The following is a 144179-nucleotide window of genomic DNA, read 5'->3' as shown; positions in this document are numbered from 1 at the left end:
GCGAAGCTAAACACATTGTTTTAGCTAAATATGAACTGTTTAGCAAGCTAAACAATGTTTCTATATATTGAGTAATCTTTTTTAACATGAGTTATTTTTAGCTTCAACAATCCTGCAAGCCAAAGAGCTATCATCTGGAACATATCCTTTTTCTACCCAAAATTTTTTTTTCTTCATTTAATCAATCAAAATTTTCAACTAGCCATCTACATAATATCAAGTATCTAGATTCACATTTGATGGCTTTCTTTTCGCTTTTTAAAATAATGTTTTAATACAAAAAATTTATTTTTTTAATGATGAAAAGATGCTTCAAGAAATAATAAAAAAATCATTCCAAACAACTGTTTTTTAAAATAATTTTATAATATAAAAATTTAATTTTTTTATTAAAAATTTATTTTAAGAAGCAGAAAGAAAGCTATCTAAAACCAAGCCTTAATTAAAATCTAAAGTGGTTAATAGTGTGGTTGTGACAGGTTGTCCAATTCAATAAACTTGAAACATGTTTTATATATTTCAAACTTCTCCCCTAAAAAAATGTAAAGCCTAATAAGAAAATTGAAAACTATAAACTAAATAAAAAGTTAGTACAGTTTCGAATAGACAATAGCTCCTTATCACACTATTTTATTATCAAATTGCAAACAAAACTAAGCTTTCATTTGCGACAATTTTTTACGACTTCTTAAAGCCGTTTTCTAGCATAAAAATTTTAATTTTTTATTAAAAAATTACTTAAACTTTAAGAAATAATAAGAAAGCCATCCTAAATGAAACCTAAGACCATGATAATATGATGATACGTATATTTCTGAGTGTGGACTCCAAACACCATTGTAATTGTACTGAGTAACAACACAATTCTAATCATTTAATCCGGTTTTGGGCTGGTCAGACTGATTCAATCTACTTTACTTCACTATTCTTTTTAATTAAACTAATAAAGTTTTCAAATGTAGAAAGCAGAATTAATCCTAACTCTAAAACATGTTTGCTAATCACAAGCAATCAAATCAGCCCAAAGTCAGAAGAAATTCCACAAATGCAATTACAGAAATAACCAGAGAAGATCCTTAACCAGATAGAATAGCCTCTCTCCTGTACATAGTTACTTTCTTCCTTAAACAAAAAAGAACAAAGCAAGTAATAAAATGGTCCTTCTAACAGGTCTGCCATCTTTTTTCATAAATAACTACAAAGAACTTCCTTAAACTAAGATAGTACCAAAACAAGAGATTTTTTGCAGAAACAAATCCACATTAACGGCTATTTACAAGTTATAAGATAGCATACATAGAAGCACATAACCCAAAAAAGAAAAAAAAGAAAAACATTCACAGAAGCAACAAAAGTTAGTCCCATAGCACATGATCAAGCATATATGACAAATAATAAGTAACCAGTACTTGAAAAAACTTCAGCCTGGAACGAAGTAGTCCATCTTGTCAACAGGAAGGTTCAAGACGGAAGTTTCCACCTGCAAAATATGAAATTTAAATCCATGAACGTTTTTGATCCAGCCACCAGAAATATTAAAAAAAAGAGCATTAAAAGCAGCAATCTCTGCAACACATACTAAGACTTCATTTGGGACAGCTTTTTACTGCTTCTTAAAGCAGCTTTTCAGTACAAATCTTTTAATTTTTGTACTAAAAAACTGCTTTAAGAGCAGAAACAAAAATTGTTCCAAACTAAACCTAAATATATCTGAAATAGAACAGCCAAAGCAAATGTAGAGCAAAACCACTGGAATACTATGAAAAAAATTTCAAAATAATCAGGTCTAACACAAAATATTTTTTCACAGTAGGAGAATCACTATAAATAACTCCATTGAGTTTCACACACCTTTGAATTAAACAATCACCCCCAAGTAAAATTATGGAATTCTTTTAGGACCAATAATTTTATCAAATTGAGTATAATTGCCTGTTATAGCATCACCTATAATAGGAATATTAATCAACTCCCATTCTTACAATTTCTCAAGATAATCTTTTTACATTTAGATTTATTTTTTTTACTCAAGGTCCTTTCTACTAACTGGAATAAAGGAGATAATATAGTTTCAGCCCAAAATGAGAATGAGCTGTAGTTATGTCTTGTAATTGTGGAAGATATGGAGGACCCCTCAATGGGTTGAAACAAATGTGCGTAGTGTTAATTTAATATCAAGTAGTTCATATTAAGAAGAAAGACAACAACGAGAAGTCCCTAAATATTTGCAAAACAAGAATAAAAATGGCAGATATGGAGGACCCTTCTTAACTTTTATGGGCTTGAATAGAATTCTGAAGCAGAGAGGCTTACCTCCTCAAATGGAACAAATACAAAGGGTGACAAGCCCCTCCTATGTGAAGTAGCTGGCACATCAGGGTTATGTGTCTCATCTTCCTGCCACCCTTCAACTACTCCTAAAATGTCATCACCATCATTGTTTATTTCAGACTCATTCACACCAGTGGTAACAAGTCTCAACATGTCGAGCCGGTTGTTCGCACCTACCGTGGTTCCCCTAATTCTGTAAAGAACCACCAACTTTAGTACAACTGTGGAGGATTCAACAAACAACCCAAAATATTCAAAGTTCTGAGTTTGGCACAATTTTGATGTATAATTCAGAATTTCCAAATAAAATTCCCAGAAAAAACAATGAAAATAATATCAAAAAATTTAAATTTTTAGCTCAATATGCATCTGTTGAGTACCTCAGCCGCATTCTAAGAACAGTTCTGCGTGAGCCTGAATACAAGAGAACAGCTTCAATCTGCAAAAATAAAAAACAAGTCATGATTTTGCTAGGAAAGAAGAAAAGGGGAGGATTGATTGGTGACATTATATGGTGTTGGTGCTTTAACAGCAAAAACTCAAACAGGTAGAAAAAATAAACGGAAAAAATACCTGCTCACCAGAAAGTGTATAGTCACCTTTGAAGACGCACTCAGATTTAGATGCACGACTCATGATTTTTGCTACCTCTTTAACTTTTTGAGATGAAATCTAAACGTTAACAAAAAATGGAATCAGCGAATAGATGCTAGAAGATAAACTAATATATAAGAACAAATGTGCAAGTCTATAATACCTTGTACAGGAACTTGCCATTTAGGAAAAATCTGAGGTAACGGTAGTAGCAAACCTGAAATTCATATTTGGAACAAATAATAATAGAAGATTTTTTTATAAAAATAACTCCAAAATATAAAAAATTCTCAAATATCATATCTAGGAGCAATAAACCCTGGATTTTAGGCCTTCAGAAATCATTTGCTAAAGGCCAACACTGCAAAATACCTAAAGCTAAACTATATCACAATACTAAAGCTTCTTTAAAATAAACCATACCAGATGGACCGGATTAGTGACCTTCCACTCTGCAACTCCAGTACGTATGTAAGTATTTCTGCTCACATAAAGACCTGTTAGAGGAAAAATAGCAGCTTAAGATCTATCATACTAACTAATAATGAAAAAACTATATAATAATGAAAACTTCAACAAGGTATAAGTAAATTTCAATCAGTAACTGTGAGGAGCTAACGGTAAGGATTTATTAAAATATTTAGCATTCATCTAAATTTTTTTTTAAACTTAAACTATATTGACCAGCCCATCTCTGAATTCGACAAGGTAGCAGCTGAATTAAATGAAGCATACAATAAAAATGATAAAGAATATCACTGAGATAAAATTCAGCAGTTACTATAGCACACTTATAATCACAAAAAAAGAAAACATAAGTGATGTATCCAAAAATTAATTCTTGTTATAACACATGAAAATTTATTAAAACTTTAGATACGAATAACATCAAAGATATATATATATATATATATATATATATATATATATATATATATATATATATATATATATATGTAACACTATTAAGAAAATATAAAGCATACCATCATGTCGAATCCTTGGCCTGTGAATCCACATCTTTCCCATGAACACTCATACATGGATTGCACAATTTTGTAGTTTGTCAATGCTCCAGAAAGCTTCATTAGGAGTTTTAAATTGGTATTACAAGCATACTATGGAGAAAAAAACTTATCCATCTATATTATTACTGCCATGCTTTTCAGGCATGCACTACGCCACAAAATAGGATTGCGAACAGTATATCGCCATTTTGCGACAAACACATGCGCCCTCCCTAAACTGTATGGACTCATTCGGGAAAAAACCTGATTATGATTGTCGAAAACACAACAACATGAGAACAGGTAAAATTTAAAAAAAAAAAAAAATGAGAACAGGTAAAATTACTAAAAAAAAAAAAAAAAGCAATATCCATTTATAAAAAGGTCAACAAACTACATTGTCAGGATTGCTAGATGAGTAGGGAATCAGAAGATAATCTTCAATATGGAGACAAAAACATAATAGAACAGTAGAGTAATTTTTTCATGTCAGTTAGTCGTGGTAGAAGATAAAGTGAAAACTTGTTTCCAAAAGGATATTACAATTCTTACCCGAAGTGCATATAACATATTCATATTCCCACATTGCATTAGTACTAAGAAACAGCACAATTAGTATAAAAAATTTACCAGTATGCTTGGCTCTAGTGGCTGACATTAGGAAGGAAGGGGGCTTCACAAAACAAGTTTTCAAGCAAGATTAACCAAAGACCAAAAAATTGTTCATTTAATATGTAATATTATGCATAGCCAAACTAAATGCAATAGGAGAACTGTCTTAGCAGCAACGTCAAAATGGGAACCCAAAACAAAGAAATAAATACATGAATTGATGAACCAAAGGCTTTTTTTTTTCATTTAATATGTTATATTTGCAGAGCCAAAATAAATGCATATAGGAGAATTGTCTTGGTAGCTTATCAAAATGGGCACCCATGAGAAGAAAATAAATGCATGAGTTGATGAATAGCACTAAATGACATGAGCTAAGAAAGCATTCCAGTGGTAAAAGACTTGCAGGATGCTAGATGGCCATATAACAACTAAACTACCATTCAATAACGGGGATTTATGTCAGATATCTATTTAGAAATGATAAGAATGAGAGAGGCCATGATACAAACTACAAACTCTTCTCTTATTGAAAATAAGTTCCTTCAGCAAGTTAAAAATACCTGACGGATGGCTTTCTTTTACATAAAAAGGTAGTCCATAGGTCCCATAGTTGCATAGAGAGCAAAAAGAGGATGTTTGCAATGATAATTAGAAATATGAATTCGAATACAATTTCCTAACACAAGAATGTAATAAGTTAACGAATCCTGTCAATTATCTAACTAGGAAAATTTTCATGAAAATAGTCTCTATCTTGACATCAAAAGACACACACAAATATATATATAAAGTTAGGCTTCTTTAATGAAAAATAAGCAGTTCCAAATTTTCCTTGAGGCGTCAGGTTAATTATGATACATTGTCACACTTCCTTCATCTAAGCCTTGAATCGTGATTCCAAATCCACACCATTTACTTTAGATTTTTCACGAAGAAGGATAAAATGGTCTTCTCCCCTGTCGCTCCCAGTAATACATCAAGAGAGGGAGTGTTCAAGAGAAAGCAATGAAACAAGCAAGCGAGCTAGGGAGGGGACAAAAATTTAGTTGGTGGTAAGGTCCGCGACATCAAGAAAGGAGATAATCAATACCCTAAAATCCCACCTTCATTTTAATATTTCCCTAAATAAACATGCTTTCCTGTGCACATGCCAAGGTTGGTACGAGTAACAAATTTGAATGCAATTAAACAGGAGTAACAATTTTGTTGCTTTGCATTAGAATTTGTGGATATTGTAGACGGATTTCCTAAATTAAGAGAGAAAAACCAGGAAAATTTCCTGAAATTTTATTTAAAAGGATATACTTAAATATGCAAATCTGAAGGTGACATAATAATTCATCTTAAACAACATATTTCCAATAATTGATTAATCAAATATTTTTCATATTTGCAATAATTCTTCTTTCAAGTTATGCTGTCCAGTCTCATAATAGCTCTTGTTGTTGCATTCAATTGAGTTTTTTTTTTTTTATATGCTAATGTTCCATGCAACTCAAATGAAAGTTTATTATGATTGGTAAATTCCCTGTATTTCCTTGGTCAATTTTCACTAACTGATAAGTAGGGCCGCAAGCGAACCAAGCGTTCGACGAGCTACTCGATGCTCGGTTCGATTAAAGCTCGTTTGTGATCGTTTAACTAACTAGACAAACAAACATGAACAATATTTTAAATACTCCATCCTTAAATAAACAAGCTTGAACACTAATTTGTTCAGTTCATTTATGTTCACGAACAACATCATTTGAAGTTTGTGAACAAGTTCGACATTAAGCTCGATAAAAGCTCGAATGGAGAGAAATGCAACAGGTAAACTTCATTTAAGAATATATTCATAAAGATTAATCATATTTTCATTTTAAATAGAAATTTGATTTTATTATAAATTTAATTTACTGAACAAAAGACATTTCATATTTGTCTATGCTTGCTAGATTGTTTATTTAAGATGTTCATGAACAAATTTAATGTTTGTTTGTTCAATAGATTGTTTGTTAAATATGTTCACGAACATAGCTCGTTAAGGCTTGTTTGTTTAAAGCTCGATAAACATTAAACGAACCAAACATGAACCAAACATGAACACCCTTAAATTAAACGAACCAAACATGAACACAAATAATAAAGCTCGAATCAAACATAAACCAAATTTGAACAAGCTAATGATAAGCGAACTCAAACATGAACACTCACATACTCGGCTCGGCTCGGCTCGGTTTGCTTGCAGCCCTACTGATAAGTTTACATTTTTTTAATTAGCAATTCATTAGAATTAGCTCATGAATCAAACTTCTTCACAGTATCATGTTACATCTATTCTTTATTTCATTCTTACTTAATGCACATTCATTATAATTTCAATTCTACAAGGAGTTTAATTGCTTCTTGCACAATTTTCTTAAATTAAATTTACCATACCATTCAGTGGTAAAAAAAAATGCAATATTAAATTGCTACTTAAAAAAATGCCTACATGACAACAGATTTTACTTCACTGATTGAGGCTTCTTCCCTCATTTAGAGAAGTGGAACAAAGTCAAGCAGAGATCATAATTCAACGTTGACATGAAGAAAGTGTGAAGCAGGAATCACAGTTCAAGGCTGAGATGAAAAGAAAATTTGCAACAGCATGTCTTTCTCCCCAGAAGCTAGTCAACCTTAAATACATAGGAAGAGTTTGATAACTTCATGAATTGAATGGATTTAATACTCTGGAATCAGTGTTTGATATTTTTTACAGGATGCGCTCAATTGTGTGGTAAATTCGGCGGCTGCCAAAAAACAATAAGGAAGCTTTATGATTCTGTTAGACTAGTCCAACCAGTCCATATGGGACTGGCCTACGAACAAACAGAGGCGGAACTCTCCGCCTCTTGCATATGTCGCGTGATTCGACGCCCAGACAGAGCAGTTTTACTTGGGATTTCCAAGTATTTCCTAACAGATTCTGTCAGAGAATGTTTTACTATAGTATGATAACATTGTTCTGTATCTCATTTACTTCAAGATCTAACTTTAGGTAGGCAGACATCAAACTCCTAATGCAAGGTTTACATGCTTCTAAATTATTTAGAACTTAACTCCATAAGGAATTATTGCTATGCATTTCCATTTAAATTTGTTACCACCGTTTCACTGCTTCTATTTGATTTTTCTTATATGTCTAGCTGGACTCACAATCATGTAAAGGGACTTCGTGACGAGGCATGTAAAGTCAGTCTAGATAACTTCTAAGAAACTTCTCATTGGTTGTCCTATTTCATCCACTCCTTTCTTTGATCAACTGGGAGACTAATGATTTTTTGATACACTATTAAATTATCATTAAACAAACGGATTGGTTTTGTTGATTTTTTTACTAGTAATGTTTCTCTATTTTCTAGTCTTGATTTGGTTTACATGAATGACTGACTTTTTTGTCTAATTTGATGCAAAATAAATTTCTATGATAATGTGATTTTCAATTGATTGTATGATTTTGATGCTTCCAAATTTTGACATATTATTTCCTGTAGAAGGCTATTATCATCGAAGTAAAATTCTTCTAATTTTCATTTTCATTGAAAGCAGTTGATAGTTGTAACATTAAATTGTTTGTGCTCCGCAAATCTGTGTTTGCTTGCATGGTTTTGTGCAAATAATTGTGTTAAACATTAGCAAATCCTAGATCCTATCATCCTCTATAAATAAAGTTAAAATAAATAAAAAAATCTATGGCTTTGTAAGGAGGAGTAAGGGATTCCCAAATAAGAAAAGAAACCAATTCAAATGGATTCTATAACAGGCTTACAATCAAGGAAACTCTAGGTAGAAGACAAAAATTTGTAAACAATGGACATGATGAAACAAAATTAATGATGAAGGTTACTAGTTCTAAATTGGAAGGCGAGGCCACCCTCAAAACTATCAATGAGTTACCTTGAATTAGTTTTATTCGTAGAACTATGCTAACACATAGAATAGCTCCCTAATAACTGCAAGCTATGCAGATCAAATGTAATAGAGGAACTATAGTCCATGTAAATTATGAATGGAATGAAATCACGTAGTATAAAACTTCTATAAAGGAACATACCTCAAAAAGTAATTCATCTGGCAAACAGCGATGAATGAGGGCAGGATCATCAAAAGGTTTGCTGCTTGCACTTCCAAATGGAGCGACAGGACGAACTCGATTTCCATACAGATCTAATAAGGATCAATATAAGGGGTAAAAAAAACCTTTGGAAGAAAGGACAGAAGAGGGCACAACACTAGTTTTTTCATAAGCTCACTCAACCAGGGTCTTTCGGTTCCCATAAACTGCATAGTTATCAAACGAGAGGACCATCCCAGCTCCGGAGGAGTTGAAATGCTGATATCTGCAAAATCAAGCACAGTCTTAAAATAAATGAAACGATTAATGCATCGTATGATCAAAATTGCAGGCTTTTCCCAACTACTACAGAAAATATTCCATCCCATTCTTAATTGGTAACATTCATAGCTATATTAAGCAAAAGTTTGCATTTCATCATCTTTCATTAAGATTACCCATATCAACACATTGATTATTGAATTTAATAGGGATTATAAGATACTTCCCACTTAAAAACGCAAACATCCAGCTGAAAAAGCTTTAGATAACCACGAAGGACCACCCTCAAACCCTCAAGTGGAAGCCCTAATAAAAAGTTTGCATTTTTATCCACAATAACCACGAAGCAGACAAATATTTAAACAAAACTGAGACCTGAATAATCGAATCCATAAATTGGAGAGCACCAAGTTTTTTAGTTCATAAAATTCAAAATCCCATAATCCCTTAAAGCTTCAGATAAATTTTGACTACCAAATGCACGGTCAAACAGATAACCAAATGCAAGATCAAGCAGCAAATTTTCTAAGCAGGATGCGTTGAAGACAGACAAAATCAGAAGGTTGAAACTTCGGCCGCCTAAGAAAGATTTACCTGAAGCCATTAGAGCTGAAATTGCTTGGATTTGTTAAAGAATGGCGGAGGGAGGAAATAGGTCGGAGAACGCATCCCCTTCTTCCGTCATCTTCTCAGAAACTAGCTAACAGAAGAAGCGAAACGATTTCTATGTTTAAGTGAACTATAGAACTAAAATCCGGAATCTGACCGTCCGATTCGAGTTGGCATCGACCATCCATTCCGAACTTCATCTGATCGCGACCGTTGAATCTGCTGACTAGTTGAGAAGTCAGGGACCGAGTTGGATCGGTGGCAACTCTGGTGTAACCACAAAAGCAATGCCAAACAACCCCCGCTTTTTTTAAGTGGTATGTATGTAAATCACTTTTTTTTAATGGAGAATTTAAATTTTAAAATTTTGGTTAATTGTAAAGTGGCATATATATAAATCCTTTTTTTTAAATGGGGAATTTAAATATGTGGGCAAATATATCTAATATCTAAATTTTATTATTTATAATATTTAGCACATCTTTAACATTCTTATTATTTTTGCCCATTGATGCTTTCTCCCAACAAGTTAAATCAAGACTTCAAATTCTTGAACAAATCGCCAATGCAACTTCTCCTTTTATGCAAATCACTTTGATCCGCTGATGTCCTCACCATGAATTCTAATAGATGTCACCTTTAATTGGCCCATTGATGCCTTCGCTTGCGAGCTCAATCGAATCAAGCCGTCATGGGATCCGTTAGTGCCTTTGCCTAAGAGCTATGATGTAATTCTCACTTCTTTGTCGTTGAAGGGCTTAAGAAAAATGAAGAGGAGAGCGAGGGGAACCAATGGCATGTGAAGGATGGTGTGATGGACAACAATGAAAGCACTATAATTGATACCCACTTAAGAGGTGTTGCCGCTCTAAGGCAATCGAGCACGGATTGAGGAGTTCCCAACCGTACTCTCCCACCAACCAAGCTAAACAATAGTGGGTAAATTTAAATATTTTATTGGGGTGAGGGTGTTATTTTTTATTTTTATTTTAATGTTTTAGATGTTATCTATGTAAATAGTAAAATTCAAGTATTAAATATGTAAATATCTATATTTTGAGAGCTATGTATGTAAATCCTCTTTTCTATTTTAGATTTATTAACCCGATTTTTAAGTTTAGGGTTCCTACTAATTTGAAAAAAGATGTATCAATTTATTTGACAATCCTTAAAATAAATGTATTAGTAACTCTAACTAAGAGATTATAGAATAAAAAATATCATTATAATATTCTGAAATTTACATTCTATACGCAAACTTCAAATAAATATTTTTTTTAATTCTATCATCCATTATCTAAATCTTTTTTTAACTAGAATGTGGACAGTAATAATACATAAATATTTTTTTGAATGATTACTTGATTAGTATTAAGGCATACATTTAATATATATAAGATTAAATTCCTTTATATTGGAAAAATCTTGTAAAATCTATATAAACTAAGTTAGTTAGCATTTATAACATCAATAATTTTGAAGCATAATCCTAATTTAATTTTAACAGAATAAATTTAATAAATTATTATAATAAATAAAATAATAATATTTTCTCATCATATTCACTAATAATTCATTGTATATTGCCATTATTCCTGTGGGGATTGACCGTAAGTTGCTTAGCTCAGGATTTGCTCGGTATTGCTAGGTATTTGCTCGGTATTGCTAGGTATTTGCTCGGTATTGCTAGGTATTTGCTCGGTATTACTAGGTATTTGCTCGGTATTGCTAGGTATTTGCTCGGTATTGCTAGAAAAAACTAGGTACAACTCGGTATTTGCTAGATATTTGAAATATATCCAAAAAGTGATGGGATATTGTTCGGTTTGTAAAGGAATTAAAAAAATGCATGTACGAGAACCCAAAAAACGGCGGGTCGGGTCGGCGACTTTTCTTAATGCTACGTGTCGCTAAAATATTGGTGGCCGAACGTAGAGGAGCGTACGTTTCCAGGCCGACATTCTTAGAAGAGGATGTAATTGTAATTCAGTTTGCTGCCTTCTTTTTTTCCTTCAGATTTGCGCTAAAGCTATATCCATCTCTCAAAATGGATTTTGCAACTTTTCATTGCCTAATCAGATTCTAATCTACTTTCTGCCCTATTTTTAAATGCATAACCGAGAGACTTAGGCTTCATTTGGGATGGCTTTCTTTCTACTTTTTCTACTTTTTAAAGCAGCTCTTTAAGAAGCTGAAAGAAAACCGTCCCAAACAAAACCTTAGGCTTCGATTGGGACGGCTTTCTTCTTGCTTGTTAAAGCGGCTTTCTAGTACAAAAATTAAAATGTTTGTACTAAAAAACCGCTTTAAGAAGCAGTAAGAAAGTAGTCCCAAACGAAGCCAGGCTTCGTTTGTGACTACTTTTTTATTGCTTCTTAAAGCAGTTTCCTAATACAAAAATTAAAATTTTTGTACTAGAAAGTTGTTTTATAAACCACTTTCTTTCTGCTTCTTAAAGCTGCTTAAATTTTAATTTTTGTACTAAGAAGAAGTTTTAAGAAGCAATAAAAAAGCCATCCCAAGGCTTCGTTTGCGACCACTTTTTTATTGTTTCTTAAAATGAAATTTGTAAAATTCCGTTACAGAAAGTAATAAAAAAGCCGTCCCAAACGAAGTCTTACGCTTTGATCAGGAGATATTTCTTGCAACTTTTTAAAACAGCTTTTATTATAAAATTATTTAAAATAGGAGTTGTTATACTAAAAATTTACTTTAAAAATTAATAAAAAAGCTTTCTCAAACACAGCCTTAAAAAAAATCTAATTGTTTTCATTTATTATTTCTATTTGACATTGCCAATGCGAGTGTGAAAGACCTTAATATTATCCAAAGGATTGCGCTATTGAAAAGATGAAAGCTGATGATTAAGAGGTTTGGATAGCAAAACTATAAATCATGAAACTCAAAAACTTCTTCCTAATCACCCTTAACATTCAACCAAATCATAACGGTGAACTGAAGCTGAAGTGTTCTTATGCATTCCCTTAAAAAAATATTATATTACATCCCTTAGCTACTGACAGTTTAGTCTTGATACATTTCAAAATTGGTAGATATGCAGAAGTTTTGCAGCTGATCATGTATTGCAAATGTCACTGTGCTATTTCTTTTTTTCATTTTTTTCTAAAATATTTGATAGGAAACACTTATAGATCTCAAGTATTTCCTATCAATATTCGGAAAACAGCGAGAAAATGATTCCAAACTCTAATGCAAATAAAAAAAAAACAATAATTTTTATTGCAATAATCAAAGATACGGAAGAAAATAGTAAGATACAGTTGATCCTCAATTCGAGAGGACGATCGATCTCTCCCAAATTCTCTAGACGCCGTTAGAGCCCAAAGGAAACCTAAACCTAAGAGATCTCAAATTCAGCCAAATTCAAGATGCCCTAACCATGGTCCATCAGAGATCAAACTATTTAATGCATACAAATCAAAAGGAAATCCCTAAACAGTCCATACATTCAAATTCCTCCTAAACTCCCCTAAAAAACCCTTCCAAAACTGCTCTGTTGGCGCTTGCAATGCGATCGACATCCAGGAGAGGCGGATGCTTCCGCCTCGGTTCCGCCTAGGTCGGTGCCGTATGGACCGGATGGACCGGTCTAACAATATGTTCACATATAATAATTCTAACTTTGAATGTAAATGCAAGTCACAAATCTAATGATCTGTAATTAACTGATTAATTTACATCCTAATGCAAGACTAATAAAAAAAATGCAAACAAAGACTATATATACCTTCATAGTTAATCCTGCAGCAAGTGTCTACAGCACAAATTCTTTTACTTTATTGTTATTCTTTTGTTAATGTTGAGCACAAAATTCATATCATATTGCTTCGAAGGTAAAGCCCTCCTGAAACAGAACAAAATCCCCAAATACTGGAGCAATCAAATGGCCACATTTATTTCAGAAGATCTCTTGAAAAAGTACATAGGAGTTATCTACAGCAATGTGCAAGTTGTACATATCTTTACAATTCAATTGTACTACTAGCTACTTCAATTTTTTTTCCACAAATGTTCATACATGATGCAGTTATTATCAGTTTTTGTTCTAAAAAACAGCTTTAAGAAGCAATTAAGAACCCGTCCCACACGAAGCCTTCGGTTACCTCTTTTAATTACTTTTTCTTAATTTAAGTGTTTAAATTTATCATTCTTCGCAGAATTTTTAAGATTTGTCCGGCAATACTTTAGCTGTTAAATAATCTGAATTATTTGCTTTAGCCAGAATAATCTAATTGTGTTGAAACTGATATTGATGATGAATATTTAGCAACTTTGAAAATGGTTATAATTTGAACGAATGAAATAATTTGTTATTTGAGATTTATGTTCTTATTCTATACTCTGACGATTATGATTCTCAAATACTAGATTTGGAAATGAAAAAATGATCATAGACTAGCCAACTAATATGATTTATTATTGGCCAACTTGAGAGTGTTCTTCAGGCATTTGCTCGCTGCATTCTACCCTTATACTAAAAAAGCTTTTAAAAGATAATTTAGAAACTAGTCTAGCCTTTTAACCTAGCCTCCAACCCTTTTTATGGCCTCGTAGTGGTCCTTCAAGTTTCCATTGTGATCATCAAGAATCTGATAGGAAATACTTGAAATCAAGTATTTCCTATTCACCTTTACAGCAAATCTCCATGAAATACTGCTGTCCAGAGCAGGAGAACAGTGAAAACAGTGGAAAACTGAGAGAAAATCGTAGGAAAAACTTTTATTTAACTAGTAGATGCAAGAAAATTAGCAAAGATACAATTGATCCTCAATTCGAGAGGAGGATCGATCTCTCCCAAATCTCTAGACGCCGCTAGAGCCCAAAGAAACCTAAATCTAAGAGATATCAAATTTCAGCCAAATTCAAGATGCCCAAACCCTAGGAAAACATCTATTTAATGCATACAAATCAAAAGGAATTCCCTAAACAGTCCCTACATTCAAATTTCTCTCTGAAACCCCCCAAAAATCCTTCCTAAAACGCTTTGTTTGAGCGCTCGGGCCGCTCGTTCTCCGCCAGGAGGCGGAATCTCCGCCGTTTTTGCGATTTCGTCCATGAACCGGTCTCGCCTGGACCGGTCCAGTGGACCGGTCTAACAGAATCTTTGATCGAATAACTAAATACATTAATATGATAAGTTAGATGAGGTGTAAAATCTGTTTTGGGTAAATATTTATAAAAAATTCATATCCATATTACCTTGGATCTACCTTTTTACCTTCCTAACAATTGGAAATTAATTTAATCCTCCTAAGTTGATTCTCTAGCTTTTGTTGTTCATTTCCAAACTACTTAACTATATCTTTCATAGATTTTACATTCATCATGCTTTTAATATTATCATTCTCTTAATATTATCAGCATCCTAATGTATATCATCTTGGTTATTAATGATTTTTTTAACACAACAAAACAAACCTAATGGGATTTTTTATAAAATTTACATTTAGGTCTCCATGATATTCATTTATTGCATTAAATACCTTAGATACTTTGCCATTTAACAACCTAGTCATAAATCTAGAAGTTATATCCTTGGTCTTTATCTTTATTCTTATGCTAAACAGATCAAAGATACTTAAATGAATAGCACACAAGTATCAATTAATTTCTAAGTAATTGACTAAAAATTATTAATATTATGCTGACTAGAATTACATATCATATAATAAGTTTCTTCGACCAATAACATGCCATCCATTTTATAAATATTATCTCCATTGTTCTAATTTTAAATTTATTTTAGCATTTGTCTCATTGCTTATAAATATATTATCTATGAAAAACATATACCATGATACCTCATATTGAACATCCTGTCATTAAAACTAATAATAATAAAAAAAAGATATAAACTAACAAATGGGAACTAAATATCTAGGTGACACAAGTCACACAATCATACAACACTTAAAATATGCCTTAATGGAAATATTTTAACCAAATGTTGAAGCAATATTTCCTTTATTATCCTAATTACGGGTGGTGCTCCTCTGTTCATATGTAGTGAGTGCAATATAATAAAATTAACCACTTTGATGAAGAAAATGTATTTTTAATATATTAACTGCATTAGTAATAGAAAATTTCCAATATTTGTACAAAATCTAATGCAAGTAGAAAGCATCCTCAAGTAAAGAAATGTGATAAGGTTTTATATCACTTTTAATGTCTAAGTCTTAATTTAGTTGTAAGCTTAAAAAGTATTTCAACTAAGGCTACTTCAAGATCACTTCTCTCCTCATTAAATTCACTTATCTCTTCTTCAAATTCATGCAAATTATCCTTATTATTATTTTTTTCTTTTCCTCCAAACAGCATACAATTTTCTACAAGGACATTCATTTTCATAATGACAAAATTAATGACACTTGTAATAGGCTTTAGCATAAATCTTAGAACCAAATGTAGAAGCAATAGATTTCCAATTATTATAATAGTGATGTTACTCTGTTTAGGTGTATTGGGTACCGCATATAGAGTTTGATTACTTTGATGAAAAAATGTATTTTCAACATTAATAGTAACTCTCTAATAAGAAAGGAAATTTCAATATCGTTCCAAATCTAAGGCAAGTTGGAAAGATTGCTTAAGTCATGATATAAGGTGTCATCTCTTGTTTGATGCAAGTCTTAATCCAAATCTAAATCTATAAAGTGTTATTTTAAGATCTTCACTAATTTAAGAATCTAGTAGTAATTCTTTGTTCATATATTTAGTGACAATCTTTCTTCCTTATTTTATGGAATTAAATTCATTAATTAGATGATCATGATATGATAATGACAAAAAATTTCTTTAAACAAATTTTTGTATTTCAACCCAAATATATGTAGGTTCTCTATAAAAAATTTTCCTTTATTTTTCATGCTCACCTAGTATATTCTAGCTTAGCCTAGTTAATTTTAGTCTAGCAAATCAAAATTGATGCTCACCCAACATCACTTGTTACTCAAAGAAATTATGCATGTTCATCGCCTAGCAAAAACCTTAAGAATTAACATTGACAGTTCAATGGTAACTTCTTTGACATTTCATTGTTCAAGTCATATATTTGATGTTTATGATTGTCACAAGCTTCGTATCGCATACCCTAAAAGAACAATCTTGATTGTTTCTCTCAAGATGACTTTCTTGACTTCTAACTATGTTGGCATTCAAATAGATGAATTCATCATTATAATTAGATTCAACTTCATGCTAATGTGGTTTAGGTTGATTCATTTTCAAGTTTTTAATTCATTCTTTAACCTGATTTATATTATCATTCATTTGATTTTGTTTGTTAAGCAATTCAAATAATTGATTTTGTTTTTTAGTTGTTAGAATCAGGTCTCTTTGATGATTTGTTAACTCACCCCAATATAAATCCTCACTTCTAGTTGATATTTTGATACAACCTTGAGCTATGATACCAAATATGATACAAGCATATTAAAGACTAGGGTTACATAATGCAAACATATAATGGAATGCACAAAATCACACAAATAAATTCAAATTTGTGTTCATAAACTATCAATTTTGACACTTAATCATCCCTTTAGATGAAACCCAAATCTACACAAAATCTACACAAGTTAAATTTAGCAATCGTCTATCAAAAATCACATATACCAATTCATGCAAACAAATGAATTAGACATTGAGCGAAACTAAAACAGCAAGCGGAAATAATCAAATCATGCTATATTTGATAACAATCAATCACATATACAAAATAAGGACTAAATTTCTGATTTCAAACAGAGCGAAGGAAATAAATTTCAAATAATGATCCATGCCTCACAATAGTACAAAAAGATAATGCCCCCTTAAAAAGTTTGCAATCCACAATAGCACTGAACTAAGAAGAATCACATCCAATCAGCACTTAATGAAGGTGAAAACCAAACTAGAATATCAATGCAATTGCATTTTGCACATGCCATGAACAAAATAAAATATCATAAAATCATTCGACAATCATATAATGAAGTCAATAGCAACATAGCATTAAATAAGATCACCTATTATCACATCATCGGGGACATAAATATAACTAAGATGAAAGATTATAGGAGTGAAAACCTTATAATAATGCTTCTTTCCTTTCAATATCCACCACTTTATCTTAAGGCTTCTCTTTTTACCTTTTTTTTTAAATCCTTACAACTTACACCCGTAAATACTATTTTTGTGTTGGATAGTCAAAACATTTGCAATGATCACTTCACAAACTTTGCAAAGAGATTTTTCTTACACTCTCGATAAATTAAGTTCGAGAATCATCTTATGAACAACAAAATCCAAACAGAATAAAATTATATGAAGATGGAAATTAGGATTCAGAAGTCCAACCAAATTAGTTGAACAAGGCTGTATACATTGCACACTATAAAAGATGCTTCAAAAATTCACAATTACACGAGAAATTGAGAAATTCTATAAGCCTCATCGATAATTCACATTAACGGAAGTTCATTTAAATTTTTAAGAAGTAAAAACTCGCAGGCTAAGCCATGATCCACAAATCTATCCATCAACAAGTAGAGGGTAACGAAATCATTACATATTAGCACTATAATAAGAGAATCATCCTCGTAACCTCCTACAAAAACAGATACGCGACACCAGAAAACTAATATGACATAATTTGTTGAATCATTTTGATGCCAAAAGTACCTCAGGTCTCCTAGGTTTGCTAGGAGTGCTTGGGTTTGACGCAGGCCCAGGTGCAGCAAACATCAGTGCATCTTTCGCAGTCTTCCTTGTACTCTTATCCAGCTGGATCAAACTGCGAGCAGCCAGAATCACTTGGGGTGTTATATCATGTGAGGCCCGTGCATAGACACAGCGGACAGCAGCCGAAGCTGCATCCTTCACCTCCTCTGAAATCAATGGAGCCAGAAGACAGTGCCCCAAAATTCTCATAACTGGCTGCAAGAGCTCCCAAGGAAGCGGAACTCTTGAGCCTCTTCGTGAATTCCTTCCAACCCCCTCCCACTTGCATTCCCCATTCAACCGATCCTGAATGGCCAACCCACCCATTCCCTCAGCTGCATTCTCGATATCTCCACCTTCTTCACCAAAGCTCCTCATCTCTGGAGAGGAAGATGAATTAATGTCATCATCAAATTCATGGCGACACGGACAATCTTGGCCAGCCCATGACGAAACAAACTCGCAGAAATCAATCTTAGAACACGAAGGCATGAGAGATATCTTTCTGTAGTAGCAATCAAGAGCAATTCCAACAATAGATGCACGCTTCGTGGATTTCACGGCTATCTGAGGCTCTAACGGCGGAGATAGAACTCCAATGGTCGGTTTATGCGCTGAAACAGAGCCTTTCGACGGAGTGTGGTAAAGGGAGGGCTGTGATAGATCCGGAATAGATATGAGGAGGGGTTTGCCCGAGCGGACTTTGACCTCGGAGCCATAGAGCGCGAGAAGTACTGCTTCAAAACCGGCAAGAGAAGGCGCAGAACCAGATGCCGAAGAGACAGAAAAGGTGACCACGCGGGAGAGGTATAGGCCGGCAAGGAGGGGTACAAAAGCGAGAACAACGAGGCGGAGGTCGGGATCTGAGGACTGGTACGTCTCGTAGAGCCACTGGCAGAGTGGATCGTCACCAGATCCGGCGGAGGTGTGGGAAAGCGCAGCGGAGACGGCGAGATAGGCGTCACTGGAATTAAGAAGGGAGCGAGCTGGACGGTCGGATTCGGCGAGGGAGATAAGAGAAGGTGAAGCGAGGAGAGAGGAGAGGGCATGGATGCGGGACTGGGCCTTGGAGACGGATTCCCACCAGGAGTGCATCGTGTTGCTGGAGCTGGAACTAGGGTTAGGGTTGGGGTTAGGGTTACGATTGTTGGCTTCAGAGGAAGAAGAGATAGTGGCGGAAGAAGAGGAGGAAGAAGGGGAGCCGTTTGTCGTTGTCATCGGAGGAGACGACGGCGGAAAATTCCGAAATGTTAGATCTCGTACGCAGAGCGATCGATTGGTATAACCTGGACGGGTTCGGTCCACGTCTTTCGGACGAACAAATGCCGGGACGGCTTTCCGTCCGATCGGCCGCTCGCAACCTTCGCACGCGACGGACCGACCAGCCTCCCTCTGCCGCAAATCTCCTTTATATCCGATAAATTTTACTTTTTTTTCTCTTTGATTCTCTCGCCAGACGCCTCCTTCATCTTGACTTTTAAAGCAAATAAACAACTTAAGGCATCAAATTTTCCCTGCTCCTTGCAATAGCAGCCAAAATCATCCTTTCTCCATCTCTTCATTTCTTTCGCTCCAAAGAAACCACTAAGTTAGGGTGTCAAAAATTAATACGATCTGAAAATTCAACTCGAAGCTGATCCGAATTTTTTAGGTTAGGGTCAATCCGAATTCGAAACAGGTCGGATTCAGGTCTTGATTTTTTACCTGTTTTGAATTCTGGGTCGGGTTCGGATTGACTCGGAAACCTGAAAATGGCCTGGTTTTGATCTGGAATCATGTAGTTCGGTGTATTTACGGGATTTGGCCTCTAAGTGCATGAAACAGAGCAAGTTACCTTCACAGCGAGCGAACTCCAGTCATTGCTTCCGATCAAAATGCTGTAACTTCCAATCCGTCTGGAAGGGAACATCGTCAATGAGCGAAGTCGAACAACAACGAAGGAGTCGACAACTCCTGCAATCTCTAGAGCAAATCAACAAGAAGATAAAAAAGCAAATGCCTCTAAGCGCATGAAACGAAGAAAGTTACCTTCATAGCTAGCGAACTCCCGTCGTTGCTTCTGATCAAAATGTTGTAACTTCCGATCCGATTGGAAGGGAATGTCGTCCAAGGAGCGAAGTCGAATAGCAATGAAGGAGCCGATGACTCATGCAATCTCTTCATCAATGACGGAAAAAAAAAAGAAGATAAAAAAGGAAACCCTATACGTCTCTAAGTTTTAAGGTCGACGACAGCAATGCCTCCTTCGATGACAAACTCATGCATGAATCTTGTAGGCTTAATTATTAACATTCATTATGTTTTCAAGTCTGAATTGTTTCCCTTTAGTCATATCTTGAATGTTAAATTAGGATTTATTGCTTGTAGCCATAGGGCTTTTGAATTTTATCCTCGAGGCATAATCGGTTAAGCATCTTTTGAGTTTTGGGCTTTATGTCACTAGCCTAATGGTAAGTATTGTTATCTATTTTTATGTAAACACATCATTCTTTGTTAGAGGCATAATTCATGCCAATTATATTAGGTTCTCTTATAATTATTTAGAATTTTAAATTGGCGATTTTATTTTGAATTCTTTAGCATAATCACACATGCAGTAAACCTTCAGTATTGTTTATAATGAATCAACATGTGATAAACTTAACTTTACCTTGATTTATTGCTCTTTAGTTCTTATTCATGCAAGTTAATTTTGTGTTGGAAAAAAAATATACTATTTAGTTTTGTTAAATAAAATGAATCTCATTCATGTACATCATAACAATTATACAAATCATATTTAACATGTTGATTTATATAATATATGTTGGTTATTCATAAAAGCATTTGTCGTGTATAATTATGTGTCTGTCAATAAAATCCTATTGGTTTTTGGCTAGTCGGGGTCAATGGATCCCTAGAGTGCCGACTCTACAAGAAATCAATGCATTTCCTTGGGTTGGCGTTTACCTTATCGATGATGGGTAAATGATAAATCGATTATATATATATATACACACACTTGAGTTGTAAACAATAAATGACTGATATGTCAGTTGAGGTATGATGATGCTAGTATGATTATATTTATGAGGATTATAATAATTTGCATTGATAGAAATTTAGCTAATACATTAATGACACTAGCATATTAGAATTATGTAGTAGGAAACATGAAATGTGTTATTTCTACTTTGTTTTGCTAAAATTATGTTATTACTTCTACCATTTAGATGTCCATATTGCATGTCCCGTTTCTTTTCCTTTATACTTTGATAGATATAAGTTAATTGTTGAGTTTGATTTATTAAAATCACACAGTTGTCCTTTTTACAGTAGGTCCTACAAGCATGTTTAGTGGACCATCATCTCAGGAGAAGAGTTAAAAGCAGAAGATTAGTTTTGGTATTTTATATTTGTAACAGTTTATTTTGCTTTTGATTGATGGTTGGGTAATTTTCTTTCTTGTTTTTGTCCTATTTACATTCCTCTTGGCTAATATCAGAACTATTTTTATTTGGATGTATTAATTATTTGCATATTATTAATAAATTGGCTTTTAATACACTTCATTTGCTTACTCTGATGTAAATACATATGTTCAACATATTAACGGGAATTAGTCGAAGGGGCATGCGAAAGGGGGGAAATATCGTTAATTCCATGGTGAGCTCCCATAATGACTTACTATTAAGGCTACCTGTAATTAGTCATGTAACCGTATATATGTAATAAATAACCTGTACATGTATATAGATGATATCTTGCTATAAATAGCCAGGCTCTGTATTAAGCTCAACATAATAAAATCATATTTGTTCTGTACACAATGTCTCTGTCTTTATGGTATGAGCACGGTTCAAGTTTCTTTTTCTTGAACAGTACCTTTCTTCCTCTATCGATCGTTCTTCTTCTATTCATCCTTCTTCTTCGGTAGATCTACTGGTGATCAGTATTCTCATGGAGGATTCGTCTACTTCTCTCTCAACAACACCACAAGATCCTGTTGGCGGCGAGTACAATATACCAGCAGCCCTCAAATTTTTTGGGAATTTGAGAATTTACAGGTACAGGTTATTTATTACATATATACGGTTACATGACTAATTACATGTAGCCTTAATACTTACAATCGAACACGAATATTGACATCATCAAAAGAGGCTAAAAAGGATCATTAAGCTACTCTTTCAAAATTATAATTCTAAGGAAAAGCAAACCCTAAATAGGCATAGGGCTAAACAAAATAAAAGAGTAGATTATAAAAATAGGCAAGCAATGACTGAGAAGAATATAGTCCACCATTCCCATGTTCTTTTTTTATCCTACATCTTTTCTTAAATTTGCTTATCATTTTTTTCCTAATTTCAAATTAAAAAATAATAATAAGTAATTCAAGTTATTATATAGTGATAATTTTTTAATTTTTGCATATAAATTAAATAAAATTAATATTTCATTAACTTAATGTTTAATTAATTGAGATATAAGTTACATAAAAAGTAATAATATTCAATCATATAAAATAAATTATTCGTAATAAGTAATATTAAGTAATTATAAATATTAATAAATAATTTGATAATATTAAATTCTTATTTAAATTATTCTTCAGAATTTAACAATTATTCGATTCAATTTTCAAATATTTTTAAATTTGGAGTTTGATCTGTTCGTTTTATTTGAATAATAATAAAAATAATTTATGACTTGGTGGAGCCCGCGGTACGCTGGCAGAAAGCTGTCTGAAAGCGATGAGCGTAAGAATATTATTATATCGAGAATATGTATATTAAAATTTTCATATATATTATTTATATTATAAAATTTAATTAAAGCTATTTTGGAGTTCTTTATATTTTTTAATTATTTATGGGTATATTCCTTTTTTAATAATTAATATTAATATTTTAAATTTATAATCTTAAATATAAACTATGTTAACAAAGGAAAAATAATGGATCTTTTTATGAAGAATTTATATTAAATTTTATATAATAAAAGTTATCGATAAAAAAGATTTTTTTTTAAACATTTTCTCAAAAGTTGTAAGTCTAAAGGCATGTTTAAAAAATAAATAAATAAATAAAAACCTATCATTGATTTTTTTTTTATTTATAAAAGTCCAACCTCCAAAGTTTGAAATTATATGCATTTCAATTTGATTAGATGGAAGTCAAACTCTAAATGGATAGCTTTTAGTTTGTCTTTTATGGAGAAAAATTGAAATCTCCAACCGAACGTCAAACATGCGCATGATGTCGTTCAGTCGCTCCAGCCGAATACCAAATCTTCCGCTATTTGATTGCGAGTGAATAGTGCGATGCCAATATTGGCATTGCACTGTTCACCTACGCGATTTTTCTGTCTCTATCAGATTTGCCAAAGAAACACGCGAAAGAGGGAAAAGACGGTTACTTTCGCAGAAGCGCGCAAAATGGAGTTCGATTAGAGATGAATAACGATATTTTTGAATTTCATTGCATTTTGGAGTGAAAAATTGAATTTTATGTTGGAGATGCTCTAAGGGCGCACGAATCGCAAAACCCAGTTTAGCGCACCAATCCCCCAAAATGAAAAAAAAGGGGCAGGTGTTTGCTGATGTATGTTAATGCATGTGTGACATGCAAGTTGTGCTCGTGCTAGCATGGGCATCAAAGACTTGCATGCCAGTGAATTCAGGCCAAAATTTTAGGCTATGACAAACCTATCTTGGTGTTTTTAAGAGCTTTGTCATAATTTTTTAACATTCAAGACTCAATTTTAATTTTTTCAAGGTTTAACGAAGTATTTTACGATCAATTTAAATCGATTTAAAAAAATTCTAAACAAAAGTCGACGAAAAACTTTTTCTCTAATTGATGTGCAGAGCTTAAGGGAGGCTAGATTTGCAATTTAGGAATGCTTGATTGGCTCAAGGCCTCGACGAGGGAAAATTATTACGTCCGGTGTCCGGATTCGTCCGGACACCAATTCAGATGCACCACGTCACCAAAATACATCGGGACCCAGTGTATTTGGGTGACGTGACGCATCTGGATTGGGTGTCCCACCGGACGGACGTAATAATTCACCCTCGACGAGAGATCAATGTTGTCATGTTGACATTTTGTGAGTGATCACATTGTGTAATTTTTTGGTGTTGTAATTTTGCACCGTTTTGTGAATCGAACATAATTGCATACATCGAATACCTTTTGATGTTTATTGGTTTGTCAAAAATATTATTTTGAATTAAACATATCCTTATACGACATAATTTTTTATGTCAAAAAAATTAAGAGGTCAATTGATACATTATATAAGAAAAATCAACTTGATCAAGCAAGAATCACAAAGCAATTTAAGTGAGAAACTTTCAAAATTTAGTTGCAAACTACTTCAACTTCAATTTTAGCAAACTCATTCTCATATTGATCAGTTTGACAAGACAAGCTCAATGACACGAAATGAACCAATTCAAGTCCAAATGGGCCAAGATCATGCACTTCAAGCCTTTTCTAAGATGTCAGGGCATATATTGGAGGACTGAATGATCTCCAAATATTGCATGCTTACAGTCAAAATGAGTATCTTGACAAAACAAATCGAATGATCATAAGATTGCTTAATTTTGATATAATTAATGTACTTAGATATTGAAAGAATAGCCTATGATCGAGGGAATTGATACAAGCGGTCAAATAAAGTATTCTTGATTTTGGCTATATTTATGGGACATTGTACTCTCAAAATCTATAACTAGGCCCTCACTATCTACATAAAAGGGACGCCTTGCTTAAGATTTATGAGAACTCAAAGACTTGAAGAATATTAAAGCTTCACCCAAGCACCACATCAGACCACTGTTTGACTACCACCGTCAAAACACCTCTCCATCCATCTTTGTTGAACCACAACTCAAGACCTTATATTCAACAACTGCTATTGGACCGACCGTCACTGCTGGGTCATTTCTTGATCATTTTCGTCAGATGACTACTTGATTGCCACTACTAGGCCACTACCTGAACGTTATTGTCGTAGCACTACCTAAATGGCAATGTCAAATAATTGTCAAACCACTGTTGTCAAAACACATCCCAATAGCTGTCATTGGACCATCACTATTGGACTACCATTGTTGTATTTCCACCATTGGAAACCAATTGCCTCTATCGAACCATTGCCTAACCGCAACCATTGAACCACTACTAGATTGCTATCATTAGACCAATGCTGCCAAAAAACATCATCGGGCTACTTCCACCTGACTTCCATCATCATACCATGACCATCATCAGAACAACACTGCTAGATCATTGTTGCCTAACCTTTCTTGTTGGACTATCATTGTTGTTGTATTGTTTCCATCCAACCTCAATCATCACTAAACCGACATCACTTGGCCATAACTATCCAAGCATCTCTCATCTCCCACAGTGTGAGACCTCGTTCAATTATCTCTGGCTCTGGATATATGTATGGATGGATAGATGAGGAAACCAATAGAAAAAAAAAGAGGCAATAGAACGATCAGATGAATCCTTTCGCTACACGGATCTTGGGTTGTTATACACAGACTGTGATGTTTTTCACCAGAAACTTATAATTTTGTAATCTAGCCTTCTCTAATTTAGCAAGGAGTGATTTCTTGTAATTAAGACTCGCCTAATAAAATTATTTCAGTTGAGCTAATCCTCATGGTTTTCCCCTTCTCATATTTTTCATGTAAAAACTCTTGGGTTTAATTTGTTTTCTTTCATTTATTTTTTTGTTTGTGGAATCTTAGTGCAAAGCTAAGAAACAAAACTCTTCCACTCTTCTACTACGAAATTTTTAGCACACATTATTCTCAAAACTCCTTTAAATTTTTTTATTTCATTTTCACACTAACAGTGAGGGAAGATGCCAATAGAAGTAGCCTTTTTGGATGGACGAGAAAATGAATGAAAACATGGTATACTCATATCAGTCAAAGCTAGATTGATCAAATTATTTTAAAGGTCTAAATCATGCTTAACAAGTAATCGACACTAATGAGACGCAAATTAGCGGAACACCAATCTAAGATGGCGTCCCGTTCGGCGCTCAAGTCTCCGCTTCCTGTTCCGTGGTTGCTGGTGGCTTTTCGCTTTTTTGTTGATGGCGGGTAAGCGCTTAGTTGATCCTGGTTTTTGGGCTGATAATTCTTCTTCGAAGTCTTTCCGTGATGCTCCATCTAGAGGTTCTTCCTCCTCCCTCTTTCCGGATCTCAATATTGCTTCCTTTTATGGTTGGTCGTCGTTGTGGATTTTGGAAGCAGAAATTTTAGTGTTAGCGGCTCCTTTTGAGTTTGCTTTGGTCGGTAAATTCCCTTCACGTAGACCGTCACTTGAGGCTATTCAGAAAACTTTTTTTAACCTCAAGCTCAACAGTGAGTTTTCTGTTACTGTTCTGAATCCCATGTATGTGTTAATGAAATTCGTCAATGTCCTAGACTACTGCAGTGTTTTTACACACCGTTCTTACTTTGTTAATAATTATTACATGAAAATTTTTAAGTGGACACCATCCTTTGATGTTGAAATTGAATCACCCATTATTCCCATTTGGATTTCTTTTCCAAACATGCGTCCCTATCTCTTCTCCCCTAGGATTTTGCATGGTTTAAGATTTATGTTTGGTCGGCCTCTTAAGATTGATCATGCTACATCGACTGGCTCTAGGCCTTCGGTAGCTCATGTCCTAGTTGAGCTAGATGTTACTAAATCCTATCCTGATATGGTGTGGGTTGGTCCAAAAACTTTAGGGTATATACAATCGATTTTTATGGAGGATTTCCCCTATTATTGCTCCAACTGTAAGTCTTTGGGGCACTCCAAATCTGAATGCAAAATTCTTCATCCCAAGTTAGCTTTAACTAATATTGTTTTGACTAAGGCTGTTGATCCTGCTTTGGATAATGTTAATATTTCAACTCACCTTATTGATGGCCTCCAGCCTATGGCTCGTGTTGTGAAGCCTGAGATTGTGACTGATGCTCCAGCAACTGTGGACACTTTCGTTCTTCCTTTGGAGGTTTCGGAGGAGGTTCCTCTGGCTGTGGTTTGCTTCCATATTAATGCTGATGCTTGTGTGTTGGAGGGTGTTAGTGCGCTTGCTGGTGATCTTTCCCCTATTGTTGTTGAGAAGTCTCCTAGTGGTGGTGTTTCTAGTGAAATTTTGGTGGATACTGTTGAGGGCTAATGTGGTATTAATATGGCCGTGGATGATGGTTCCACTGATTTGGGTGGGTCAACACCTGTTTCTCTAGTAACTGGATCAGATACACTTGTGGGGGTTCTTACGTCTACTCAATTTGTTGATGTGCCAGTGTCTCTAATTTCTAATGTTGCTTTACAAGTTCATTTAGGCAAGTCTAGAGATTGCTATGTGGACCACTCGGATTGGTTGAATGTTTCCCCTGTTAGTCTGGACGGGGATCGAACGGTTTTTGCTGACTCATCTAGGGGTTTTCATGAATCGTATAAGGTGCACGTGGATCTTCTCGTGGAAAATGATTTTCCCTTGGTTGGGGGAAATCATTGTCGCAGGAAATCCAAATAAGCTTTTTGGCGTTTCCTTTGTTTGGATGTTGTGGTTAATTGGTTGTTTGGTTCTTTGGATTTGGATTTGCGACTGTTTTTTGTTAGCTTGGTTAGTATGACTAAGATTTTTAGTCTGGTCAATGATGAGGCGAACCTGCGAGTTATCTGATCGTATGGCTTGTTGGCAACCATTATTGGCAGCTTCTTGTTGGTCTTCGTGCGGTATATTGATTTTTCTAGCCCGTTGCTTTCCCTATAGATGGACCTAGTCTATCATTTGGATGGTCGCAGTGGTTCGCCACTAATTGAACCCTTTTGTTGATTCCCCCTTTCTTTTATGGTCAATTGCTCCCATGTGTTTTTTTCCTTTAGCAGATATTTGTTTCTTTTTCTTTGGATGCTTGTATCTTCCCTTTTATGAAATAAAATTTCTTGTTAAAAAAAGAAGAAGAAGTAATGGACACTTGAATCAAGTTGCTCAGAAAAAATACTCATCAAGTAGCTTATCTATTTCTCTTCATCCTAAAGTCTTTAATTAAGATAAAAGATACATTTGCCTATAAAATTTATCAATTGAAATCGTCAAGTTGTCTACCATTATTCACCCAATCAAAGCGAGCTCCCCAAGATAACTCATTAAGAAATTTGCCAGAGAATTCACTAGAAGGAATTCTTACAAGAGTTATCCAAGTACTTGGATATCTACCAACTAACAAGACGTAAAATGTTAAATCTTATTTTTACAATAAGTAATATTAAACCTTGCTATATAATTTTATTTGTGCTTTCTTCTAAGAAATTAAAAAAAAGGTAAAAATATAGTGATCAAAAACTATTTCAAACAAAACCTCAAATTACTCCGATTTTGTTCGCCAGTACATTCAAACATAAATCTCGTAAATTCTCAAAGTAAGCCCCACACACACAAAATAGTTTACATATTCGAATAATTTCTTAGCTGATAATTCAAAGTGACCAAAAATTATCTCAAACAAAGCCTCAAATTACTCCGATTTTGTTCGCCAGTACATTCTAACATAAATATAGTAAATTCTCAAAGTAAGCCCCCCACAGAAAAAATAGTTTACATATTCGAATAATTTCTTAGCTGATAATTCAAAGGTGCAGCCCTATAAAGATGATTATAAAACTAATGTAGATAAAATAACTTTTTTGAAAGCTGCTATAAAAATAATTTTCTAGTACATAATTTTTTTTTAAAGAAACAAAAAAAATAGTGATCAAATAGAAATTATGATTGCGATATGAAAAGCAAAGCATCAAGAAAGCTGTCCCAAATGAAACATAAGGCTTCGTTTGTGATAACTTCCTTGCTACTTTGTAAAGTTACAGTGTAGATGATAAATTTTTAAAGTTGTTATAGAAAAGATGTGGCCTTCTTATCTCCTAAGAATGTCATGCCTGGCCCAGACGTATATGCTTCGATTTTTATGCTGATACTCGGTAAGTAACTGGCAAAATTGTGGTTACCTCCCTAACAAAGTTAAAGCCATAGGTATCTCTCTTATCCCCAAAGTTGCTAATGCGGGTAGCATAAAAAACTATAGGCTCATTTCTCTTCGCAATTTTTTTAATAAAATTATTGCAAAAATTCTTACTAATATGTTTAAGCTTATTATTCCCTTTATCATTGATCATGCCTAAGTTGGTTTCATCAAAGATAGAATATCATTTGATAATATTCTTCTAGCCTCTAATTCAACAAGGATAAGAAAGAGGGATTTTTTGTGCCAAATTTCATATTTACAAGGCTTTTGATACGGTTTTAAGGAATGTTTTACTACACAGGATGAAACTTAAGAGGTTTCCAAATAGCTTTATTGGCTAGATTAGAACATGCATTGAGAATGTGCATTTCTCTCTTAGTATCAATGGTAACTTGGATGATTACTTCAATTCCTCATCGGGGCTAAGCCAATGCTGCCTCCTCTCCCCAATCTTCTTTGTATTGTTACGGATGCTCTATCTCTCTTTCTCTGCCACTTTAAATGCTAAAATGGGAATGAGAATTTTGGAGGTATCTATATGGGCAGAGTTAACATATCTCATCTTTTATATGCCAATGACCTTCTAATTTTTGGGAAGGCCTTTGCGTCGACTTTCACTTCTCTCAAGAACTCCCTTAGCCTTTTTGGGAGGATTTCGGCCCTTAACATCAATCCTTCTAAGAGTTTCATAATGTTCTCTAATACCTCTCTCTCCTAGATGGTTGGAAATGCAAATCTCTTTCAGTAGCTGGGAGATTACAGTACCTCAAATTTATCATAGCTAATCCTATAGCAAATTGGATTAGAGGACCCATTTTATCAAAAACTTGCATCAAATATCTCAATAAGATATGTGCTTGGTTTCTTTTCCCTGGCGATATAAATGCAAAAACGTTGCATCTTATTTCTTGGAAAGACGCATGTAAACCACCTATTTATGAAAAAATTATTATGTGCCAATTCGGACACACCACGTCACCCAAAACACATTGCATTGGATGACATGGCGCGTCCGGATTGACCTCCGATTAGGAATTTCGATCCATTTGTAAAACCGGATCAGGTTCGGTTTGACCTGGAAACCCGAAATCAACCCGATTTGACCCTTTTTTTATTAATTTAGGAGGGTTTTAAGAGATTGTTATGAAATAAGTAAATGATATTTCTAAAAAATAATAAACATTATTACCAAAATTAAATTAAATTAAACTTGATTTATTTTAAATTGATTGAAATAAATCTTACCTTAATTTGATTTCGGTTTAAATAAATCGAATTAAATAAAAAAATAGTAAAATATATCTAAAATGGGTCAGGTTCGGGTTAGGAAAACCGACCCATTTGCAAAAAAATGGGTCGGGTTCAGGTCGGGTCGAATAGTGTTGTGTCAGTTTCGGGTTGACCCGAACCTGACCCATGACCCATTACCCGATTTTGACAGCTCTACCTGTTGATACTCGTCCTACTGTGAAAAATTCCATACAAAAGCACGATTGGGTTCTTCCTCCTAGATTTCCTGAGGCTCTTAGACTGCTCATTTCTGACATTTCCATTCTTAGGGATAACTCTAAATACATTCATTGGGGTGGCAAAGCCAAGCCAATGATTAAAAACTTTATTTTCTCTATCACTCTAATGCTGATATATTTACCATCTTTCATGATTTTCTATAAGCATCTGGTTTGGTCAAAATATAGCTCAAATTTCAGAAACACAATATCAATTGTCAACACAATTTCAGTGCAAATTTAGATATTTCGGAGCAAGCATTAACATCAGCGACTTCAGAAAAACAATTTCAAAACAATTTCAGAAATTTTGGAAACGCAATATCAGATTTTCAGAAAACTCGGAGCCATTATCAGAAAATTGAAATTTCAAAAACTTAGCACAACACATTGTTACAAAAAAGGTGCAAGTGGCTAACCTGGGAGAACTGGAGAAGCTCACGAGTCTGGGACGAAAGAGCTGCAAGCAACCAACTTGGGAGAAACACAAGAAGAAACAAACGAAGTGGGAGCAACTCATGACCTGGGAGAGCAAACTCAGAGTCTGCGTGAGTGAATCGTTGTTTTTTCTTTAGGGTTCAAATGGAATTAGTGAAGTTGCTTGTTAAAAGCTTAAATCTTAAAGTTAATATGCGTTTTCAGCCCTCAGATGTGTGATCAGCAACTCACATTAAAGATTTTTGAAACTGAGATGTTCAACTTAATGCGGGCGGTCCGCCGGTTCAACTGGCGGTTTAGCCGGTTCGATTACAAACCGATTCTTACTCTTGGACTGGACCGGCCTCCGGACCGATCCTAGGTCCAATCAGTTGAACTAGCCGATCCAATTTTTAAAACCTTGATGCAAACACAATAAGGTCAAGGATTTACTTATTTAATTAGAATCCATTTGGGATGACTACAACTTTGCTAAAGCTGATTGTAAAATTATTGTAGAAAAAATAATTTTTTGAAATCAGCTTCCGAGCACAAAAATTTATTAAAAATAGTGAAAAAATAATAATCAAATAAAAATTATGATTATAATCTGAAAAACAAAACAATAAGAAAATTGTCTTAAATAAAGCCTTCATCAATGAAGTCTGAACAAGTATTTATAGAGCAATAATGTACTGTCATGATAAATTTTAAATAATTCAAGTAAATGTGCACAACATTATATCTTCTTCTTTACAAGTACAGAAAGATTCGAAGAGTTCATATTAATTAAAGCTTAATCAAGAAACTCATCATTCCAGTCTGGAAAATATTTGTAACTAATTTTATGCATGTGAGCTCCAACTCTATCACGAGGTATAAGGCGCAACTCTGAACCGTGTTTAAGAAATACATTGCCTATGAGCAACAATCAAACAGTGCAAAGATTATTACCAGAACAATAGTGCAACGCCAATAGAACTTGCTCTCAAATTCAATAAAAAATAACAAGAAGAAAAATAAAATGGGGAAAATCTGTATATAGTTATCAATTATCACAACTGGCAAAGACCATTTAAACGAGATTTGTGTGCAAAAACAATTTCTGGTAACAAAGAATCAATGTTGATGAAAATAAATAAATCCAAACTATTATTGCAAGAAAGCAGCATCAGTTGTAAGCAAATCAACCTACATTAAAATAAATCTAAATCAATTGTGAGACACTTTACTTCGCAACATGGCATCTATATCTTATCAAAACATATGTAGCATTTTCAAATGCTATTAGTAGAAGTGTTGGCAGTAAAAACACAAAGACACCCTAAGCTGAAGAAACTCCATCTAATTGTAGATCATGATCAGACTCCGATCTTGATGCGGTCTATTTAGGAAGAGCTAAAGCAAATTCCTTTAGAGAAATATCAACAATGTTGGAAGGAGGAATGCCTCACTTTAATATGGAAAAATTCGAAATCGGGAAAAAACTATGGAGCCACAATACACCAAAAAAATTTGAGAGAAAAAGTATAAATCTCTTTTCTCTCCCACTATCTCATTGCTTCTCTTCAACATTGCACCATTCTCACACTAGAACATATAAAGAGGGCAACCAAACCACCAAGGGCGCAACCCTTAATGAAAAACAAGAAAGAAAAACTGACCGCCTGTTTTGCAGTGCCACAGAGCCAAGTTGGAGTGCCGCAACTCTCAACTCTCTGTCAACAATTTTCTTGACAACGCCATAGCTCTAGGGTCTGGAGCGCCACAGCCGCAGCACTGGATTTGGGGCTCCATAGTGCTCAACTCTCTGTTTTTCTCCAAGCAAACTATGCAATGCTGGAGCACTCGTGTACACAATATCAGAGCGTTGTATTGTTGTGCGAAAAAAATGGTGCAAATTGCCCAAACCCAAGCAGGAGGAGGACCCCCTGCAACCCGCCGACGAGCTCTATTGATATAATTGAGGTCCAAGGCAGCAGTACAACCCGATTAATCGACAAAATCAAATTCCACACAAAACTAACATATCTTTTTTTAGTTTTATTTATTTCATACTTATCTAATTTTATATAAGTAGCACTCTGCTAACATTGAAATCAAAGGGAGGATAACGCTTTTTTCTTGAAGTTTGTCTATTGGGAGAAGGGCTTATGAATTTAGGGATTCATACTTCTTGATGTCTTGTGGTCAAGCGCTGATAATAAGATGTATGATATATGCATATTGGAATTCATGCTTCTTGATGCCGTAGTTATTATACGCTTGTTATGTTTATCTGTTCTTAATTAAATACCATATTTAAATTTGGATTTGCTAATTTAATAGAGGAATACTAGGAAAGGAACTTGAATTAAATGTAAAATTTGAATTTAAATTTAGATTTCATTTGGAATTGTTGTTGAGTAATTTTAATAGTTGAAGAAATCTAAGTGTTTAGGTGGAAGAGAGAGAAAGAACCAAAGTTTGCAACAAAATAGCAAAATCAATAGGAAACATGAAGAACATATAAAACATGTGATACAGAATAAATCCACCTCAATCCATTATGAGCTTATTTTTTGAGTATGATATGATCATCCATGCTTGTATTGAGGTTCAATATTAGTAAATTTCCGTTATTTTTAGAACTATTTTTGACATTTTTATATTTGTTAGAGGTAGTTTCATCTTTTTTCATAAGGCCAGTTTTCTACTAATATGACTAAGAGTTTGTAATTCAATTAGTTGAACTTAATAATGAAATAACAATAGCTTTTACTCTAGCATTCTTTCCATAGTTGATTTATTTCTCCAAACCTTATATATTCTTCTTGCCTCTTCATATCTCTCATGCATCCTTCCTTGAAGATGTTATTTCATCTAATTTTCTTATCTCTTCAGTCTTCATATCATTATCTCCTTAATTCTTCATTTAAACAATTTTTTTTCTATTTATGTTGCCGCCTCTGTCAGCACGATATTAAATAGGGAATCTTCAACACATTCGATTCCCTTATCTTCAAGGTAAGAAAAGTAGAATGCCCATACAGGATTATATATATCAAGGACCTAAAACCATAATCAAGTATGAAGGATTCTTATACTTCTTACATTTAAAATTGATTTCAAATTAAAAAGATAAAAGAAAATTTTAGCAAAAAATGATAATAAATCCATAAAAATATGAAAATGAGGCTAATTTAGTGCATTTGTCACCTTATTCAACAATTTAGGATTGCAATATGTGAATCCAAGTCTGTCTGAACCAAATTCATTAAATGGTCAAACCATATTGACGATACTACATTATCGTGGTAAATATCTGAAGTAGCCAGAACGTTCATACATCTTCTACCGTTTATTATAAGTTGATAGATCTTATAATCACAATCAAAAGAAGTTTAAAATATAAAATTTTTTTTATTAGATCTATCTTTAGGTGTAACAACAATGCATCTCACTGCATTTAAAAAAGGTTCCAATTCAACATATTCCAAATCATTTATCTTTTATCAATTCATGAATGCCACCTCCTTCATTCATTTCCTCATCATCTTTGACTACCACATCACTATTTTAATTCATTTTTGGGCAGTAAGTTGCATGATAATTGGTTTGAAAGCATTAAAAATGTTTCGTGAAAATTTTAGAACTGGCTGTACTTGTAATGGAATTTTCTTGATTATCCTTGTTAATGGTGGTATTACCGTAATCTTAATGTAGAAGATACAAAATTTTGAGTTTGAATATTTTTGACGATGAAATAAATTTATAGTGTGTATTAACTTTTTTAAATGAATGAGATTTCAATATTTACTTAAAATTTATTGTTGCAATTTGAAAAGTATGCTCAAATGATGGAATCATCTGAGGCCTGATGGCCCTGATCTCTCTTTTAATTTCATGCATAAAGCCAATCAAAATCTAGAAACTGATACTTTTGGGATCTTCCATAATCCATCACTTCAATATGCATCAATAATTCCAATTATTTTATCTCTTAAGTAACAATCTATGTTCCTTGTTTTAAGGAATTAAAATCCATCAAACAAACAATCAGGGTATGATAGTGGGAGAACTTTTATTTCAAGCCAAGTTATAAACTATCAAACCTCTCTCTTTATTTTTTCATGCTTACCCAATATATCTTAGTTTCTCCAATTATTTTAACTTAACACATCTCACTTAATACTAACCAAATTAAAGTAACTTATTAAATCTCACTTAAAGCTAGCCAAATAAAGTTTTTCATTCAATAGTTTATTTAAATCCAGAAAATATTAAGGGAAAAAACTTTAGGATCTTATCCTTCCATTAGATCTTCATGCTACACTTATACTTTCTTAGTAATTTCATCATCCTCATCCTCATGGGACTGTAAATGAGTCAAGTCGAGCTCGAGTCACTTCTAACTTGAACTTGAGCTTGATTAATTAATCGAGTTCAAGCTTGGGCTCAAGCTTTATTCTACGAGTTCCAGCTGGCTCGTTTATTATGAAGAGAGAAAATGATTATGATTTAAGCAATTATTATAATAAAATTATAAAAACAATAAGAAATTATAAGAACAATAATAAATAATTACTTAATAATTAATATAAGAAATTTGGATATAATTTTGAAATATTTTTAGCAACTTTGTATTTAAAGTCCTGAATTCTAATATATTGTAAGTATATTTTATATTAATATTTTTTAAACGAACTGGCTCACGAGCTTATGAGTCAAGTCGGAGCTAGCTCAAGCTTGGCGAATTAGCTCATCGAGCTCGAGTCACGAGCCATTTACCATGCCGAGCCCGAGTCACGAGCCATTTATCGTGTCGAGCTCGAGCCGGCTCGCAAGTCTCCTTGACTCACACCCCTACATACTCATATGTATGATATCTATTAACACCATAGGTCTTATAATCATAAATTCTGCAAGTATATTATTTTGAGAATTTCTACCATGTTGAATTTCATGCAGTCTAAGCCATTTAAACCTACTTCTCATTCATCTATAGAGTTAAAATTCACTTCTCGTTCACTGGAAAGAGAATGAGCCAATGCTAAAATTTAATTTCTTCCTCTAAATTGATCTATATCTTCTCACATTTGACCTTATATATCAACACAATTAATTGCTTTTGCAAGTTTTCTAAAATTTCATCCCCTTTCTTAATCGGCTAACATTGCCTGATATTGAACCCCACTTCTAGCAGACATTATGACCTAACCTTAGGTTTTAATATCAATTTGAGTATGTGAGTTGTTAAACCCATTCAGCACAAATATTTTCATAATTTTTTTTCTTTTTCTACCTTCATTATACCATTTTTCTATTTATTCTTTGACATTAGTTTCATCAACCAACTTAATAGGTGGATTTTTTTCCATTATTGTACATATTCAAATCACCTAAATCAATTTTTCACTATCTTATCTTCGAATCTTCGATAAATGTTATTCATCACCTCTCTAATGTAATTATTCATGAAAATATTTTAGAGACATATTCAACTCACATTTTGATTTCCATCATCAACTTCACTATCACTAATTTTTAACAGTGAGATCATAACATAGAAAGTAAAAGGGTTGCTTTTCAGACAACTTATAGTTATCATCTTTATTCTACCACTTATGAAGCTAACTTTTGCACAATAATTTTATCGTTGCCTTATATGTTCATCTTCTACACGGACTAAATCACTCATTTATATTATTCTCAACTTCAATGGGACTATTTCCACTTCTTTAAAATTATTATTTAATTTTATTCATTCAAAGTTTTAACATATTCATCTTTGCATCCCTCTATCATACTCAACCAAGTCAGAAAATTCTTTGTTACCCCCCGGGTCAAAATCACATTATATAAATGGTATAATTATGCAACTATCTCAAATTCTACATGCTATTCAATAATTAGCACAGTGTACTCACAAGGCACTTTTCCTCTTCAAGCGTCAGCTTTGCTCTAAAAGCTATGTCCTCGTGAGAATATTGGTAGGCTACACTAAATAAATGGTTATATACTAACTAAATGTGAATTACCAAAACCATAAGCATAATGATCAACACCAATAACTGCTAGTGAATAAAAAATGAATCAATACATCTAGTTACAAAGTCATATTTTAATTAAAAGTGGTGTTCATGAATATTTATATTTTTTATGAAATCAACATCTGATACCATTCCAAAAAATTTATATGATCGGTGCATATCTCAAGGCAATATTTAAATTGCAAAATTTTATAAGTAAATTAGAGATCATCTGAATTCCAATTTTAGCAAACTTATAGTCGAACTGATCTTCTCAACGACACAAACCTATCGGCACAATAAATGATTCGATCTGAATCCAAATAAGCTCAAAATCAAGCACTTGAATTATATTTGAAAACTTATAAACATGATAGATTAGACGACATCCAATTATAACATGCTTATAGTCAAATCGAGCGGCTCGATGAAACGAATCTAACGAGCACATGATCACTTGATTCTGACATAATTAATTCATTCTAATGTTTGATAAACGATCTACGATCAAGTGACTCAATATGGGTAGTACGACAGAGTGCTTTGGATTCTGAACAACTTAACAAAAATGCTCATATAAAAAATGCCTATAAATAGAACCACATTCTCTATCAAGAACTGGGATAACTAAAGAGCTCTTTTTGCATTTTCTAGCTATCACTGCCGACAACAACCATCAGCCATCATCGCCACCATCTCCTCCTGTTAAGATCTAACACAATTGTTGGATTTTTAACAGTTCGCTTGTGGACATCTAAATTCTATAATCCCTACAATGGGAACCACTCAATTGTTCTCAATATAATCTCTTCTTCAATTATGAGGAAGAGACGAGTTTTTTATCTCTTATTCTATAGTGGATTATTGCAACTAGGTTAGGCCTCATGCTATTTCCCATTTCCGGATTTTCAACATAAAAATCTTCTAACAACAAGTTTTTCTACGCGTGTTAGATTTTTGTACAATATTAAGACATAAAACTCCCACTCTACTGCAACAAATTTTTTATCACGTAACAAAACCATAATGCCAAAAGCTTTGGTGGGTTAATACATGATTGACCTAAAACATAGCAGGCTTTAGCTTTATTCAGATATTGGAGTAGCAAAGATAAACAAACAAAACTAGAATAAAGAGACAATAATATCTAGATGAATTCTGGAAAAGATAACTAAGGCACTAGGGGAATACCTGCACTTTGCTGAGGGTTGATCCCAACACCATCTGCACAAAGAATGATGACATCACACACAGATTAGAGCAACACAAGCAAAGAAAAATGATTGCATGAAATTCTTCACCTAAAAACATTAAATTACTCTAAGCTACAACTACAGTAATGATCATATTACAAGAAAGCATGCTACAATCCTCAAGGAAACCTTATTTATAATATAGGTCTTCGAATATGGTGCTTGGAAGTTGGAACTTAAAAAACAAAAAAATCTAATGGCCAAAAAAGATAGGTCATACGTATTTACTTCTTACTAATATGTCGACAATCCTTATTATTCAACTTTAACATTAGAAGAGTTAACTAACCCAAGACTTTAACCATTTGCTTTATCATAATTGGTGGAGCAGTAAACTGCCCAAAGTTCCATCTTCATCGTACAAAAACCTCTCTATCTCCTACTTACTTTTCCTCCCCTTCCCACTTTCAGTGTGCTTAAACCCTCAATATTGTCCTTATTACCGTAAGTGGCTTCTCTTTAAAAGAACCTCAGCCTTTCCCAATCAACCATCAAGGACAAAGAGGAAGATTACAATATGTTTAGATCAAAGGACCTTTTCATCAGCAGGATTTTCTAAGAAACAATAGTGGGAAACTTGAAAGACTAATTACAAATGATGATGAAGTAAATGGACATGAAAAAGCCAAGGAGCTTTGAATACATTCCCATCATGTAATACCTTCATGACACTAACACCATTGCCAGTCATACATTGAGACCTCTCTTTTAGATGTTTTTTTCCTAGTAATTGGACATTCCATCTTAAATCTTGTTTATCCTATAAATTGATTTCTTTGATCTAGGGTTGTTTGGTTAATTTTAGTGATCATCTTTCACTATGGGTTGAGAAGGTCCCTTGATTTAGTATTGAAGTGTTGATTTTTGTGTGAAAAGACAAGCTAATGTTGTTTCAATTGTTAGAAAGATATTCTAATTTCATTATAATGTTGGTTTTGAGAAGATTATGCTAGTTTTATATGAGTTTTCTTATTTTATGAAGGACTTGTGGTGTTTTGAGTTAATGTACTTAAAACAAGGAGCATGAATTGTAATAATTGTGTTATTATACCTAAGTTTCAAGTTAGGCTTAGGATGTTATGTTATCATGTATTAAATATGTTGGCAACTAAAGAAAGATGCGAAGTTCACAAACTATAAATTTGAATGTAGCAAGCACAAAATTGTGAAAATGGACTAAGAGAAAGGATGCATTGTTATCATTAATCGCTAACATGTCTGAAATCCTCATATGGCTAAGGAGACATGATTTTCATATGCATAGCCTAATTCCAAGAAGCAATACAATGGAGCGCAAGTCTGTATTTCAAATATTGATTGATATGACAAGTCAAACCAGAGAATCATACAACAACAACATCAAGCCTTTATACCACTACATGGGGTCAGCTACATGGATCATTTTTCTCCATTGTGTTCTATTAAGAGTCAAATTCACATTTTAATCTAATAAACAAAAGGTTATTTCTAATACTTTCTGATTAAGTCTTTTTAAGTCTACTTCTACCTTTCTTGATATAGGCTGGTTCTAAAACATCTACTATCCTAATCGGGTCATTGAAAGGCTAATGTTTTATGTGACCAAACCATCTATGATGACTCTATCTAATCTTATATGTCATTGGAGCTACTCCAACTGTTTCACGTATATACTCATTTCATAGTTAAAAGAGAAAAATATAAGAGATAAGCTAGTAAACCCCCACCCTTACTTATTCCAATGCATGAAGATCAAATAGCACTACCTAGGTGAGGGTCATACATTGTATGTCGATGACACAACTGCAACTAACATGGAATAATATTGTTCCTATACATCACATTCCATTAAAAAGTATGATCATGTTGAAGTGAAAGATGCCTTGCAAGAGTAATCTAGACAACCACAAACTAATCGAGGCACCCACAATTGTTGCTTACCCAACCGATTCCCATGTTACCAAATTTTAATGCATTGAATCTTTTAGAAATTCCCTAAAACCGTAATGCAATTAAAAAAAGCATCAAAATTAAGCAAAATTGTCTAAAGAGGTTAAGCACCATTTATAAGATTATAGGATTCAATTAGAGGGCTATACTTCACTTTGCACATATGGTTGGACCTTTGAGATGTGAAAGTTGAATGGCATATACAATATGTCAAGTATCAAAAAGGTAGGAACTTTGCATGAGCCATGGAAAACTATGATAAGAAAATCCAAAAATACCAATGTTTGAACTAATTGACACCATTTGAGGAATAGTCCAGGAAGATATGATGATACGAGCCATATTTCTGCAAGGTGGAAAGGACATCTAGTTCTACTAGTCAAGAAGCATATAAAAGATTTCAATTCATAAAAAAGATTCATAATTGTCATACAAGAGAAAGAGTGGCTGACTAATATAAAAGGGGATGTAGCTATAGAACTTCGCAGATAACTGATGTACCTTGTAGACATGTTGGACCATTCATGGGTCAAAGCAAAGATAAGATGTACCACATTTATATTGATAATTACTACCAAAATCACATGTAAAGAATATGACTAATAATATTATGTAGATCTCAAGACATTAGTTTCTACAACATGATTTTGTTTCTAAATATAAAGCATATGCCTTGTTGTTATGTTTAATATTGAAGAGGTAAAATGCTACTTTCCTTACTATTATATGCAATGTTGTTGAAAGTATATTGAATTCTTGATGGAAAAGTTTTCTTTAAGGGTTGTTTAGTTGCAAGATTTAGCCGAGATTGAGCTAGAATTTAGGGTAACTATTGTCAAGTAGGTTTATGAGCCACATACATTCTTCTAAATTCTTAATTCTACTATTCTCCCATTTTAGGCAAAATTTTAGATATAATAAAATCCTGAGGGAAGTAGAATTAAGAGACTTACACCACTTATCCTAATTATGCCTCTTTTCTCCTTCATTTACATTCCGAATTTTAAAAATATATGTCAAAGAGTTTACTAGGAATTAACCACATATAACATCCACCATTCCAAAGAGTTTTCAGGGTTTAATGCCTTTGAAATTTACTAAATCTGTATTTAGTACATTCTATAATTTCTATTTGAATTAAATCTAACTTGCAGCAAAACAGTCCCTAAGATAATTATCAAAATATTTCTTCTAAATTAACATAAAGTAATAAAAATTGGTATATTTCTAAGTGTTAATTGATCATTTTGATATTGATATACCAGTACAACAACAACAACATCAAGCCTTTGTCCCACTACGTGTGGTCGGCTACATGAGTCCTTTTTCACCATTTTTGCCTTGTTAAAAGTCTAATTCTCATTTAAATCTAATAAAGAAAGATCATTTCAAATATTTTCTAACCAAGTCTTTTAGATCTACCTCTACCTTTCTTAGCATAAGTCAAATCTAATACCTCAACGTTCCTAACCGGGTCATTGGAAGGCCTCCGTTTAATGTGACCAAACCATCTAAGGCGACTCTCTCTAATCTTATCTTCCACTGGAAGTCTGGAACTACTCCAACCTTTTCACATATATGCTCATTTTGATATTGATATACCAGTGAATTCAAGAAATTAGGATGATATATTAATAAATATATATGCCTAGTGCGATGACAAATCAAATCCTATCAGATGAATGTAAATCCATTCCATTCTACAATCACTACAAAAAAGCATAAGCCGTTTCCATTTAAATAAAAAAGGAAATCTTATTAATTGACTCTCGCTCATATACAAAACATAAACTTTTACAATAACACATACCATTGGTGATTATGGCGCTGGTCTGCGGAGGTACTTTGAACTCCTCGGCGGCGAATTTCAGCACGGCAGTAAAGGGCGCCGCCTCTGGCACGCTAAATCTGAATTGCAGTGATAAGAGCATTAAAACAAAACTGGAAACAGAAAAGAAACCCTAGCTAATCGACAAAGCAGGTAAAGCTTGGATTGGAGTCAAAAAAAAAAAAATCGAAAAGCTCACACTTTGAAAGGAAGCTTCGGATCCGAGGTCAGGGTGACCTTGAACGAAACCTTGCCGCCGGTTGCTGATGCTTCCATGCCGACGGGGAAAAGAAACGGAATACAAGAGACGGGAAGAACCTGTTTGAATAGTTGGAAACGGGTCGATGATATCTTTGGGTTTAATCACGTGCATCGCAGGTGGTTAGTCAACTTTTTTTTTTACTATTTTTTAAAATAGTTTTCTATTAAAACATTTTTTCATATAAAAATTTTGTTTCTAAAAATGTCCCGAGTAAAATCTTAGTCTATTCTATATACAGTTTTTTGCCATTATTAAATTACTTTAAAAAAATTATACTAAAAAGCTGTAGAAATTATTCTGTGCAGGTACCGAATGGTTCGAAGACTAATTAGAACGCGTCATATCACCTGATACACAACAGTATCGAGCACTGGTACCAAGCAAAAAAATGACATGACGCATTCTGATTGATCTCTAAATTCTCTCTCGGTCTGCACAAAATAATTTTCAAAAAGTTGATTTAAAAATTAAAAAAAAAAAGACTTCTTTACAGTTTTCATAACCATCTTTCTATAAGAATATTTTTTACTTTAAAAAATAATAAGAAATTATTCCAAACAAATTCATAATTCTTGCCGTTACTGCATAAAATTATTTTCTCCCAGAAAATTTTCAGGATGAAACGGCAATGGAATAACTACATTAATCACATATATCAGGCGGCATATAATAAATAAATGTTTACAAACGGCATGTAATGGCTATGTCATCAATTAGCTAAATTATTATTTAATATGCAGCTCATTTTGATTTGTTCATCGGTAAAAGGTTTTAAATTAAAGTCTTAGATATATAATATGTGTATGAATTTATTTTAATTGATCTAATTATTTCAAAAAATTATCATTTAATTTATATTTCAGTAATTTTCAAAATAATGGAGTTCAAACATATCAATGGGCTTTTCTTTTGAAATAAATTTATGTGAGAATGTTTTGATATTAAAGTTATGATAATGAATTTTAATGTTTTTAATTTTATGTTGCGATTAATGCAATTTAAGCTGTTATATATATCATTAAATTCAATATAAATTCAAAGATATATAAGTCAATCTTAGGATCTTTTATATTCTTGATATTTCACCACAAAATAGTTTTGATCAGACGTGAATCTCGATGCAAATATGAATTGAAAATATTTCAAATTAAAATCGAGATCATCTAAACTCCGATTTAAGCAAACTTATAGTCAAACTGAAGGTCTTGAAGAGACAAACCAACGACATCAAAATCAGTTCAATCTGAATCCAAATGAGTCCAAATCAAGGGCCGTAGCATGTTTAGAAGCTTCCTAACATTAATTTGATGACCAAATGATATTCAAATGTGACAGGCTTATAGTTGAATTGAGCGTCTTCTTCCATAATTATAATAGTTAATTAATATATTTTAAAATACAAAAAAAAATTATATACTTAATATTATATTTTAATTAATTAGTACTAGAATATTTAAGTATGATATATCTTCAAAAAATTATCTTGATTGGATACAAATCTCGAAGCAAAATCAAGTTGGAAACTTCGGAAATTAAATTCATGACCATTTGAACTCCGATTTCTGCAAACTTACAATTGAACTGGACGACTTGGAAATACGAACCCAACGGCCCCATATTCGACCCAATCCAAGCTCAAATAGATCCAAATCAAAAACTCAAAGCACATTGGAAGGTTCAATCCATAATTTGGATTACCAAACAGTTTCCAAATGTGAAATGCTTATAATCGAATCGAGCGGCTCGACGAGACGAATCCAATGAGTCCAAGATCATCAAATTTTGATATCATTAAGAATTCAAATGTCTAGTAAACGGTCCATGATCAAGGGATTAAACATCGGCAGTCCATTCAAGCCATTCCTAATTTATCCTTGATCTTCATTCTATTTCCTGGTCATGCCACTCTCAAAAAATTATAAATGGACCCGTCATTTATCATGGAAGGGGGACCCAAGCAAGAAATAGAAGCAAGGAGAGACTATATTTCTCTTGTCACCAAGCTCCTCCTCAACCACCTCCCGGCCACCGACCGTCGTCGGACTTTTCACTAGATTTTTGCCTGGCAATCGACTTATGCTGGATTTCCACTCGAGTTCCAATTATTATTGGACTTACACCTGACCTTCAACTGATGCCGGACTTCCACCCAGCCACCAACTGACATCGGATTTCTGCCTGGCCACCAACTGAAGCTGGATTTCTACCCGGCCACCAACTGACGCCGCATTCTTCTTTGTCACCAATTGACGCCGGATTTCTTCCCGACCACTAACTGATATTGGACTTCTGCCCGACCACCTATTAGCGCTAGACTTCAACTCGATCGCTGACCGAAGCCGGACTTCCACTCGGTCACCGACTAATGCTGAACTTCTACCCGGGTTCCAGTTATTTTTGGACTTCCACCCGACAACGGTCCTTTCAACCCCTGTCGCTAGATAACAGTCCTTCTGACCTCCGTCACATGCCGATAATGGTCCTTCCGACCTGCATCGCCCACCGATTATGGTCCTTCCAACCTCTGTCGCCCACCAACTAAAGTCTTTCCGACCTCCGTCGCCAAACAACGATATTTCCGACTGCCGTTACCCGTCGACTATGGTCATGCCAACCAAACTAACATATCAATATTGATTCTTCTAATTTCCACCGTGTAATGCATTCTATATGATGTATATTAGTTATATCAAGTCAAGATCTTCCCTCCAATGAAGAACCTCCTTTGTAATGATTGTAAATACTAATTGATTCATTCAAACTAGGCCAGGCCCCATGGTTTTTCCCCTTTTCAGGCGTCTCTTATAAATGTTATACCATCTCTTTTTTTATCTGATTGTGTGTTGGATCTTCGTACAAAGCTAAGACGTTAAACTTAATATTTCTCTACTGCCGCGAATATTCCAGGACTCAATAAAGTGATAAATGAGATAATTAATAATTAAAACTAATTTAAGTAATTAATTTCATATTTAAATCTGTAATAGCCTAATTCCTGAGATCTGTTGCCAAACAGTTTCTCATAATTTAACAAGATTTAACATTTGTCATACCAATCAATTTTTAGAATTTAAAAGCCTCGGGATTTACTAAATCAGATCCAATACTAAACAGCCCCTAAGAGGAGAAAAATATGATCATCTCACCGCTGGAAAAAAAAAATCTACAATTTACTTAAAGTTATACAAAGATGATCATCTTCAAGCAGTTGAATGAATTTCAAAACAAGAAAGTCAGTTTCCTCAGATCCTCAGTTGGCATATATACAACTAGTAGTTAATGACATCATAAACGCAATTAGGGGTGTCAACTTTTGACACGACCCGAAAATCCGACCCGGATCCAACCCGGAAAATCCGGGTTGGACCCGACCCGTTTGAGTCGCCGTCCGCCAGCAGCGGGTTCGACCCGAACCGGGTCGGGTCGGGTCAACCCGGCAACCCGCCGGGTCGGGTCCGGGTTCGGATTTCCGACCCGTTTGCCTTCCCGGGTCGGGTTAGGGTCGACCCGTTTGAACCCGGTTAGTTCTGGGTTCGACCCGAACCCGACCCGTGACCCGAAATTGACACCCCTAAACGCAATGATTGTGATGGTCCAATGAATAGATTTTGCCAAGAACGATTGCAAGAAGGTTCATCAACTCTTGAAAGAATCTAATGAGGCCACACATTGTTAACTACAAGTGACTGCAATATTTTCTGAAAGGAATGACTCCATAAATACCGCCGAGCGGAAAGGTTTCGCCGGTTTAGATTTTCCGACCCCCGAATTATCGTCGGAACAGTTTTCGCCGGAAAGAGAAAATTTCTAACGGATTTCTAGTGTTATTGGCGGATTTTATCCGTCGGTAACAGAGCGTTTTCCTGTAGTGCTAGTAGCTGATACTTCGCAGTCATTTGGTTAGTGCCTGAAAGAGAGTGGAGGGGTCTGCTTCTTTTTTAGATTTGACCTTCATTGTCCCACAAAAAAAAAAAAAAAAAAAAAAGATGAATCTGAACACTCTGTCACACTAAAAAAGATCTTCTATCTATCAAAGCTGGAAGAATAATAGAAGGATGACATGGCCAACTGACCTACAAACCAACTCCATGGAACTAAGAAAGATACATAAGATCTCATTTTGCCTTGCAAAGAAAGATGAATGGACTTAACTGATGAATAATGAACATCGAAACCTAATCCTTTGGTCCCATAAAATGTACACAAGTCCTGGGAAAAAGCAAAAGGAGCAAATAACAAAAAATAAAGGAAAAGAGAAGGTCCCCTCTTTGAAAAAGATTGAAGGCCATGAAATGGTTTTGATTTTATGCCAAAGAAGAACATGCATGGCTGAGGTAATGATGGTATTCAAGATCTAAAGCTTTGCTTAATAAAGTTATTGATCTCTCTAATAATTAATGATCAAGACAAGTTTCAATTTATATTTTATGAACTAAAGGTCTTTTCCACCATTGAGTGAGAATTCTTTATGAAAAGAATACAACAACAACATCAAGCTTTTATCCCACTACGTGGGGTCGGCTACATGAATCCTTTTTCTCCATTGTGTCCTATTAAAAGTCAAATTCTCGTTTAAATCTAATAAAGAAAGGTCATTCCTAATATTTTCTAACCAAGTCTTTTTAGGTCTACCCCTACATTTCTTAACATAAGCCAAATCTAATACCTCTACTCTCCTAACTGGGTCATCGCAAGGCCGCCGTTTTATGTGACCAAACCATCTAAGGCGACTTTCTCTAATCTTATCTTCTACTGGAGCTACTCCAACCTTTTCACGTATATGCTCATTTCATATCCTATCTCTAAGGGTAAATCCACTCATCCACCTGAGCATCCTCATCTCTGCCACACTTAACTTAGTATTATGTTTCTCTTTTAAAGGCCAACATTCGGCACCATAAAGCATTGCAGGCCTCACTACCATCTTATAGAATTTTCCCTTAAGAGTGATGAAATTAATATATTAATCCCGCGCCATCTCATTGTTATGGTAGCCATTGATTACTCGTTCAAGCTATATGGTTGTTCCTGATCTTCTACATAGACTTAGGCTTCGTCTGGGATGGCTTAATTATTTTTTAGTGTAATAAAAAACTGCTTTAAGAAGCAGTAAAAAAGCTATCCCAAAAGAAGCCTTAAAGGATTCTAATTTATTTTTCTCTGTTACTTAATATATGATGATATAACACTCAATCATAAAATCAAAATCATCATTTCTCTTTGGCATAATTAAGATTTCATTTGAGACGACTTTCTTTCTGTTTCTTAAAACAACTTAATTTCTAGTAAAAAAATTAATATTTTGATACTAAAAAGCTGCTTTAAGAAGCAGTAAGAAAGCATCACAAACGAAGCCTAAGATTATATCGATTTTAAAGTTGCTTCGATCGTCAATCATATATATACAAAATTTTCTCAATGACTAATTTGATTGTATTAGAAGATAATCTTAATTTTTAATGTCCAAGGTCTTCCAAAATCATGTAAAATTATATACATCAGCCCTTGATAATCTTTATACTTTATTTGATAATTTTGGACAGTGTAGTTTGTGGGTAAAATGATTGATGAATAGTCAAGTAATTATGAATATTGATAAAACTCAATGCATAATTACTTTTCATATAATAATTAGGTCACCAGCAACCAATGAATTTGAGATATATGAAAATTGGTAGGTGCCAAAATAAAATTGTGATGGATTTTTTTTTTTTAATACAAAAAAAATCACATGACTTTCACATTAGTAAATTCATTAAAGCGAAGCAATATGAATAATTGTAAATATAAAGTAGTTTTCTAGTACAAAGTTTTCTAATTCAAATTTTTTTTGTACTGAAAGTTGTTTTAGAAAACAGTAAGAAAGTTATCCCAAATAAAATCTCAATCTCCATCAATCTTTATCATCAACCTTCCACCAAGAATAACTAATAATCTCTTAGCCAATTAAAGCTCAGTTTGGAACCCAAAGTAACAGTAATGAAATGAAACGCTGCCCCATCTAAGTTCTTCTTTAATCATTATTTGTTTGCTGAAATCAAAATAGAGAGAAGAACCCTTTCATTCCCACAAGACCCATATTCATAGAAATTTTTTGGCTAAGATAATTTTAAATTTTTATCAAAATAAGTCTCAAAATTTTTGAATTTATTTTATAACAAATATAATATATATTATTTTGATTAATTTCTCATATATTATACTCATCTTAAAATAAATTTAATAATAATTTTAAGATTTACCATGATCAAAATTCAATCTGGATGTCCTGCCCTAATTTTTTTTTCACATCCTTAATATAATATAAGGCAGACAGTAGTTGCACGTGTGATGTAATCATGTGAGGCACCATCCCTTCATCTTTAATGCAATCATTCATCCCATCTAATATATATATATATATATACTTTGTATCATTTATTTCATATATAGATTCAAGTCCAAGCACAAATGATGCGGTGCATCATATCTAAAGTGGGCCTTAGGAAAATTTTACCTATATTTGTACTTATGTTCTAGAGTGTTCTAGTTAGTTCTATTAGTATCTTATATATAATATTGTAAGCAGTAGAAAGAGCAATAAAAATAAATATATTTTTGAGATTTTAGCAGTTTTTCGATGATCTCCCTACATCAACAACACCATTAAAAATATTGAACTTGAGTAATCAAAAAGAAAAAAAAAAACTAACCTATGGCTAAAGAGTGGGCATTGAATTTTAAGGAAAGTCTTGGTTAAAGCACAATACTGATGGCAGAGACAAAATCGAACGGTTCTTTCCATCTAATATCTTAACAAAATAAAAAATTCTTATAATGGGCCTAGAGAATATTGCCGATCTAGTATCTTTTTTGGTGTGCTGGAAGTCTTATGGTCTTCGTTCTTAAAGTTGTTGCTGCTGGGATTCCTGCAAGCTGTTTTTGCGGCGCCTGTAAATTTTGTCGCTCTTGCAGGTAGCCTGAATGAGATTTTTGAAAGGACAATGATGAATGCTGATCTTTCAGCTACTCCTTGGATGATCAATTTGGCAACCAGGGGTTCTTCGTTCTGGCCAGACCCGCTCGAGAAACAGTCCAATCGTAAATCCAGAACGTCCTGAGTCCTTTAGGCTTATGCCTTTGTTTTCTTTTTGGTCTTGTATTTTGCTTCTTTTAGAACTCCTAATCTCTGTATTTTTAGATTAGGAGTTATAGTTTCTGCTTTTTACTTGTAATCTTTTTCATATATGAAAGGGCCCTGCCCCAATATTTCCCAAAAAAAAAAAACAATCTTCCCTCTTTTTCCGCAATCAATACATTTAACTTTATCTTTCTGACATCATTCTTAGCTTGCCTTTTTCTTTCAGATTCATTTCTGAAGCAATCTCAAGACTATATATGGCTAAACGAACCAGATCAAGCTCCTGCAACATCAGCTACAGTTGTCATACAGATGAGCCTTCTCCCCTGTATGGTGGGATCCAGCCCTGAATCATCTTATAGGCTCGTGATCCAATGGTGGAAAAGCCACGGTAGGCCAGCCCGCTCGTGTTCAGAGAAGGCTAGTAGGCTACAGAAGAGAAGAGAGCAAAGCGAGGAGAACTGTCTTTATAATCTCAACACTTTCCTCTCAAACCAGAATAGAAAATAATTCAGAAAAGATAGAAGAAGGTGAAACGAAGAAGAAATGGCCGCCGAGAAGCTTGAGACCGTTATCGCTGGAAACTATGTCGAGATGGAGATAGAGACAGAGGAGCAATATACCAAGAACTCAAAGAACAAGCTTTCTAAGTATCTATGGCATGGTGGCTCTGTTTATGATGCATGGTTCAGCTGTGCTTCTAATCAGGTATTATCATTGCTAACAACTGAGTTTATAACTAATTACTCTGTTAATCTTCACTTGTTAACCTTTTTAATGTATTTTGATTTTTTTGGGTGCTCAATTAATTAATTTATAGGTGGCTCAAGTGCTTCTTACATTGCCATATTCATTCTCTCAATTGGGGATGGCTTCAGGAATCATTTTTCAGCTGTTCTATGGGTTGATGGGAAGTTGGACTGCTTATCTTATTAGTGTGCTGTATGTGGAGTACAGGACTAGGAAGGAGAGGGAGAAGGTGGACTTCAGGAATCATGTTATTCAGGTCTGTTCCATTCTAAGCTTTTAAAAAGAAATTTTGATTTTATTTCAATCAAGCAATAGAGTTTTAGCCTTCGTTTGAGACGGTTTTCTTATTGCTTCTTAAAGCAATTTTTTAGTACTAAAAAATTACTTTAAGAAGCAGTAAGAAAGCCATCCCAAATGAAGCCTTAGTATAATATTTTAATAGTCTCTACAGTTTTGCTATACAATTTGTATGTACAATATCTATTATTTCTTTGAACAATATTTGATAAAAGGCTATTATATTTCCACAAATCTTCAAAATTTCAATCAAATATGGATATATTCAATGAAGTTTAATTAAAATCTGCAAATCAAACTTCTTCTTCCTCAGTGGTTTGAGGTCCTTGATGGGCTACTTGGGAAACACTGGAGAAACATTGGCCTCTTCTTCAACTGCACTTTCCTCCTGTTTGGCTCAGTGATTCAGCTAATTGCATGTGCTAGGTATTACTGTACACAGATAGATCTTTTGCAGAATAATTATCATATCTTTTCTTTTTAAATGATTTAAAAATTTTTTTGCAGCAATATTTATTATATAAATGATAATCTCGACAAGAGAACATGGACATACATATTTGGTGCCTGCTGTGCTACAACTGTATTCATCCCATCTTTCCACAACTACAGGATATGGTCTTTCCTTGGCCTTCTTATGACCACTTACACTGCATGGTATCTCACTATTGCTTCCTTAACCCATGGACAGGTACTTCAAAATTATCAATATTAAGGTTTTGTTTGGGACGGCTTTCTTATTGCTTTCTAAAGTAGCTTTCTAGCACAAACGAAACCTGAGAAAGCCATCTCAAAACGATAAGAAAGCTGTCCCAAACAAAGCCTAAGAATGAATGAATGAATGAATTTCTAAGTCTTTTTTTTCACCTAATTTAAGGTGAAAGATGTGAAACATTCAGGCCCAACAAAGATGGTTCTATACTTCACAGGAGCTACAAATATTTTATACACATTTGGTGGCCACGCAGTTACTGTGGAGATAATGCATTCAATGTGGAAACCACAAAAGTTTAAGCTCATATACTTAATGGCAACTCTCTATGTACTTACTCTAACGCTCCCATCGGCCTCTGCTGTCTACTGGGCCTTTGGTGACTTCCTTCTTGATCATGCCAATGCCTTCTCTTTGCTCCCCAGAACAAGATTTCGGGACAGCGCCATTATTCTCATGCTCATTCACCAGGCAAAGCTCTGTTCTCTGATTTCTTCATTGCAAATTTGAGTTAGTTTTTGATAGTAGAAAGCTGCTTTAAAAAATAGTAAGAAACTCGTCTCAAACGAAGCCTTAATTGATCTTATATTTGCTCTGATGCAGTTCATAACCTTTGGATTTGCATGCACTCCATTATATTTTGTGTGGGAGAAGCTTATAGGAATGCACGAGACAAAGAGCTTGATGAAGAGAGCGCTGGCGAGGCTGATTGTGGTGATCCCAATCTGGTTCTTAGCTATCATTTTTCCCTTCTTCGGTCCCATCAACTCTACTGTTGGATCCTTGCTTGTTAGCTTTACTGTTTACATAATTCCTGCACTTGCTCACATTATAACCTTTGCACCGGCTGCAGCAAGAGAGGTATTACAAAAAAAAATATATATATTTCAAGCCATGCTAAGATTAAGTAGAGAAATCAGCACATAAAGTCCCATTCTAAGATCTGATGACAACACGCCAAAATTTTGATTTCCACTCTCAAGTAGGAGAAATTATTTTGTGTGGACACCAAACATTGTCTGGAGAACAACCAGAATAAGATATGTTAGTACCCAGCTCGATACTGCGGCTCGGTATCACTTGGTACCGCGCTCAGTATTGCTGATGTGGCTCATTTTGGTTGGTCTTCGAATTTAGAGTTGCATTCGGTGTCCACACAGAACAATTTCTCCTCAAGTAGAGAGTCATTCTGATTTGCAGGGCAATAGATAATTACGATGTTGTTTGGAACAGTTTTTATACTGTTTTTTAAAGTAAATTTTTAGTATAAAATTTTAATAAACTAAAAAATTATATTTTAATAAAAAGCAACCAAAAAAAACTGTCGTAAACCAAATCTAAATTATTTTAAGCATTTGAAAAATGAAAATTATTTTTTCTGCAGTACAGAAAATTTTCATGAAATTAGAAAAGAAAAACATAAGTGTAATCTCACAAAAATATCTAATTATTGTTACTAATCAAATTTTAAAATGTGTGACTAAAAATATTATCATCATATTTTTATACAATAATGAAAAAAAATGTCTGTTTTGCTACATCAAAAAATTTAACTTAGGCTTCGTTTGGGACGGCTTTTTTATTCGCCTCAAACAAATCCTTTTTTTTTTTAAGATAAATATAAAAAAATTAAAAATTAATTAAAATTTATATTATATTTATCTCAAAAATGAATTCAAAGGCTTCAAAATCTTTCTTAAAAAATTGTGATTAACACACTTATTTATTCTAATTGTATTTTTGGTGATTTCAGAATGCAGTGGAGAGGCCCCCATCTTTCATGGGAGGGTGGGCAGGGATTTACTCTATGAATTGCTTTGTGGTGATGTGGGTGTTGGTCGTTGGGTTTGGATTTGGTGGGTGGGCAAGCATGCTTAATTTTATACAGCAAGTCGACTCTTTTGGCCTCTTCACTAAGTGTTATCAGTGCCCACACAAAGCTTAATTTGGCCTATTTATTTCTTTTGACTACATAGTCTACATATGGAAGTGTGCAGTGTGAAGGATATTGTGTTTCTATGGTGAATCTATCCTTTGATTTTTCAGAAGTTTGTTTTCATGGAAGAGATTTGCTTTTATGCCTATTGAAATTAGTGTAACATACTAATTTTTTTAGAAATAAGTGTCTATGATTATATATTGATATAACTTATTGCGTAAACTATGCTTCTAATAAATCAGATTTTAACAGTACTTTGTAAAACCTATTGCAGCGGTTTAGAAACCGCTATAAATCCGTTGTATTTATGTTCGCTGGAAAGACTTTAACAGCTGTTTTATGAGTGTTGTTGTAGGAAACTTTAGAAGCGTTTTTTACGTGTTAAAACTGCTGCTAAAGAGTATAATAGATTAAAAATAATATATATAATGTCCAAAAATCTCTGCAATATACTGCTACTAAAACATTAACATTTTGATATATATAGTGATGATTAGGTTAGTTAAACTAGAAATGGTCAAAGACTATCATTTGATTTAAATGAGAATTTAATTCTTAAGAGTATAGAATTGAGAAAAAAGATTCATGTAGATGAACCCACATAATGAGATAAAAGCTTTGTGCTGTTGTTGTTGTTATAGTCCATTTTATGTGAAAAGTTTATTATAAGTAAGGAAATATAATGTTCTTATATTTTTTAAATTTTTGTAGGAAAAAAAAGAGATCGTTTTTTATTACTTTCAACAAAATAAATAATAGAATCTAGCAAATTTCATTAATTTTTAAAATATATTTGCTATCAATAAGCAGGTAAATGGGCTCTAAGGGACATCTGGTATTTTGTAAGGGGTTATTTGAATGTTTGTTGATAAAAATTAAGCTTAAGAAAATTATGAAATTTTTTTAATTCCATCTGGGATTAGATAAGCTAAAAAATAAATATGAATTTTCATAACAACATGAACAAAAATGAAATCAACATTTTCTAAAATATATATATTATTTGAAAACCAATGAAAAAGGCCTGCAATATAAATTATGTTTTACACTGTAAAATGGCCATTTAATTTTGTTTAATTTTTTTTCAACTCAAATGAGGATTAAAAGCAAATTAACGGAACTAATTCAAGCCATGATTTTGGCTCTCATTCTAAGATGCATCAATTGGACAGATAATCAATTTCTCTTCTATTTTATTTGGGACAACTTTTTTATTATTTTATAAAATTATTATTATTATTTTTGGAACGTGTGTATCTAACACTACTGTTGTCAGGTCCCAAGTTCTGGATGAGAAAAGTGAAGGGTTGCGTTAGTGAGTTGATAGCCAGCGTAAAACTTATCGAATAATAATGAGATGAATCCTTTATGACGAAAATGAATTCATGTAGCTAACCTCACGTAGTGAGACAAAGGCTTGATGTTGTTGTTGGAACGGGGGTATCTACCCTTGCCACCCCCCTTAGGAATTTTTTTTCAACTCAAATGAGGATTAAAAGCAAATTAACGGAACTAATTCAAGCCATGATTTTGGCTCTCATTCTAAGATGCATCAATTGGACAGATAATCAATTTCTCTTCTATTTTATTTGGGACAACTTTTTTATTATTTTATAAAATTATTATTATTATTTTTTGGAACGTGGGTATCTAACAATGTTGTTGTCAGGTCTCAAGTCCTGGATGAGAAAAGTGGAGGGTTACGTTAGTGAGTTGATAGCCAGCATAAAACTTGTCGAATAATCATGAGATCGATGAATCCTTTATGACGAAAATGAATTCATGTAGCTAACCCCAAGTAGTGGGACAAATGCTTGATGTTGTTGTTGTTGTTGTTGAAACGGTGGTATTTACCCTTGCCACCTCGATCCATTAGGAGGCGCTTGGTGGCCTAACTAATCCCTCGGCCAGCCTACTAGCAACCGTCCCACAAATGCAGGACCTGAGGTTATTTTCTTCTCACTCAAGAGTTTGCACCGCATGAGAGGGGATTTGAACATATGTTGAGGGCTTCCCAATCATGCTCGCCCACCAATCCAACTAAAGGCGGTGGAGATATAAAATTACTATAAAAAATTTTTTTCCTAACTGCTGTAAAAAATAACTTTTTATACAAATTTTTTTAAAGCAATAAAATAATAGCGCTAAAATAAATTGTTATTGAGATCTGAAAAATAAAACGATAAAAAAATTGACACAAACCAAGCCTTAATTTACTGTATCATAATTGATTGAGAAAACTTTTTTCTTTATTTCCCATCCGACCTTTTGAAAAATAACTACATAAAAATGGGCAAAATTACAGCCTTGTAGTTGCAATACATCTAAAGCATGCTAATGCCAAGAAATTGCTATGTTGTCGCATTATATGCCAAATATAATATTTTATTACCGTCAAACCAAAAATAGGTTGCCCTAAGATTAGCGCAGTTATATGGATCCATCATCCACGTGAAGCTTCATAGGGAACCCATATGATAGCGACCGGAACTCAGATTCAAAAACAAAGCCAAAAGGGTCAGTCCAAACCAAACCCATGATATTAGCTCTGTAGCATGTGACTTTGCCATCAGAGCTTCAGAGCAGCTTCTTATCCTTATGCTTTTGGCTTTTGGGCTGCTGCTAAATTTCAATTGGGATCTTAAGCTTTATTTTATAATAATGAGCTATGAATATGCTATATAACTTAGTCCAAAATGGAATCATTTTTATTCTTAAAAAGAAGTAAAAAAGAAATGCATACAAGCGGTTTTCAAAGGAAATTTTAATATAAATTGAAAAGCTGATGTAATATATATCTATGTTTCAGGCTCCACTCAACCTCAAAGATCTCCATTCATCCAACAACAAGTAGGGGTGCCAAAAATTGACACAACCCGAAACAAAACCCAAATCCGACACAAAAAAATTAGGATTTGGGTCAACCTGCTTGTGAAATGGGTCGGGTCCGGGTTCAGATATACGACCTGTTTGAAAAACGGGTCAGGTTCGGATTGACCCGAAAACCCGCAGGTCGACCCGAATTGTCACTGATGTCGCGTCACAGTCGCGTCTCGCTTCACCAAGCACGTCAATCGACCGGGTCAATCACGCCAATCACGCCAATCAATCAACCTCACTTATATGCAATATTGAGAAAGTGATTACAAGATGAAGAAAGAAAGAAAGAAAAATGAAAGAAATCACTACAAAAATAAGCCTCACACTTGCATCGGAGGAAAGGGATTTTTGTGCATCCAAAAGATAATTTTATTAACCTTCCCATGTTTCCTTTCCATGCCTTATAACCTTATTAACAACCATCAAGTAGAAACATAATAAAACCTCAAAAATTGGTGTTAAGGCCTAAATCAAATACATAATACACTATAAACTAACTTGCTCTTAGAAGTGCGATAACATCTCAGTTATTACTTTAGGTAGTATTAACCATGCTAGACTATCAATGAATACTTAACTATTATTAATGCCACCACATTCTTAGCATCAGCTACCAGAAGAAGCGTGTCAAAACATGGTGTCCTAATCAGTCTGGAATATCAATGCATTAATCCCCAAAGGCTAAATTTTTCACCAATAACACAAAGTCGAAATTTAGTATTGAAAAATCTCTCATTATTTGACCACGGCCGTGCTATCAGGATTTTGGCCATCACAACGCCACGACGAATTAATTGGAAGAACTGAAATTATTAAGGCTAAGGCCTAAAACAAAATATGAAGGGATTTGTTGGATCTTGAATGAGGAAGAAGCTCTTCCTCTTGAGCCTGTTCGGAGTGGGAGAGAGCTGAAAAAAAAAAATTAATCTTTATTGTTTGGCCATAAACTCACAGATCTTAGGTCTTTGTTATTAATCTAGAGAGCCAGATCCTCATGCTATTAAAATATCCTGAGTTAATGCTCATTCAATAAAAAATAATTAAGCACCCTCAACTATTAGTTCTGAGGCAAATTTCTAAAATGAAGCAACATATGGTTGCTAAGAATAAAGTTTTCACATCACAATCAATCAAGGCTCTAACAACCGGAGATTGATTATCAGATAAAAAAGAAATATGAGATTTTCATAATGATGAGGACATCGTCAGAGGTTTCGACACGTGTACCAGTCAATACTTACATAGCTCAAGTAGACCCAAATGTCTCAACCAACTACACTCTCAAAAAACTCATTTATTGGTTGCCTACATTGGCACAACTTGGTTCTAAAAAAAAAGATTGTAATTCTATCATAATTAGATCACAAGCATATTTTTAAAGATATAAATTCTAATTCTTCCTTTCTTTCTTCCATATACTTAAATAAAAAGGGGCTTGTGAATTAAAAAAAAATGAAAAAGAGATAGAAACTCTTGATTTCATTACCTTTCCCTTCAAATAAAGAAGAGCAAGACAGACGAACTTTAAATTTTAAATAAATCTTACTCTTTTACATTGTGATTTTGGCTTGGTTTAGGACATTTTTTTAATGTTTTGTACACTAATTTTTTTGCACAAAATTTTTTTGAAAGTAGCAAAAAAAGTAAGGATCAAAAGCTATCTCAAATGAAGCCTTTATAAAAATTAAATATCCTCCATAAATTTACAAATAAACATCAGAACCTTCATTTTTCTGATTTATACCAGTATTAAAAAAGAACGTGAGATTTCAAAAAGAAATCCAATTATTCCATTTTTTTTTCTAACTTTTAATTTAAAATATGTTAGCCCTTATTCAAATGAAGAGCAGCAAAAAATACAACATCTCGAGCCCAATTTGTGCCACCATATTTTGATTAAAAAAATGTTCAAGATGAGTTTAAAAATATTTAAATTACTTTAAGATTAATGCAATATGAATTATTCATGTATTACATTTATTTAAAAACATATTAAAAAATCTAAAAAAAAATAATTAGAATCTACTAACATAACTTTTTCCCTTAAAAAATCCATTAATGTTTCATATTATAAATTTGATCTCCACCATAAATTTAAAAATCCTAAAAATTTGAGAAATTATGTCTAAAAGTTTATCCTGGATCAAGTTATCCCACTTTTATACTTATAGACTAATTAATGAAGCTTGTCCTAAGAAAAAAGATCCGAATTGGATCAAATTCCAACCTTAATATGAATCTTAATTCAAGCGAGACAAAAACATGTTTGAATCAAATTTGAATCTAGGTGAACGAAGCTTGTTGAAGTCGTTCATGATCACATCTCATCTTGATCTGTTGGTTGGGAACTTAAGTTTCCAACTAAGAGGTTTTGAGCTCGAGTCTTGAATATGTGTTGTGTGTGTGCGCGCTTTAATTGGCCTAAATGTCCCCAAAAATAGATTAATCACGATGTAGGATTTCACAGTAGGAGTTAGCTAGGAGCTCCCGGAAAGGAGCATATGGAATTGGCGAAGCTAAGGGGTAGCTTCTGATTTTAAAAAATAAAAACCTTACTCTTAAAAAAAAAAACAAGAGACACAAGCCTTTAATTTCAAAAATCTTGATTCTTCAAATAAGGAAAAAAAAAAAAGATGCAAATTTTAATTTTAAAAATAATTCTAATATTTCATATTCCATGCAATTTTGAATTTTCACTGGTAAACAATTGGGATAGTGTGACCAAATTTTTAGTTAAGATTTGCATTAAAGTATTTTGATCTATTTTTATTTTACTACAATATAAATTATTTATATATTACCCTCATTTCAATTCAAGGAGTTTTAAAGTTTTTTCCTGATGCACAATATAATAGAAGTTGGATTGAGATAGGCATTTTTTTGTGCGCATTGTTATAATTTCTTATTTTCTTTGTCCATTTCAACCCTTAAACAAAATGGTTCACAATATTCAAATATAATTTTATTGAAAAATTAGGATTTTTTTCCTTGTAATGTTCGAAATTGAAGAATTACACATTTCATTTCATTTTTTTTATTAAAATATAATTTAATCATCTACTCTAACTCTTTTAGCATGTACATATAATAATACAGTACCGGCACATTATGCTCTTGAAGTTTTTTTTTTTTTTTTTGAACTTTTGTGCTATTTAAAAACAATTTCACATATACATAGCACACATATATATACTTCGAACTCAAAATCTCAACTAAAGCTTCCAATTGGCTATGCTCTTGAAGTGCCGTGTCAAATTCAATAATTCTAGTTCTTTCGTGTTCTAAGGGAATTATATTTTAAAAATACATTTCTATTATATTTAGTTTAACTTCAGCCATGTATTCTATAAAATTAGGATAGAATGAATGAACGGATATAAGGTTCTTTCCTAGGACGAGAAAACAATCGCCCAGAAAGAAGATCGAACAGCTGAGCCATGGCCGACAAAGCCTCCGTTTCATTGCCACTGCAAGAGAGAATTCCTGCAAAAAACAAATTAAAAAGGCTCTCCGAACTCCTCATACTGTCTCTTCTCCTCTCTCTCCTCTCTTACCGACTCTCCTCCCTCTCATCAAACCGAAGCTTGGTCTGTCTCCTAGCCTTGTTCTGCGAAGCCTGGTTCACTTTCGTCTGGCTTCTCAACGTCAACGTCAAATGGAGTCCGGCGATCTACAAAACAAACCCCGATCATCTCCTCAACAAGTAAGCAAATATTCTCAGACCATTATTAACTCTACTGTGAGAAGTTTAAACTATATACTTAAACACAAAGTAAGCAATTAAAATTTGACAAGCGGAATGCACTTTGGTTACACGTTTTTGTACGGTTTATTTGTACTTTACGTGCGTTTTGACTACTCTTTTGTTGCGTTTTTTTACTGAGCTTTATCTGAGCATTGGCTGTGCTTTTGATGTATTTGACTTAATGTTCTGTGGGCACATTAAATATATAAAGTAAAAAATAAATACAATTGAATATCAAATAATTTCTCAGAAAATCATCAGCAAAAAAAAAAATTGTCTAATTTGGATATACAGATTTAATATTGATGAGCTTCCAGCCATAGACATATTCGTTACAACAGCTGACTCTGAGCTAGAGCCACCGATCATCACAGTGAACACAGTACTTTCGTTGCTGGCCGTTGATTACCCAGCAAACCGTCTAGCCTGTTATGTATCGGACGACGGCGGTTCGCCGAAGACTTACTTCTCACTCATACAGGCTTCAAAGTTCGCAAACCGTTGGATTCCTTTCTGCAGAAAATACAACGTCAAAGTTCGTGCTCCATTCATGTATTTCTCTCAGGAGCCTGACCAGTCATTAAATGGCCTATCTTTGGATTTCCTGAGAGATTGGAAGGAGATTAAGGTAAATCTTAATTAATTCTTTTTTTAAAGAATTAGTATATTCTGAATGAAAATAGATATTTACATATATACCATAAAATTCTTATCTGTTTTTCTTATTTAACCTCTGAACTTTTTTAATTTACGTACATAATACTTAAATCTCAACATATATAAAAAATATTACTAATATTAATTTATTTAAATTAATGCATATATTTTAATATGATCTACATACTAAATTAGTATATATAATTGTAAATAAACAATTTGTTAATTATTGTAGAACGAGTATGAAGAGCTTAGACAAACGATAGAAGACATGGGGAAAAGTCATTTGCCACCTCTCCAAGGAGATGATTTTGTTGAGTTCTCTAACATTGAGAGAGGAAACCATCAAAGCATTGTGAAGGTACTTAAATAAAATTTCTATTATATTTCTAATACAAAAATTTTTTGAATTAAAATTTTTTATATTAGAAAGCCGTTTTAAGAAGCAATATGAAAACTATATCAAATGAAGCCGCTTCATTTGGGACGACTTTCTTATTGCTTCTTAAAACAACTTTTTAGTATTAAAATTTTAATTTTTGAACTAAAAAACTGCTTTCAGATGCAGTAAAAAAATCATCCCAAATGAAACCTAGCTCATACAATTTTAAATAAGTGATTATTAAAGCCATAGACAAAGGGCGACTTGATAAACATTGAAAAGTCCGTGTTTGATATTTAATTAATGAAAATGGAAAGAGAAAGTTTATCATTAATTTATTATTATTATTATTAACTATTATTTTGTAGGTATTATGGGAGAACAAAGACGGCAAAGATGGTATCCCTCATTTGATATATGTATCTAGAGAAAAGAGGCCAAAACATCCACATCACTTCAAAGCTGGAGCCTTGAACGTTTTGGTAAGGACAAAATATTCACTAAAAAAACTGATTGTTAATGGGGCCATTCAATTATTTCTTCTAGCAGGCTCCGCCCGGCCCCTGCAAAGGCAAGATTGGATTAGGGATTCAAAAAATATTTAAATTCATAATTAATTACTGCTCATCATAACAAAATTAAAATTTCAATTTTAAAAGCTTAATTAAAATGAAAAATATCTGTTTCAAATATTTTCTACTTATGTTTCTTTTTTATTAATAATATGGCAAAGCCCAAAAATTCCACCAAAAAAAATTAAGAAACCGTTAGTTTTAAAAGCTTAATTAAGACTGAGCAGTAATCAATTTAAATACTAAATTAAAACCGAAAAAATGATGAATTAATTTAGAATAATTTTGATAATCAATATTACTTGATTTAAATAAATAACTAATAATAGAATTAAGAGTTAAATTTCACATTTAAATCTAATAAAGAAAGTTATTTCTAATACTTTCTAACCAAGTCATTTTTAAGTCTTAAAAATGACTTGGTTAGAAAGTTATTTCTAATACTTTCTAACCAAGAAATACTTTCTAACCAAGTCATTTTTAAGTCTTAAAAATGACTTGGTTAGAAAGTATTAGAAATAACTTTCTTTATTAGATTTAAATGTGAAATTTAACTCTTAATATGACACAATATAGAAAAAAGATTTATATAGTCAACCCCACTTAGTGAGATAAATGCTTGATGTTGTTCTTCCTGTAATCAAGATATAAGTTTTATTGATAATCATGAGCCAATGTTATTAGAGGAAAGGGGTGTCAATTTCGGGTCACGGGTTGGGTTCGGGTCGGACCCGGAACTGACCCGGGTTCAAACGGGTCGACCCTAACCCGACCCGGTTAGGCAAACGGGTCTAAAATTTGAACCCGAACCCGACCTGGAACGCGTGACCCGAATCGCCGCAGCGAGGGAGCCGGCAGCAGCGCATCGCGCTGAGCGGGCGGAGCGCTGGCAGCGCGGGCAGAGCGGGCAGCAGCGCGCGAGCGCGGAGCGCCGACGCGGTCGGGGTGCGAGCGTGGACGCGTCGGGCTCGAGCGTGACGCTGGCTGGCTCGGACTCGGACTGCGTGTTTCGGGTCAAACGGGTTGACCCGGCAACCCGTCGTGTCAACCTGAACCCGACTCGTTTTCAAACGGGTGACGATTTCTGGAACCCAACCGACCCGTTTTGAAATGCGGTCGGTCCAACCCGAATTTTTCGGGTCCGGGTCCGGGTCGATTTTCGTATCGTGTCAAATATTGACACCCACTTCAATCTAATACAATATATATGATTATAAGTGGTATAATTATTCACATTTTGAACAATTTAAGAAATCTTATTAGTTGAATAAAGCAAATATTGTATTGAACATCTAATTGTGTTGATGTTGCATGCAGACAAGAGTCTCAGCATTGATGACGATTGCTCCATTTTTTCTAAATGTGGATTGTGACATGTTCGCTAATAATCACCAAGTAATACTCCATGGAATCTGCCTTCTACTCGGCTTTGATGAAGAGAGGTCCTGTGGCTATGCTCAAACCCCTCAAATGTTTTATGGAGTCTTAAGAATGATCCCTTGGAATCAGTTGGAGGTCTTCCAAAAGGTTTTATATTTTTCTTCTGCTTAAAATTAATGAAAATATCAACTTAACTTTTTCTTATCCTCCAATATACCACATATTAGTAAGATTTTGCTTAATTTGATTTGTAAATCATTAATTAATCCATTTCATTTTAGTTTATGGCAGAAGGGATCGCTGGGATTCAGGTCCTTATAATGGAGGAAGTGGATCCTTTCACAGGAGAAAAGTTATTTATGGTTCTTCGCCCTTCGATCAAATACAACAATGCGTACTACATAAAACTGTAAGTGGTAGTATAATTATATATATATAGGGCATCTTCAACCAACGTCATTCGCCAGTTGTGGGCTCTTACAAATGGAACACACATTTTTTTGTGACTGGAATAGTGCTACCCCGATATTTTAGTCCACTATTTACATGCCTACTTTTTATTTATAAATTGATATAATAAAAATAGTGAAGAAAACTGCAATATACACATAATACTTTTTCGTTATGTTAGAAATTGAAGTTAGGTTGGAAATGAATTACTGTTTGATATGACTGTACAGTATTTGAAGTGAAAAATAGGCTTGTTTAGTGGAGATAACGATAGTGTTCAAAATATAGCATTGGAATGACAATATGTTCAATAACTATTTATTTATTTTAATTTTATGAATTCTTCTCCTAAGCTTGCATTTAATAATTTTTTTAAGGGAGATTTACATGCATATCACTTAATACTATTCTATTACATATTTAAACCTAAAACTTAAATATTACATACATACCACCCATAGTTATCATTATAAAATATGAGTGGTATAATGAAATATATGAGTGGTATATTTGATATTAAATAATATAGAGTGGTATGCATGTAATATTAAAGTTTTAGGTGTTAGATATGTAAATAGGATGTTATAAAGTGGTATGTATGTAATTTCCCTTTTTTTAAACAATATATGTACAGATGACACCCAATCAATTTTCTTATTTTAGACTTCATTTAGGACAGTTTTCTTATTGCTTCTTAAAACGTTTTTATATAAAAATTAAAATTTTTAATAAAAAACCCTCTTTAAGAAGAAATAAGAAATTCGTGCGAAATGAAGCCTTAATTATCTTTTTTTTTTTTCCTTATATTTTATTTTTTAAACATAATGTGCAGTTGGGCCTCTTCCAAAGAGTTAAGAAGTATATTGGAAACTCTAATGAGCTTATCGGCTCAACTAATGAGATAATTAAGAAAAGAAGCCAAGGGAGGATTTCGTTTCATCAACGAACTTTCAAGCAGGACAGAAATAGCCAAGCAAGTAGCGTCAATCCACCTTTTGAGCTAATACAAGGCTGGGGTAAAGAGGTAATTATATGGAAATAATTACTCGTGATTTTTTTCTTGTGACATCACATATAAAAATAATCATTTTTGTAAATTTTGGGTATAATAATCGTCCAGCTCTATATTTATACTGTTTTAGTATTTTTTGTCCTAAATTAAATTGATTAAATTTGTTACAGACGTTACAAACAAGGGAAATTTTACGTACATTATCACTTTATTTCATGCTATTTACATATTTAACACCCAAAATATTAATTTACATATCTACACTCATATACAACTTTAATATCAAATATATCACTCATATAATTCATTTCTACCATTCATACCATCCTATAAACTTTAATATTTCATTCCATGTACCTAGAGGTGTCAATTTCGGGTCACGGGTCGGGTTCGGGTCGAACCCGGAACTGACCTGGGTTCAATCGGGTCAACCCTAACCCGACCCAGATAGGGCAAACGGGTTGAAATCCTGGACCCGAACCCGACCCGCTTCGGGTTCGGGTCACACCCGACACGACCGCGCAATTCGCAATTCGTAGCATGAAGCGACTTCGCAATTCGCGAGCGTGACCCAGTGTGGCGGGCCGGCGGCAGCGGCGGGATGGCGGCAGCGGCGCGCGTTGCGACTTCGCACTTCGCAGCGTGACGCGATGCGGCGGGCAGCGGCAGTTCCGCGTGGGCAAGAAGGCAGCGGCAGCGGCGGGCAGACGCGAAGCGCGATGCGGTCGGCGAAGCGAACGCGCGTCAGGCTCGGTCCGCTTGGACTCCGCGCGGGCAGCTTCAGTCAGCCCGGGTCAGGGCTGGCAGCAGTCATTTCGGGTCATTTTCAGTTTCCGGGTCACCCAAATACGACCTGGTTTTTCAAATGGGTCGAAAACTCGAACCCGAACCAGACCCGGTACGGGTTCGGTTGACCCGAACCCGAAATTTTTGGGTCGGGTCCGAGTCGGGTTTTCGTGTTGTGTCAATATTGACAGCCCTACATGTACCCAAATTTGTTCTATGAATGGTATGCATGTATATTAAATATTTTAAGTATTATATATGTAAATAGTATGAAAAAAGTGGTATGTATGTAAATCCCCCAAATTAAAAACAAAATTAAAAATATGTGCGAATGTTTTGTGATTTAGAAATTATTAAGTGCGGAGGACTCCATGAATGAAGTCGGCCACTTCTTCAATGCACAAACTGTATATAGCGGGAAATTATTAGGTCTGACATTGACATAGATATTGGTCTGGATATTCAATTAAAATTGACACGTGGCCTGTGCTTTTGTTGTGCTTCTTGACTGCATTTTAACTTTGCTTTGATTGCGCTTTTAATGCACTTTAGCTGCACTTGCGTGCGCTTTACCTATGCTTTTGATACGTTTAGCTTAAAATTCCGTCAACACATATAAATTTTAAGTAAAAAATAAATTTATTGAGTATTCATATGTATACTCTATTTATTAATATTTATTGAGTTCGAAGGATCTAGCCTCCAGGCCTATAGCAACGTGTCCCTTTTTTTTTTGGGGGAAAATGAGGGCGGAAAGCCCGAATTTACTATGTAAAAAAGGATTACAAGTAAGGTATAATAAAAAGGCAAAACCTCAAACAAAAGAGGTCTTACCAAAACCTATACCCCCCATACAGAAACGAAATACAAAAAAAAAAAAAAAAAAACAACAGGTAAGAACCAGCCGCCAAACTGATGGTATTAAACCAAATTGGACTCAGACTGCTAATCAATTAAACCGTCCAAAAAACCATCCAAGCGACATGAAGAGTACTCTCCTGGTTGCCAAAAGGCCGTCCAAGGAGAGGATTAGCAGCTACATCATCGTCCATTCTTTTGCGCCTCCTAATCATCAATCCGGCAACGCCCCAGTGGTCCATCCGAGTAAAAGCTTGGATTACAAACAAAATTCCAGAACTGCTTGCAGGCATCCATACATGTCACAATCGAATTAACGTTCCAGGCAATGAGAATACAATCAAGAATACCAAAATGACATTTCCTCATAGCATCAGAATAAGCCATCAGCCAATATGTCGCAAACAGCAGGCAAAATTTCTCCGTCTCCAGCAAGGCATAGAAAAGATGCAGATTAAGGTTTCCAAGGGATTTCAGATTCTCTTTGTGCTTCCAGGTAGAGGATTTAGCCTCAACCGCATATTTGATAATATTGCAAAGAGTATTGACATCTCTAAACTTAAAGTTAAACCTTCGTTCATTTCTTTCCCTCCATAAAAAGTCAGCCACATGAGGAAGTAAGCAAAAGTAAATCCTTTTGATGTTTAATGGTAATAGCCTTATCCCCCAAATATTGAAGAACTTGGTACAGCCTAGGACGTAAAAGAACTCTCCCAGCTCAGGAATTAATTTACAGGATGACAGAATATGCATAGTCACACTCAAAAGAATGTGAGGATTGGTTTCATTGTGTGAAAAGCACAGCACACAGTTGGGGGGAACCAATATAGATCTCCTTCTTAGTTCATCCGCAGTTTTCAGCCCCCCGTTAAGAGCAGTCCAGGAAAAAATGGCATATTTAATGGCTGAATGTTTATGCCAAACATACTTATACCAATCAACAATTGCGTCATCTTTGTAAAAATACAGAAGGAAAGACGAAAAAGCAGGATTTTCCTATCTTTCCAGTAAATACATTCTTGCATCAGGATTAATCCCCAAAAGGTTCCAAGGCATTATTCAATCCCTCAATATTAGAAAACAGAGGATGCCAGCCATCCACATCCAGAAAATCAGAAACCTTTGCATAGTGACTGAAAATAACTTGCAGATTCAAATTCGGAAAAGCATGAACCAAGGCATTACCATGAAACCAAGGGTCCCATAGTAAAGAAATTACACATTGAGGCATAAATTCAAAGCAAATATCAGGTTTAATAATCAAAGCCACCTTGCCTATTTCATTCCAGAGAGGAGAAGGCCTGCTGATCGCCGGGGTCCAGGGTGTGGCATATTTAGCATTCAAGTAGTTGAAAAGAATGGATTTTGAATTGTAAAACCTGAAAATCAGTGAGCTCATGGTGGCAAATTGAAGACCGTTTAAATCAGGAATACCCAGCCCACCATATAATTTAGGTTTGCAGGTTCTCTTCCAGGCGATAAGATGAAGCTTTTTGGCCTCGGGATCCCCAAGACAAGAATTTGGCACATATTCTACTAAGTGTTTGATACAAGATTTTGGGGATGATGGACCCTCTTATCCAATAGGCAATTGTATTGCAAACCGTATATTTAAGGAATTGAAGCCTTCCCCCCATGGATAATAATCTGGCTTTCCACCCAGCCAGGTGATTTGCGATTAAATGCATAAGAGGAAGAAAGTCAGATTTAGAGCATTTCTTAACCGAAATAGGCAATCCAAGATAAGACATCTTGAAACAATAAGAGGGCATATGAAGAGCCTCACAAACAGCCCATGGAATTAGAAATATAGCTAGAAAATTATAATCTGACTCTTCTCATGGTTCACAAAAAGACCAGAGAACTTTAGCAAAGATGTCAAGAATCTTTCTAAGAGCTGCACAATTGTTAAGAGATGCTTCCCCAAAAATTAGGAGGTCGTCCGCATAAAGTAAGTGTGAAATGTTCACGCCATGTTTATGAACCCAATGAAGTTATCCTGATTAGCGTCATTATCAATCAAACAGGAAAATGCATCCATAGCAATGCAGAAGAGATAAGGGCTGAGAGGGCAGCCTTGCCTAATGCCAGAGGATGAGTTAAAATAGCCTTCCAACGCCCCATCTATGCATATAGAAAAATGGACATCTGTAATGCAAGCCTTGACCCAATGGATAAAAGAGGAAGGGAAGCCTTTTTGTTTCATTCTGGATAAAATAAAAGCCCTATAAACAGAATCAAAAGCCTTACGAATATCCAGCTTGGCACACATTAAATTGTTTTGGCAGACTTTTTGAACTCAGAGAGGATTTCAGTAGCTAGAAGGATATTATCAGTAGCAATGCGTTTCTTGATAAAGCCAGCTTGATGTTTCCAATGATAAAAAGGCATGATTTCCTTCATTCTAGAAGCTAGAATTTTGGAAATAATCTTGTAGAAAACATTGCAAAGAGCAATGGGTCTATAGTCAGAAATGTTGGAAGCATGAGTGGATTTGGGAATCAAAGCAATGGCAGTAGCTTTAGCCATCTTAGGAAGGTACCCCTTTGAGAAAAAAGACTTCACAGCTTTGCACACCAAAGGGCCCGTAATAAGCCAAGTGGATTTATAAAACTCAAAGTTAAATCCATCCGGGCCAGGAGAAGAGTTGGAGCTCCCAAGAAAAAATGCCTCCTTAATCTCATCATCAGAAACATTAACCGTCAGCAAATGAGATTAGCAACGTGGCCCTTTAACGTTGTCCTTTTCTATTGGAGTCGGGATTCCACACTTCATATTATCTGTATGTGATGATGCTTTGTAGTAGCAATAATGTCAACATTATGTATTTAAAATAATGCTATGGACGAAAAAAATGATTGCATCATAAGTTGTCATTTACTCAAATAATAAAAAAAATTCAACATGGTTTATACTTTTACTCTTCTTTGACATATAACTACAATTTTTTCCCGAATATTTAAAGCAATAAATAAAACAAAAAAATGCAGAAAATATTTCAAATTTTTTATATAAATAAATATCAAATATTTGATTCTTTTACTAAATGTTATTTTAATGAGAAAGTTGATATAATACGTCTTAATATATTACTTTTTATTATAAATGTTTCTAATTTTATTAAATATTATATCAATATATATATATATATATATCGTATATTGTTGGTACGTCGCCAAAAATCACCTTGATCGTGCAAGAATCTAAAGGCATATTCAAGTTGGAAACTTTCAAAATTAAATTTGGGATCATCTGAAATCAAATTTCAACAAACTTATAATCGAATTGAACGTCTCGAAGAGCCGAACTCAACGACATTAAAATCAGTCAAATCTGAACGTATAGATACATTTCACTCTCAAAAATCTATAAAAAAAACCCCTCTCAACATGAAGGGGCTGTGGAGCTTGGACTTTTGGCTAGAGATTGAAGAGAACTCTGAGGCTTCAAAAACTCCTGCACCATCGTTGGTGAACCTTCGTCGAATCACTGACGGACTTCCACCTAGCGGCCACTAACAACCGCCAGACTGCCGCCTGGCAGCCGACCTTCATAACATGTCAAATACGATCATTCTGACCTCCATTGCCTGTTGACTACGATCCCCCAACCACCTTCTTCCGTTAACTCCCTCCGACTACCTTCACTCGTCGACTACTGTCCCTCAGACCTTTGTCTCCCACCAACTACAATTCCTTTGACCTTTGTCACTTGCCGGCCACCGTCGGATTTTTACTCAATCATCGTCGGAATCCGTTCAGCAGCCGACCTTCTTCGTCTATCGACTATGATCTATCGGACCACTGTCACCCGCCAACAATGGTCCTTTCGATCACTGTCACCTGCCAAATACGACTCCTTTAACCACCATTACCTGCTAACCACGATCCCTAGCTCAGACCACTGTCGCCTACTGACAATGGTCTCTTTGATCACCATCGCATGTCGACTACGGTTCCTTTAATTACCATCATATGCTTACTACGATCCCTCCAACCTCTGTCACCAGTCAATTATGGTCCATCCGACCATCGTCGCCCACTGGCTACGATCCCTCCTACTAATGTCGTCCTACGACTACGGTCCCTTCGACCACTGTCACCCGACTACAGTCATTCTAGTCGAATGAACAGTCCCACACACTCTTGATAACAACTCTGATATCACTAGATTCTTCGAACTATCAACATTTAATGTGCATTATATGATGTATATTTAATACATCAAGCTAAGGCCTTCCACACATGGAAGGACCTCATTTACAATCAACAATAAATACTATTGAAATAAATTTAACTAAGCTAGACCCCATGTTTTTTTACCTTTTTAGGACCTCATATATATATATTATTTTTCATCTTTTTTTACAGGGCATGTATTGCAATTTCAAACTCATTGAGAACAATAATATCAGTGAAATTGTCTTTTTCACATATATGTATTATGTAACAGATAGGCTGTCTGTATGGTTCCATGACTGAAGACGTTTTAACTGGGCTTCGTATCCAATCTATGGGCTGGAAGTCGACCTTTTTTAATCCCAGCCCACCCGCATTTCTTGGATGTGCGCCAACAGGCGGACCCGCATCCCTTATGCAGTACAAGAGGTGGGCAACGGGCCTTCTTGAAGTTCTCTTCGACAAGGACCACAGCCCAGTTGTGGGGACTCTCACCAAGCAACTACACTTCCGCCAGTGTCTTTGTTATATAAAGATCAGTATTTGGGCTCTCCAATCCGTCCCAGAATTGCTTTACTCTCTTCTACCTTCTTGCTGTCTAATCACTGGAACCTCATTTCTGCCCAAGGTATGCAATTCATTATTATAAATAAGCAAATTTTCTTTGCATAATTTGCTTTGCATAGATACTTATTTGATTTGTAAAACATATATTTCCCCAATACATTATACATATAATATTTAGATTTACAATAGAAATTTATGATATTATTTACTATAAAATTTAGGACAAAATAACCAAATATAGAGACAAAATTGACACTTTTGAGGTATTAAGTGTAGCGAGTCATATGGTTTTAGGTCATCATATGGATTAATTATTTTGTGTGGACGTCAAACAACATTCGGAGAATAATCAGAATGCGCCATGTCACCTCGTCGCTCGGTACTATGGACCCGTACTACTGATATGACACTTTCTGATTTATCTCCGGATAATATTTTGTGTCTGATCTCCGCACATAATAAAAATATTGAATGTCTGGCATCAAATATAAGAGCCCAAAGGTCAGATCTTTTTGCCATTTGCAGGTATCGGAGGGACAGTTTCTGCTGGCAGCAATGTTGTTCGCCGGATACAATCTATACAGCCTTGAAGAATACAAGCAGTGCGGCAAGTCTTGGCGTGAATGGTGGAACAACCAACGCATGCAACGCATAACCGCCATAACCGCCTTCCTCTTCGGCTTCCTCTCCGTCGTCTTCAAACTCCTCGGCCTCTCCGAGACCATCTTCGAGGTCACCAGAAAGGACCAGGTACACATGCCCGCCCATGCCGAGCCGGGCCGGTTCACCTTCGACGGGTCACCCATGTTTATCACCGGGACGATGCTAGTGCTCGTGCAGATTACTGCGATAGGGGTGGCGTTGGTAAGCTGGGCGGGTGGAGCGGTCGGGCCGGAGACGAATGGTCCGGGGGTGGCGGAGATGGTGTGTAGTGGGTGGGTTTTGATCACCTTCTGGCCGTTTGTGAGGGGACTATTTGGAAAGGGAAGTTACGGTATTCCATGGTCAGTGGTGATCAAAGCAGGAGTATTGGCGGTTTTGTTCCTGCAGCTTTGTAAGTCTTGAACCCAATTGGGCGGATCTACTTCTTCTGCATTTTAATTTGGATCCTGATAAAATTTGAAGTTCTGTTGCTTTCAAGTTGCAACTTAAATTTTATAAATAACCTGTTATTGATTGTATTTAATTTACGAGATTTTTTTTGTTTAAATAGCTAATATCACGTAAGCATTCGCTCATTTGTTTTTTATTTTATCCAGTGAACGTACGCTCCTCTACGTTCGGATTAAGGCAAAAAAAGCGCAATACCGAGTACCGAGTTGTACCGAGTTTTTTAAAAAAAATTCGGTATTGCGCTGTTTTGGTCTAATACCGAACTTAGAGAAGCGTGTGTTCACTGGATGTAATAAAAGTTCGCGGCTAAGAGTGTCGATAAATGATCCAATTTGTCAATCTGATTTGTACCCAATCAAAAAAATTTTGACTCTAATTGACCCGTTTAATGAACAAGTTAAGTTTGGTTGACCCGCAAATCTATTATTCGCACTAAAATGATATGTTTATTATCTTTTTTTTTAATTTTCTTACTGATAGGTCCATAACCAATCAAACTGTGGATTTTTCAAAGCAAAAAGTGTGTTCGTTTGTATGAATATTGTTGGGTTTTCTTGGAGGATTGTTGGAGAGAATTGGGAGAGGGAGGGAGAGGGATTGATTTTTTAGAAAAATCAAATTAAAACTTTTTTTTAAGTCTCCCCAAAATTTTATAGAAAATCCAAACCACCATTTATAATACTACCAAACAAGATAGAATAAAGAAATAGAATAATAAAAAATGGTCCAAAATATAACAATCTCCACCATTACTCTAATTTTATAAAGGTTAGGGAAAAAAAACAAGCTTCCCACAAAGAACAACTTTATCGGTCTTCCCCGCCTATCGGTTAAATCACTACAGGAAAAATGGCTATTACCGGCGGTTCTAACCGGCGGTTAATGGACCGCCGGTAACACCGGCGGTTAAACCGCCGTCTGTTAACGGCGGTCTGCCGGTGTTTTTAATACGTTAAACCGTCGGTATTTACGGCGGTCAAACAACCGTTGGCAAACCGCCGGATTCTAATATTCACCGGCTGTTTAGCGGCGGTAAGGAACCGCAGGTAATAGTTTCCTACGCGATTTTTTCCGGCGGTGCAAAAACCGTCGTAAAGCCGCCGGTAGACAAAAAAACCGCCGGTTAATATAGGCTAACCGCCGGATTTCGGCATTTTTCCTGTAGTTAATGCTTTTGCTCCATTTTTTCTAGTTGAAACTCTCGCGCTCGGCTACTTGCAAGAACTCCTATATGGATTCACCTGTTTCTGATTGCAACTCAGAAGCTTGCAAAGCATCCCACCATACCCATCTGGCTCCGCCCACGCCCCGCACAACACCCGTGATCTGCACGTCCAACTAAAGTCCCACACCCATGCGTCTACTAGCGCCTCACCCATTCCTTCACATGCCACCTTGAGTAGTCCGACCAATGCCTAATCCCATGCTTCGCACTCACGCGACATGATTCTACTAGCACCGCCAATTGGCTATGATACCAATTTAACCGAAAACCCACACCTCTATTTATAACACTATCAAATAAGTAAGATACTCCAAAGAGACAGAATAAGTAAAAATGGACCAAAATATAACAATCTCCGCCATTGGTCCAATTTTACAAAGGTGAGGGGCAGCCTCTGATACCAATTTATTGGGTTTTTTTGGAGAATTCTTAGAGAAAAATGAGAGAGAGAGAGAGAGAGAGGGAGAGCTGTTGACTTTGGAGAAAATCCAACTTTTTTCAATTCTACTCAAAACTTACAAAAAATCAACACGTCTATTTATAACACTATCAAACAGGTAAGATGGACCAAAGAAAGAATAATTAAAAATGGATCAAAATACAACAAATATGAGCATAAAACATCTAGTAGTCATCCCTGAGGTTCATGAATAAAGCCAAGCAATCATCTCTCCAACTACTGATTTGTATGTCTCTTCAATCATCAATGTCTCAGGAAAATGATCCGATTCTCTTCTTACCTATACAATACAAAATTACAAACAAATCATCAATTCACTTCAAAAAAACTTACATATTTTTTTTAGTAATTTAACACTTTATGAAGGAAATTTTTTCTAAATAAAAAACATTAAAATATTAATATATTGGGAATATACTTTAAGATGAACCAACGCATTTATATTTATCTGACTCTCTCTAATTATGTTTTTAAACAGCTATTATTGATTTAATAATCCATCTCTTAAAAATTATTTTAGTTATAGCGAAATGAATTCTTAATGAAATAATAAAATATAAAAAAAAATGCAGAGGGTACTTACACGTGCATGCATCATGCACATGCTTCTGGAATAATTATCAGAGGAAAAATGAGCTGAAACCACCTCCACTTTATACTTATCAAGCAGGAAGAGCATTGAAGAGAGGAACCCTGCCTTCTTCACACAACAGATACTAATAAAAGCTTCTTCACCGGCCGCATTGAGCACCACATTAGGAGAAATCCAGGTCTGGAAGCAGACTGGAAGGCGAGGAACCACAGCAGCGGTCGCCGTCGCATTCCCGCTGCTGCTGTTCTTGCCCTGATCATCAGCCATGAAAGCCACTTTGCTTTCCAACGTAGCCGTTGCTGTCGGCGAGAGATCCACCATTAGCTGACGAAGCTTCTGCTTCTGGAGATTTTGTAGCGTTTGTTCAAGCGCTTTTATGTAGCTCACTGCTCCGTCCACTATGGTGGATTTATCTACCTATAGGATTGATTGGTCATTAGAGCTTGGATTAGCAAGGAGATTATTGATTAATTATGAAAACTTTACTTGGAGATTAATACGATAAAATGTTTTTTTTATGTATAATTAAACTATGCATGGATCTATTTAGAAAGTTTAGAATCTTAATAAATTGATGTATTTTGATAAATTAGAAAGAAAAATGTTATAAGGAACTGATGAAAAATGATGTGCCATTGATGGCAATTAATGAACTAAACTAATGGTGATTTATTGCGCAAGTTATATATTTGAATGAATTTGGACCCCCATCAATTACTTTGGTTAAGAGTTAAGATCATCAATGAGTAACGGTCGATCGCCTATATTTAATTTCCTCTTTAGGATTAAAATAATAATGGACAAAGTTGAAAATAAAATATACCAATATAAATTTAAAAAAAATATTTTAATTTGAATTTATTTAAAGGCTCATTTGATTGATCTATTTAAAATATATATTTTAAAAAATGATAAATTTGATGTATCGCTCATTTGATTTGGTCATTTGGATATACTTACAAATCAATCAAGGTCTGTAAATATCTTCAAAATCTCCATAAATTATATTATTATTATTATCATATGTGTGAATATAAAAAAATAAAAATCAAGTATTATTAAAAAAGCAAATAAAAAATAACTTTGTTGATTTGTCTAATTATAAAACCAATGGTTTCCAATTTATTCTCACCATATTTTTATTATTATAAATATTTTAATGATAATTAAATCATGAAATAAAAAAGAAGGATCTTAAGAAATTACTAAATTTGTCAAATTGCTTGTTTGGATGTGAATACTAGATTTTAGGATTCGTTTGAGATGACTACAACGTTTTATAAAGTTATTTATAAAGTTATTAAAAAAAAAAACTTTACTAATATGATTGCAGAAAGCAACTTGCTAACTTAAAAAAATTTTAATGACAATGAGAAGGCGGTAGTCAAATGAGATTGTGTGGTTGATGTCTTAAAATTAAAACAACTAAAAAGCTATCACAAATAGAAAAAAAATGTTTTGTTCTTTCATTGGATGGCATACAGAGGCAAATCAAAGTACTTTTTTTATGTACGTACCGGTGTTATGTATCGGGTGATGTGACACACTTTGATTTGCCTCTGGACAATCATGTGACCACGCATAATACTTTCTCCACAAATAGACCCTTAAGCTTTTCACATTCTCCTCTATGCTATAGCAAGCTCTTGAAGACTTCAATCCACAATTTTTTTTTTTTTACAAGCACAAAATGGGCAGTAAAGATCGATATAAAAATAGTTTTCCATGAATTTAATTTTAATCTAAGGAAATCAAATGAGCCCTTATAACTAATTTATACATTGCAAGCGTCCTGATTGAGTAATTTATTATAAAGAAAATGAAGAAGCATGAAATAAACATATAGAATCAATAAAGATAGCCACCTTAGATGGAAGGTCGGGGAGGAGTGCATGAAGATTACTAAACAAGTTTCTCATCTTCTTCCTCCTCTCCCTCTCTGTACATATATGCAACTCGCGATTTGACTCATCGTAAATTCGCAGGTCCTCAATGTTTTCTCCTCCACATTTAGAGCCGAGCAGTCTCTTCCCATCGCCATTCCGCTTTCGCTTCTCGCCGACACGAAGCTTCGAACTAGTTTTCATGGCGACCTCGCCACCACCTGTGTTGTCGGAGTTGGGGAAGGCCCAAGCGGCCTTCATATGAGCCTCTCCTTCTATGGGAGACATAGCGATGAGAGATATTGAGAGATGGATTTTGTTGGAGGAGGATGAAGGAAGAGAGGAAGAGCCTATGAGTTTTAAGAAGGTTAGGGTGGAACTGGAACAGACAAAAAATATTTCCTTCTAAGAAAACAAAATTATGAGAAATTTCGTATAGATTATTATATATTTGATTATGAGAAAGCCTAAAAGCCGTTATTGGCTCTAGAAATTTAAACGGGGAGTTGCAGTCCCACCGTGATATAATCACCACTGGCTTTGAGTTTTATTACGGATATAGCCGCCAGTCTGCTGTCAGTAGAGATTAGAAAAGATGGCCTTCTCGTAAATTTAGGAGAATTTGAGGGCATAACCCATTATTTTGTTTTCTTTTTTTATTTTGAGGTAATTTAAAAACTAATTGAGATTTCTTATTAAAAACCTATGCTATATGTTTTTAGATATTTTCAGATTTTTCGTGGCCAAAGGTTTTGGGCCCCACTATGAAAAACATAGTAATTAATAATTTTTATTAATTATGATTAAATTCCCTTAATTCTTAATATAATATATATATATATATATATATATATATATATGTACATCTATTAATTATATATTAAAAATATTTAAAAAGAAATTTAATAATTAACAATGAGTTGAATTAATTTTGAAAAAAATTAATGAACTGATTATATGATAAAAATACTAAAAAAGAAATATAATAATTATAAAATTCATTTTGATGAAATTTTAATCAATTATTCTTTCTTATATTTTGTGCTCTCTATTTATTTTTGTCTTAACTTATGTATCATCTTTATCTTGTCATTTAACTTCATCTCTCACGACTCTTATTAATGGATGAAATGAATTAAGAAGTGTGATTGGGTGGCTCTCAATAAAAGCATAGTTAAAACCCTAAACTATGTTTTACTGTTTAACACCGCATTTTTATTGTGCTTTTACTATTCATAGAGACAAAATCTAACGATTCTTTGTGTTTGATTTCCGCACGTAATAATCTCAAGGATAATTATTCTTTCATGACATCACATCATACTCTTTACTTGGAAAAAAAATAAAAAATATATAATATTTTAGTTTGGTCCTACTTCAAATTTTGAATAATCTATAGTTAATCGCTTCCTTATTTTGATATTCTACGTTAAAACTATAACGTTCATAATAGGAAGCTTTCAATTGTAACAAATGAGCTGCAGTATATGCTGTTTTTTTTTTTTTTACTTAAAGCTTTAATATCGGGATTATCAATATACGTAAATCCCCGAACTAAATAAAAAATTCTACAGATTTTCTTACAAACGTATTTACTATTTGATTCCAATCTGTTCTACGAGTAAATGTTTCTTCATAAATCATATCATAACATTTACTGGCAATTAATTTTGCTAATATTTATGCATAATTTATTTTGATCTGTTGGTTGAGAGCTTTTACTATCAATTAAGAAGTCTTGAGTTTAAATCTTGTGCATATGATATGTATGAATTTAATTTAATTGACCTAAATGTCCCAAAACAAATAATTAATTTTGCTAAATAATCTGAGTAATTAATTAATATTATGCTAAGGAATTAGGGCTATCGATCAAACTAGCAAATAGGATTGTTTATCACAAACATTCAAATTTATTGTTCTACAAAATTGTTGATACTTAATTCACTTATTTTCTTTTCCTAAATTATAAATACTCTTAATGAATTTCAGCCAGCATTAAAGCATATCCAATAGAGCTTCCCTATTTTTCCATTTTGAGACTTGAGAAAAACATTTATATAAAAATCAACTAAAAATCTCTTGAAGTCTCCCATTACAAGCAAATAATGTTAGGATTCCCAATAAAAATTTGGGTGATAGAATCGACCAGGGGAGTGGGAGCAGTAACAGGAATGGTCCAACTATGATCATTGATACCGAGCATTAGGGAGATCTAGTTTTGTATTTGAAGCAGATTACAACATCAAAGTTTTAATCTAATAGCTCTCCATCTACCACTTGAGCATGTCATCAAATGCAAGGCTAATAGCAGGGAAAAGAAGATTCTTTACAACATATGGTTTTGATTCACTACAACACAACAAACTGTAAACAACTAAAAAAATGCATAGGGGGGGGCAAAAATAATAAGCTACACAACTGTCTGAGAGATCCACATTTTGTAATTCACAGAAAGAATCATTCGACAGTTATAAAAGGATAATAAAATGAAACAATAGATTAGGTGCACTTATCTAACTATGATGGCTTTGGAATTCTTCATTCTTTACTCTAGATAATAACACAGTTCTGTTCACCATTCGTTATTTTCTTTCCCCTACTAATCTCTCTTTTTCGGTCACCAAACTGCCACTTCCAGCAACCGAAGTGTTCTTCGTGAAGATTTCAGGTGATATATCCCAGTTGCTGCTTCTCCTACCCCAGCTGGAATTTCTGGCATCAGTTCTTGTTATGGGAATCTCAGTTCCAGTGAAGGGGACCTGCCTATCCAACTCGGATACAACTTCTGACTCAGAAGCGGTTCCAGGCCTCCCACTATCATTTCTACGGTCAATCTCCTCGTCAAACTCCTGAATGCTTCGCCGCTGGGAGATCTTCAGCAGGTCCCCACCAATATCAAGATCATCTTCTACTTTTGAACGATGGTAGGTTCCAAAATCATCATCAGGTTCTGCAGGACGAGCATTCGGACTCGGTTTCGGAGCCTCTTCTTGCACGAAGGCACGGAAGTCATTCCTCGAGGGCTTAACTTTGGTGCAGAATACCTCCATGAAGTTGTTCAGGCAACCCCGGTCATACACATTGCGTCTACGGTCAGTTCTGTACCGGAAATTCTCATATGTGGTCTGAAGCACAAGAAGAATATTCAAGCTTTTTCGTCAAACTAATAGGGTGAAGGTAGGAAACGCAAGAAACATACACAATTTAACACATCATATTGCCATAATCCATTCAAGTATATAAGGTATAAAGATCCTATTGGTAAGATAAACATATGAAACAATTAAAATAATTAAATGCCAAATATAACATTTTTTTTTTCAAAATATCTTTAGCCACTATTCATGGGTTTTTTATCAAAACAACATGTTCTAAAGGTTGTAGGCGGCTTTTATTATTCTTTTTTACTACCTCAAGACTAACTTCAGAAACATGTAAAAGATTGTAGGCAGCTTCTACTAATAACAAGACCGACAAGTTCCTCATTTCAGTGATTGATGAGCTACTGGATAAGTTATGTGGTGTTCACCAAGATGGATATGAAGTCGAAATACCATCATATCAGGATGCGGGAGGAGGATATTCCAAAGACTATTTTTAGGACACATGAAAGGCATTATGAGTTCTTAGTGATGTTATTTGGGATCACCAACGTCCCTGCCACCTTCCAGTCGCTCATGAAAAGGGTGTTCATTATATATCTAAAGAAGTTTGTATTGATCTTCTTTGATGATATTGGTGTATAATTTGTTTAAATTAGTTGGGGTTTTAAGTTTAAGGGCATAACCTATATACTAAGGTTTGGCTTAGTTTAGTTAAATTTACTCTAATAAAAAAAGTTCTTGACACAAGCTTAGCACTGTTTACAAGAACATTAAATAATTTCATATTGGGAGAGGTTTAAAATCCAAAAAATCATTGTAGTGCCTTGACGCATCATTCACATCTAGGCTATGATGCACCGACACTCCGCTTAAAGAGGGTATGCAGTGTCGGACACAGACACGCGTCGGACACGGCATGGACACATGTCCGACACGGCATTGGAGTGTCGCAATTTAAAAAATTAAAATTAAAATCGGACACGCGTGTCCGGTTATTAAATGAGGTATCGCTAGGTAAATGCTCGGTACCGCTTAGTACATGCTCGGTACCGCTCAGTACATGCTCAGTACTGCTAGGTATATGCTCGATACGTCTCAGTACATGCTCGGTACTGCTCAATATATGCTCGATACCGCTAGGTACATGCTCGGTACTGCTAGGTACATGCTCAGTACCACTTGGTATCTTCCCATACAAATAACTTACGAACTTTAAAAACAAGCAGAACTTCAAAATTACTTAAAATAAAATTTTCGTATATTGTTGTATTAATGTTGTCTTATTATTGTGATATTTTGATTTTACTTCATATCAATTTAATTTGATGTACTAATAAGTATGATTGGTTTATTAGCAAAATGAGCTCTGCTACTGGGGGGAGTGGATTAGGTGAAGGTTCAAAAGAGCCATCTATCCACGCCGTGTCCGTGTCCTATATTTTTAAAAATTATTATATATTATATTAAAAATTTATTATGTCGTGTCCACACTGCACCCGTGTCCTATATTTTTAAAAATTGCCGTGCCATGTCGTGTCGTGTCCGTGTCGCCATGTTCATGTCGCTGCATCATAGCATCTAGGTTGATTTTATTCGATATTGTTTATTTGTTGTGTCAATCTTAACCTGATCAAGCTGGACCAATCATTTTTTACAAAAGATAAACCACAATCAAATCAAACTCAAACATAACATAGCCACAATGATGACATATTTTCAGTTTTGTAAGATCTTTGGCTTTATCATTCTGCAAAACCTTTAATTTCAGCTTCACCAGGTGAAGAAGCTTATCAATACAAAGTAAAGAAATTGAAAAGACTGAAATCATTAATGACTTGACACAGGTAAAAGGAAGTTAATAAAATAAAGAAGATGTCATATGAAATTTTAAAAAGAGAGAGAATTTAGAGTTATTCATTTATTAACTACAAATGGTAGATTGAGAAATGTTATATTAGAAAGATGGAGAGTAGTGCATAATGAGGATAAGAACTGAAAAATAGATTCAAGTTCCTTGAAAACATATAACATAGAATAGAAAATCAACCAATAAGATGCATGAATAAAATTAAAGCAAAAAATTTTAAGGAGAAAGGACCAACGTAACTTGTCTAGAAGTTGCGCAAAACAATTTACACAAAATATAAATATTAATTAATGCAGTACTTAATAGGAATGAATGGATAATGAGAATCCAAAAAGCTGGACGAAATAGTTAGGACAAGGTAAATGATGATGATGAACCATTCAAAGACTACTTAACATGCCAAAAATTTTATTATTCAAGAAAGAGGTGAATGGTCAAAGGGACCAGGTATGCTTTTATTTGTATGGCTTTTACAAGGTTTTAAAAAAAAAAAGGTAATGGAATATCAATCTTAGGTGAACAAAAGAGTAATTAGAGGGAAGAAGGTTGTAGAGAATTTGGGAACCATGATGGCATATCAAGTAAGGATAATTGTATGTCAGAATGAACAGATGAGTGTTGGATCAATGGATTATGAAAGGCTATATCATGCAAGTCCGATACAGTTGCATCTTGTTTGCTGATAGTATACCATTTTTTTCCTTTTCAGCCTTAGAATCTTCTTGATATGTTACATAAAAGTCTTTAGAAACCTTAAAGGATTTTTTAGCCTCCACGTTTGACATACCACAACCCTGGTTGATCAAAGGAAACCAAATAATAGACCGTATGGCATAAAAATTTATTTGTTTTAGGGAAGTTTTCCTGCTTTTAAATAACCCACAAAAGGCTTCCTTCAAAACCATGGCTAAACTTCCCAGGCTTTCACTACTTGGCTATCATAAGGTGAAGGCACTTCGTCATATATTTCAAGCCTAGAATAAAATTGGTTTTCATAACGATTTTTTAAAATAAAGATCTGAACCACAAAATCAAGTAACACCAAAATCGTAATTCAACCTCTTATAAGCCCACACTATCCAGCTAAAAAGAATAAAAATACTAATGAAAAACAGAGCAATACCAACAGTGCGTCTGGAAACTGATTTGATTGAATCAATTCTAAAATTGTTAATTACATTTTCTATGCAGTTAAATAAGTATCTGGATGTTTATACCACTATGTATTGAAATAACATTATAAATACCAAGAAGTGCCTCAATCGTATAAATAGAGCCAGGTCTTGAGAAATATAAAGCTAATGACAAATTAAGTGGTTTTGGGTCAGTACAAACCAAACTTTCTATATCTTGATCAAATTTCACATTAAACATTAGAAATTTGTGGAAAATTGATGGACTAGCCGATTTGATTAGGAGGGAAGTAGGAAAGTTTTCTAATCAAGAGAGAACTATTTATGAAGGTTCTTAATCAAGGGGGAATTGTTTAGAAAAACTTTTAATTATAATTTGGAGGGAATTATTAGGGCAAGAGATCTAATTTGAATACAAAATCTAAGAGTAAATTATTTAGGGAAAGGGAGGAGGAATCAAGATGGAATTGTTTGGGAAAGTTTTAATTACAATTGGGAGGGAATTATTTAGGACAAAAGATGTAATTTGAATTCAAATATGAGAGAAAAATGGTGTTGATTTGAGAGGGAATTAGGAGAGCCTATTTAAGGCTAACAATAGGGTAATTTCAGGATTCAGTTTTGAGAGTTTTCTGAATTTAGTTTATTCTTAGGTTATTGGGCTCTAGCCGGCGGCTAGGGATTTGGGAGAGCCGGATCATCCTCTCCAATTGAAGATCCAATTGTATCTTGCATTTCTCTTTATAACTCTTTCAATAAAAATTATTTTTGGGCATTCTTTTTCCCAAATTTTCATGTTTTACCTGCTAATTTTTGTGAAAAGTGCATCCACTTCCTATCAATTTGTTATCAGAGCCTAGATTCAAGTACATATGGCGGGAAGAAAGGTAGAAATGTTGAAAACGTAGACCGGACAATTGAAATATGATTTTGTAGAAAAGATTCAAGTTTTGAAAAGCAATTTTCATCCATCCATGAGAAGATCGGTGAGAAATTTGCCATCATGGAGGAGATGATAAATAAGCTATTTGAGGTCTAAACCAAACCTACAACATCGGAGGTGAGAGCATCGTTTACCGAACAAGGAAATGAGAGAAACCCTTGTGGGCTCCGAAAATTCGGCCCTGGCCTTCGCCCGCTATGCTTTTTCTTTTTCGGGGGATTTTTAACGGAATTAAGTTCCGGGATAAATTTTGGAAGGCAGATAAGTTTGTAGATAAGACACTACCCAAAGATTTCGCCATCATTTTGTGAGGACTTTATGATCTGAGTTCTGGTTTCCTATAGGCGCAAGCCCCTATAGTTAATTACCCCTCCCGATCACGAGAGAGAACTTTCGATTAAGGCTAGTCGTCAATCAGATACGTAGAAGAGATATGTGTTATCTAACATATAGTAGCATCATGGGTTTGAGCATTGAAGAGCTTAGAAATGATTGAGAATTTGAAATTTTGATATTTAAAATTGAAAATTTCACCATCTTACACTTAAAGCGGATGATAGGGGAATGGATGATGGACCCGATCAAGATCCCATGATTCTGTCATCCCGGGCAATCATGGTCCCTGGTCTACTTAGTCATAAGAGGTAGTCGATCCAACCTGACAGAATGATCCTTGTCGACAGCCATGGGTTGCTTCATCCAAGGGGACCTTGTAAACTTTGGATGAATGCTTGTCTACGAGGACAAATTTGAATCTACCTTAGCTAACAGAGGGCTTTGTGCCATATCGATCATGTCCTATTGATTCATATCTCAAAAATTTAATGTCATTAAGGAACGTATTAGCTCTGGCCATAACCGGTATTACGTGGTGCCATTTGGTGGCAAAACCACTCGGTTCATAGGGCCCTGGGTCATAGCAATTTATCATGCGGTGCCATTTGGCGGCAAAAACGCCGGTCAGAGGACACGTACCATGTTCATACTGGCAGGAGATTGTTTGAGAATGGATCCTAATGATATTTTTTACTAAGAATTTGGCTCTATGTGAGCTGAAGTAATTTTAATATTTGTCCACCCGACAAACTGTTGTGGAGGGTGGATGAATTTTGCTTTAAGTGTTTGAAATGGAATTTAAATTTTTAAATATCTTTGGATTTTGGAATTTTGATATGTTTGGATTTTCGGTTATTTGAATGATATTTGAAAATATTTGTGAACCCCTCCCGTTGAGATTTTCATTCAACATAGTCATCATCGGGGTGACTTTGAGGTCATTTTCATTTGTGGATGAACCTTGTCAACTTTATTGAGCCATCGATAGAGGATCGGATTTCGTAGGCTTTATGCCTTTTTTTTGTGAATTTTTTGTATTGAAGGCCTTGAAGGCCTAATATAAATGTATAAAAAAAATATCCCGATCGGCCTCGTGACCGTATATTTATTTAATGGTTCAAGCCGTGTCGACTTCTACCTACTTGCATAGAATGATCGGGCTCGAACTTGGGTTTATTACTCATCCGCGCAGCATGGGGTGACTTTGAGGTCATTTTCATTTGTGGATGAACCTTGTCAACTTTATTGAGCCATCGATAGAGGATCGAATTTCGTAGGCTTTATGTCTTTTTTTGTAAATTTTTTGTATTGAAGGCCTTGAAGGCCTAATATAAATGTATAAAAAAAATATCCCGATCGGCCTCGTGACCGTATATTTATTTAATGGTTCAAGCCGTGTCGACTTCTACCTACTTGCATAGAATGATCGGGCTCGAACTGGGTTTATTTACTCATCCGCGCAGCATTCCTAGACGTCACGTGCGTTCCTACAACACGCTCGTCGGGGCCGATGCGGGTATTTGGGGGCATTTTACAGTTATTTGCTGAACCTTGTCGACTCCTATTTACCTGCTTAGAAGGATCATGTCAAATTTATTGACCCGCGCAGCATCCCTGGACGTCACGTGTTCCTACAACACACTCGTCGAGGCCCATGCATGTGAATGATTTTATCGATGAATCTTTCTTATAAAGGGTCTTAAAGGCCTAATATGAATGTATAAAATAAATATCCCAGTCAACCTCATGACCGCATATTTATTTAATGGTTCCAACCATGTCGAGAAGGATAAGGTTCGAACTTAGATTCATCATTTAGCCCGCGCAGCATCCCTAGACGTCACGTGTGTACCAATAACACGCTCGCCAGGGCACATATGCGTGTTTGGGATTGCATTTACCCCTTGTGTACCTATTTATGTACAAACTATGGTGCATGTGCGAGTGTATTTTGGACATTTGATAGATCTTCTTTCTGCTACGATAACTTTTAGAGATTCATATTTTTGTTTACTGCATCTCATCTGCCTCCATTTACAAATGATTGATGTATTTAACTGTCATTGGATGGAGTTGATTACAGGGATACTATCATGTTCTTTGCTACAACAACTTGTAGGTGCTTTACATTTACATTTACTACTATCACTTGTAGATGAACAATATTTATGGTAGTTCTTTTGCGTTGTGCCTCTTTTATGATGTTCATCGGTTACTGCTTGTAGGCACATTGTGCGTTGCTCAGTGTTGGCCCCAAAATACTACAATGATCACTTCCTTTATGTTTGTAGTCGATATGAATGCATGCTTACCACAATATTGTCACAGGTGGTATGGATAATCATTATAGGCTTCTATGCTTATCATGCCCATCGCAGAGACATTGCTAGATCTCCAATTTTGTTCATGAGCATACCACTGCACTACTCGTGGATGAATTGTTTCATGCATTTGAGAATATTGACCTCATTTTACATTTGCATATTGTAAGTGCGGTCCAACATTTCACAGTTCAACTCACAGTTCTTATTCCTTATCATTCAAGTTCCAAGTTCAAACTTCTTATGCTTATTAACGTTCACTCAAATAATACAGAGCTTTAATCAATATTTGTATTCCAATCAATGTGACGATCCATTGATATCTTACTTGTTGCATGTCTCCTTTGTTGATGTTTGACATTCCTTGGTGAATGATTTTATACATGACTAGACTCTTATAATGGCTTGTAAGAGTTCTGCATTTCAAACATTTCACAATTGCTTGCGAATGACATGTTGTATGCATATATATGTACATGGGAAACTGGTCGTCATTGTGATGTGTTCATTGTTGTTGATTGTAGAGATTATTGAATTTCTCTCTCATGACTTATGTGAACGTTAGATGTCAATTTCCATCTTTTGTAGTCAGCTTGTAGTATGTTCACAATCAAATTATATATCCCAAGTAGTTATTTGTAAATGATCGTATCAAGTACATTACAAATCTTCTCGCATCATGCCATTACTTGTGAGTGAAATGGAGAAATTCTAGTTGCCATGAGTCATTATTACAAATGCCCATAAATGTTCATTTGAGCTCTTTGATTTTTTTTTTTACTTAGCATTCCATATCTCCGATTCTCCACATACGTTTATTGATTCAAAGCTTGGTTCAATGTTTGCAAGTCTCTTGCCATCATTATATGAATTCAAACCGGGACATTTGTACAGTTTATTTTAAATTCAATTATTGTCCTTCGTATTTGCTCGAATTCAAGTCCAAGTCTAAAGTTCCTTACTGTCCAAATAAGTCCCATGTTGTCCAAATTTTGTTCAAGTCCTTGTAGTCCAACTCAAGTCTTTGCTTGAGTTCAAATGTTCAAGTTCCACTCCAAATTGTTCAGTTCAAATTCATTATGCAAGTCCAAATCTTGCAAATTCAAGTTCTTGTAGTCTTTGTTGAGTTTAAGTCCAAGCAATCTTTTTTTTAAGTTTAAGTTTACTCAAGTAATTTTAGTCCAATCAAGTTGAAATCCGAGTTCATTTTTTTTGTTCAAGTCCTTGTTTGCTTCGGTTTGAATTTCGACAACCTCCCGGCATCTCCCTCGTTTAGGAGAAAAACTAAGAGGCAACCTTCCCCTCGTCGCTACTTGAGCGCTTCAGCTAGGTGTTAAATGACACAACGGTTGTATTTTTTTTAATCCCCGCCCGCTACATGAGCGTTTAAGGGTCTTTAGGTTCGTATTTAAAAGAGCACAATTTTCTTTCCCCCCTCTACACTACATGAGCATTTGGAGGTACTTATTTTTTTCGCCCCCCTCGTGCTACATGGGCACTCCGGGGATTACCCATCTCGTCGCAAGCGCCGCACAGGCTTCCCTTCCTACTATGCTACGTGAGTGCGTATGGGATTTGCCGGCTCGTCGCAAGCCTCGAGAGCAGGATTTTTGAGTTAAGAATTTTATACCTTTGCAAGTGTGGCGGGGTGACGGCGAAGTGGACAAAATCACTTTTTTTTTAAAACCTCTCCTTTCTTTTTTTTTTTTACAAACACACAAAATATATATTTAGGAAAAGTAATAAAGATATTAATGCTAATACTAATGATATTAATAATAATAATTAAATAATAATTATAAGTAATAATAAAAATAAAGCAAAATAAAATCACATGTATACCTAATAACTAAGGGGTCGGATGGAGGCTGGAATCGAAGAGGGCAACAATGGTTTGAGCTGCGATTTTGAGGCTTAGTGGGGTCGAATAGAGGGAGGAGGAGGCTTGCGACTAGATTCAAACAACGAGAAGGGAAAGGAGCTTGGACGGGTTCGGCCTGAGGGATTCGGCTGCAGGTAGAGGAAGAGGTTGATTGGCATCAGGGCTAGAGTAGGTCTTCGGCTTGGCAAGGTAAGAGGCGAATATGTAGGAACTCTCTCTCTCTCTCTCTCTCTCTTTCTCTCTCTCTCTCTCTCTCTCTCTCTCGATCGAATGGATCGTGTATGGCTAGAACAGAGGGGGCGACGAAATTTGGCCTGGGTTTGCGGCTTCCTACAGTTGGATCGAGTGGGGGATGGGTCGAATGATTGCAGGGGTTCGAAGGATTAGAGGAATGGGAAGAAAGGTCCGGTTGCAATGTTTAAAATTGCGTAATCGAGTATTGAGGCATTTTTCGTTCGTGAGGCAAGACGTAATAAGCCTCCAGGAGTTTTGAGGCGTAAGCTTCAAAATCAAAAAATTACATAAACATAAAATGGTAAATTTGGTATATTAGTATATACCAAATTTATATGAAGTGAAATCAAAATATCCCAATAATAAGACAACATGAATACAACAATATACCGGTATGCTGGGGGTCCAGTGGGCGCTGCCCCCTGGCGAGATTCGACCTGATTTTGAAGTTATGCTTGTTTTTAAAGTTCGTAAGTTGTTTGTATGGAAAGATACCGAGCATGTACTGAGCGGTACTGAGCATATACCTACCGGTACCGAGTATGTACCTAGCGATATCGAGCATGTACTAAGAGGTACCGAGCATGTACCTAACGATACCGAGCATGTACTGCATGGTACTGAGCATGTACATTAGCTTTTTTTTAAAAAAATAATTTAGAGGCGAATGCCTCTCAACCGTGAGGCGAGGTGCGCCTCAGTAAACTTGAGGCGTACGCCTCATATCCTGAACTCGTTGCGTGGGCTTTGAGGTTTAAAGGGCCTAAATTGCGCTAAGGCACGCCTCTCATTGCGCAATTTTAAACCTTGTCCGGTTGTAGTGAAGGAGGCGGCTAAAGCTTCGGACAAGAGTTCCGATCGGAGAAGAGGTTACTGGAGTGGGAAGGTTTCGCGTGGAAAGAGCAGCCGAAGGCTCCATTTGCTCTGGTATTTAACGACGATCGCGAGGTCCGATCGAGGTAAGTCGCAGGATTTGCGCAGGAGTCGCGGAGATGAGATGCAAACGGCTCCATTTTGTACGAGGTAAGCGGGATTTCCTGCAGGTTTCCTGGAATTTGGGTTGAAATTTGAGCTGGGTTTTTGCTTCATACCCAATAGTCAACAACCCTATATAGGGATAATGAGGGAGACTCAAGAAGTGGAAATTTTGGGGGAAGAATAAGAGATGTCATCTTTGGAACCACTTCCAAGGAGAGGAAAGGGTGAAGGAGTAAGATTTTTGGTAGAGCTGAAAAGTTTGAAAGTAAAAGAAGATGGGAAGAAAATAGAAGCACTAGACATAATTCATCCACTCAAACATGAATATCAAGAGGTGTTCCAACCACTTGAGGGGTTGCTTCCTCCACGGGAACACATGCATGCTATCATTTGGAAAGACAGAGTCTCACATATCAGTGTTCATCTGTACCATTCTCCCCAACTCCAAAAAGATGAGATGGAGAGTTGATCAGGGAGATACTGGAGGCAGGGATCATTCGACTTAGTGACAGTCCTTTTTTCAGTCTAGTGCTATTAGTCTAGTACTTCAACAACAGTTTCCTTCGTTCCACCTTGAGGACAATGTGACACTTTAGGAGGGGGAGTATGATAGACTGGCCGATTTAATTGGAAGGGAATTCAGAAGTTTTCAAATCAAGAGAGAACTACTTAGAAATGTTCTTAACCAAAGGGAAATTGTTTAGGAAAATTTTTAATTGTAATTGAGTGTGAATTATTTAGGGCAAAAGATCTAATTTGAATTAAAAATCTAAGAGGAAATTATTTAGGAGAAGGGAGGAGGAATCAAGGGGGAATTATTTAAGAAAATTTTAATTACAATTAGGAGGAAATTATTTAATGCAAGAAATCTAATTTGAATTCAAATATGAGAGGGAATTATTTAGAAAAAGTGGATTGATTTGAGAGAGTTAGGGGAGCCTATTTAGGCTAACAATAGGGTGATTTTAGATTATGTTTTTAGTTTGCTAAAATTAGAATTTCTTAGTTTATGAGGGCTCTAGCCGCCGGCTAGGGATTTGGGAGAGCCGGATCTTCCTCTCCAATTGAAGATCCAATTGTACCTTGCTATTTTCATTCATATATCTTGCAATTACAAAATTTTTTTATGAGTTCTTAATTTCTTAATATCGTTCATTAATTTTGAGAAAATTGTATCAACTTCCTATAAAAAATGCACAAAACTGATATAGACTGAGGCTTATATATACTAACAGGGCTAGATAGAGAAAGTAAGACTTACCTGGTTGGTACTAATGAGGTACAAATGAAATCCAGTAAGACCACCGACAAACCACAAAGAAACAAAGCAGTATATCATAAGAACCACTGACGCCGGCGAGTGTTTCATTGCCTTCCATACTGTTGGGTAGTCTCCATCCATGAGAAACTTAATGTACAATGCACACATGGCAAATACATAGATGCATAGAAGAGCTGATGAGGACACAAAAAGGAAAAAATAGCGGTAGTTTCTCTGCAAAAAAAAGGGTAAGCATATTTAATGGTGATGAAAAACTTGATGAGCATATTGAAAATTTGAGAATTTGCAAATGTATAACACAGCAGAAACAATACTATGAAATATTTCGAGATAAAAAAATAAAGCATGGGGTGAGAAATAGTAAACAGAAGATGTCAAATTCACAAGACCCAAAAAAAAAATGTAAAGATAGTGCAATCCATTCCTATCATGTTATTGTGCTCTCTCTCTCTCTCTCTCTCTCTCCTAATCACATGAAGATGATGATAGCGTTCCAGGTTACAATAGAACTCTTCAGCAATCTGCATGCTGAAGTCACATCAGACAATATCAATCAATAGAAATCTGTACCTATAATGCCTGAGTGTTTTTTTTTTTTTCCCAGCACAAGCAAACCTTAAAATATAAACAATCTACAATATAGAAGAAAGCTGGCAACAAGGAAAAACACAGACCAGATGGGTGAATATGCCAAGTATGCATACAACAGCCAACAAAATGACAAAAGCTTAGATGAATATAGTCTATCATATTCTGGTTCTTATAAGGGCTAAAGTAAGCAAAGAAAAATTACCAAACCAATGCACTGCCCAACCCAAGGGCAGTGATGATCGAATCGCTCCACACAATTATTGCAGATTGAACAATGTGAACAACGTGGTGGACGATAGAGCATGCAGGTATCACAGTATTTGACCTTCACAGGCATGCCATTAACCATCACCTCTTTTGTACGAGGAAACTGTAGGCTTGGTGTATGCCTTCCACTGGAATCAATCCTATTTGAAGCATCATAGGAGAATTCTTCCTCTGGAGGATGGGATGCACGTGGAATAATGCCAGGATCTCGAGCTGAAGTAAGCATTTGCAGCACGAGTACCTAAAAAAATTTGATTGCAAGCTGTTAACGACAGAAAACATAGAAAGCCTTGCAGATGTGTTCTAGGAATGCCATTTGATAAGAAATCGAATTCTCATCCAAATTATCAAAATCTTACAACTATTGGGATGCTTTATATTACTATCCCTCAAAAAAAGAGCTGCCAAGAAACATATAAAGTTTTGTATATGCATTAACAACTACTTTAAAGAGTAGGACTAAAATTAGATAAGCAATCACACTCCCATCCACATAATCCAAATTGTATAGCTATTGGGGGGCCAGATCTCACCCTCCCTCATGTTACCAAAAAAATTGGCAAAGCCTTATAAATTAATGGACATCTAATTTGAAAGGTGCAAATATTGGTAGATAAGCACTTGCATTCTCATCCAAATACTCCCAATATCATATAGCTATTGGGATTGCTCCCTCATAAAAAATTGATAGCATGCTGTTAAACAAAAACAAATTACAAGCTTTACATATATTAACAACTGATTTAAAAACTAGGAATATTACCAGTCAGAAAAGTAATTGCACTTATTGAAATAATCCTAACTTCACTCCTCACATGCATGAACATGACACAACCCAACCTGTGAGTGATGCCGGAAGAAGGGAAGGGCTACACTCCCCAAATACCCACACATATGACCCAGCCTAACCCTTGTATGTGACCCTGTAAGAAACTAAGTACCATCAACAGTTTAAGACTCAATGCCATGAGATAATTAAGCTATTTTATCCTTTAGTCTCAAAGGTGTTCATTTACAATATTGTTGAATCAAATGCCATGACTATTTAATTCAAAAAAAATGTGTGTAATGTCTTGCCATATTACATTTTGATCTAGCAACTTTTCACCAAATCTTTTCACATAAATCTTATTTATTAGCCTTATCAAAGCTTTTTTTCAATCTAGTTACACATGCTTCAACATCTAAGCATTTTACTTTTTTTTTAAAGATCTTATCTTCAGTAGGCAGTTCTTACACTCTCTATAATATAATCATTTCTTATCCTAAACATTTTAATTTTATCATAGATTTGTTCACATTTAATTTCATTATGATGATTTCTTTATCTCCCAATATTCATATCCCTATAAAATAGTCCATCTAATTGCAATTTCTAAATTCTAAACTTAAATCTCCATGATATTCACTCATAGTACTATAATCCTAAAAAATTTCAAACAACCAATTTTAACTCTAAAAGTTATGTGAATTATAATAATATTGATTTTTTACATCTACTATATCATATATTTGATCCTTTTTTCCTACCATTCTTAAGCCCTTTATTTATTAAAGGTCACTGCATTATTCCAGACAGTCACTTCAAAGAAAAAACTATCAAATTATGTTATGTGCAAATAACGTATAACAAGATACCTATTATTGAACATCTTCTGCATTGTTTCATAACTAGAAAATGATAATTTGGTAAATGCATGAACAAAAAATACAAAAGGATACAAACAAAATAGGGATTTTTACATACATAACACTTTAAACTATTATAAATACATATTCAACACTCAAACTATTATATTTACTAATATACCATCTAAAATTCTTCTTTTAATCAATTCTAACATTTCGTTTAAATTCAGAAATCTCTATCCGCCTCCATTGTCTTACGTTCGTTCGCGCGAACAAGTGTCTTCTTCCCCGTCCAAACCCGCCTTCTCCATGGCACGCGGTCATGCGCGAAATCTTTTCAGTGGCGACGAAATAACAGAGTGTGAGATAGATATGGTTGTAGAACAATTTAACAGGTTATTTTATTGGAATTGTCCTCTCACACTTTGTCTGATCCCTTTCTCTTCTCCAGCTTGCGATGCTATCTCTTCTCCTCCCTCTGGTTTTTCTTCTTGGCATTTTGTATTGTATAAAGCGGGTGAGTGGATCTGATGTCTTCTCCAAGCAAGCAGAGGGAGATGACTTCATAAAACAGTGAATCTCTTAAATCTATTTCGCTTTTTCACTGATCATAATAATATTTTTTGTAAAGTCGGCTGTAAAATTTCTAAAAGGAATTTCCAGCAAAGAATTTGTGTTGGCATTAGGAATTCAGTTATATGAATGATAATTTATCATTCTTCATAAATTTTAGTTATTTTGTGTGAATTTTTTTTATAGAAATTCTGCTCAGATTTCTTCCCTGGCCTACTTCTGCAGTTTAGGAAAAAGAGCAGCTTACTCTTAAGATTAGGAATGAAGACGAGATGACGGCGACAAGCTAGAGCCAGCCGATGGGGCCAAGGACCGGAGCCACGGCTGCGTCAGAGGGATTGGAATTGAAGTATATGAGCTTCTTGGCTTCAGCGTCATCGTCTGCAGCCGGTGACGGACGTTGTTGTTCCCTTGTAACAAAGGCCATGACTTGGAGCTAGGGGAAGTTGGTGGATGGTTGGCGTTTTAACGATACTGAGATTCTCCAACTCTAGGTTGCTGCTCGAGCTCACAGTGGAACGGGGAGACAGTCGCTGATAGTATTTTTGATGGGGGTTGTCACGGAGTGTTAGAACATATGAAAAAGTGAATTTAGGTGGTATATTAGTAAATATAGAAGTTTAGATGTTGAATATGTATTTATAATAGTTTGAAGTGTTATGTATGTAAAAATCCAGCAAAATAATGATACTTGATATAATCTATCATTATACAAATTATTTTTGCCACTCCGCAGCTAGTGCTACATTTCTTCATTATTTCTAATGCTAGTTAATAAAATTTGAAAGTTCGAATTCGTTGGGAATGCAATTCATGTGTTCGATGATGTTTTATTATGTCTCCTAGTTCATTTCGTGAGCAAAACATGCCTAAGATATCAATCCTATTGAGAACAAATTGAATTCTCAAATATTTTGATGTCCTCATTAACTTTGATTAACTACTACACTATAGCTTTCAATCAACATCATAAATCATCGAGGGTATATCTTTCAAGTTTTCCTATTCTAAAGATTACATAGCTTCTTCGTATACAATTTCCTTCATAAATTTTTTTCTATGTAAATTCAGGCAGTATCCCTCCATTATTCTTCCTAAAGTGATGTTGAGGCTTTTGATCATGGATGACTTGATTGTCCCTATTATGCCACAGTCCCAAGAGTTGATGCAAAGATTTCTACCATTGTGTGTTATAATCTTGGAACTTCATGTCCTATATTTGCTAATTGTTGCAATCCTGAATATCTTCACCATTGCCAATCTGCTATAGCCTTGAGAATTATTTTGGAAAGCTTTTGTTGCCACGGTCACATAAATTGACATGGAAAACCATTGATTACGGCAAATCGGTATATTTAGCTTCTTGTATTTTTCTTCGTATGGATATATGTATGTATAAGAAATTATGAACATAAAAGTCATTCTTACCACTTATATATTAGGAGAAGTGAAACCCACTTGATGTCTTATGGATAAAATTGTCAGATAGTTTGATGCTTTTGATCTTCTTGGAAAGGGATGAAAAAACTCTAGATTTAATGAAGAAGAATATACAAATTAAGGATTCTATAACTTTCAAGATGTGAGGCCGAAAAAAGTTTAAACAATATCAATATTGGGCACTTTATAGTGATATAGATGAGTATACTAAGTATTATTTTTGGGTAAAGAAAACTTAATGAGATAGAACACTCATTTGAAATACAAAAGGGGATATTCAATTCTGCTACATTATAGTTGTTATATTGCACTTTGTTGTATAAAAGTTACCGTGTATTATGTTATAGTTGTTGTGATTACCATCTATTGCATCAAAGTTATAGTTTGTTTGGATAGGGTTTGAACTTTGTTCGAATTTATTTAAACAGGGTTCAAACATTATTTGAATCTTAATCAAACCTTGTTTGAACAAGATTAGATAAAAAGCCTTATGTAATAGATGAGTTTCAAAGAGCTCGATTCTTTTGGAGTTTCACAGAAACGTTTACCATCACAATTATAATATAAAATAGAACTAATCATTATTATAGCGCATACTTCATGAATTAACAACACTTAAATATATTATAAAAAACAATCAAAAATATTATATTAAAATGTAACTACATTATTAAAAAAAATTACTTGGCAGATCATTACAAACTCAAAAGTCAGCCTTTTACGCCAAATACAAATATATCAAACAATATTACAACAATGATAAAGCATTGGTTGAAATCTAATCTGATGACCGCAAACCCTATTAAACAACCGAATACTTAGTGTTCAAATTTGTTGTTATGTAAGCATGAATGTAGTCACCACCCCTTTTAACGTCAACAGTCCTAGCTATAATATGAAGGAGATAAAAGGAGAATTATAGGTTAAAAGATGAAAGCACAAAAGAATTAGTTCAATCCAGATTTGAATGAGGTCTAAATGTCATTTAAATATGTTTGGGTTCAAACCTTCTTCTATACTCCAAATGTAGTTTCATATCTAATGGTCGAAACTTAGGTTTGAAATAAATATTTGTTATTTGTTTAAACAATGAACAAACATTGAATACAGCATTTGAACCATGTTTGTTTTCAAATTGAGGGTTCTCCTTTTGCCTCATTATTACCTCAGATCAATAACTACAACCAGAATTATATAACTAAAAAAATATAAATACTAAACTCTATTCGTTTGAAGCAGTTGTAGGAAAGATTTATGGAAGGCTAAGAAAGCCATTGCTTCATTGAATATTAAGTATTGAAATAAAATTTAATTGTCCAAAATTTATGTGTTGGTTTGATGCATATTCTTTAAGTGTGTCGTAAATATTGACAACTAATTTCGAGGGCAAGTCTCCTTGTGAGGCCTGGATTTTACTTTTGCATAATTTATATTCTTGCATTTGCTATTAATATTAATTTATTTAATGGTAGGCGTGTGTGCAAGATTGATATTTTGTCAAATGTAATGCATTAGGTTTCTTTTTGTAGAACGAATCTTTATCATTGCTGGAATTTTATAGTTTTTTCATAATTTTTTTAGAATTTCAAATTTTGAAAATTATTTAATTATTATTTTGTATTGAAGTGTAGTTGTTGTTTTTACATCAAAAGAGACTAATTTTTCCTGAACTGAAGAAATGTTAATCCATTAATTGTGATTTTTATGAATTCTCAGTATGCATGTCGTCCTAGGTGCAATAACAAACATTAGATCTTAATCATCCGATGTAAAATTAGTATCAAATCTTAGATCTTAATCATGACAATTAAAGAAGGGCAAAATAGACAAGTTAATAAAAATATGCAACTTAAACAAAATTGGGTAAGTCATAGTGCAAAATGAACACAATAACTATAATGATGATTTAAATTATATTCCTACATTCTATGTGCGTAAAATCTTGAGGAATTTTCAAAGATTGATAATTTGAAAGACTTTTTTTAATATTATTTATTATTTGATTTTGAAGAAAATTGAACATGTTAAATCAAAACTAGAAAAATGGGCCCAATTATTTTGGCAAAGTATTGCATGTGAAACTACACCTACATGACCTAACTTAAAGCATAAACTTACACGAGTAATCTGTCATTTGACAAGTATAGGGATTAAATATTTGAAAACCTTGAACATTTTAAGCAAGGTAAATATGGTGTGAGTGCCTATAATCATACGTTTACCCGTTCTTTTTCTTTGACATTTTGAGTGAATTGAATCGCAAACTCACGCACAAACCCTTACACATAAGGTCTCAAACCCAAAACCTCGTTGTGAAAGTCAAAGCTCCCAACCACTAGGCTAAAGTGGGCTTCATGTAAGTTTACAAATCTGGTAATTAAAATCAATTTACCTTGAGTTTACAATATCCCATTCCATTGGTTCCACTCCATAACCAAAGACAAATGGTGTGTATTGTGAAGGGAGACGAACAAATTTCGTCGCAAGAGAGTTGTATCAATTCCATCACTTATGTCGAGCAAGACAAAAAAGGGATTGCTCCGTCGCTTAGTGTTGCAGGAGACAAAAGTGGCTTCATTCCTTTAAATTAGCGCGTGATTAAGCGAGAAAGAGATGCAGATCGAAGCTAGGTGAGCGCTTGACTGAGGGAGGCAATTTTTGTTCGTTGCTATCCAATGTGAGTGAGTCAACAAGGGTGACGACCAGTCAAGAGGAAGGAGTGCGCCAGCTAGAGCAAGAGAGTACGAATGGTGTCAGACGATTGAAGAAGGGGAAGGTTAGATATTATAAGAAATCTATTTATTATTTATTTAAGAAAATTTTAAGTTATTTTTTTAATTGATATTGAATTCTTTTAGAAAGGAGAGAGTAGAAAAATGAATTGATTATTTTATGAGACGAGTGAAGTGATAGAAACTAATTAATTATGAGATATTAAAATTTTAAATGAAAGAATAAATGAAGAAGAATATTCAGTTTCAAAATAGAATTTTATTTTTTCCATAAAATTATTTAACATGACTCAAAATTGTCATATTTATAGATAGAAGAAATAACAAATAATAAAAAAAAAAATTGTTTCGAAACTAGCAAATAAGTAACAAACTATGAAAAATTGATAACAATTTGCAAACCGATTGTAAACGAATTTAATGAAATTATTAGAATAATCCTAATAAAATAATAAATTTAGAGGTGGGTTGCTCTATGCAGTAACAAGCAACATTAGTGCATGCAAACGAATTTAGATAAAATCAAAGCAAAGAAGCAGGCATGCTTTTTTAACATATTTACTAAAGCGGGATCTTGATATTAGATGTTAAACAAAATGATTTATGTAACAAAACAATTTACGGTAGCATCCAAAAAGTAGAAAGATAACTCATAACAAAAGAAACATCTAAGTAGCTTTATGACTGTTAAAAGTTTAAAACACTTACATAGATGGTAAAAGCTATTGCAACGACCAAGATAGCATATCCGGCATTATAAGTAGGAAACTTGTGGAGAAGATGTCTTGCAACAAAGACACAAAATATCACAACAGGTATAACTACTAGTGAGATGGTAATGATTAGCGACCATGCATCAGGTCCAAATATCAATCTCCCATCAAAGATGAACCTCTGAAGATGATGAAAAGAGAAACAGTTACTCTTGTTCATTGCAAAGGTTAGAAAAAATTGAAGCGTTAGTTTTACAAGGAAAAACTTGTAGATAAGTTCAAAACTGCAGAAACTATCTAAAATGTCAAGAGATACCAATCTTTTACAATAACTTCAAATACATGCATGACTTTGCACAGCATGGAGGTATGATGTGCTAACACATTTAAAACAATAATCTTACTAGTTATAAAAGCATAAATGAGATAAAATCAAACTCTTCATGCTTAAGGCCAGAACCTCAGAAATTGGAAAGATAAATCTAAATAAAGATACCAATAATGTTACTGAAAAATACATCTTTCATCTAACCAGAGCTATGAACATTAAGGTAGAGAATATCCTTAATCATGGTGATATACAACAGAGATTAAATAACTATTAATATTTTCTTATTTCAATGTTGTCCTATTATATCCTTAATCATGGTGATATACAAGTGTGATAAATTAATTTGATCTCCTTATAAAAGAAAGGTACATAATAATTTGGGTTTTCTAAATGTTCATGTATAAGTGATGTACTTTCAATATATTATGAGATGATGTCGAATCCAATTGTAAAAGTTTCTAATTTGATGGTTAGCTCTATATGTGTGATAAGTTTTTGGTTTCCAAAATATCATGGACAACAACTTTCCATCTACAGCAATCCAATAATTTATGGATAGTAGCTTTCCATCTACAGCAAGCCGTAGACAATAACATTTCTTTTTTATTGCGTAGTTAATTTTATATTATAAAATTAAAGATTGATTTTTATATTTGTTTATTTTCTTGATAATTATTTCTCTACTTATTTCTGTAGAGCTTCCAATCTTATTTTTAGACACAAGGAGTGAATAAAGGTCAATCATATGATCTCTCATGTTTCACTCTCCTCTCTTCGCAATCTAATTTTCAAAATGGTATCAAAAGCATTAAAATTTTACAAATTGTGAAGGCGAAGATCCTTCAATATGAAGTCTCTCTTCTATACAAAGAGTCATTCACCATCTTTGAAAGCTAATCTTTGTTCGACAAAAGTAGCAAAAACATATGTGAAAGATCCTTTTGAAAGAAGATGGTGGCAATTATTATGAAGAAGATGGTGGTAATTACCATAAAGAAGCCAGTGATTAAGAAGCCAGCAACTCTGATGTTGGAAATCAACTTCAAAATGAAAAACTCATTCAAAATATGGAACATCCATATTGAAAAGTTGGATTGAAAAATTCTAAAGAGAACCAGCAACATAGAAAAATCATTCTCCCTTATTTCCGAACATTATCGGAATAAACTTGCTTGTTAAAAAAACTATCATATGCCTTCATTGAAAACAAGAAGAAAACTACTAAAATTGTGGGAGCTTCAGGTCATATGATAGGAGTAAAAACACCTATAATTACAGCCCATGCCATGAAAATTATAATCCTCGGATTACAGATGGATCACTACAAAAGTAATTGCAATGGATTCTATCATTCTCTTACAAAAAAATTTGATACTTGACTATATGCTTCTACTATCTCACCCAAATTGTAATTTATTGTCAATCAACAAACTCATTTGACATAAAAATTGCAATGTTTATTTATCATCTAATCTTTGTAGCTCTCAAAACTTTTAGGATGATTTGGAATGCAGAAATGTGTTCATGACTCTACCTTCAAAAGAACAATTCCTCAAGTCATGAGCTACAATGAGTTGTATATCCGCAAAACCTCAACTTCAATTCTAAACACTTTGCATAACGATAGTGATATATTACTTTGACATCATCACCATGGACACCCAAACTTATCTTGAAAAACTAAATCCTTTTATATTCACAAACTAAAATTTAAATAAGTTTCTATGCGAAATTTGTTATCTGGCTAAACAGACTCATAGTTATGATCCCAATCAAACTTGAAAATCTAACCTTTTGCTTTAGTCAAAATTTGATGTATGGGGGCTATCTCTAGTTAAAAATATATCTGGAGCTAGATAATTTATTTCTTTCATAGATGATGCTTGTCTTACTTGAGATTGTTGACCTCATTTTTTAATAAGGTTAACAAAACTTCAAGTATTTAGCTTTAGCTCATAGGATCCTTTCTTTAATATAGAGACTTCCCAATAGGACCCTCTTAGATGAATTCCTAATGACTTAGATTATTGAGCTCTAGAAAACCCAAATCCTTAAGAGTACTTCATGTTGGACTCTTGAGACCCATGGACTAGGTCAATCCTAATGTGCCTAGTCTTTCTTTGTTTTGTTGACCTCATTTTTTAATGAGGTTAATAAAACCATCAAGTACTTAGCCTTAGCTCATAAAAACCTTTCCTTAATATAGAGCCTTTCTAATAGGACCCTCTTAGATGGATTCCTAATGACTTAGCATTAGTGAGCTCTAGAAAACCCAAATTTGTAGGGTACTTCATACCCCATGCTAGACCCTTCAGACCCATGAACTAGATCAATCCTAGTATCACTTAGGTGGTGCCCAGGACCCTTCCTAAGTTCATTAGAAGCTTGCCCAACATTATCCAAACCCATTTGTAATAGTTTGAAGTCAAATTCAAGACTCAAAACCCAAAAGAAACCCTAGGTAGGCCCTTGGGTTTAATTGGATCCCCTAGATAAGTAGCGGACCCTACCAAAACCCTATAATTCCTACAATAACCAATCTATCCTAATAAGCCCTATGGCACCTACCATAGAACCTACCCTACGTGGCCCATGACCCTAGGATCTACCCTAGAAACACTTTAATTGCTCTTGGACCCACCCCATAGGTCAAGGGGTCTTGGTCAACCCATTTGACTCATGGTCAAAGTGACTTTGACCAAAGTCACCTCTTAACCTTAAAATGCCTATATTTAAACCTAAGCAACCAATTCAAACCCAATGGCCTTAGCATTGAGTCTAAGTGATCATAACACATCCTAGGAATACTTTGACTCATGCTTGACACATGGTCAAGTCCCCTTGACCATAATCATCCCTAGTTTAACTAAATTTCCCAAGTGACCCACCTTAGGTTCACCTGAACCAAATTGAATCAATTCAACTCCAAACCTTTCCAAGCTTTGTTAAATCATAGCTATGTAACCTAGCTCCCCTAGGTGACCTAACCGACTTAGGTTAGCACAAGTGGGTGTAAAACCTATTGAAACGATCCTATACAAATCCAATTCAATGCTTCAAATCCCAATAATAGTTGACCCATGGCCTTCCCAGGACTCCTCAGTCCTCATTAAGGTTGCCTAGTCAATTGACCAACTATACCTCAGGCAGTTGACCCACTAAAGGCAACCAACATCACAGGGCTCCACTCCCTCTAACCGCTTTCCCAAGCCACCTCAATCCCTAAGAATGTTCCGGGACACTTGTCCTTCTCCCAATGGATGATCTTCAACTATTTGGCCAGCTAGCATCACCAGCAATGGTCAGAATCCCATCCGAATACATCCCTATGAGTAGCTTGAGAGTTCCCTAGCTTCCCCCTCCCTTAGCTCCCTCTGCGAGCGTAGGAAGACCAAGCTCTAACAACCTGTGTTTGTTGAGAGTTAAACCACTTATCCACCACACTCAGTTGAAACTTTCTTCAACAAACCCATTGGTTGTCGCTAGATGAAGCTCCTGAACTAGTAGTTCAATCCAAAACTGTGTGAATCAAGGTATGCCTAAATCTCAATAACCTTGATTTTTTATTTCACATATAGTGAAACTGGCTTAACACCATGCAAATCTGATCATTGGATGATAAGCTTCTACCATCATGTTCTTTCTCGATCCCATAGATTAAAAGAATAGCCATTAACCACTCCCAATTGAAAGTATTTTGATCAACGCCTTCTATCTTCAACTAGATGTAGCAGATGATGGGATCACTACCCATGAGAGAAAAGGATCAAAATGATCCCTTCACTCTTTATGAAAAATCAAAATAACCTTCAACTATATTAAAAGACCATTTTGGTCCCTCAACACCTTGAAAAGGAACGAAAATAATTCCATCATGGGACCATTTTGATTCATTTTTATAGACTTAAGGGAACAAAATGGTCCTTTAATATAATTGAGGACCATTTCAGTCCTTTTTCTCCTACACATGATATTTGAATAAAATAGATGACGCTAATCTTATCATATAGGAAATCTTGCAACTATCTACTGTTATTATAAAGATTGATCCGCAACGTCTCATCTTGAGATCAAACAACCTAGAGTGATCATGCAGAGTGTTAGACCCATTTCTTGAAATTCATCCACCCATAATCCACCACATGTAAAGTGCCTATTGCGTCAACATAGAAATAATTTAAAAGGATTTAGGATTTTATTAATTCCAAAAATGTTTAAATTTTAAAAATCCGTAACTAATTTATTTTTAATACAAATTTGATGATCAGCCCTCTATGAAAAAAGTGGAATGAGAAGAAACTAATGATTAAAACTTAATTATTCTGTTTTAAGAATATTTTAATTTAGGTATCGGGTCACTTAATTAAATGGTTTAATCACCTCTGATTGCCTCAAATTCATATTGAGAGTTTTATAAGTTGTCCTAGAGCACTCTAAAATTTCTCATATGAATTTTGGCAACACTTTAGTCATAATCAAATCTTTAAATCACACATCCTTGAAATGAACCTAGAACTGAATCATTCATAAAAAAATTAAATCAAATCCTAAAATCTTGAAATAAATTTTAAAATGCACCACATGCCTGCTAGATTAGAGAAAAGAATTTTAAATAAAGATAAAATCATCTACCCTTTATATATAATTAAAAAAATAAATCCTAAAACTTCTAAAATTTTCTAAAATTCATTTTAACTGCAAATGACTTCAAATATTTAGGGATTGAACTTGAGAGTGTTAAGACACATTGTTTTAATTTCAAGAAATGTTGAGGTCATTTGCTTAGTAAATGTCTAAATCCTGACTATATGTTAGGTAAGAGCCCTACGGACTAAGGATTTTAAAAAAATTTATAAATAATAATATGAAACCAATTTTCACAAAGCCTCAATGAATAATAGAAACAAAGAATAATAGTTTTAAATAGTTTTGAAATTAGAAAATAAGGTTTCCTTGTTTTTTAATTAATTTAATATTAAAATCAATAAATTATAAATAGCTCTAAATAAGCTCAAATTATTTGGGATTGATCCTTAGACCCTCAAAGGGTTTATGGTTCAAATTTTATGAAGATTGTAGCTCATCTAGGAGGTTAACAACGAAACTCTAATTTAATAAAAGGAAAATCCATTAATAATTCTAAAAATTTATAAAATTTTAATTCAAAAAATCCTTTAAAATATGAAATAAAGTGCATTGAAATTATAGTGAACCCTAAAATCAAAGAAAAAAAATTTTGAATAAGTATTCTTAAAATAGTGCATTTGGTTACAATTGTGGATAGACATGGATTGACATTTATTTTATTATAAATAGAAAGCCTTAGGATATAAGAATTAAGCTTAAAGCAATTCGATAAATTTTTATCATTTTCCTCACCCCCCTCCAATTCTTGGCTAAGGAGGACTACTCGAGCCTCTCTTTCTAGGACACATTGACAGGTTTTACAAAGCCCTAAAAGGCATGGTTTTGAAGAATTAGGTCATTGATTCCTCTCTTTTCTTCTCTATTATATCATAAAAGACTTATTCATCAATAAATGTGTATTCGCATGACCTAATGTTTCCTACCAATTCCATAAGTCTCTTGTATCTCAATTCCATATTAAGTTAGTATCAGAGCATAACTGCAACTAATAGGGATTTCATAATGGATTGTATGAGATTGAGTAAAAACCTAGGAAATTACACAAGTCAAAACCCATTAATCAAGAAATGTGAAAGGTTAAGAAGAGGAAATTTGAAGAGTCATTGTCCAATTTCATAAATCATATGTCCAAACAGATCGTAACAAGTTCGTGACTCGTAAAAAGACTGGTGCAAAAGGTACCCGTAACACAATATGAAGAAAAAAAGAATTGCCTCACAAAGAGAGAAGATAAATGAAGGCCTTCAAAGAGCACGTCTTGTTAATCTACTTATTCACATGTTTATAAAGAAGTTTTACAAGAGTTCAAGAAAATATGCATATGAGCCAATAGTACTATAGGGTGAGCATCAAAAGAGGTCGACCATACACCCAAGAGGCCATATATGATCTTGAGACAGATTTAATGGATTCAAAGGATATCCCTCTTTTAAAAGAAATGCTTCAAAGGAGGATACGAAAAGGACGAATTCTCTTTTGCATTAATATTTTTATGCATGTACAATTCATTGATTACCACAGTACATCAACATCAACTTCATTCAAAATTGATCAATCTGAGATCAACCAAAATAAAATAGCCTCATTGGAAGGTTGGGCACTATAAAGATGAGTTCTGCTAAAGAAATGATATAGACGGAATTTATCAATAAATAAAAAGTCATCAATGAGATGGTCACATAAAAGCTATTTAGCTTGAAAAACAATTCTTAGTGTTGATGTAATTAAAATCAACAACATTAGTTAAGTATTGATCTTATTTTCAAGTCATCCTTGCTCTATAGTTAATTGTATCTATCTGAGCAAATAACATAAACGAAGTCATGGTCCAAAAAGGCAAACCAAAAAACAAATTGAAAGTTCAGCCTTGGAAGAATAAACTTGCACATAAAAAATTGAGAGGATAAATTGCAAACTAGCTGTTTCAAAACTTAGAAGGGGTGACGAAATAGGATAGGAAAGAAATTTATATGGAGAAAATCAAAGAAACCACCAACATTCTGATGGACCGGGTGAACCGGTCCCGCCTGGACCCGTGCGGGTCTACAGGCGGAAGAGAGGGGGGGCGGGGAACTGGCTGGACCAAGGGGACCCACCCACTTAAGTGGGGGTATTTTGGGGATGGGAGGATCTTTTGGAAAGGGTATGAAGGGAGCCATTAGGGTTTAGTTTTTTGGCATTATGAAAAGTGTATTCTCTTTCTAGTTTTCCTTCCTCTAGTCTTTTTCTTGTGCTTTTCTAGGGTTTTCTTGTGGGAGATCTTGTCCTTCTCGAAGTGGACAAACTTATTTTGTTTTCTCTTGGCTTTCTAATGCAAAGGTTCTTACTTTTCATCTCAACCCTCTTGTGATTGTTTCTCATTTGGTTTTGGTGGAAAAATTTCTCCTTTTGGAGAGGAAATTAGGGCAAACCCTAATTTGTGAAACCTAAGGCGTATCACATTCTCATTGCCATTTTCTCCCTTTAATTTTAATGGTTTATGACCTTTGAGGAGAGATCCAATGGATTTTTTTTAATTTAAGTTATAGTTATCTACAATTTGAGTAAATGAAGGTTATAAAATAAGGACATTCCTAAATTAGTGCATTTAGTTGAAATTGTGGATAGACATAGATTGACTCCTATCGTTCTAATGTTGACATGCCGAATGAAACAAAAAAAAGAGGAAAAAAAAAAGATTGTGCGTACCTGTCGGAAGCCATCCCACATACATCGTTCGCACGTCGCTCGCACGCAGACGTCGTTTCTCCCCACGTTGCTCGCACGACCTCGCGTCGTTAAAAGGCCGCAAGAACAAAGCCTTCGGCCTCTTTTGGCTCTCGACTCTCCTCCCTCTCCCTCTCTCATGTATGTTCGACTTTGCTTGCTCGACGAATTTCCTGAGAGATCGGAAGTCACGACACTTTGATCGAAAGCAACGATCGGGGCTCACTTGCAGTCGAGGTAGTCTCCTCCTCTTCGCGGGCTTCTTCGATTTCTTTGACCCTGCTCGACTTCTCACCTTCCACGACTTTCCTTTCCCGCCGGTTCGGAGGTTCTGACATTTTGATTGGAAGCAACAATATGAGTCGCTCGCTGTGAAGTTAACTTTCTCCATTTCGCATGCTTACTTGGCTCTGTTGCTGCTGCCAACCCCGCGCCTTCAACGACCTTCCTATCCTATCGGTTCGGAAGTTCCAACATTTTTTATCGGAAGCAACAACGGGAGCTCGTGGTTGTGAAGGTAGCTTTTCCCTTTCGCGCGCTTCTGCGGCCAATTCCCGTAAACAGAGAGGGATTGGGGGGGGTTATTTTTATCATTATTATTATTTAATTATAAGTAGTTATTATTAATAATAGTTAATTATATTTAATTATTGTTAATAATAATCAGTTTTAATTAAAATTAATTTATAATTATTATGGTTAATTATTATTATTATTATTATTAATTAACTATAATTTATTAATATTCATTATAATTAATTATTTTAATTTAAATTGATTATTATCAGTTATAATTAATTATTTTTAAATTGTAATTAATTATTATTAATTAATTGATAATAAATAAATGCAAAAATCCTCTCTTACCTCGGCGTTCATGTCGGGCCGGCAAACCGCCCATACACGTTTTTCTCTAGCGTGGTGCGAAGGAAACCCGGTGCGACACCTACGACGAGGTAGGTGAGCAACCCTTGACTCCAAAATCCTGTCTTCGGTGTGTGTGACGAGCCGGTCAACCACCTATACACACTTTTTTTAGAGTGCTTAGAGGGAACCCGGTGCGACGCATACGACAAGGCAGGTAAGCCTGGTGCACATTTTTCTTAGTGTGGCTAGGACAACTCTTAAGTACCCGTACACGGCTTTGTACCTGCAGGAAAACAACTGCTTCTCTCTTGCAATAGGTACCTGTAGAAGACTCATACACGCTTTTCTTAGCGTGGTGGGGACAAATTTTACAACCGCGGTGTCCTCGTACGAGGGCACCTACCGTACACACTTTTCTCTAGCATGGCGGGAGGCCCAGTTTTCCGTAATTTTTCTCTAAACAAGGGAGACGCTAGAATGCTGCTGAAATTTTGGGTAAATATAAGACTGCATTTGGACCTAGTTTGAACTCAAAAGAACAAGGACTTGGACATCGAATTTGAACATTGAATGGGCTAAACTCAAAGTTGAATAAATGAACAAAACCTAAATCAAACTTGATTAAAAAGAGCTTGAACTTGCTACTAAAACAAAAAAAAGTGAATTTGAATTTGTACTCTGAACTCGGGTTGAACACTAATGGCTTGAACAATTTAAACTCGAGCGAGTACTTGAGTTGGACTACAGGGGACATAAAACTTGAGCTTGATACTTGAACTCAAGCAATGACTTGTGAAAGTGGACTTGAATGAACATGCTTTGAAAAATCAAAGTAATGATCACGTTGGAAATATAAAAGAGTTTACTAATAATCTTGAGCATCCAAACAAAGATCAATGAACTAAACTTGGGCTCAAATATATGCACAGTACAGAGTCACGTACAAGGGAACAAACTCAAACGAATATGAAAAGATTTGCACTGGACTTGCAAATCTAAACTTTACTTGAACACCTGGACTCAAAACAAACTCAAACAACAAAGGACATGTCACATGCAATGTGGCTCACCTACGAGCGACAAAAGAATCCAACATACAACGAGCTAACAACGAAGGTGTATTCGAAATGTTTGAAGCAAATGCAGTCTTCATACAATCAATTTCACTTGATTGTAAGTGAGTACCCTGCTCTCCCACAAATAAAGGCGGACGACGTATAACAAATGTAAATGTCTGTCGACATTTGTAGAAGACCCATTGTGCACACAACATGTAATCGACAAGGAGGATGTAAGGAGTCTACCACAACTGTTAAGATGCCTATACAACATAGATGCATCATATTCAACTTATTGCATTATTTTCAATGCATATAAAATTTACATGTGAATAAAAAATAGTTAAATTTATTGGAAAATTCATTTTCACATAAAAATATAGTAAAAAAACTATAACATATATGCATATCATCCATTTTGTATAAACCTGTTAGTTTAGTAGAAGGATATGAACCTTCAATATTACAATGTTTCGTGCATGATAAATAATATTCAGTAATATCATAAAACTTCATAAAATTTGAACATTTTCCTTTCAGCTGTAGGCATTCATAATGACGTAAAATAAGGCATGTCCCCTATAAGCAGAGGGGATTTGATACACAACAAGTGCAAGTACCTACGATCCTTTGTAGGAGGCCTGCTATACATTCGACACATGTTTGTGAGCGAATGTGAAGGATTTGTAATACATCACAAACATGTATAAGCATGATGTAATAGACTCCTAAAACAATCTCTATGATATCAAACGCACCATACTTGCAAAGACAATAAGATGGTTGTAGAACGCATATGTGTGTCCTATATGCACTATTGGAATCTCCAACACAAGCAACAATGCCTGCAGATTGAGATGGCAACACTGTCAATTGATGGTAGAAGATTCGTCCTTGCAAACAAGTACATCAAACCACCTGAGATTTGTGAAAGGTGAATATGATGCAGGAACAATGACTCTTCTACGAATACTTCCAGGAGGTCGTAGTGAATACAGCGGGCCCCTGTAAATACACACGAGCCACTTGTGGATAACAACAGTGGGTATATCGTAAGCACAACGAACCACTGTGGACACAAGTATAGATATCATCTACAGTAGCGGTGATCGAGATGCTGCAAGGTCGTCGGGTATAAAGATAACTCGATATATAGAGATGGACACCCCTTGGCAGAAGGGAAGAGATGTTTGAGCAAATTCGAACTAAACTTCCTGGTGTTCCAAAAATTTTTCTTGGTTCTATACTTAGGAAGAAAACAGTTCTGGCATCCACAAATATCGAAAATAATAAGTCTACTACTCTAAAGATCTTAAAAAGAGTTCTTTTCAAAGCAGCGGTCATTGATTTCAAAGTCCAGAAGAACCTCCCGGTGAATGAGAAAAGGGAGTCTATACAGAACAATGAAATATCTCATGAGATTCAGGTGACAACGCTACGATTCACCTATATCCTAAGATAGGAGATTAGTTAGTGCACTACAATCCACCTGCAGAAAGCAGCAAGTAGTGCACGACAGTCTACATGTACGAAGCAGCGGACAACTCAATTCAAAAGCTGCTACGACATGCCATCGGATCCGCGCATTCATGAAACCAGACAGAAGACGTTTATAAATATTACAAAATACCCCCGTACATGCACCGTAGTTTGTATACACATAAGATACACAATGGGTAAATACAATTACAAAAAAAATCGGCATGGGTCCCGACGAGCGTGTTATTGGTACACACGTGCGTCTAGGGATGTTGCGCGGGTCAATAAATGAATACATTATGAACCCGATCCTCCTAAGAAGGTAAATAAGAGTCGACAAGATTCAACCAATAGTTATAAAATGCCTCCAAACACCCGCATGGGACCCAGCGAGCGTGTTATTAGTATACACGTGATGTCTATGGATGCTGTGCAGGTTAATAAATTCAAATTCGAACCTGATCCTTCAATGCGGATCAATAAGAGTCGACAGGGTTCGAATAAATATATGGTTGTGATGACCGGTATATTTATTTTAATACATTCATATTAGATCTTCAAGGCCTATAATCAAGAGAATTCACTAATAAAGCATAAAGCCTACGAAACCCGATCCTTTGTCGATAACTCGACGGAGTCGACAAGGTTCAATCCATAAATGAAAATGACCTCGTACACCCCGATGATGGCCGTGTTGAACGAAAATCTCAACATGAGGGGTTAACTCCAAATATTTCAAATTCCACCCAAATACCCATGAAAGTCCAAAATCCAAAAATCCCTGAAAAATCATCAAATTTCATAATGCTTAAAATTGAGATCAAACCACTTAAAGCAAAATTTATCCACTCTCCGCAACAGTTTGTCGAGAAGAACAAATTAAAATTAACTTCAGCTCACATGAGCTAAATGCCTAGTCGAAAATATCACTAGGAACCATTCTCAAACAACCTCCTGCCAATAAGGATGTGGTACATGTCTTCTGACCGACGATTTTGCCGTCAAATGATACCACAGGATAAACGGTTATGACCCAAGGCCCTCTGAACCAAGTCGTTTTGCCGCCAAATGGCACCATGAAATATTGGTTATGGTCAGAGTCAATACGCTCCTTATTGACATCAAATCCTTGAGATATGAATCAATAGGGCACAAAGCCCTCTATTAGCTAAGGTGGATTTAAATTTGTCCCCTTAGACAAATATCCAACCCAGGTCTACAAGGTCCCCTTGGACGAAGCAACCCATGGCTGCCGACAAGAATCCTTCTATCAGGTTGGGTCGACTAACTCCTCTGACTAAGTAGACTAGAGACCACGATGGCCCGGGATGATGGAACCATGGGATCTTGATCGGGCCTATCATCCATTTCCCCACCATCCTCTTTGAATGCAAGGTGGTGAAATTTCTAATTTTAAATATGAAACTTTCTTAAATATCAAATCTTATAACTCTTCAAACTTTCAATTTTCAAGTCTATGGCTCTATGCTGCTACTATATGCCATATAAGACGTATTTCTACGTATCTGATTGACAACTAGCCTTAATCGAAAGTTCTATCTCGTTAGTGGGAGGGTTAATTAACTATAGGGGTTTGCGCCTATAGGAAACCAGAACTCGGATCATAAAGTCCTCGCAAAATGAGGGCGAAATCTTTGGATAGTGTCTTATCTATAAACTCATCTGCCTTCCAAAATTTACCCCATTAGTTCGTTAAAACTCCCTTGCCGAAAGATAAAAGTAACAGTGGGCGGAGGCCGGGGTCAAATTTTTGGAGCCCACATTTAAAAATGAGGCCTAAGGTTGTAATAATTAAGCTTGAAATAACTAAATGGTCTTTCTACTCAATTCATCTCTCCCTATCTTCAATTCTCAGCTAAGGTTAACCTACCAATGCCTCTCATTTTCTCTTGGGCAGCACCCCAAGGCATCCAAATCATAAAGAGCATGGCTTACAAGAAAAAGTCAACAAATCCTCTCACTAATCTCGATATAAGAGTAGCCCTATTCCTCCACCAGATCTATATTCCTCAATCATAGTATTTTATGTTACAACTAGAGGAGTCAAAAACTTGAAGTAGAAGCAACAAGCGGGATTGAGAATGGTGCAACTCAAGAAAGAAAACAACCACAAAGACGTCTATTGACACCATTCAACTTCAGTCAAACCTAGATGATCAGATTCACTAGCAAAAAAGTGTTAGACTGATCCAAGAAGGACCGATCCAACCAGCCCTGGTATTGGGTCGGCCCCTGGTTTACTCCAGGCAAACGAAACAGCCGCCGACCCCCCTTGTGGAGCCCATTATTTGAATACAAAATTAAAGAGGGGCAGTTTAGGAGGGAATTAAATTTGGGAAGGTTAGTTTAGTAATTATAATTATATGTGTATTCTTTAAATAGATAGGAAGGGTTAGGGTTATCTTTGTTTTTTGCTGAAATTGGGATTTCTCTTAGGTTTGCTCGGGCTCTAGCCGCCGGCTAGGGATTGGGAGAGTCGGGTCTTCCTCTCGAATTGAAGTTCCATTGTACCTTGTTCGTTTTCTTTCACTTTTCATCAATTATCAAGTTTCCTTAATGTTTTGCCACATGATTTACCTTAAATTCTGCTTAAACCTTGCTGAAATTCCAAATTTCAGCCAAGCTCTTTTTTTATTTTTGCACTTGTTTCCTAACAAGAAGCTACAATTGTGGTGTACAACATAATAACGCTCACCAAGCACTTTACTAATAACCTAAGTACAATCATGCACGAAGATTTCAAAACATTAGAATATAAAACCATTGAAGAGGCATACAATGTGAAACTCTTATGTAAAAAGAAGCTAAACTCTTAAACATTGAGGGCCTCTCAGTGTAATGGTTTGAATTTTATTTAAGAAACTCCGCAAGTAAGCGTGCTCATCCCAAAAAATTCTTGGTAAGGTACACCAATAAGATAAAATCGTAAAGCCCTTAGGCCAAAATGGATAATATCTCAATAGTTAAGAGATTGGGCTATTACACATAAACCTAAAAAGAACATAACCCGAAGGATTGGGCCAAGCATCATATAGTGTAATCCTTGAGAATAGGATTTCACAACCCTCCCCCACCCACCTTCCCCCCGCACTTCATTATTTTCTCTCAATGCTGTGGCAAAACGAAATCTCCTCCAAATCCCCATCTTTCCAAACTGGCCATCATAACCTTCCAAAGCCCAAAAGAGCTCAGCAGCACGAACCTCATCATCCCTACAGAACACAAGAACTAAATACTTAAGATAAACTTCTATCTCACAAATGTTGCATTCTAAAAAGTGCAAATAAACTTGAACATGGACATGCAATGAATGCTCATATCCTTGATATGACAATCTACGCACCTCAAATGTTGCGATAGCATGACCTGGCACCACAAAAGATTGTGCAACGCAAGCTTGATCAACTTAAGCACCTGAGCTATTTCTATCATCTTATCCCTGAACTTATTTAGAAACTTCTTCTATACCTTGAAAACTAAATCTCTTCTACTTCCCAAAATACGGTGCCACAATGCATATTAAAAGAAAAAAAAACTAAAGCAACTTCAAAAGTTGCACACAACACAAATAGTCCTCAGACTCGTGTTTATTACAACCACAAAACCCTTGCAAATTTGATGATCTCTATAAACTCAGAAAACTCATACACTGCAACACAAACTCCTCTGCTTCCCAAAATATGGTGCCCCAACACGGATGAAAAAATAACTGAAGCAAGCACTGAAGTTGCAACCTACAACACATATAGTCGTATGAATCTCATCTTTATGACAACCACAAAACCCCCAACAAATCTTGATGATCTCAATATCCTCAACATCAATTTTATTTCCCCGTGTAAAAAGTGTCTAATCCTATTACCTTACACATACCATTACTTCCTACGTACACACACTTCTTATATGGTTTAAAATTAGAGGGGGGGGGGAGGGTGGGGGGGGGACCTATCATAATGCATAAGACAAGAGCATGACTAGTCAAGTACCCATAAGCACCACCATAATTTATATCAATTGTGTTCGCATCTTCTATCATATTCTCCTTATGGATGTTCCTTGCTCGTTTCTATTTTCTCTTCAAAGCTATACAATCTCTGTTGATGTGCCCTTCTTCAAATAAAAATAAATCTGTCCAACCAATAGACTTGTCTCTAAAGGTAGACCCATTCCCATTGCTATCCCCTCATAAACAAGCTCTCACCTTGATTTTTTCATCAACATCCTCTAGCTTAAAAATCATGTCTTTAACAAAGGAGAATTCTTCACATCGTTTAAGCTTACATTATCTCTTTCATATAAGTGTCACAAAAATACTCATAAAAAGAGGTAAATAGCACAAAAATAATAAAAATATGATCCTCATCATTTACAATCACATCAATATTTCTTAAATCACAAATAAATGAAATAGATTGAGTAGGATGTGACTTGATTGGTATACCTTCCGACATACACAACAAATATAACAGTTACTAGAGATGAAATTTATTGGAGAAGCTTTCGGCCATGAAGAAGGATTCCAATTTAAGCCATAAACCTTCAAGTGTCGACTCCTTTATGACCTCCAATAAGAGCTACTCCATCAAATACATTTGGATCATTGTAAGTACAATTTCATCAATCTCTACCTTTTCTTCACTCATCATTTTTGAATCTTCGAGCACCTTATGAGTGCTTTTAACAAACCTTGACAAGAACTTCATACATCTCAACTCTCTAAAGACCAAATTTTTTTACCAATCAAACTTCTTGAGCTCAAATTTTTAAGGTCATCAATCTAAAGCTATACTTCATTACAAATTATTGTAACAAGAGATGCTAAAAAGGCTTTAAAAGAAGCAACAACCAAGATTGATAAAGATGCACCTTAAATAAATACAAGAGAGAGAGACCATACAATCACAAATATTCCAAATTTTAAATACAAAAGAGAGAGACATTATAATCACAAATATTACAAAATTTCCGTGTTTTAGCTTCAAATAAGATTACATATACATATTTATCGGTATCAATTACGTGCTAGAAGAGCCGAATGTAGAAATAAAGTCATAAGGATGAGACCGTGATGGGTATTTCCGATATTTCCTCTCCTCAAACCACTACAGTAAAAATGAGATAAGAAGAAGCTAAACTAGAGTTATCAAAAAAGTGTTTTTTAAAAAAATGTGCAGTAAAACAGTGATAAAAATTGTTTTTTTATCGCATACATTGTGAAGTCTTACAAATTCTCTAAGAAACCTAGCCAACCAAAGTGTATATAACGAATGAGAAAGATCAAGATTTCTAGAATTTCAATATCCTAGAAGAAAACCACCATATATAGTCATCGAAGAAACACATAAATAAAAAATAATAGAGCTCAAGATTGAGTGCCAAAAAGCATAATTCCTAAGAACGAGATTTCACAGAGACCAGTTATTAACTCGGAAGCATTCCCAGTCTACTAAAAGCACATTAAGGGGTGTTTTGGGAAATTTGCTTGTGTTGGTACAATATTTTCCTACCAGTTCCATGAGCCTTCTTTAACCAAATGCTCACATATCCATACATAAACACCTCCTTAATGGTCGTATGAAAAATGTTCACTTCACATTTGTTGCATCTCATATGGCAATCCCTTTGGATGATGAGTTTATACTGAATTTGCATAGGATTGTGAGTTACAGCAAAGTTTTATACATAAAGAATGTATTCTTTTTGGAGTAACTTCCATCTTCCAAAAGTACTCTCACATTAGACAAGTGAAAATCTGAATTTTTTATAGCTTTTGAAGAACCTGGTTAATAACTTATCTGCTACCATAGATCATATAAAAGATATTGGGAAAGCCTGCACTGCTTTCATTCTCAAAATAAAAGTTACTCTAGGATAAGAAGATAGTTTTAAATCTCGTAATCATTAATCACAAACATCAGGCATTGTTGCATGACTCGTGCCATAATTTCAACACAGCAATTTTTAAGAAACTCTGGAAATTTGATAGACCAACCAAATTTGATTGTGAGAGAAATAGAAAATTTCCTAATCAAGAGGGAGTTGTTTAGGAAGGTTCTTAATCAAAAGGAATTAATTAGGAGATGCCCCTAATTGAAGAGAGCATATATGGGAGCTAATTTATAGGGGATTAATTAGGAAATATTTCCTAATTGAAGATGATATATTTAGGGGCTGATTTGTGTGTGTGTGTGTTGTGTTGGGGGGGGGGGGGGGGGGTTAATTACGAAATGTTTCCTAATTGTAGAGGGCAGATTTATGGGATGATTTAGGAGGGAATTAGGGGAGGGATGTTCGGGTATTTGTTGTTTAATTGTTTTCTTTAAATAGGAAGAGACTAGAGAGGATTAGGGTTACGGGTATGCATGATTATTGTGGCGGATTTGGTGTCTTTGCTTCTTGGTGTCTTGGGCCCTAGCTTCATCTAGGGATTGGGAGAGATTAATCCTCCTCTCAAATTGAGGATCAATTATATCTTACTATTATTTATTCCGTTAGTTTGATTTCTTCAATAAAAACTATTGTTTTGCTTGTTTTCCCATCGAATTTGTGGATCATTTGTCTCTCTTGTTAGGGTTTACTTAAGATCTTCAAGTATTTACTAACAAATTGGTATCATAGCAGATTTTGGGACTATTTGGGGGATTTTTCTGAGAAAATCAGCTGCTGAACTTTAAACGGAATGGGGGTGTTTTGTTGTTTTTGGAATCTAGATTCAGATTTTTGAGTCCAACAAAAATCAGGGTATCCATAGCAGCCAAGAAAGTGAATGCGTTTGAGGAACGCCTCCAAGGGTAGATGAGCCAAATTGAAGCAACGGTGGAAGATAGAATTTCATCCGTAAAACAAAAAGTTTTTGATCTTCATCAGAAGAAATTAGAAAATCAAATTCAAATGGCAGCATCGAAGACAAAGGGGCCGGTAAGAAGAACTACAAATTTTGAATGTCGTAGGAAGGAAAACGATGTGGAGATCATGGAGGAGAAAGGTGGAAGGCATGGAGAGAGGCGCGATTATGGAGGAGCATGAACCAAGGGGTGCTGATTGGGAGAGAAAAGAGGGGGATTATGGTAGAAGGGTGATAGGAAACACTTGTAGATCTCAAGTATTTCCAATCAATCTTCGAAAAATAGCGAGAAATCTTCACAAAAATCCGCACAAAATCACAAAAACAGTAGATAATTTGTATTATTTGATGAAAGGAACACGGAAAATAGCAAGATACACTTGATCCTCAATTCGAAAGGAGGATCGATCTCTCCCAAATCTCTAGACGCCGCTAGAGCCCAAAGAAAACCTAAATCTAAGAGATATCAAATTTCCGCTAAATTCAAGATGCCCTAACCCTAGGAAAACAAACTATTTCTTGCATACAAATCAAAAGGAATTCCCTAAACAATCCCTACATTCAAATTTCCCTCTTAATTCGCCTAAAATTCTTTCCTATTTGGCTCCCGCACGGCATCCCAGCGGGCGAAAAAATTCCACTATGTTCGCGTCTGGGCCGGTCCCGCGTGGACCGACTGGATCGGTCTAACAATACTCCCCTCCTGAAGATCCACCTTGTCCTCAAGGTGGAGATATGCTCGTGTTCTAGTGGAGGTGGCCATCCTTGAGGTGGCAGAAAATCCTTACCAAATTGTTGAAATAGGGGTTGCCCTGAAAGAGAAACATCCCCTCTCTCCTCCATCCTGATCACATTCATCTTGTGTAGTCCCACCCAATAAGCTTCCCCCACCTCTTGTAGGCTCCTAACCATTGTCTTAAGCGATACCATGGCTTTGGATAGCCCTGCATCTCCCCTTATAACCACCTTTCTCCCATCCATCATTAATTCCTTCGTGAGTGCTCCCCAATTGTCCTTGGTTTCCCTCAAGATTTGCAACCATTTCATTCCCATAATGACATCAGTACTTCCTAACTCTAGTGAGAGAAAATCCTCCCTTACCTGAATCCCCTAGATGGTCAACACCACTCCTCTACAGATCCCCTAGCCTTTCTCCACCTTCCCTGTACCCATCATCACCCCATAACAACCGGTGTCCACCAATTTCACTCCCAGTTGATTGACAATCTGAGTGGAAATGAAATTATGGATAGTCCCACTGTTAATCAAAACAACCACCTTCATGCCTGCTATCTCCCCCTTCCCCTTCATCGTATGATTCGAGGTGAACCGTACTACTGAATTCAGGGAAACCTCGGCCAGATTTAAATGCAACTTCTCCTCCCTATCTTCCTCTAACTCCCCCTCACCTCCCTCTCCTCCTCTAACTCCCCCTCACCTCCTCAGTTTCCTCGTCATCACAGACGGTGAGAACCTGAAGAGTTCGATCCTTGCACCGACGTCCTAGCGTATACTTCTCCTCGCACCTAAAACACAACCCCTTTGCCTTCCTCTCCTGCATCTCCTTCTCTGTCAGCCTCTTGAAATTTTCCCCACTCCCTCCTCCTATTGGCTTTTCCCTAGTGGTCTCATTAATATTGCCTGATGAAGGCCCCATGGGTGCCAGAAGAGTGGTCGTCGTCCTGTAAGATCCCACTGAGTTGTTGCTCCTAGCTCCATTCTCTAGATTCTTCTGATTTTCCACCAGCTGGGTCAACTTCATGGCCTCCCCTAAGTCATAAGGCATCAAAACCTTCACTGCTGCTCGGATCTCTGCCTTCAACCCCTTCATAAAGTTCCCCTCCAATATTGTATCTGATAATCGCTCCACCCTACTGGCTAGGTGCTCAAACTGCTCCATGTAATCCGCTACTGATCCCTCCTATGCCAGAGCAAAGAATTGCTCATAGAAATTTTCTCCCTAGTTAGTTTGGAAACGTTCTATTATGCAATCATTGAATTCCCTCCAATCCCTGATAGGTCTCCAATTGTCTCTCCACTGGTACAATGACAGTGTCTTTCCCTCCAAACATAGGCTTGCTGTTGTCAGTTTCTCCTCCTCTATTAGCCCATTAACGACAAAGTACCTCTCCACCTTATATATCCACCCATACGCATCCTCCCCCTCAAAGATAGGCATCTTCAACTTTCTCACCTGTTGATCTCCACCATTCCCCCTTATTCCTCCATAGCTTCCCCTCTCCCAAGTGCTCGGCCCACCCCACGTCACCCGGTTTTCCCTTGCCCTATCATAGCCCAAACCCTCTTCGAATTCCCCTCTTATTCCTTCAAAATCAGCACCTCAGCGACCATAATGTCCCTCCCAGTGTTCCCAATCAGCACCCCTTTGCTCCGTCCCTCCATACCCATGCTTTTCCCCATACCTACCTCCTCTATACTCCCTCTGGAAAGGCTCCAGATAGAGTTTCCTTCTTTCTCCCTCCACGATTTCCACCTCATCTTCCTCCCTAAGAATTTCAGAATTCATGTTTTTTCTTTCCTCCTCTTTTGCCGCGAAAGCCGCCGTTTGGTTTTGGATCTCCAACATTTTCTTTATCATATCCCGGAGATCGGCTACTTGTCCTTCCATGGAGAAAATCATTTCCTCCACCGTTGTCTTGATTTGGTTCATCTCCCCTTCAAGCCTTTCTTCTAGCTCATCAACTTTCTTGGCCGCCATCTCGATCCGAACTTTTGTAAATCCAAAAATTCCGGATTTGGATTAAAAAAACAGCACTTCGTCCCTTCTCGACCAAAAATTGGGCGTCGAACTTCACCAAAATCAACCCACGGACAGTCCCAAGACTTGCTCTGATACCAATTTGATATAAAACACTTGTAGATCTCAAGTATTTCCTATCAATCTTTGAGAAACGCGAGAATCTTCACAAAAATCCACACAAAATCACAAAAACAATAGATAATTTATATTATTTGATGAAAGGAACACGGAAAATAGCAAGATACACTTGATCCTCAATTCGAGAGGAGGATCGATCTCACCCGAATCCCTAGACGTCGCTAGAGCCCAAAGAAAATCTAAATCTAAGAGATCTCAAATTTCCCCCAAATTCAAGATGCCCTAACCCTAGGAAAACAAACTATTTAATGCATATAAATCAAAGGAATTCCCTAAACAATCCCTACATTCAAATTTCCCTCTTAATTCCCCCAAAATTCTTTCCTATTTGGCTCCCGCACGGCATGCGGCTCGCACGGCATCCCAGCGGGCAAAAAAATTCCGCCCTGTTCGCGTCTGGGCCAGTCCCGCATGGACGGGCTAGACCGGTCTAACAGAGGGGTGCTGATTTTGAAGGGAAAATGGGAGAAAGCGAAGAGGTGTTTGGGTATAAGCGTGGAAGGGAAGATCGGGAGACATGGGAAGGGCCAAAAACTTGGAAAAGGGAAAATTATGGAGGAATCTGGGGAAACGGGGGAGATCCGAATGTACGGAAGTTGAAAATGCTCATTTTTTTGAAGGGGATTATGCACATAGGTGGATTTACAAGGTGGAGAGGTATTGCACCATCAACGGGTTGACGGAGGAGAAAAATCTGACGGCATCGGGCTTATGTTTAGAAGGGAATGCGTTGTCTTGATACCAGTGGAGAGACATGAGAATTCTAATACGGAGTTGGAGTGAGTTCAAGGAATGCTTATTGGAACATTTTCAAACCGACAGAGGAGGGGATTTGTATGAGCAGTTCTTTGCACTAGTGTAGGAAGGATCAGTGGATGATTACCACAAGAGATTTGAGTACTTGGCCAGTCAATTAAATCAACTATCGAAGACCGTTTTGGAGGGTAATTTCATGAAGGGACTCAAATTAGAAATCAAGGCCGGGGTTAAAGTCATGAGACCATGTGACTTGGGGGAGGCAATGGGAGCTGACAAATTTGATTGGGAGGGAATTAAAAAATTTCCTAATCAAGAGGTTGCATAGAAAGGTTCTTAATCAAAAGGAATTAATTAGGAAATGTTTCCAAATTGAAGAAATCATGTATGGGAGCTGATTTAGAGGAGATTAATTATAAAATGTATCCTAATTGACGAGGGCATATTTAGGGGCTGATTTAGGGGGGGGGGGGAATTAGAAAATATTTCCTAATTGAAGATGACAGATTTATAGGATGATTTGAGAGGAAAATAATTAAGGAAATAGGAGGGAATTAGGGGAGGGATGTTTGGGTTTTTGTTGTTCAATTGTTTGCTTTAAATAGGAAGAGAGAATTAGGGTTAGGGATATGCATAATTATTGTGGCTGAGTTGGTGCCTTTGGTTCTTGGTGCCTTGGGCCCTAGCTTTGTCTAGGGATTGGGAGAGATAGATCCTCCTCTCGAATTGAGGATCAATTGTATATTGCTATTATTTATTCTGTTAGTTTGATTTCTTCAATAAAAACTACTGTTTTGCTTGTTTTCCCATTGGATCTGTGGATTGTTCGTGCTTTTTTGTCTCTCTTGTTAGGGTTTAATTGAGATCTTCAAGTATTTTCTAACAAAATTCAATAAGATTTCTCAAATTTTTTCCATGGTCATTGATTTGCATAAAATATAATAATTGATAATTTTAATATTTAAGCTTCTTTCTAGTAGATAGATCTAGTGGCTTTAAACTTGTATATCATTCCTTTTATCAACAGAGATTCTTAAAAATTACCCCAAATAATTAGGATAAGGCTAATGATGATAAAGATGATATTGTCACTAGTACACAGTCAAATTTCCACTAGATTTTAGCTGGACTATGTCTAAGGGCCTGGGTGGATGTAGTTTGTTGGTTTCAAAGTCAAAGCTAACTAAGAATTGATGGAATAAATGTATTCTAGGATGATACAATGTCTAATACCTTTTACAGGTATCACCCTTTCAAATCATCCAACCTCTACTCATACTTTTAATATCATTTTAATACTAATTTTCATAATTTAAATGTGCTTGACACATGACAGTTTACTAAAAAGCCAAATGGAAGACAATTGCAACAAGGAATGTATTTCATAGCCGGAATTTTCATTCTAATCATCTCCTTATATTTCAGATCCATTTTCTCACTCACTTCTGTCTCTATTAAACCCTAAATACCCTTTTCAACTCCTCATTCCTCTGACTTCTTAAATTAACAGCACAAAGAAGAATGAATACATCAATGTAGCATTAGTACAGCGGTCTTTGATAAAGGTACAAGAATTGTCTATAAGGTATGTGACAGAATAAACTATAAGATTAAATCTCCCTGATAAAATTCTATAAACAAATATGATATGCAAGGGTTATCAAAAATGCTAGAACTTAAATTTTATTTGCACTTAATTTACTATGAGAAGCATTTGAAATTTCATGCACCACTCCAAGGCATACTCCTCTTAATTGGTATTTAGTACTATAATTGGGAACTGGAACCACGAAGAACAAATTTAGATTAAATGTAACTGTTTCAAATGAAAAGCCTGATGTAAATTTCCCTATACAAAAACTACATTAAAAGTCTAAATCAAACTTTAATCTCAGACAATAAGTACGTTTAGTAGAAGTGCTTCTCCCACAAGAAATAAAGTTCATAAACCCATATGTGCTATCAAAACCAAGATGAAGCCAGTAAAACCAAATTAAGCAATCAAATGACAAATTCAGCAAAGAAGTAACTAGACGTACGAACCACCTGGCAATAACCAAACCTCATCGGTCCCTACAGTTAAGGAGAAAACCTACATATTTTCAGGCTGTCAATTCTACGAAGGTACAGCGCATCACGAAAAGAATTTAACATAAATCCCGAACACAATAGCACAGCAAGCGCATCCCACCATCGGAAACCTCGCAAAACCTCCAAAATCAGTCAAGCCCAATTTACTCGACAAACACTTTAGTACCTCTATGCTAAATCTCATTGAGTAACAAATTCAGTAGATAGTAAAGTGCAAGATTCTTACATTGCTCCCTTTCCAAACTTGATACACCCGTTTGGCCATGAGAAAACGAACACGATAATCCTCTAAGTGGGGAGAGAATCCGAAACAAGAAACTCCAACAACTCTCGCATCTTCCTCCTCCCACGCCACAAATCAAGAGGAAAAGGAGTTCAAGCCAAAAGGACCGCTGGGTTTTAGCTATCTGCTTCTCGAGTCGAATTGGAGAGAGAAAAGAAGGGCTGTTCCCCTTCCTCTTTCTCCTTTCTCCATGGCCAAGGTTCTAGAAATGTAGAGCAAGGTAAATAGTCTTAAACAAGAGCCTATTTTGGGGAATATAACCCAAAGAAGAGCAGGCAGTGATCACCTTTCCTCACGTTGTGCGTCGCATTTAGTAAGTAGAGCCTGAAAGACGATTTTGTCCATAGTTAAAAACCTTGAAATTCTTGGCTGCTCTTCTGTTCTGTGCTGCTGTAGCTTATAGAGTATTATTTCTCATACTCTTCAGATTTCTTTGTGTTAATATATCAAAATTTATTAAAATAAAATTTCAATTATTAAAGTAAAAGATAATTTTAAATGCATTCCATTTAGGGAATGTTACTGTTTTCGTTCAAAATATATATATCTTTTATGAAACCCCTCTTTATATATTTGCATTTTTATTTAGTTATAAAACAACAAAATGATAACGCTGATAATAAATTGATTCCAGGAAGAGGGTTAAGTGAATTTTGTATTTGTTCCATTAATTTGATGCGTTTAATTCCTTAACAGATTTAAAGCGATAATTTGTAAATAATTTTTTACAAAATGATTTCTAAATTAAAAGAAACGTGTTGTATGATTTACTATTTGCAATAATAGAGAAAGAATTTATCAACTTAGAATTATACAAAGATCTCGTACACAGATAGAAATATATATGTTTTGAATAAAACTCCTTGCCGCAATTAAGGAATGTGTTTATACAATATAGTAAGTATAAACTATAAAGATTATTTTCATGATTAAATTTGGAGGCACTACATGAAAATTTTCGTTTATCGTTGATTTTTATAAAATCAGCGGTATTTTTCAGCGGAAAGTGTCGGAAATTATCGGTGCAAAATTTGTCGGCTCACTTAAACCCGACGAAGTTTTACCAGTGAAAAATCTGCCATAAAACTTACTAGAGAAAGCCGTATTTCCTTTTCGTAGTCGTTTTCCATCTCATTTTATTTCATGCTCATTTCAGTTCGCTTCGCTTGCATTAGTCACCTCAGCCAAATGCCACCTCTGTTAACACCGCTCCATCGCCCAATGTTAACCGCCTCAGTCTATGTCCGATAAACTTTTTCGACAGTTTATTCGACGATATTTCTGATGAAAATATTCCACCGTAAAGTCCGGTGGAAAAAATCACTGATAATAGCAACTCATAAACGAAGAATATTGACATACATTTCCACCATAATTTCGTCGGTAAATCCGGTGGTGGTGTTTCCAGCAGAAAAATTCCGTTGGAACAACGTTTCCAACGTGTGTTTTACCGTCAACCTAATTTCCGCCGAAAATATATAATTTCCAGTGGATTTTGTTAGCATGTAATAATAGATTTTTCTGTAGTGAGGAGATTTTGAGGCATTGGAATTCTCTTTAAGAGATTATTGGTGGTATGTTCAGTCATTATCCTAAAAGAAGAGAAGACCATAAACCAAAAAAACCTAGCATATATCCTTGATGTTGATGTTTGACATCAAGGTTCAAGCTAATGACAAGTGTCGGCCTTGTCGAAAATGGCATGCATCAGATGTATTGACAGTGACTTGTATCCATGTTATTAGCAACAATAGATAAAGAAGTTGGCGGGACGTCGGTGTTGGTGTTGACTACATACATCGACCTTATTTACCATGGCATGTATGTATCAATGCTATAGGTGACAGCAAGCGATGAAGTCACCATAAATGTTGGTGTCAACAGTGCCAGTGTGTATCAATCTAATTGGTGATGACGTGCTTCAATCTTGATGGCAATGTTAGGTGAAAAATCATTGCATGTTGATGACGTGCATCAGCATTGTTGGTGATATGGATCAATAAGGTTGGTGGTTGTTGGCGTTGGTGTCAATGGCATAAATTGGTCATATATCAATGACGCGCATCTACATTGGTATCAATGGCATGCATTAGTTTCTCGGCAATGATGTATGTCGATGTTGATTTTGACAGCATCCATCAACATTATTGAAATTATTATTATTATTGAAGTCAACAGTTTGTGCCACCAACAAAAATTCCCCTAACATTTTTTCCTATGGGCTTGAAATCAGCATTAGCTTTTTAAGAAAAAGATTTGTTTTAATTTTAAAAGAAAAAGATGAATTTTATGCTGATAGAAAAAGTTAGGAATAAGAGCATTATTGTCTTTAGCTTCTCACGTTGAGTCTTTGCAATAAATTCATAATTTTTATTTATTTTAATAATTTTGTATTTCAATATTTAAATTTAATACGTATTATATTAATATTTTTTTAATGAGCCGACTCATTACATAACTAGTTGAGTTGGAGGTTGCTCAACTTTGACTTAGTCAGCCTAACGAGCTGGATATAAGCCGAATTGACTTAATTACACCTTTACCTAATAATAAAAAAAAAATTGGAGCTTAAAAATATTAAATGATCAAAATCATCTTGTAAATCAACTACTATGTTTAATAAAAAAATTAACAAAAAGCTAAATAAAAAATATATATATTTTAACAAAATTAGCATCCGAAGTAGACTCATCAGAAATTTTCAACTTACTTCTAATAAGTAAATTAAAAATTCATTTTAAGAAATTTTTAAAAAATCAAGATATTTAGGCTTAGTCAGTGATAACTTTATTACTGCTTTGCAAAGTTATTATATCAAAAAGTAATTTTTTAGGTTTCATTTGGGACGACTTTCTTTCTGCTTTTTAAAGCAGCTTTCAAGTACAAAAATTTACTCAAAAACTGCTTTAAGAAACAGACAGTAAGCTACCCCAAAAAAAACTTTAAAGTTATACTAGAAAGCAACTTTTTAGTATAATTTTTTTTTTAAACGACAAAATATACGGGCCAGACAGAAATTGTAGTTACATTATGAAAAACAAAGCAAAATGAAAGTTGTCCCAAATGAAATCTTAAAGCTTAATTGCATTAAAGGAACTCATTAAAAGTCATTTCCCGTAAATATAATAAACCACTTTATATATTAATTATGATCATAAAATATATTTATAGAATAATTTGTTCATATCGATAAAATAAATTACCTATCTTCAAAGTTTCTCTAGATATATATTTTTTAGTTTTTATTTATTGTATTTTTCTATTTTTTAATATATTTCCAAGTACTTAAAAAAAAAAATTCTTCTAACTTCAAAACTCCTGAAAGATTCGAATAAAGATAAGAAGCACATGCAGACCATATGAAAAGATTATTAGATTAGTAAGTAATTAGTTTGACAGAGTGAATCAGCTATGAGATTCTCGCTCTGCTTGATGCGAATTAGTTTATAAGAAAATTACCTACTTTAGCTTTGCATATGATTATATTAATAATATTTAATACTAAATTTATGTTTTTATAAATCTTACGTTTGTAAATATCTCTCTGAAAAAAATATTTATAATAATAAAATAAAATATTATCATCTCATGCAATTACCCCTTAAATTTAAGCGAAATTTTTATAAGATCGATGATGTTGAGACCTAAATTGCTTTATAGCGTAGAATGTTGACCATTAAAATAGAAGCATAAAACTAAGTTAAGTAGGGAGATAAGTATTGAACTTGGTTGTTCTTTTTCCTTTTCTACTTTGTTGGTTGTTTGGCTGTTTTGGTGGTCTTCGATTTTTGTTGTTGGTTGATGTTGTTGTGATTTGCTGTGGAGGGGTTTGTTTTTGTCCTTATAGCGCTATCGCGTGGCCGGCTATATGTGATTGTTGGTCGTTTTCTATTAGTTGTATGAGATGTAGTTTAAGCGGAGCTTCTCTACCATCCTGCTCTCTTTATTACAATTCTTGTTGCTTGCTGGTGTGTTCAACCAGCTCAGATATCGAGTTGATTAGTATGCTCTTCGTGGCTTGTGCTCTTTTGGTTGACATGGATATGTTGATCTTATTGTTGCTGCTGTTTTGTTTTGCCTATTTGGTTCTTTTGATTTCATTTTTATTATCTTCATTATATAATGTAGGATCCACAACTCTATAGGTTTTATTTCAATTGTTGCCCTTTTAGCGAGCTTCTAATCATTTAAGGACATGTTATATTTATGTGTTTAACTTTTAGGTCCTCCGTGTTTTTTTTTTTAATTATTTTTTTATAAAGTGCTACAAAGATGAGGATGCATGCTCAAGTGGATAAGTGAATTTATACTTAGAGACATAATCCGAAAATGTGTACGCATGAAAAGGTTAGAGTAGCTCTACTGACATATAATATTAGATAGTCGTCTTAGATAGTTTGATCACATAAAATATTGACATTCTAATGATCCGATCATGAGAGAAGATGTATTATATCTGATTTATGCTAAGAAAAGTAGATATATAACTAAAAAAAAATTGATTAGAAAGTATTAGAAATAATTTTTTTGTCAAATTTAAATGATAATTTAACTCTTAATAGTCATAATAAAGAAAAATGATTCACTTAGTCAACCCTATCTAGTGGAAAGGGCGGATCCCCATATGAGTCAGGATGGGCAAATGCCCGCCATATATATATATATATACTAACTTGAAAGGTAAATAAAAATTTTGACTACACAATATATATATATATATATATATATATATATATATATATTGAAATTTTGCCCTTTCTCAAAATATTTTTTTGCCCTAATATCAACTATCCCGTGTGCTTCTGCCCCTTTCCATCCAAAATTTTGGTTTTGCATGTGCGACACTTCGCACGCAAAGGTTTGCGAATTGCAGCTTCGCTCTTCGACGTCTTCCAAGCCATCAGTGTCTTCGCAGCCTTTGGTTGTTCGATGTCTTCTTTTTTATATAATAAATTTGTCCTCTCTAAAAATTAAAGCCCGATCTGCCCCTGTATTGGGATAAAATTTAGTGTTATTATTGCAATTAATGACTTATGGAAAATTTGAAATTGAAGAGGAGACGATGGCTAAAATCCATGAGAATTTATGCGATAAAGCATAAGCTCGTTTTTTCCCCTTCTTTTATTGGAGCTTTTGAGTTTGTTTATAGCCGTCCTTGGGTTGGTGGATGCTCCGCACTGGCAGTTTAATTTTTTTAATTATTTAGGAAGCTTCCAAACATAGCGTTTGCCGTTGATTTGTTTGATATAAATGATCAATGAAGATTTAACGCAGACGAGTCCTTTATGCCGTGCATTCTACGGAGAACCATTAAACACTCGTTTTTTTTTTTTTTTTTCAGCAAAAAATTTAGAACGGAAGAAGTGAAATGTATGAAATTTTTTAAATTATAATATTTTAATTTTCTGAGAGAAAAAAACTTTTTTACTTTTAAAATGCCTTTGAATTCGGATCGGAACATATTTGATGTTATTGATTTTTTATTTTGTCGACATGTTCAGTTTGACTATAAATTTGTCAAACTTTGAGCTCATATGATCTTGAGTTAATTTTGAAGATTTTCAATTCTAATATGCATCAAGATTTGTGCTTTCTCAAGTGAATTTTTATATGATATACTATTGATACATCGTCAAAAAATCATCTTGATCAGACACGAATCTCAAAGCAAAATAAAGTTGGAAACTTTCAAAATTAAAAGCATGAGCATATGAACTCCGATTTCAGCAAACTTACAGTCGAACAGAGCGTCTCGGAAATACGAACTCAACGACACCAAATTCAACCCAATCCGAGCCCAAATTGGTCCAAATCAAGGACTCGAAGCACTATTGGAAAGTTCAAACCACAATTTGGAATACCAAACAACTTCCAAACATAACAAACTTATAGTCGAATCGAGCGGCTCAACGAGACAAATCCAACGAGCCTAAGATCACTAAATTTCGACATCACTACGACACTCAAACGTCCATCGAACGGTTCATGATCAAGGGATTCAAGATCGGCCGTCCATTCAACCACTCCCAACTTACTCTTGATCCTCCACCTATTTATGGGTCATGTCATTCCCAAAATCTATAAATAGAGCCTCCTCTCCTCTTGAAAAGGGACCCCCTGAGCCTAAGGAAAAAAGAGAGAGATCGGAGATCGCTCTTGCTTCCTAGCCTCCTCGATCACCGCCAAAGTTTCACCGGACCACCGCCGGAGTTCCGACGAACCACCACTGCTCCACCAACGTCGGGCGTCCGCCGGACCACGCCTAACGTTGTTGCTCCGCCGGACCACCACCTGACGCCTGTGCTTCACCGGACCACTGCCTAACATCGTTGCTTCGCCGAACCACCACCTGACGCCATGTGCTCCGCCGGGCCATCGCCTAACGCCGTTGCTCCGCTAGACCACCACCTGACGCCCTGTGCTCCGCTGGACCATCACTTGAGGCCTTTACTTTTGTCAGACCGCCGTCAGAAGCCCTCACCTTCGTTAGACCTCCATCCGAGGCCCTCATCTTCGCCAGGTCATCATCTAAGGCCCGGATTTCTGTCAGACTATCCTCTGAGGCCCGAAGCTCTATTAGATCATCTCCTGACACCCGGATTTCTATTGTACTATTGCTACTTGCAATCTGATCGTCCTCAGAGACGAGTCAGCCCATTGTAACCAACTCAAGTTCTAGTGAAATCTTTTCAAATGGGCTAGGCCCCGTGGTTTTTCCCCTTTCAAGGGTTTTCCATGTAAAAAATCTTGTATTCTCTGTGTGTGAGCTGGATATCCGTGTAACGCTATGACGAACGATTAAAACTCTATCGCCGCGTATATTCTAGCCTGCAACAACTATATAGAAAAAATTATACAAATTTTCATACCATATAAATATTTGATGAGATATTCCAAAAAAAAAAATCATAAATAAAGTAAATGAAACTCTATAAATTTTATTCATTCATTTATGAAAATGTAAGTTCTTTTTTTTTTCTTTTGAGAAGCGAACAATACTCGTAGGGTTCATTTGGGATGACTTCTTTACTGCTTCTTAAAGTGATTTTCTAGTAAAATTTAAGATTTTTCTACTAAAAATTTGTTTTAAAAAATAGTAAAAAAATTATCTCCAACAAAACCTTATTTTCTTAACCAATAAATCGTATCTTTTATGAGCAAATCCTCGCCCAAAACACGGTGGTAAATGGTAATAACGAAAATAGACTTGCAGAGATTTGTTGACGAAAATCGCCAAATAAAATTAATTAGAAACGACTTAAATGAAGAGTTGAAAGTAAGTTGGATTTACTTACCACGCGGCTATACTATTTATTATTTATTTATACCCAATGAATTTTAATATTTTAATGCGATACCATTGAGAATAATATATATATTTAACTCCCGATTATTTGAACGATCTATTGATCATCGTTGTTTGACCGGGTCAACACCATTGAAAGGGAGGGAAGTGTTCACACGTGGCCGAGTGGAACCTAGCTGTTTATTATATTAAGCCAATAAATTTATAAGGCTTCATTTAGGAAGATTTTATTATAAATTTTTAATATAAAAATTAATTTTTTTATATTTTAAGAAGCATTAAGAAAGTCACATCAAATGAAGCTTAAATATTTGTTTGCGATAACTTAATATTGATTTTATTTTTAGATCATAATTATTGTTTCTATTTTGATATTATTTTTTACTGTTTAAAAAAAATTATGTTAGGAAGTTATTTCTTACAATAACTCTAAAATTATTTTTTCTAGTCCAACATCACAACTACTTTTATAAAAAACTATAATTATTCCAAACATATTATATTTATTTATTTATTTAACATGCATATATAGTGTCTCCTTTCATCTGCTTATATGTTGGATATTCGTACAAAGCTAAAATATTAAATTTCTCGATCGCCGCGACTATTTCTGGATGCAACAATAGATAATAGTTTATTATTATTTATTTTATTTTTTGAGTTTACCTTGAATTCATAAAATAAAGGAAATCATTTTTTCATATAATAATTATTTGAATTCCTTTTTTTCACTAAAATATTGAGCGAAAATTAATCAAAATTTTGATGTGATGTGCTCTTGAATGAAATAAATTTTTTAGTTAATAGAGAAATCAGCCAGCTGCCATCAGTTCCTTATTTAAAAAAATAAAATGACTAGGTATTTTTAAATAGATATATAAAAAACTTGTTCTGATTATTTTAAGCAATTAAAAATATTTATTTATTTTAAACAGCGCGTGAATGGTACCATTTATTTCAAGCACCTGAGACTTCCTCCAGGATGTAGCCGGCGCGGTTTGGATGCTCAACTCTACGCTGCTTAATTGCCACTTGGTTGTTCGGCCTTACCACATATCATGCATTAAATCATGACCACTAAAATATTTCTATAAATATATAAAATTAAGAAAAAATATCTCAAAAAAAAAAAAAAAACAATTAAGGAAAAGAAATAAAGAAATTTTCTTGTAAATTAAAAATCAATAGAAACAATAATAAATCATTGATAAAATATTAAAGCAAGCAATTAATAGTGTAAAAATATAAAATATACATATTTTTATATCTTTGTTGCGGATTTATAAATTTATAGCATTAGAGTAAGAGAATTGTGTATATATAGTAGTGATGCATGAACAACGAGCTTACAAACATATAGTTAAGAGAATAAGGGACTCAAAAAATATTTTTACGTGAAAACTCTGGAAAGTGAAAAACCATAAAGCATTGTCTGGAGAAAGATATTCTACTATATTTGAGTGAGTTACAAAGTTTAACCCGTCCCTTAAATTTGGAGACGATAAAAGTACAATAGTTTGGAGGACCAATTGAATTTCGTATGAATGTTTGAGAGTATATCATGAGCTTTGTCAGACGTTGGAAGTCGGAAATCTAGAAGCGGTGACAGGGAGAATGTACAATAGATGTTGGCGGCGGAACGAATGTCCTGCAACAGTCGGACGGTCGAGACAAGATTTTGTGGTTGTAAACGGCTGGCGGCCGGGGGAGGTCTGGCGGTGGTGATGAAAAAATGGTGTTGAATTACTTTTATCATTTGAATTTTTTAATAGCTATAGTTGTCTGTGTTGGTGATTGAGTTGTTTAATTATAGGTTTAATGTTTTAATTATTCTATTAGATCCTAGAACATCACATAAACGATCATGACCCTGTTTTTTAAACGGGTCAACCTGATTCCGAATTTTTCAAGTCGGGTTTAAATAGGATTGACGGGTTGGATCATTTATTGACACCCCTAGAGACTTTCTGTTTAGTATGCATTAAAAATAATGATGAATAGTATGCCTGTGTCGACACATTTAATTATATTTAGCAGTTAGCACTATCTAAATTAATATTTTCATAAGAAGAAGCATCCTAATACTGCACAGAAACAGGCGAATCAAATCAGGTTAGGTCACCTTCCTCACATAAAATGATAAAAATATAGATGAAGCATGTTATTGGACATGTGTAAATGGGCTTGATCTATATGAGTATATCAACCTGACTCTTATCTGCTTGAATAACCTGATTCGACCTGGCTAGGTTGTTTACCTTTTCCACATGCATGTGTGAAACACACCTCCTCTTCCAAGTTCCATGGCTTCACTTATTCGCTTTTTGCTTGAGATTTTGGTCTCGTTTGGGACGGCTTTCTTACTGCTTCTTAAAGCAGCTTTTTAGTATCAAAATTAATGTTTTTCTACCAGAAAGTTGCTTTAAGAAAACAGAGAGAAAGCCGTCCCAAACAAAACCTTAGCGTAAGGAGATGCTTATATGTGCCCGAGTTGAGCATTATTTTGCATATGTCAATGGATCAATTGATCTAATAGATTGATATATACATCCTTTACTCTATCTTAATTAATTAAACTTTCTTTGTATCTTTCCTTTATTTAAATAAATAAATATCGGCCGCGGTGCGAAAATAATTAGGCTAAAATATTATTTTGATTAAGAAATTGGATTTCAATAGAATATGACAGATAATCATGGCAATCAGCAATCTGATCATACAGGTCTTTAGTGGCTGAAGATTTTATTTATTTATTTATTTTTGGACATTTAGGTCATTTAAGACAAATTCATACACACAATGCATACACAAGGATTCAAACCCAAGACCTCTTTATTGGAAGTCTAAGCTCTCATGTCTCAACTAACAGGCCAAGGTGAGCTGTGTGGCTGAAAATTTAGATTAGAACATCTTAAAACTCATAGAAGGCTATACTTTTATTTGATTGGAGGGAAATATATATTTATCTGTATAAAAATATGAAAAAAAAGCGAACAAAAAGTGGTCTCGACTAGACGATTCTAACACACAAAAAGTTGTTCAATCTAAGCTTAAATGAGATCAAATCGAATACTTTAAGCATAATTGAAAACTTCAAATATTAATTGGATGACCAAATGATATCTAAATTTTTCACACTTGTAGTTGAATTGAACACAATGGAGAAAAAGGATTCATGTAGCCGACCCCACGTAGTGGGATAAAGGCTTGATGTTGTTGTTGTTGTTGTTGTAGTTGAATTGAACGGTTCAATGGGACAAATTCAACGAGCTCAAAATCACTCAATTCTAACGTTAAAGGCACATAAATGTTGAATGAATATTTCTTGATCAAGAGAATTGATATGACTCATATGATTGAGTGTTTTGGATTCTAGTTCAAATTACCAAAATGCTCTAAAAAATTTATAAATAAAGCCACATTCTCCATTTGAAAAAGAAGGCCCAAGAGTTTAGAAAACTAGATAACTCTCTTGCATTCACAAGTTATTGCCGCCGACAGCCACCACTAGCTATCGTTGGCGATGACCACTACCAACAATTGCCGCCACCATCTCCATACTCCATTCAAGATTAAACCCTATTGTTGGGTACTAATTGTCAACCTGTGGACATCAGAGTTTTGTAATCACTATAGGAGGAATTAAGTCCTACAATTGGGTGTTCATCGTCCATCTGTAGACACTTAATTAATGTGATCCCCATCCCATAGAGAAAAATAGAATTTTGTTCTAAAACAATCCCTTCTTTTTCAACTATGAGAAATGTAGTATTATTGTATCACCTATTATATGATGAATTTTTAACTAGGCTAGGACATGTGATTCTTCTCTTTTCATATTTTTCACGCAAAAATTTTACGGTCATACAATTTTTACCTATATGTGTAAAATTTTTGTATAACGGTGAGATTAAAAATATACACTCTACCAACTTAATTTTTCTAGCCCGTAATAGTTATATTTGTAAATATTAAACATTTCTTCTACAAATATAAGATAAATATTCTAATATTTATATAACAATGAACATTCTCAACAATTATAAATAACTCTTAATAAATTTATTGCCCTCCACAAACTTATGATATGCCTCCAAGAAGTATTAAGGGTTTGTCTTAATAAAATGTGGAAGCAGTTGAGACATTTTGGCCAACAAGGTTGTCACCCTCCTCCAACAACTATGCTCATCATCACTAACAAGCTGATACATGTCATCAACTCTAATGCCAAAGAAAAAAAAAATTCACTCAGCCATCACCAATAACGTCATTGCCACCTACCATCACTAATAGAGTTGATATATGTTATCAAAACATACATCGATGCCTATAAGGTTGTCACCCCATCGCAACAATATCGATGTCACCATTGCCAACAAGCTCAATGCATGTTCTCTACACAAATAAGATTGTCGCTAGCCATGCCTAACAAAGTTGATGCATATCATATAACTAACAACATTGTTGTTTTCCATCACCATTAACATTGATGTCTATCATTGCTAATAAGTATGTCATCAAAACCAATATCGATGCTAATAAGATGGTTCATGCCATCACAACAACATCCATGCCCATCATTACCAATATGGTTGATTCCCATTTTTGACATTAATGACGACACCAACAAAATCAAGACCCACCATCGCAAATAATGTTGATATATATCGATGGCATCAATTCTGACGGCAACAAGATTATTATCCGACATCGCCAACTATCAAAGTAAGCTCTCATCTAAGATAAAAAAAACAAAACTAATAAGGCAAAAGCTACTAGTACTTTGTCTTTATTAGTGAAGCTTGAAAAGACGAAGAGTTTGTTCCATTACAAAATCATTTCAGTGCATGGTTAGTAGTGTTCAGGTTGTAGCATGGAATTTGTGGTAGGTGGGTTAAATGAGGGGAATCGAAGGGTTGGGTGGGTTTTATGGAAACCCTAATGTCGGTATTTACGACATAGATGCATCACGCCTGATAATCTATGATTTAACTCATCCACCAAAATGATTCTAGACCTAGTCCAAACACTCCTAACCCTAAAAGGAAAAATGATTTTCAATGCAACAAGCTTAAATCTTCCCTTAACATTTAGTAATAGAGCCAATTAAGAAATAGACGAGGGTGCCTCTTTGCATACAAATAGTAATTAAGTAGGATTTAGTAAATTATGTAAATTCATATTTATTCTTAGGGTGTTAAATCCTCAAAATTATTTGGCAATGTAGAGACTAAATTTAATTAAATATTGATGTGTTGTTTGGATACTTATTTTAAGATTTAAAATCTATTAATTAAAATAATATTTTAAAAATAATTATTCATAAATTTTACATAATTACAATGAGATTAATAAAATACTGAATTATAATTATTATATATTAAGATTCTAACTAATTATTGATTAATAAATTATTAATATAATAAAATATAAATTTTAACTTAATTTATTTGAGATTAATAAAATACTGAATTATAATTATTATATATTAAGATTCTAACTAATTATTGATTAATAAATTATTAATATAATAAAATATAAATTTTAACTTAATTTATTTATTAATAATAAGTTGATTACTTAAAGATAAGCAAAGCTAGAAAAGTCGATATATTAATATTTATACTAATTATTAAGATTATTTTTTTATCTAATTTATATGATTGAATATTATTACTTTTAATTTTTTTACTATTAGGCATAATTTAGCTCAAATCTTACATAAATTAGACCCAAGTCCTCCATCCAAATAGGCCCAAGGAGGAAAAAATATTATGAGCGGACGCCGAACGCCGTCCGGAGATCAATCAGAATGTGTCATGTCATCCCTTCACTCGATACCGCTGCGTGGCTCTACCTGATTGGTCTCTGGATATAGAGCTGTGTCTGGCGTCCGCACAAAATAATTTCTCCCCAAGGAGGGCCATTAGACTTTGGGAATTGTGATTTCTTAATTTTTAACTTTTATCACTTCAGGAAAAGGAAGAGAGACAAATAAAACTTGTAGATTAATACAAACAAGCATTCATCCAATCATGTTACAAATCTTAAAAGTGCTACACTTTTATTTGATTGATTGAATAATGTTAATACAAACATGTATAGATAAAGAGAAGATAATATAGATAAAATAAAATAAAATAAAATATCCTCAATAACAATGAAATATTACACTAATAAATATTATTACTTCTTACTATAAATATTATATACATATTTTTAATATTTTTATAATAATAAATAGTTTTAATAGCGCTGAATAATATTAATTAAACTAATAATTTTAACATAGTCAATCAGGTGACGCCAGATGAATAGCGAAATATTGAAAAGGTCAGGCTAAAAACATCCAAATAAGCGGCCAAAGAAAGAAATAATGGATTTCAGCTCCTACTACATATAAAAAATCTATAAAAATTGATGGATGTGACCCTGCAGTTTCTATCAACGCATTACAAAACGACCAGAATGGACCTAAATGGGGAAGCGTCCAGCCAGTTGTCAGCTGTTTCTTACTGCTTGATCACCCGGCCGCCATCACCGCGCATTCGTGGACCACCACCCACCGCCAGACAACCACTACCCCCCACCACGACCACCACCTTCTAGCAACCACTCGGCTGCCGACGCCGCCACCGCAAACCTCCCACAACACCACCGTCATCTCCCCCATCGACAACTTCCATTTCGGACTTTACACTATATTGATTACTAAAATAAAATCATTCACTCGCATTTAATATATATTCAATCCAATTAATTTTAAAATATTTCTTTTACACTGCATGTCTTGTTAGCCAATCAAACACCTCTACGGTTTAAAAAGTGTAATTGAGGTGTGATTTGATTGTAGATTTTTTATTGTATTTTTTAAGACTTTAGTGCTGATTATACAAACATTTTTTTTTTTAAAAATGATACAAAAAATATCTAAAAGTCGATTGGGATTGTTTTTTAATATGAAATAAAAATATATTTAATATTTTAAATATATATTATTATTAAATATCTTGTATGTGGACTTATGTGGCGGTATTAATGGGGTTAGCATTGATTGTTAGGATATGTGGTTATAGCATTGGTGGTAATAATAGCTATCGAGTAGTAGGATAGTAACAGTTTGTTTGTGGGGCAGTTAGATGGAGTTGGTATTTTGAAAATAATGAGCAACAAACTAGGTGATGATAGACTAAGTATTCATCTCCCTAAAAGCATTTTGTGAATCAAAGTTTTATATAAGCCAAAAAATTTTAGGCTTTATTTTATAAAGGAGGACGTTAATTATCACAATTAGCAAGTAGAGCATATTTATTTAAGAATTAAAAAAAAAGAGTTAATTCGTCAAAATAATTGGAGTATTCAGAATGCGAAATTTTTTATATATTATTTTAATATTAAATAATGTCTCATATGTTTAATCTTTTTGCTAAAATTTCATTAAAAGATTAAACATATAATTCAAGAAAAATATGTAAACCGTTTAAATATTTTATATAAAAAAATTATGAAAAACATGTCGTTAGAGCGCCGTAGGCTGTAAATTCAGCACCAAGTGCTCTGGATCCTCTCTGTGATTTCGACAAGCTGCACTACAATAATGTGGATCTTTTTTGAGACGGAGGAGTCAGTGTGAAGTGTGAGGGTAAACTACTTTAGAAGCAGTAAGAAAGGTATCCCAAACAAACTAATTCTATTGTGATCATCCTCTCTCTCTGCTACAGCCTAATCATGCTAATAAGGGCCAAAGAATTACAATTGTGAAACATAACAAGGATTAAAAAAAAAAAACTAAAAGCCATATTCTATCGTCTAAACTCTACAATTCTAGTCTAGTTAGATGATTGCACAGCAAAAATTAATGGTCAAATTGCATGAAAAATCTCAATATTATAGCAATAAACTTAACAATTTACACGCCTATATGTAATTAATCAATGAAAATACATCACAAAATAAACACAGATAAACAACATAGAGTGAAAGAGAAAATTAACGAAGAGTAATAAGTATTTTGCAATGAAATATGAATTAAAAGCCTAATTAGACACAATATTCGTTAGCTATCATGGCCAGCACCAGCCTATCCGCAGTCTCCCTTGATCAACATAATCAAGCAACTAAATATAATTTATGAACAAACTTTGCATCTAATCACAATTCAAACCACAAACTTCTAACACAGACCTCTGATTTGGCCACAAATGGATTCAACCGAACCCACAACAGAGAACCACAGAAGCTAGAAGGATCGACCAAACACAATAATGTGGAACCTATTTTGCTTTTCATCATCCCTCAACAAGGGTAGAGATGAATTATGACCCACATTGCAAGGAAACTTGCCAAAAGAGGACCCCAGAATCATAATTACCATTGATTGCATTGAAATTCCATACAATCCCGATTATATTTAGTATTAGAAGTGTCATTGGAGGGATTAACAAAGTTACCACTTGCTTCTCTTTCTTTGCTTCTCTCTCCTGTATATGATAGAAAAGCTTTGGCTTTTAATGCCTACAATGACTTCGATGTAGCCGAGAAAAAGAGCAAAATGATGAGATGATGCACTGATCACCCAGAATTGTTTCGTTCCTCCACCAATTCGTCGAGAGCTACTCTCTCCCCAGTTCATCTCAAGAATGGAGGTGGAATTATGGAGGCAAGAGGGTCTTCAGAATAATGCTTGAAATAATATGGTAACCTACAGACAAATTTATCATGCATAAATTTCAGGCTTGAAGAAATTGGAAGATAAATATAGGAGGATGAATAGGGGAAAGAGAAAAAGCCTACAGATCATTTTCACAAAAAGAGCACAAGATAACTTTGGGCAAAATGTTTAGCTCGACCATCAAAGAAAAAAAAAGTGTTGGAAAAAGCTATCTTAAAGCTTATATCTATTATATTATCATGACCATAGTTGTAATAGCCTCAACTTAAGCTTCATTGGAGATGACTTTTTTTATTGCTTCTTAAAGTATTTTAGTACAAAATTATTGTACTAGAAAACTGCTTTAAGAATCATTAAGGCTTCTTTGAGATGACTTTCTTATTGCTTCTTAAAGCGAGCTTTTATTACAAAAAAATTAATTTTTTACTAAAAAGCCGCTTTAAGAAGCAAGAACAAAGTTGTCCCAAACTTCGTTTGGGACGCTTTCTTATACTTCTTAAAGCAATTTTTAGTACAAAACTTTAAGAAAGTAAGAAAGCCATCCCAAACAAAGCCTAAGAAAGCTATCCCAAACGATAGCCTAAGAAACCCTTTCCATGATGTCTTTAGGGGTGTAAACGAGTCGAGTCGAGTCGAGAGTATTAGCCTTATCAAGCCTGGCTCATTTGATCGAGTTCGAGCTCGATAATGGGCTCGAGATCGACTCGTTATATAAATTATCAAGCTCGAGCTCGACTCGAAAGCTCGAGCTCGTTAAAGCTCGAGCTCGAGATCGAGCTCACGTTTAGAAAGCTCGAACTCAACTTTTAAATCTTTTAATTGGCATGAGTCATTAATTTTAAGCCAAATTTTTTTTTTAGAAATTCTTTTTCTTCTAATACTTAAATTAAATTTGTTTCAACAATAAAAAAATAACTTAAATAATCATAAACATCTAGAACTTTAACTATTAATTCTTTTAAAAAATGTAAGTTGTTAACGAATCAATGTATTATGAGCAATCATATTTCTTTAAAAAAAAATTATTTATAAAATGATCTATTGATATCAACTTTATAAACTGAAATATGGATTGTTAGTTACTATAAAAACTTGAAAAAATAGAAAGACATTCAATAATATAAAATTTGACCAGATTGCCATTTCATATCAACATTACAAAAAAAGCAATTTGAATCATACAACTCATTAAGAAGTTTCATAATACAGCATAAGTAAAAACTGGATAGAAGATAGAAACTATATATTTCTTATTATGTTCTGATATTTGCATGTTCCAAACTTCCATATTCTTCAAATTCTTGCATCTTTACGTTGGCAATAAATATGATAAAAACCTGTAAATTAAGATAAAAGCAAAATAATAATTATTTTAGAAGTGGGTAAAAAGAAAATTATTAGCTACAAAATATTCCACAGACAAAATCATAAGAAATCTTACACGCATCAAACCTAACAAGCAAAAATTATCTAGCATATGTTTTGATGGATAACATAAAAAATCTACGGAATGACGAAGCAAGTAATTGTGAACCGCATGAGCTCCCAAACTTATAAGAGAACTGTACAAAATTATCCAGAATTCAATGCATAAGAGTTAAAAATGGTGCATCAAGAAAAAGAAGAGAAAAAATTATAAGGATTTATTAATTATTCTCAACAGTTCTCTTCTACACTATACATTCAAAAATAAGAATCAAAGCAGTGAAACAGCTCAAATACAGAATGGGATCTGAGAGATAATTGTTCTGTAAATATAATGAATTTAACTTGGTCAGCTTCTGAATCTCTAAGGGGATTGCTCACGTGAAGGAGTTAAAAGAGAGGTCAAAAAATGTAATGCCTGATGCAAAAAAATGTAATGCCAGCAAGCTTTCCTAGCGTATTTGCAGGAATTGGACCAAGGAGATCAATCCCTGGAAGCCTTAAAGCAACAACACGGCTTCTGTCAGGTCATTTTTTTTTATGACAGTTAATTAAAATTTATTTTAAATTAGGAAGAAATAAATATATAATGTAAACGATATAAATATATAATGAAGAAATTTATTTCTAACACAACTTTAACTTTTAACTTCTTAAAAAAAAATAATTGTAGAAGAAATAAATAGATGTGAGGACGACGGAGATCCGGCGGACTCGGCTGTCGGCACCTGTTCGGCCGACCGAGGGAGAAGAGGCCGCACGACGCGTCGCGTGTAGTTAGGGCGAAATGAATTGATGTGCGGCGGGCAGCGGGCTAGGGTTTTTTTATCCTATAAACTATAATATATAATATGATTTTTAATATTCTAAAAATTATAATATTATAAATATAATATAATCGAGTAGCTTGATAAGTTTTCGAGTCGAGTCGGGCTGAGCTCGAACTCGAGCTCGTTTATCAATCGAGCTCGATTATAGGCTCGAGCTCGAGCTTGAAGCTCGATAAGCTCGGGTCGCGAGCTCGTTAACGAGTCGAGTTCAAGCCAGCTCACGAGCCAGCTTGACTCGGTTACACCCCTAGATGCCTTAAGCTAATGCAGGGGAAGGTTTTATGAATCCTCCTCCATAAGAGTATTAAATCCATTTTATACATATTTTTTATTTTGTATCTTTTTTTATTTAAATTTTGTTACATTAATTTTTATCTATTCCTTTTGTTAATGCATATTCTTTCCTCTATTTAAAAGCCTCATGCATTTAAATAAAATTTTGTCTATCTTACCACATACTAATTTTTTATTTGAGATAAACATATGAGAACAAAAACAATAAAAGAGAAGGATAAACATAAGAAAGTATGATGAGAGATTTATATGATTTGATAATATTTTTTTATATTTATGTTCACACAAAAAATATTATATTTAATTATAAAAAAATATCCAAATATTTACACATTCAAATATTTCTCTCATTTTCTCCCATTTTCACATCTTTCTAGTTTTCACCATCTGATCACTATATCTCTTCCTCTTATCTCTTATATGAAAAAGTCAACAAAGCCCATACAGCAACTAAATGGTCTAAAAAAGGAAAGAAAAAAATATATAGGGCATGATGAGTCCAGTCCACTAGGATGCAAAGAACACAAACAAGAAAAAGTAAGCAATGAAAAAAATACAGTAGGATTTAATGCGGGAAAACTCAAAATAAGAAAAAATTAGGAATCCACATCACACTAAGAAATCCATAATAAAAATTAAAAGAAATTATATAGATATCTTTTTCTCTGATTCACTCCTTGTCTCTCTTCTCTTCACACACATGTTTTATGTAGAATTGGAACATTTATTTGGTCTGGTGACCTGACGTAGCTCCACGTTCGGATGCTAGTAAAATGATGTCAGGTTCTCTTATTCTTTACCGCACGGCCCGACAACCCGACCCGGACCGGTCACGGGATTGCTATGTATTGGCTGATTTGTGCAGACCGGGGTATTGCTCGGTATTGCTCGTATTGCTCGATATTGCTCGGCAATAACGAGAAATACCATTCTGTGAAGAGCAATATGAAGGTTTTGTCTTGGTATTGCTCGGTATTGGTCTTTACAGAGCTGTATTTCTCGTTCTTGCCAAGCAATACCGAACAATACCTAGCAATATCGAGCAATACCTAGCAATATCGGGTTCCGGTCTGGGTCGGGTTGTCGGGCCGCGCGGTAAAGAGTAAGAGCACATGGCGACATGTTATTGGCGTCCGGACGTACAGCTACGTCAGGACACCTGACCTAATAATTGTTCATAGAATTGACAAAGATATATACATAAAACCACCCCAACAGACGCAACCCTTCAATTAAACATGAAAAACAAGAAAGAAAACTATCAAACCATACTTGTAGTGCCGAGATGCTAGGGCTTGAAGCACTGTAGTGTTTTACTCTTTGTCTCCAACTTGACTAGCAACGTTGGGATTTGGAGCATCGTGGTACTTCGCTCTCTGTCTTCATTTAGATGTGGTGCTCAAGTATACAACGCCACAATGTTGTACAATTGTATGGAAAAAAAAAGTTTTTTTGGAGAAAGTCCCCCAAACCCAAGCAAGGGAGGCCCCCATTGCAAACCCCAGATAAACCCGACTGGTAATACTAAGGTTTAAGACAATCATTCAACCCGATTGATTAACACAATTATATTTTACACAAAGCTAGAAGTCAAGTCCACTAAGGGGTTGTGTGGCAATAAGTAGGATTTAACTTTAGTGGGATTTAAAAAATTCCGCAAGTCCGAATTTAGTAAATCTTGAAGGTGTTAAATCCTTCAAACTATTTAGTATGATATATGTTAAATCCTGAAAAACTGTTTGGCAACATAATCGAGGATTTAAGGAGGTTGGTTCATTTATAGATTAAATTTAATGAATTTTAATTTTAATTTGCATGTTAAATATGAATTACTTGTTAACTTTAATATTAATTATCTTTAATAAGTTGTAATGATAAATAATATAACGCGAGTAATTTACTTATTACAAATTATCAGATTAGTTATTTAAGTGTTAATTATCAAATTAATTATTATATTACTCGTTATCTAATAATATTTTTGAACCCTAATTAATTTGTTAATTATTGTTGAAATTAGAAATTATTTAACAAATACTCATATTAATGATTTAAGAATTATTTAATTAGTAATAATGATTAATTCTATTATTAATTATCTCATTGATCACTTAAATATTCAAATTCTAATTGATTATTATTTACAATATTAAGTATATAATTAACTATTTTTATTTTAAATTATATAAATTAAACTAATTAAATGACTAATTATACTACTAATAAATTAGTTAAGCTAAATTAGATTACTCAATTATATAGCTAATTATTTAATTAATATAATTAGTTATCAATATTTAAAAAACCAATTATAGTACTAATCAATTATTTAATTATTTAAAATTATATAAATTAAACTAATTAGGTAATTATTATTTAGTAATAATGCTAACTTTGATTAATTTTTAATTAAATGTAGGGTTTGCTTAATTTTAAACTTATTCCAGTTTTCGCTTTTCCTCGTTGTCATTTTTTCGTGGCCGCTTCAGCTTTGCGTGATGCACAATGGGAGCTCGCTAGCTGCTTCGCCTCCTTCAAATGCGTCAGATAGGAAGTCACGAAGTAAGCCCACCGCTGCTTAGGTAACATTTGCCTCCTTCATTCACGACGGGAGCAAGCTCATAAGTCGTAAATCTCATTATTTGTAAATTCTTAAATCCACCGAATCGATGGATTTACTAAACCCACACTGTAAATCCGTAAATCCAGGATTTACTGAGGACTAAGATTTGTTGAGATCGAGTTCAAAAACAGTTTGACAGGATTTATTGTAAATCCAACATAAATATGAGCATAAATATGATATCAAACAACCCCTAAGTTTGGATTAATTATTACGCGTGGAGACCGGATACAGAAAATTGTCAGATTTGTCTATGTGAATACAAACTACAATTTTATTGTTTACAAAGACAAATTTTAACGATTCTCTGTCCAATATCTACATATAATAATCTCTCTAAGTCCTAAGTTTGAAGTTTCCAAAAGGGAGTATACATATACGCTTCCCTATCCAAACGAGCTACCGTCAAACTCGGTTCAAGCTTCCAGCTACAGAGTCTTCACACAATCACACTAACGCAACTTCCATTCCATCTCATGGAACCTCCTCCAATTGTCAGCCACCGCCAGTAACCTGAGCCTCTTTGCCTGCTGCGGACCATAATAGAGGAATCGCTTGCAGTCGTTTCCTTTCAGATGATCGTAGTCGACCACCGCAACACGCTGTCGACCACAGAGAGGTCATCATCAATCTCCTTCACTACACATCCTCACTAGTCGCCGAACACTTCAACATGCACCGGCCACTGAAGCGACCTCTTCATCCACCAAGAGATGCTTTCAGCTGCTGGTTTATAGGGTTTTGAGGTATGTAATATATTAGGCATAAACATGATCCAGAGTTTGGCAAGGGATTTTTGACTTCAAATTTGAGAAGGATTTATGCCAAAAACTGATAGAGAGTGTGAATCAAATGATGATCAAAGTTGGGACTGACACAGCCCAGTAGTCAAATTTATTTTTTACTCAAAAGTTTAAGCTTGTAGGCGAGGATTAATCACTTGATTATTTTACATCAGTTTATTTTTAACTATCTAATG

The 144179-nt window shown here is 34.7% G+C and overlaps 7 protein-coding genes across 7 annotated transcripts; 2 read left to right on the top strand and 5 right to left on the bottom strand.

The window, feature by feature from the left end:
- Positions 1 to 1060: 1060 nt before the first annotated feature.
- LOC110112337 (F-box protein 7) lies at positions 1061 to 9653 on the bottom strand. The gene is given in 12 exon segments (XM_028695226.1): positions 1061 to 1480; positions 2314 to 2524; positions 2712 to 2770; positions 2905 to 3003; positions 3089 to 3142; positions 3349 to 3422; positions 3912 to 3950; positions 3953 to 4007; positions 4080 to 4196; positions 8626 to 8738; positions 8825 to 8911; positions 9502 to 9653. Coding segments are annotated over 12 exon segments (978 nt in total). The 5' UTR covers positions 9512 to 9653; the 3' UTR covers positions 1061 to 1420.
- Positions 9654 to 17857: 8204 nt separating this feature from the next.
- LOC110112334 lies at positions 17858 to 19706 on the bottom strand. Its single transcript, XM_020844530.2, has one exon. The coding sequence runs from the start codon at positions 19456 to 19458 to the stop codon at positions 18181 to 18183; it is 1278 nt and encodes a 425-aa protein (XP_020700189.1). The 5' UTR covers positions 19459 to 19706; the 3' UTR covers positions 17858 to 18180.
- Positions 19707 to 31834: 12128 nt separating this feature from the next.
- Positions 31835 to 42581, bottom strand: LOC110112328 (ubiquitin-fold modifier 1). Its single transcript, XM_020844519.2, has 4 exons — positions 42421 to 42581; positions 42204 to 42301; positions 38403 to 38435; positions 31835 to 32118 (listed from the first exon to the last, which is right to left on the bottom strand). Exons 1-4 carry the CDS (start codon positions 42495 to 42497, stop codon positions 31997 to 31999), a joined length of 330 nt encoding a protein of 109 aa, XP_020700178.1. The 5' UTR covers positions 42498 to 42581; the 3' UTR covers positions 31835 to 31996.
- Positions 42582 to 49744: 7163 nt separating this feature from the next.
- LOC110112324 (auxin transporter-like protein 3) lies at positions 49745 to 53481 on the top strand. The gene is made up of 7 exons (XM_020844514.2): positions 49745 to 50311; positions 50424 to 50609; positions 50964 to 51076; positions 51158 to 51341; positions 51528 to 51833; positions 51966 to 52223; positions 53116 to 53481. The coding sequence occupies exons 1-7, from the start codon at positions 50150 to 50152 to the stop codon at positions 53305 to 53307; spliced, it is 1401 nt and encodes a 466-aa protein (XP_020700173.1). The 5' UTR covers positions 49745 to 50149; the 3' UTR covers positions 53308 to 53481.
- A 5897-nt stretch (positions 53482 to 59378) lies between these two features.
- Positions 59379 to 71954, top strand: LOC110112323 (cellulose synthase-like protein H1). The gene is made up of 9 exons (XM_028695005.1): positions 59379 to 59884; positions 60221 to 60554; positions 60819 to 60944; positions 61334 to 61447; positions 62855 to 63064; positions 63199 to 63279; positions 64107 to 64391; positions 70476 to 70829; positions 71294 to 71954. The coding sequence occupies exons 1-9, from the start codon at positions 59619 to 59621 to the stop codon at positions 71831 to 71833; spliced, it is 2310 nt and encodes a 769-aa protein (XP_028550838.1). The 5' UTR covers positions 59379 to 59618; the 3' UTR covers positions 71834 to 71954.
- A 1796-nt stretch (positions 71955 to 73750) lies between these two features.
- Positions 73751 to 76329, bottom strand: LOC110112336 (transcription factor bHLH95-like). The gene is made up of 3 exons (XM_020844532.1): positions 76024 to 76329; positions 74150 to 74575; positions 73751 to 73846 (listed from the first exon to the last, which is right to left on the bottom strand). Exons 1-3 carry the CDS (start codon positions 76327 to 76329, stop codon positions 73751 to 73753), a joined length of 828 nt encoding a protein of 275 aa, XP_020700191.1.
- Positions 76330 to 78328: 1999 nt separating this feature from the next.
- On the bottom strand, positions 78329 to 122302 carry LOC110112319 (protein S-acyltransferase 8-like). Its single transcript, XM_020844507.2, has 5 exons — positions 121995 to 122302; positions 98065 to 98250; positions 90918 to 91223; positions 90104 to 90337; positions 78329 to 79169 (listed from the first exon to the last, which is right to left on the bottom strand). Exons 1-5 carry the CDS (start codon positions 122031 to 122033, stop codon positions 78627 to 78629), a joined length of 1308 nt encoding a protein of 435 aa, XP_020700166.1. The 5' UTR covers positions 122034 to 122302; the 3' UTR covers positions 78329 to 78626.
- Positions 122303 to 144179: the final 21877 nt, after the last annotated feature.

The sequence above is a fragment of the Dendrobium catenatum genome, unplaced genomic scaffold, assembly GCF_001605985.2.
Source record: "Dendrobium catenatum unplaced genomic scaffold, ASM160598v2 fragScaff_scaffold_621, whole genome shotgun sequence".
NCBI classification, from domain to species: Eukaryota; Viridiplantae; Streptophyta; class Magnoliopsida; order Asparagales; family Orchidaceae; genus Dendrobium; species Dendrobium catenatum.
The sequence above is the reverse complement of the archived record's forward strand: the minus strand, read 5'-3'. Positions and strand labels throughout refer to the sequence as shown.

What these genes read in the sequence shown, in the direction of transcription:
- LOC110112334 (XM_020844530.2), bottom strand. Translation starts at nt 19,458, where the DNA reads ATGACAACGACAAACGGCTCCCCTTCTTCCTCCTCTTCTTCCGCCACT.
- LOC110112328 (XM_020844519.2), bottom strand. Translation starts at nt 42,497, where the DNA reads ATGGAAGCATCAGCAACCGGCGGCAAGGTTTCGTTCAAGGTCACCCTG. An exon ending in CCGAAGCTTCCTTTCAAAGT is followed by an intron (nt 42,302 to 42,420) that starts GTGAGCTTTTCG and finishes ACTGCAATTCAG; the next exon opens with ATTTAGCGTGCCAGAGGCGG. An exon ending in CAGCGCCATAATCACCAATG is followed by an intron (nt 38,436 to 42,203) that starts GTATGTGTTATT and finishes TTCTTTGTGCAG; the next exon opens with ATGGTGTTGGGATCAACCCT.
- LOC110112324 (XM_020844514.2), top strand. Translation starts at nt 50,150, where the DNA reads ATGGCCGCCGAGAAGCTTGAGACCGTTATCGCTGGAAACTATGTCGAG. An exon ending in CTTCCTTAACCCATGGACAG is followed by an intron (nt 51,342 to 51,527) that starts GTACTTCAAAAT and finishes ACCTAATTTAAG; the next exon opens with GTGAAAGATGTGAAACATTC. An exon ending in CACCGGCTGCAGCAAGAGAG is followed by an intron (nt 52,224 to 53,115) that starts GTATTACAAAAA and finishes TGGTGATTTCAG; the next exon opens with AATGCAGTGGAGAGGCCCCC.
- LOC110112323 (XM_028695005.1), top strand. Translation starts at nt 59,619, where the DNA reads ATGGCCGACAAAGCCTCCGTTTCATTGCCACTGCAAGAGAGAATTCCT. An exon ending in CCCGATCATCTCCTCAACAA is followed by an intron (nt 59,885 to 60,220) that starts GTAAGCAAATAT and finishes TTGGATATACAG; the next exon opens with ATTTAATATTGATGAGCTTC. An exon ending in CTGGAGCCTTGAACGTTTTG is followed by an intron (nt 61,448 to 62,854) that starts GTAAGGACAAAA and finishes TGTTGCATGCAG; the next exon opens with ACAAGAGTCTCAGCATTGAT.
- LOC110112336 (XM_020844532.1), bottom strand. Translation starts at nt 76,329, where the DNA reads ATGTCTCCCATAGAAGGAGAGGCTCATATGAAGGCCGCTTGGGCCTTC. An exon ending in TCCCCGACCTTCCATCTAAG is followed by an intron (nt 74,576 to 76,023) that starts GTGGCTATCTTT and finishes TCAATCCTATAG; the next exon opens with GTAGATAAATCCACCATAGT. An exon ending in TGTGCATGATGCATGCACGT is followed by an intron (nt 73,847 to 74,149) that starts GTAAGTACCCTC and finishes TGTATTGTATAG; the next exon opens with GTAAGAAGAGAATCGGATCA.
- LOC110112319 (XM_020844507.2), bottom strand. Translation starts at nt 122,033, where the DNA reads ATGGCCAAACGGGTGTATCAAGTTTGGAAAGGGAGCAAT. An exon ending in AAGTTTGGAAAGGGAGCAAT is followed by an intron (nt 98,251 to 121,994) that starts GTAAGAATCTTG and finishes CATCATCTTCAG; the next exon opens with AGGTTCATCTTTGATGGGAG. An exon ending in ACCTCATTAGTACCAACCAG is followed by an intron (nt 79,170 to 90,103) that starts GTAAGTCTTACT and finishes CTTGTGCTTCAG; the next exon opens with ACCACATATGAGAATTTCCG.